Source organism: Cupressus sempervirens, chromosome 6 (assembly GCF_028749045.1).
Source record: "Cupressus sempervirens isolate cs-2001-9-10 chromosome 6, ASM2874904v1, whole genome shotgun sequence".
Classification (NCBI taxonomy): domain Eukaryota; kingdom Viridiplantae; phylum Streptophyta; class Pinopsida; order Cupressales; family Cupressaceae; genus Cupressus; species Cupressus sempervirens.
Window position 1 is genome coordinate 655,213,471 of NC_143123.1, and position 144,179 is coordinate 655,357,649.

The 144,179-nt window shown below is 35.8% G+C and overlaps 1 protein-coding gene and 1 pseudogene across 1 annotated transcript; one reads left to right on the plus strand and one right to left on the minus strand.

Moving 5' to 3' along the window:
- The first annotated feature begins 14,632 nt into the window (after nucleotides 1–14,632).
- Nucleotides 14,633–102,030, plus strand: LOC149553899 (NADH dehydrogenase ubiquinone complex I, assembly factor-like protein (DUF185)). Its single transcript, XM_089789245.1, has 10 exons — nucleotides 14,633–14,982; nucleotides 15,061–15,122; nucleotides 15,214–15,357; nucleotides 40,424–40,534; nucleotides 40,827–41,013; nucleotides 67,861–67,919; nucleotides 69,289–69,338; nucleotides 69,463–69,694; nucleotides 101,000–101,108; nucleotides 101,311–102,030. The coding sequence occupies exons 1-10, from the start codon at nucleotides 14,793–14,795 to the stop codon at nucleotides 101,571–101,573; spliced, it is 1,407 nt and encodes a 468-aa protein (XP_089645371.1). The 5' UTR covers nucleotides 14,633–14,792; the 3' UTR covers nucleotides 101,574–102,030.
- Nucleotides 84,549–95,188, minus strand: LOC149553900 (putative galacturonosyltransferase-like 6; annotated as a pseudogene).
- Nucleotides 102,031–144,179: the final 42,149 nt, after the last annotated feature.

Genomic DNA, 144,179 nt, shown 5'->3' on the forward strand with positions numbered 1-144,179 from the left:
CAAGAAGAAAGAGAAGAGATGGTTGATAGGATCATTGAACATCAAGGAAGGGTAAATAAGTTGTTTGATAAAAGGGCAAGGCCTAGAAAATTCATGAAAGGCGATCTAGTATTGCTATGGGACAAAAGACATGAATCAAGAGGTATGCATTCAAAATTGCAGTCTTTATGGAAAGGACCATTTCAGATGATACAAGAAAATCAAAATAACTCTTTCAAATTGGCATATCCCACTAGAGAAACTTTTCCATCTTCTTATAATGGGTAGGATTTGAAGTTGTATCAAATGCAAAATTAAAAGCATGTAACCCTTGCTTAGTAGCTAGATAGCTAGCTTTTTCTTTCATGCAATTTTCTTTAGTTTAGTTGCTTGCTTTCCTAGGTAGTTTTTTGTTGTTTTCCTAGTTTAGTATGTTCTTTCTATTTTCAAGTTGTCACTTTTTTGGCAGAACCAAAGATTGCTAGATTCCTTTCAAGCATTATCATTCTTAATCCCTAGACAGAGCCAGTTGCTGTGCAATTTTTAGTTCACATCTTTTGCTCTAGGTTTTTGAGTCAATTCAAGTTTCAATGTCTTGAGTTGAGTCTAGATTTCCTATAGGATGATCTTTCTTCTCATCATTCTTTTGAGTCAACCTAATGTGAGAATCATATGAACAATGCATCAGTTCAAAGCTAGGTGATTAGGGTTTGGAGGGTTTATTATGCGTTATCTCGATAAGAAGAAGGTCTAAATTTTTTGCCAATTCATATTTCCTTGTTCCTAATCATGTTGAAGACAAAGATTCATGTTGAGAAGTAGTTCTTTGTGAAAACATTTTTAAATCTCTAAGAATTTTTAACTTCATGGTCAAAGGTCTATATTTAAAAGAAGGATACATTTAAAAGAGATCACAGGCATATACAGAGAAAATGCAGTAGAGGACATTGAAGACAGAGGTTAAAAGATTGACATATAGATCATGAGAATAAGTTAGAAGCAAGATCAGTTGAATTCAATATAGAGTGAGCACTCAAAAATGCAGAAATGGCGAAAGAACCAAGCCAAAGGTGGTATGACTCTTTTGAAAATGAAATTGATGGTTAATATTTAATTCACACATATATGTTGCAGAGTTGAAAAGTTAATTGAACGAAAGAATGCATGCTAGTGGTCAGTTGAAAAGTCTAAATGCTTACCTATTAGATCAAGTCCCATTCAAATATTAAACAAAATTTGAATGCCTTCAGTCATCAAGTCTTACAAGATCCACAATCATCGTTATGTTACCATTAAAAGTTGTTCAATCATTTTTCGTAGTGACATAATGACGAATCAACACTTATTTCGATGGGCCCATTATATTCCATGGGGTACAAACAGGACAATGTCAGACTCTCCGGTCAATAAAGTACTTAATTAACAGTAACAGATTTCCACAATCCATTTGTAAAGTACTGAGTTTTCTGGATTAGATTGTGTTTGTTTATTTCATCAACGTTTCGGATCACACTACATGATCCATCATCAGGATAAGAAAGTGCAGGGTAGTAAGATATGCAGACTGGACCTTTCTCAAGAATTATAAGAAGAGAAGGGGGAAGCTCGTAAAACCATGCAAAGCTAAAAATAGAAAAAATAGCAAAAAGGTACCCCCACCAAAAAGTATAAGAAAGAAGAAAAAATGAAAGAAAAAGGTTTAAAAGAAGGAAACTAAACAGAAAAAATAGCTACATATATATAGAAACAACAATTAACATATATCCTGCCTCTCAAAACTCAGTAGTGTTATCCGAAACGTTGATGAAATAAACAAACACAATCTAATCCAGAAAACTCAGTACTCAATAAAGTACTGCCACGTGTCTTCCATGAAGTATATAATTAGAAGGTGCACCTGCATTGCAAATTAAACAAGGGAGTTACAATCTTTTTCACCATCGTCAGATCAAAAGAACATCTACAATCATCATTATATCGTTATGAAAAGATGAACATGTTTTAATCATGGCAACAAAGCGATAGAAAGACATGTGTCTTGTGGACCATCACATTTCACAAAGCAAAACTAGGTCAATATTAGATCTTCCAAGTTATGAATTATTGTCATCTATTTGCCATGATGCACCTAGTTGGAAAGTGGACCCACATCATGAAACAAAGAGATTTAACATTGTTTTATTACCACCGTCAGATTGGAAAAATATCTATGTTTGTTACCATCTCGCTATGTAAAGTGTTGGAAATATGAGAGGAGTAACTAAGAGGGGGGGTGAATAAGTTACCACTAAAGTAAATCATAGATCCCTTAGATGTCAATTATAAAATTCAAACTGGTTACTACTGATACTTGATAAACACCAAAAAAAATATTGTAACTCGGTAAGTGTAGAGTGTGAATTACTTCAATGAATCTTAAGATGTTATCAGTAAATATGAAGCATGAGAGAAATAACATGAACACATGAGACATTAGGATTTAACGTGGAAACCTAATTTGGGAAAAACCACCAATGTAGCTAGTTATTGTTTTTCACCTCCTGTTAAAGGTTACAAAACACACTGTTAGGTGTGACCTTGTTAAAGGATTTAATCATCCTGTTAGGAGCGGCCTTGCAAAAGGTCTTGAAATAATTCAATAGAACTACCACCTTGTTAGAGGATTTACAAATAGTTGTTAAACCAACTCTGTTAAGAGATTTTAAATCACTGCTGCAATGGTTAGAGAGTAACAATGAAATGACTTGATTGTGATGCAACTGAATTGCTGGTTACAGATCTCTATTCTAGTTCATACTTGATCCTTCCTGATCGAATAGTACTTTTTCTACTCCACAAGGATATCTTCTTATCCTTCAAGTTTGCTTCCTCTTCTTATCTTTTTCAATTTATTCAACTTGGATCATGCGCACTTTAAAATCATGACTTCCTATACTTATACCTTCCATATTATCAAGTCAGCTCAAATACAAATTGGAATAACCAATATTCATCACCTCACTCAGCTAGAATCAGTAGGCAAAATAATTAAGCTTTACAAGAAAATCCTTTGGTAGCCAACTCGGCTTGGTAAAAACTAATTTTGAAGTGATTTCCTATATTAACCAATAGAAGCTCAGTTAACACTACGAACTTGCAAAATTCCTTTAGATAACCGAGTGAACTCGGTTAACACTAACTCTAATCAATTTTCCTTTTGTTAACTAAGTGAGCTCGATTAACACTCTTTTCTACTTAACTTCCTTCAATGCCTAAGTGAGCTCGGTAGAAATTTCCTTCTGCATAGAGTAAACTCAAGAATGCTCGGTAGGCTAGGAAAATTGTCTTCACTGACCAAGTAAGCTCGGCATGCACTGACAGTCAACTGATATGACATTTGTGTAACATCAAGGACAACACACAATTAATCAATTATATCCAACAATCCCCCTCTTTGGCATTGATGGCAACACAAAATGTCATAGCACAATAAAATTTTTGAGAACAAGACTCCCTTTGTCAGAAAGTTTCTCCCTCTTTGATTTTTGCGCAAATTTTTTTTCCTATAGAGTTCTACCTCTGTGAATGAATTGGTTAACTTCTCCTTCAAAATTTTAGAAAGATATGATAGTAAACTTCTCCCTCTTTGACAACACATGATAAAGACAATTCTAATTAGTATCAATGTACCTTGAGTACAAATTCATCTGTAACATGTCCTTGTCAACACTACATCAACTAATTGATCTTCAACTTGGTTCATGTTGATACATCACTAAACTTTAATTAGTGAGCTTCAAATAGGGGAATGACCCCTAGCTTACCTCTTAGATACAAAAATGCATCTTTAGGTAATGGCTTTGTGAATATATCTGCAATTTGTTCTTTTTTATGCATATATTCCAATCTGATTTCTTTGTCCTGTACTAATTCTCTTACAAAGTGATATTTGATAGCAATGTGCTTTGTTTTGGAATGCATCACTGGATTCTTAGATATGCTGATTGCACTGGTGTTATCACAATACATCACTATTGGCTCCTTGATTTCAACCTTCATTCCATCCAACAACTATCTGAACCAAACAATGTTAGAGCAATTCACTGCTACTGCTACATATTCTGCTTCTGCAATAGATTGAGACGTACATTTTTGCTTCTTGCTTGTCCAAGATACCTACCTTTTACCAAGAAAGAATGCTCCACCACTAGTGCTTTTTCTATCATCAAGATTTCCCACCCAATCAGCATGAGTAAATACTTTTAGATAAAGGTTGCCTCCAAGTTTGTACCATAAGCTATAGTCTCTAGTACCTTTCAGATATCTTAAGATTCTTTGTATTACCATCATGTGGTTTTCTCTGGGTTTAGCTAAGAATCTTGCTACTATCCCAATTGTTAAGGCAATGTCGGGCCTTATATGTACCACATATTGTAGTTTCCCAATCATTGATCTGTATAGGATCTGATCTACTTCTTTGGAGTCATCATCTTTGGTAAGCTTAAGTCTAGTACACATAGGGGTTCCAACTGGTTTTGAATCTTCCATTCCAAATTTCTTGAGTATCTCTTTGATATACTTAGATTGAGTGATATAGATACCATTTCTATTCTATTGTATCTATAATGCAACAAAGAATTTTATTTCTTCAAACATGGACATCTCAAATTCCTTAATCATTTGTTCTAAAAATGCTTTGCATAAATCATCATTTACTGTGAATAGAGTATCATCCACAAATATTTCTACGAACACAATCTTCTTATCTGGTCCTTCCTTGAGGTATAGGCTATTGTTATCATTCATTCTTTGAAAACCAATATGTATTAAGTAGTTATCTAGTCTTTTATGCTAGGCTCTAGGAGCTTGTTTTAGACCGTATAGGGCTTTGTGTAATCTGTAGACCATGTCCCTTTTGTCTGGATCAACAAAACTTTCTGGTTGTTCAATGTAGACTTCCTCATCGGGAATTCCATTTAATAAAAAATGGAATCCTTTGTGAGTTGCATAAGCAAGTAAAGTCCTAACACCTTCTAATCTTACAATAGGGGAAAAAGTTTCACCATAATCAATACCTTCTTCTTGAGAATAGCCTTTACATACCAACCTTGCTTTTTTTCTTAACACCTTTCCACCTTTATTCAGCTTATTTCTGAATACCCATTTTGTACCGATTACGTTTTTATCTTTGGGCCTAGATACAAGAGTCCAAGTTTTATTCTTTTCTATATGTTCTATTTCTTCATTCATAGCCTCAATCCAACTTTCATTTTCCAATGCATCTTTAACACTTCTAGTTTCAAATTTAGCAAGCAAACATGTACCATTTAGTTTTTTTCTTGTCATTGTTCCTTCAGATTTATCTCCAATAATCTGATCAGGAACATGATGCCTTCTGACATATTTAGCTAATACAGGTTCTTTGGCTTTTGAATGAATTGCACTATCTTCATTTTGAATTTCAACTTTTGGCTTAGGTCCTTCTATCCATGGCTTGGGTTCTTCAGACTCGGTATTCATTAACTCAGTATCCTCTGAATGTGACTCGGGTCCCTATAACTCGATTTGAACTTCTTGCAACTCTGTAGCTGATGGAGATTTGGTTAGCTCAGGAGATGAAGTCTCCTTTTTGTCAAATGTGTTTGGCAATGTATCAGGTTCATAGTAGAAAAATCTTCTATAATCTTTTGGTTCCTTTTTGCTTTCTTCTTTAATCTTTTCTAAAAACTCATCAATTCTCACATGTGCACTTTCTATGATTTTGTGAGTGGATAAATTTAGACATTTGTATGTTTTACTTCTGTAGGAATATCCTAGAAATATACCTTCATCACCTTTTACATCAAATTTTCCTTTTCTAGATTCTTTCAAGATATAACATTTGCTACCAAATACTTTCAAGTAACTTACATTGGGTTTGTAGCCATACCATAGCTCATAGGGAGTTTTTTTTTAGTCCTTTTTCAACTGAACTCGGTTCAAAGTATGAACTATAGTGCTACTAGATTCCTTCCAATATTTGATAGCAACATTCTTCTCAATCATTAGTGTCCTTGCACAATCTATGATGGGTCTGTTTCTTCTTTCAACTATTCCATTCTGCTCAGGAGTACCAGGGGTTGATACTTGTCTTTTGATTCCTCTTTCAATGCAAAAATTGTTGAATTCATTTGAGATAAATTCACCACCTCTATCTGATTTTAAACATTTTAATCTTTTCCAATTTCCTTTTTCATTCTAGGAAGATAACATTTGAATTTCTCAAAAGCTTTTGATTTTTCTCTTAAATACATAACAGTCATAATTCTAGAATAGTCATCAACAAAAAGAATGAAAAAATTTTCTCCACTATAAATTTCTATTCCAATGGGTCCACACGCACAATTTCCAAGACATCTTTTGACTGGTAGTTTTTGCTTTTAGAACTAGTCTTTCCCATTTTACCAATTTGGCAATTCTTGCATAATCCAACATAAGGTTTCTTCAAATTAGAAAGACTTCTTACTCTTCTGAGTTTTCTAATCTTAACCATATTATAAAAGTTTACATGACATAGCCTTCTATGCCATAACCAACTTTCTTCTACTTGAGCAATGAAATATGAACAATCACCAAGATCAAGATAAAATAGGTTACCTTTTGTTTGCCTGCTTGATCCAATCAGATTTCCTTGGTTATCTAGCAGTCTTGCCTTGCCATTCATGAATTCTACCTTGAATCCAATGTTGTTTAGTTATGCCACACTTAGAAAATTACTTTTTAGTCCTTCAACCAAATAGGCATTGTCACATATAAGTTCATCGGTTAATGATATTTTGCCTTTCCCTTTTATGCGACAAGGTTCATTGTTTCCAAACCTTACACTACCTCCATCATAGTGTTCAAAATGTTCAAACTTAGTTTTATCTCCAGTCATATGGTGAGAACATCCACTATCTATGATCCATGTGTCATTCTTGCTAACATGACAGACAAGTGCCATCTTATCTTCTTCATCATTAGATTAATCTTTTACAACAATATACACTATTTCATCTTCACTATTATCAGAATCTTTAGCCATAAAACAAGTTTTCTTACCTTTGTCTTTGTAGGATTTGTACCTTTGAATTCCTTCTTGCCTTTGTACGTGTGGCTTTGCTTCTCTTCGTTGCCTTCTTTGTTTGGGCACCTAATAGCAATACGAGCAATTTCTTCGCAAGAGAAACATATTAGAGAGATTTTACCTTTGTACTTTCCTCTATTCTTGGAATATTTCTTTGTAAGTAAAGTTTCAACAATTTCAAGATCATTGTCTAAACTTTCTTCAGTTTCTTCTTCAATTTCTGATTGATTATCTTTTATTTTCTTGCCTTTTTCTTTGAGTGAGAGTTTAGCTTCAAATGTAGATACAATATTCTTGGAAGCAGGAACATAGTTGTTAAAGTTGTCTAGTTCAAAAGCTATTAATCTTCCTACCAGGGCATCCAAACTTAACTTGTGATTTGGATCACATCTCTTTTCTTGAATAGTAGAAACTCTAATTGCATAGATAGGAGGCAAATTTTTGAGTACTTACAACAATTTCTTCTTTGATTTCTCCTCTAGATGCTCTGATTGCATTAACACTAGCCTTGATTCTTTCCACATATTTTGCAACATTTTCATCTTCTCTCATCCTCATTTGATCAAATTGTCCTATAGGGCTTTTTGCTTTAGCTCTTCTTACATTGTCATCTCCTCCATAGATTTCTTTTAGTCTGTTCCACATATCAAAAGAAATTTTATAGTTTTTTACCTCATCAAATTTAGCATAACTGAGAGTAGATGCAATGTCAATCATCATGATGTTATGGTTCTTCTTCTCAACAATGTCATCAACTAATAATGTTCCAATGGGAGTTTTATATTCTTCATCAAGATATTTGCATCCTGAATCACTGATGGTAGCCAAATGCAGCCTTGTAAGTCCTTGTCATGCTACAGAGTTATCTCTGTTCAGCTTTGGAATCTCTCTCTTGTAAGACATCCTGATCTTTAGCTTAGGTCCTTGAAACCTTCTCGTAAGCACCGAAATATCTTATACCAATTGTTGGAAATATAAGAGGAGTAACTGGTAGGGGGGGTGAATCAATTATCACTAAAATAAATCACAGATCCCTTGGATGTCAATTATAAAATTTGAACTGGTTATTGCTAATACTAAATTGTTGTAACTCGGTAAGTGTAGAGTGTGAATTACTTTAGTGAATCTTAAGATGTTATCAATAAATATTAAGCATGAGAGAAATAACATGAACACATGAGATACTAGGATTTAACGTGGAAACCCAATTTGGGAAAAACTACCAATGTAACTAGTTATTGTTTTTCACTCTTTTGAAGTAATCCCTATTAGGAGCCAACCCTATTAAAGGTTACAAAACACACTGTTAGGTATGACCCTGTTAAAGGATTTAATCACCCTATCAGGAGTGGCCTTGCAAAAGGTCTTGAAACAATTCAACGAAACTGCCACCTTGTTAGAGGATTTACAAATGGTTGTTAAACCAACTCTATTAAGAGATTTTAGATCACTCCTACAATGGTTAGATAATAACAATGAAATGACCTGATTGCGATGCAACTGAATTGCTGATTACAGATCTCTATTTTGATTCATACTTGATTCTTCCTGATCAAATAATACTTTTCTGTTTCACAAGGATATCTTCTTATCCTTCAAGTTTGCTTCCTCTTCTTATCTTTTTCAACTTATTCAACTTGCATCACACACACTTTGAAATCATAACTTCCTCTACTTATACCTTCCAGATTATCAAGTTGGCTCAAATACAAATTGGAATAACCAATATTCATCACCTCAATCAGCTAGAATCAATAGGCAAATTAATTAAGTTTTAAAAGAAAATCCTTTGGTAGTCGACCCAGCTTGGTAAAAATTGATTATGAAGTGGTTTCCTGTGTTAACCAATAGAAGCTCGGTTAACACTGCGAACTTGGAAAATTCCTTTGGGTAACCGAGTGAACTCGATTAACACTAACTTTGATCAATTTTCTTTTTGTTAACTGAGTGAGCTCAGTTAACACTCTTTTCTGCTTAACTTCCTTTGATGCTCGAGTGAGCTTGGTAGAAATTGCCTTCTGTATAGAGTAAACTCAGGAATGCTTGGTAGACTAGGAAAACTATCTTCACTGACCAAGTAAGCTCAGCATGCACTGACTGTCAACTGATATGACATTTGTGTAACATCAAGGACAACACAAAATTAATCAATTGTATCCAACATAAAGTTGCAATAAAAATAATCATAGTGACATAATGATGGAAATAAATGTGTACATAAAGGGACTCGTGGAGGAAGTTACAAAGAAGGCTTATAATAATTTAATCTTGACCATCAATTTGAGATTAATGATAGAAAATCAAAGTTCCAGTGACCATTATAATATGAATTATTTTTGAATTGGCACCAAATAGCAAAATATGAAGAATTAAAGGTTTATGCAGGATTTGTGAATTCGCGTGAAGATGAAAGGTCATGGAGTAGTTTTAGGAATATCACGAATTCAAAATCATCGATAGAAGAGATACCACGTGCTCATAGCACAATGTAGATTGGATACTTTCATATTTTATTCTCATTTTCTTTTCTATTATATGATTGTTGCTTTACTAGAATTAAGAAATGATAGATAACTATAAATGTAATCTCATTTGATAATACAAAGGGTTGGAAAACTTGATGGTGAATTGGTCTTTAATTCGAATTACCCTATTTTCTTGTCTTGTTGTGTGGCCCGTGCATAGATTAGTTATGCATTAAGAGTTGAAGGACAATTATATGTGATCCTGTGATGATTAGGTGAATTCCATTTCATTTTGATATTTGCAATAGAGGTGATTCCATTTACTTTCTTCATATATGATTATGCTTCCTCTCTTATTCATTTCATATCATGTTAGATAGTTTCATTTCGAATTGAAGGATAGATGTATATGAATCTATTAGTAACTTGTTGAATGCCATTTCATTCAAGTTAGGTAGTCAAAGCAATTCGATTTGCCCTCATGTGGTTTTCTTCTTCCATTCTGTTTTGTATTTAGATGGTTAACACAACATTTAGAATAGAAGTAAGAGTCATAAAATCTCCAAATCATCTATTATAATCATTCCATTGAGTGTGATACGTTATTCAAATCCATCTTGCCTGAATTGTTTGTGCCCACAAACAATTTGGTTATCCTTTACTGCTCTTAGGTTAAGAGCTTATAATGTCAAAACTTTTGATCTCATAAAAATATATTCATTGCATATCATATGGAGCTATACCTAATCAATTCAAAGGATAGTGATAGAATATATACACTAACCCCTTTGTTGGTAAATATCCCTTTGTCTCTCTAAACATTAGGTATCAAAGAGTCAAGACTATAAAATCTAATAGGAGAACAAACTGTTACCCAACAACGTCGAACAATCAAAGACCGTTATCTGTGACTTACAATGGTCTAGATATATGAGTTTTATGTGAGTTATTGTGATCTATATAAAGCACGAAGTCTATTCATTTGGGATATCAGTGACAACCTATAAACTATTAATGATATATCGTGGTCTATATAAAAGACTGATATGATCTAATATAAGAGTTGTTTGTGGCTTACAATGGTCTAGATATAGGAGTTGTCTGTGAGTTATCGTGGTCTATAAAAAGTGCAAAGTCTATTCATTTGGGATATCAGTGACAACCTATAAACTATTAATGATATATTGTGGTCTATATAAAGGAATGATATGATCTAAAAAACTACTCTATTAAAATTGAAATGCCCCAACCTCAATCCTCTCCATTAGTCCCTCCCTCTCTTTATATAGCATAGTAAAAGAGTTTTTATGTTTTTAGTATAGGCAAGTGTAAGAATCATTACCTAATACTATATTTTCATGTAAATTTATTTGATAAGTTAGATAAGTAGAATGATGGTAATTGAAAAAAATATTGAAAATTTGGAAATATAAAACCTAGAAGTAGATATGGAAATGAATTAAAAATATAAATTAAATATGTAAAACTTTTTATAAAAATTTAAAAATTGAATATATTTGGTCCAAAAGACATGGATGTATTTCAACAATATAAATAGATTGTTTGGGATGATAAAATAATAAAAGTAAACTTCTATAAAGGACTTGATTTTTAAACATGAATTAAAAGACGAGACATTTAACCCTTTATTGATAAATGATTCCAGATTCCAAGGTGCATATATGAATTGCTATTTACAAAAGTTGTTGCCATTGGAGTTGCACGAAGGGAATAAGAAAACTAGGTACAATGTGTTGGTTGTCTCAAAACCTCAAAAATAACTGGATTTGCTCATATCAATGCAAGAATCCCGCTCACTAGAAAAATGTGAAATTTTTGACATAGTTTGTAAATGAGAGATTTTTGTTGTAGCCACTAAAGAGGAAATCTGACCTTCCTTTTGTTCTGCCATTGTCAAATCTAAATGTCTATCATGTATTTTAGGATCGATAGTTTTATATGTTGTAGTGTCTTGAGGGATCCACCATATGTCCTCATATTCAAAGGGGGGTCTATATGTACTACGATCTATGCCTTGGCTAATATGATTTTTGCTTAGATGACTATGTCGATAGTTTTTATATGCCCTGGCTAATATGATTTTTGCTTAGATGACTATGTCGATAGTTTTTATATCATTATCAGTCCTTCTTGGTATACGTCCAACAATCAAATACAGTTTGAATCCATTGAAACATAAAATATTTTCTTATTAATCTTTTAATTTCAATATGATTTTATAGAGACTAACTTCAATTTAAAAGAAAGAAAAAATGAAATTTCCCAAACTTCTTTCAATTTAAAAAGAAAGTAAAAATGCATAACTTGAATACCTATTTGCCAGAAGTTGAAGGAGACTGAGAATTAAATCTTCTTCATTTGGTAAAATATTCCCTCATTTAATGTTAGGACAAAGATAATTCTTCTATCATTATCAAGAACATTTTTCTGAATTGAAGCAAGCTTGAAATGAATGAATCTATGAGAAATAAACATGTAAAAAAATTTTGCAACCCTCAAATATTTAACCAAAATAAACATTCTAGTTCCATTATGCTAATCCTAATTATAGAGCCTCCCCATGATCTCGGATATGACTTATCAAATACAAATCTTCTTTAGGTGTCAATGGTCCCCTTTCTACAACAAGGAGTTTGGTAAACCACACAACTGAATTCGTTGTTTCTTCTAAAATGGAAGTTAACGCGACGACATATGTCATCAAGGATGTAAATGCACATGCTACATCTAACAACCTACATAATGCCATATAGAACCTATTCGAATGTTTAGAATAACTGAGAGGGTGGGGGCTGAATTAGTTATCCAAGGTCCAAATGTACAAATAACACTTTTCAGTACTTCAACTTATACTTATGCATGCATTGATCATTCAATATCTTAAACTCTTGCATATTGTTGTCCTAGGTCAAAATAACTTTGTAGAAATGTAAACATGAAATACCACAAAATCAGTCACACATTTTGACACAAGGATTTTATCTGGAAACCAAATTTGGAAAAAACCACTAGTAACATGCTACCAATTTTCACTCTTTTGAAGTGAGCCCTATGAGGAGCCAACCCTATTAAAGGGTGCAATGTACACTATTAAATGTGACATGGTTAAAGGATTTCAATCACCTTGTTAGGAGTGAGCCTTGTTAGAGGACTTTAGAACATTCCATTAGAATGTCACCCTTTTAAAGGATTTACTCATGACTGTTAGGTCAACCTTAGTCCAAAGGATTTATCCAAATTGATACAATTGTTCGAGAGTAACAACAAGAATTGATCTGATAATAAAACAACTCACTTGAAGATTACAAATCTCACATTCAGTCCTCCATTCTGCTTGGCATTCATTCTCTTCATCTTTAATAGTTTGTTCACCCTTCGAGCCTTCATCTTTTTAAGCCTTCTTGCTTAGTATGCCAATTGCAAACTCTTCCCTTTGACCACCATATGAAGCAACACCCTAGACTTATTATCTTTCTTAGGTTCTCACACATGAGAAGTTGCTTCTAGCCTGCTATCTCCTTATATAGAGAAGTTAGGTCTTTTGCCTCTTAACCACAATTGTCCATTTTAGGATTAGGTCAAATTCATTGAATCTACCCATCTTTCCATTTTAGTCCCTCTAGAAACTTCCTCTACAATCCTCTTTGAATTCATCTCAAAATGGTTTATCTTTAATTACATGCCACCAACTCATCATAGTTATCTTCCGCACGCTTCACAAAATTCAAGAAATCAATTTTGTCATCTTAGATTCATCAAATCTCTGATCTAACTCATTTTATTGGCACTCAGCAATAACAAGTTGTTTGCTCGGCAAACATTGCCTTATGATGCTTGGCCAACATTGGGTTGCTTGACATACACTAAGTTTCACTCGATCGCTACTGCCATCTTTTGATGCTTGACACATACTAAGATTTCTCTTTGCTTGGCACAAACTAGATTTCTCTTTGCTCGACACATACTGAACTTGTTACTCGACCTGCACTAATTTGCTTGGCTTCCACTATTTGCTCGGTCAGGCTTGGCAGACACATTTGTTTACTTTGCCTTCTTCTAGTCTTTGCTCAAGTATCCTTTCATTATAACCTTAAGTAGATAAACAATGCACTATATCATCAATATCTTGCTTGATCTTAGTACTCCTTTTATACACTATATAACTCAACCTTTCTCTAGGTTCTCTTGTTATCCTTTCTCTTCAAATCCTCATCATCAATCAATCAAATGATAACATTCAGACCAAAGTAAGCAATTGTCTCCACCAACAAGTAGCAAGTTTGACATCAGTGACAAAATAATGATTGTTCCATGATAGGTTTCATCAATCTTCTTCATTTCAACAATCTCCTTGCAACAAAACCTCTAAATGACATATGTTACTTTTATAAAATGCCACAACTCCATTCTCGAAACCCTATTTTTACTTAAGTTTTCTTAGCAAGAAAATGAAAAGACTGTCGAGAAAAATGGACATAGCCAATCTAATAGAAGAAAATTAAATTTTGAAATTTTATTTAATGAGAAATTTCAATAGAACCATAATATAAATTTTTTTTTTGCAAATTACACGACTACCGAAATGAAGATTAATGCAAACTAGTTGATCAAAAACTATAGTCTCCACCTATAATAGGCGGGACTAAAAATATAGGTTAAGTGAGTGAAAGGGATAGGCGTAGTCTAAGTTTTAGGTAAGGTTTTAGATTTTGATTAAGTTAAACTAATCAAATTATAATTTAGAAGAAATAAGATAAATAAATGATCTTCTTTTGACATTGATGACAATACTATTCACAAGATATTTTGTCTCTCCTTTTGACATTTTTTACAATATATTATTTAGTACCTCTAATATATTATTCATTATTTGATATTTATCTCCCCTTTTGACATTTTTTACATTATATTATATTATATCTTTTATTTTTATATGTGCACAACTATTGGAAGGTCCTTTTGATACAAGGGCTAGTCACAATATTTTTTAAAATATTAATTATTTATTGAGAGTCACTAAATTTTTTTTTTATGTTGTTGGCAAAATTAACTATTTATAGGGAAAAAAAACCATTCAAATTTTAATTGTTCATCATCTAATTTATTAAGAAATATAAGCTTTTTGAACTTCGGCTGTCGATGTGTTTTGGATTTTGCTGTATAGATTCAGAATCCCACCCAATGGCTGTGAACATTCTTCCGCTGTAGTAAGGCTGTGCATCTGCAAATCTCGATTAACAGCAATGGCCGCATTGAGAAGAGTGATAGGTTCTCGGTCCCCGCTTGCTCGTGCAACCACACTCTCATATTTGCATCGTCATTTCTCTCAGCATTCAAACTCTAACGGAACCCATTTTAATGACACCGAAAATTCTCCAGCCACCTCCGACCCAATAATCTCAATCGATCGGTCCGGTTTGTATAATCCTCCAGGTGGGTATGTTGATTTTTTTCTTACATTTTCAGGTCTCTTGATTCAGGGCACCATTAAATTTTTCACTGGCCAGGCAGGTCACGAGCACAAAGTTCTTGTGGAGTCCCCAATGGCTAAACACATCAAGAGTCTGATTAAGGTAACTGATTCTATTCAATATCGTGAAAAAGTGCTATTAATTTGTTTACAGAAGGCAGAACATTTGAATATAGTGTTCAATCTCGTTACAGTTTAGGGGAGGACCAATTACAGTAGCGGAGTACATGGGTGAAGTTTTAACGAATCCTAATGCCGGCTTTTATATGAACCGAGATGTATTTGGGAGTGGAGGAGACTTTGTTACCTCTCCCGAAGTCAGCCAGATGTTTGGCGAGGTAGGAAGTTTCTACTTTACTCAGTTTTCTTTTGGTTGCCACTTCTTTTATACGATGACATCGGAAACAAATACACAGATTTAAGCAGCGATGTCTTAGAATACATAAATGAAATCATAATAATCAGCTAATGCTTTCAGAATTTCTTCTGACTGGGTAGCCATATAAACGTTTTTTTGATAAATTAAATAGACTTTGAAATGGCCTACGGGTCACTTTGGAGTATGAAAATTGTGGAAGTTATCTAGTTATCTTATCTCTAGCTAGTAATATACATATGAAATGAAAACAAAGTAGATTACAAGGATTTCTTGTGAGTAATTTTTTGCTCAGCTTTCCCTTTTAGTCTCGACGTGTTTCAACGACTCCCTTTGGCCGAGTATAAAAATCAAGCTATTGTTATTCAATTACACACAATTAACAGATTGTTTAGGTGCCCGGTCTATCAGCAAGGTGGGACACTTCATTAATCTGTGGATGAAACCTTGGGTTCTTTGACTATATCAAATATCATGCACTGTCTGTCTTAACAGTGAATGCACACAGATATGTGTTACTGCACAGTATTAAATCCTAAATCTAGGGATACAGTCCAAATATATTCCATTTGTGCAATATGATTTGAAAGGAAATTACAGGACAAGATCGGCATTGGAAATGACGATTTGGTTCTTTGGGCACAAGGATCTGTTTAAGAGGCCTTCCCATCATAATCTAAGATGGCTGCATACAGCAGAGGCAGGACAAATTTTATTTTCTGATATTATGCATGCGTCCTATCTCTACAATCCTATGTTAATTTTCCATTTTAATTTCAATCTCAATCTCAATATGCTTTTTTAAGTCATTAAGACTAATAATAGAAATTAATTTGTTGTCAATTGAAGAAATTTAAAATTTAGAAGAGGATAATGATGATCCAAAATTCTTTAATATTCTTTGTGAATAAAATGTTGGACATATATAGACCAGAAAATTTAACCAAGTATAAAACTAAAATCTACAACTACCAAATAACTAGTAACCAATCACACATATAATTGTTCACAATCCTACAATTTTCCCCATAGTGAAAATTGGGAAAAAATATCATTATTCTGTCATTTCTCCCCTGCAACAAACATCTGGAAGAACACCGAGCAAAGCTTGAAAACACCCATGACCTTCCTGTCTTTGCAAATTCACAAACATGATGATATCACCACATGTGATCCATCTCCAGTACAATAAGGAATCATGCATCACCTTATGTGATCCATCCAGTGCAATAAGGAACCATACATACAATAAACCATGTGCCAAAGAGAGCGATATTGGATAACTCATCCAAAAAAACTCCACAATTTGTGCTGCAGCACCATCCAATAATGTGAACTAATCTCGGGTCACAGAAGTCTGACTAAGTGAATAAAATACATATCTATCTAAATATGATGACTCGTCCTCTCCCCCATCTCCTAAACTGTATTCTCTAATCGTTGATGCAGTCACTTGCAATTAAGGATGATCATGACTCACCTCTTGTCATTGATGTTCACACTAAATCATGACAATGCATAGTCATCTCTTCTCTATCTGCAATATCCAAAACTCTATGATCTTGCAATCTCACATTCTCAATCAAACTAGATATCTGTAATCTTGGGGCCTATATCATGGCCCATCCTCATCATTTCAGTATTTTGGACTAATAATTCTCCAAAGCAACCACAAACAACAACTTGGTTAAGAGCTGAAACAATCCAACAGTTCCACAGAGTCATTGAATCTGCAAAGCGTTTGAACCATAAATCACTCTCTGTGAAGTCTCCACTTGAATCTGTCATGCGCATACCAGAAAAGGTCCTCTCTACAAGGGAAGCACACACAATTAACAACTGCAATATGGTTAGAAACAATCGTTTGAGACAGCTACAGCGTTGTCATCTAAAGAAATTATCGAAATTCAAATCGAAGGCATCTCAATAATAAAGGGGATCTATAACACTCTATTGTTATCACCAATAATATTGTCATCATAAACAAAAAATTCAGCAATACTCAACTTAGCCTTTTTTGGAGCATCTAGCTGTATCTTTCAAAGGTGTCACAATCACAGTAAATAAAGAAGAATTGATTATATTCTTGGGACTAGTTTAAACTTTAAACAAAGGATTTGCAACACATCACACAAGTTTGTGCACTTTCTTTCGAAATAATAAGAAGGATCATGATTATGTTTACTACGTAAAGAAAATGGGTATAGATCAAAACAAGAATCTAATGTGTGACCATTACAATCAAAATGGGAGCACAATTTGATTTGACTAATTTGATATTGGCAGTGGAAGATTCAACTTGACATGTTTTTGTAAGCCCTCTAGAGAACTCAGAAAACATTGGATTTCAAATACTTTGGAAGATAAAATCCTACAAGACCTTTATAATGAAGACCACTTTACTACGGTGACTGCATACAGCACAGACAGGATCAATTTTTATTTTCTGATATAGGCACGTATTGTATCTACAGAGTCCTTTGTTAATTTTTCATCTTAATCTCAATCTCAGTCTCACTCTGTTTTTTTGAGTCAGTAAGATTGATTATGAAAATTAATATGCAATCGATTGAAGGAATTTAAAAGTAGACGAGGATAATGATGACCCAAAATTCTCTGTTGTTCTTTGTGAATAAAATGTTGTATATATATATATAGACCAGACAATTAAACCGAGCAGAAAACTAAAATCTATAACTACCAAATAACTAGTAACTAATCAAATATAAATGTTCACCATCCTACAAATTTTCCCATAGTGAACATTGGGAAAGAAAATATCATTGTTCTATCATTTCTCCCCCACAACAAACATCTGGAAGAACAACAAGCAAAGCTTGAAAACTCCAGCAAGCTTCCTATCTGTGAAAGTTCACAAAACATGATGATATCACCATATGTGATACATCTCCAATGCAACAAGGAATCATACATCACCATATGCCATCCAACTTTAGTGCAACAAGGAATCATACATACTCATAGCATGCTCTAATAAATCACATGCCAAAAAATTGGATAAATCGTCCAAAAAACTGCAAAATTTGTGCTGCAGCACCATATAACAATATGAACTAATCTCAGTTCACAAAACTCTATTTAAATATGGTGACTCAAGTCCTCTCCCCTGGGCATCTCCTAAACTGCATTCTCCAATCATTGATGCAGTCACTTTAGAATTAAGGATGATCATGCCTCACTCTTGTCTCTGATGTTTCACACCAATTCATGACATTGCATAGTCATCTCTTCTCTATCTACAATATCCAAAACTCTATAACCTGCAATCTCACAATCTCAATCATACTAGATATCTATAATGTCGGGACCTATGTCATGCCCCATCCTCAACATTTCAATGTTTTGGAGTAACAATTGTCCAAAGCAACCACAAACAACAACTTAGTTAAGAGCTGAAATAAACCAACATTCGACAGAATCAACGAATCTGCAAAGCGTTTGAAGCATAAGTCACTCTCCTCTGTGAAGTCTTCACTTGAATCTATCCTTCACATACCAGAAAAGGTCTCCTCTACAAGGGAAGCACATTCAATAACAACTGCAATATGGCTAGAAACAATCCTTTGAGACAACAATGGTATTGTCATCTAAACAAATCATTAAAATTTCAAATCAAAGGCATCTCAATCATAAAGCGAATCTATAATACTCTAAAGATGAGCATAATCAATCTTGTTATCACCAATAATATTGTCATCATCAACATTATTATCATCACCAATGAACAATTCAGCAATACTCAACATAGCCTTATTTGGAGCATCTAGCTATAGCTTACAAAGGTGTCACAATCACAGTACATAAAGAAACATTGATTTCATTCTTGGGACTAGTTCAAACAAAGGATTTGCAACACATAACACAAGTTTGTGCACTTTCTTTTGAAATAATAAGAAGGATCATGAGTATTTTTACTACATAAAGAACATGGGGGTGTTAGCATGAATGCTGATGGTATTCCTTTGGGGGAGTATCCTAAGCATTGCCAGAGCATGTGGAGATTGTTAGCATGATTGACATGTTGCATTCATGATTGTGTTTGTCATTGATGTTAACATAATAGTATCTTTGTGAAGACTAATAGAGTAACAGACAGAGAACGAGGTCATATGGACAAAGTTTTGATGATCAGGTCAAGTGCGGTTAAGAACGTGTTCTACATTGTGTTCTAATGACGAGGTTAAGTGCGCATCAAGTAAGGCGAAGATATGCTTGATTTACAAAGAACAGTATACAGACAGAGTATCTGAGAAGCAGTTTCTGATGAATGGATTGTATCTCCTAACAGAGATGGAATTGTGATATGCGAAGTTAGACAGTGACAATAGACAACTTGATGATGATGTCAGCAAGTGCGCAAGGTTTGGAGTTGCATGTGTAAGAAGTTGTAAAGACTGTGGGCTGACATTGTTGTGTAATTGTGAAATAATTAATTATTTTAATGTGGTCCTATTATAATTAATTGGGAAAGCCTCAAGGCCGACTCAACAAATTGTTTTGAGGACATGTTATAAAGCAAGGTTATTTCCCTTTTGGTAAGGTGCGAATGTGAATGCATGAAGAGCAAAGTGTGCGAGGAAGAGCAAAGTATTTATTTGGTAAATGCAAGTAAGCGATCGAAGGAATTATTGGATACAAAGTTAGTGATCTGGTATCTAGATTAGAAGAAGAAGAGAAGTCCGGTTGATAGGATAGAGGAAGTACAAGTACAAGTACAATTCATTTCTATTATTCTGCAAGGAATAATGCAAAGATCAGTTGGATAGTGAGTTCGGTGATCTTGCCCCTGAAGTTGTTTGGACAATGGGTCCATCTGCCTTTCACAACTCCTAATAGGGTTGGCACAACTCCTAACAGGGATTCAAAGTCTCCTAACAAGGACTGATATGTACTAAATGTATTTATTGACTCCTAACAGGGCCCATCCTCTAACAAGGAACATTTATATTTTTACATCATTTTGTGGGTACCATCCCCATCGGGGTTTTCCCTTTGATCAAGGGTTTCTCTAGTTAACATATCTAGTGTTATTGTGTATGAGTATCTTGTAATGGTTGCTGATTGTATTGCTCATATGGTTAAGGACTAATAAGGTCGATAATTGTTATAATAGTTGGATAATTGATTCACCCCCCCTTCTCAGTTATATTGGTGGACTTTACTTTTTAACAAGGGGTAGATAAAAGCAAGAAACTAATGTATGACCATGGCAATCAAAATGGGAGCACAATATGGATCGAACCAATTTGACATTGGCAGAGAAAGATTCAACTTGACATGGTTTTGTAAGCCCTCCAGAAAAACTGATGGGTTTCAAATACTTTTGAACATGTGATACTATAAGACCTTTCTAACCAAGACCACATTTTCTCTTGTTTGTTTTTTGAGACCCTTGGGCTAATGCAATGGGTTTTCCATTTTCATTTTGTGTGAAGAGTTAGAAGGAGGAACATCTTGTTTAACACATTTCTTTTGTGTTAAAGCATTGCATGCTCGATCTTGCAACCTATATATGTCCTTTTGTAGCAAAATATATTGAGCACAAAACTACATAAAGTAGGTTGAAATAGCCTTGATGCAAAAGAATCTCATGCAGTTGAGTCCAGAAACAACTTATGCATAAAAGTAGGTTGAAATAGCCTCTAACATTTTGTTATTTGGTGAGCTTCTTTTGACTTGTCAATACTAATGCTTAAAGATAAAATGTCATCTTCATAAAAAGTAGATCTCATATTGCACATTCAATCGACAATGTCAAAATACTTCTTTACAACTTATTTCTCCCTGTCATACCAAAAAATCACACCTTATGATTGCATATAAACATTTCATGTCTTTTAAAACAACTTGGAAATTAAAGCACTCAAAAGAGATGTGGAATTTTAGGGGAAATGCGTCTCATTATGCATGGGAGGTGGGAGCACACATGCTGTATAGATAGTTTCAGGTTCTGTAGTCAAGAGATCTACTGATGTAGGCAGTTTGGTGTCTCTTGGATAAACAAGAAAGTTAGGGGATCCACTGTTGCGGTTAGTTCAGCGTTTCTTGAGGGAGCGAGGAAGATTGGTGAAGGCACTTCATCAAAATCTTGAGGAGGGTTGGGTTCAAAACCCTTGCAATATTCCACTCTTGTTCGGATTAATGTAATAAGGGGAGAATGTTGGCATATTACATTATAATAGGATAGTTTGTAGTTTAGGTTAATAAGTAAATGCTAGTTTATAAATGTTAGTTGGCAAGTTACATTCTCGTAGGTGGTTATTCATGAGAAAATAAGGCTTTATAAAGCCTTTCAAATATCTGTGTAAATCATCCAAGTGAATCTCGATTCAATCATTTTTGAATAATAATGTTACTTTTTACTGGCTAAACTCCAACCAATTCAACATCTGCTCTTTTATCTGGTATCAAAGTAGGGGATACTTGGCCTGATCTTGATGTGGCAATTATAAAGTGTTTAGGGAGATCATTAGTTGCAAGAGCACATCGTTGTGCAAGAAGACATCATTGCAAGGAAATTGCGATGCATAGACGTCTTCATAAGGCATTGAAGCTGTAATAGAGTGTCGAAATAGAGATGTCATCTCATGGCTCTTTGACAATGTCTTTCTTGACAAAATGCCACAAGCTATGTCATCTCAAGGGGCACAATAAATGGTGATATGTGTTATGGGAAATTGATGTTATTATTAAATAGAGGAGATGAAAGCTCCTTATATAGATTTACAAAGACGATTTTTCTAAAAGAAACAATAGTGAACTAAAGACAAAAATAAAAACTACTAAATAAAACTAAAGATTAACTAAGATGACCATTAAAGAAACACTATAATGTTGTAACACCCTCCCTTAATGGTCATCTCTAATTGTTGTCTTTTGGTCACAAATTTTGAAGAACATTCTTCTGCTGCTGATACTCTCCTTGGATCTGCAAAATGTCAATGACCAAGACAGGATCACCTCTCATAAAATCCCACGCGAACTTTGCATATTCTAGAAACTAGTAACAATTTTTGAGGAGAAAAATCGACAAAAACCCAACACAATTTGAGGTGAAAATTGATCAAAACCCAACATGATCTTTGAGGTGAAAAATCAGTGAAAACCAAATAGAACTTGAGACACGGATAACAAAATACAAAACTTTGTTTTTGAGGAAAAACGGTAAAACCCAATAGATAATTTTGAGGATTTAAAAAAAAAAAATCAATCATAAGTTTTTCAAGGGAAAAAATTATGGAAACCCATCAAATAATTTTTGAGGAAAAAATCATAAACCCACATGATAGTTTTTGAGGAAAAAATCATAAACCCACAAGAGAGTTTTTGAGGAAAAAATTACAAACCCAACAGAGAAACCTTTATGTAGCAAAACACGAGACTTTGCATGGTAAAGAAACTCATACAAGAACATGCAACTCACAAATAGAGAATGCAAGCAACATTCAAGTACATGGGGCCTTTGAAAATTAGATTGTTGTTGAAACCAAGAAATCGCACAATCAAAACTCTAGACTAGATTCCTTTTCAACAAAAATCTTCAAATTAATAAAATACCTCTAACAATCTTTATTTAAAAAAATTGAAAACAAATTTCTTGAAAAAGTTTTGGATTAGAAGAGGTGCCAAATTTTATGAAACTCCATTAACCCGCTCTGATACCTTGTGTAACATAAAAATTTATGTTGAATGTGGTTTGTTTTATTATGTGTAAATTCTTATACCACACTAGGAAAGTAAAAGGACCTTTAAGTACAATCCTTCAAGGGAGTTGTTGTGGCCTCACAATGCACGCCCCATTTTGAGTCACAAAATGGGGACCCCTTAGTTTCAAAATTTCATATAAGGCATCTAATCCAAAGACTCGGTCATTTTGGACCCTCCCCAGGGTCTAGGTCAAACCTTGGTCTCTGAACGGGAAGGATCAGACAATTAGAGAGAAGAAAAAATCAAGGGTAGACTTCACAATGCATGAAGTGCGCACATGCCCACTTCAACCTGCTCCGGGGATGCGCACATGCGCACCCTTGGAGGTACACACTTGCGGAGGTGGGCACAAGGCTTCCCCCCCTCTTTGCACAAACACGTTGATATCATGTGCAAACCATGCACACCTATTCAAGGTGCACATGTGCACTAGTGCGCGACTACGAACTTAGCCACTTAAGAGGCAAACAAGGTGCGCACTAGTGCACCTTGCACACCTGCACAAGTGCGCTATGTGTGCTAGTGGGCAAAACTGGCTATTGGGGGGGAATTTCACTTTTTGGGCAATTTGACTAGTTTTGATACAATTTTTCATCAGTCTGAGTCCCGAGGAGTCCTCTTTTGGGTCTTTCAGCATAATATAATTAATGTTTTATACTTTGTGTAGATAAAATGACATCCTCATTATCCATTGCACAAAAAATATCCATGGTATTGCATGTGCATTTTCAAAACAGGTGCCTTGGGATTTCAGATAGAAGAAGTAAGAGTTCAAGTCTATGACAATGTTGGGCTATAAAGAGGGTATAAATCATCAAAAAGGGTAAAATAAGTACACTAGAATGCTCCCAGACCTCGTTTGAGAAAAACCTAGAAACCGTTGTCAAAATTGAGACCTTTGATTTTTTGGTGAATTGAGCACCTTGCACAATTCCCTGAAGGTTTGTAGGTGCACAATTTGAAGATTTGGTGAATGAATTGTCTCTAGAAGGTACCCAAGTGTGCAAGATGCGCGGGTGCGCATTGTAATTTTGAGATATGCATAAGTTGAAGAACTCTAGAAGGTGCGCATGTGCAAAGGTGTGCAATTTTACAAGTTTTGAAGAGCAAAGTACCTAGGTGCGCAAGTAGGCCTAAATCATCAAAACGATCAAAATAAGTACACAAGAGTGATCTAAAACCCCATTTGAGCAAAACCCATAAACCGTTTTCAAAACTAAGAACTTTGATTTTTTGGTGAATTGAGCACCTTGCACAATTTCCTGAATGTGCGTAGGTGCACTTTTTTCAAAAGTGTGCCGACAGTTTTCAAGAAGAAGCAATGCGCCAACAGTTAACTGCCAGTTGCTATTTTAGAGCATTCGATTTATTGGAAATGCATTTTAACGGTAGTTCAGCTCCCAGAGACACCTAAAGAAGGCCGAGCTTCCATTTTTAGAGATCCCAAAGACTCTTAGATCATCTCATGGCTTCTATCTTCTTATCTTATCATTCTTTTATTATTTTAAGTCATGTAAAGGCTCATGCACCCATTAATTAATATAAACAAGAGTGAAGACCTACTTAGCACCATTTAGAGAGTCAATTTGTATGTAATTAGCTTTATTTTATAGTTTTTAGCATGCGTTTGCATTAGAAGAGCTCTCACTCCTAACACAAAAGGAGGGGATTTCTTATAAATACATGGATGTAATATGTATTCCGAGCCGTTATTTTGATGCAATAATATATGCTATTGGTGCTTTCATTCTAAGTGTAGTTAATTTTGCTGAAGTGTGTTATTTTTGTGAATGTATGTTCATGAATAATAATGGAGTCAATGGTTTAATTGTGTTGTTATGATCGTGCAACCTTTTAGTTCTAGTGTTTGCTTCGTGTTAACGAATTTCGCTGACGTAATGAATTGGAGAAAAGATCACGTATTGTTTTTGCATAGCGTCTTGTCTCGCATGAGTGCACTTTTCGTGGCCTTGCGATTTGATGAAATGTGAAACATCTTTCAATTATTATTGTATTCCCATTGACGATTACATCAGTGGAGTTGAGGAAGCGCTGCTTCTAATTTCATTGGTTTCCTACCCAATCTTTTCAACGATTGAACTCGCAGACATGTTGATATCGTGGTTTATGTCCGTTAGGAATTTCCCTTTCAAGTTATTTGCTTTAATCTCTCGTCACCCTATCTTTGTTATTTGCTTTTCTGACACTCTGTTAAAATAGGAATTCATATAGTTGCATCGATAAATTGCATTCATCATAAAACAAAAAATACCACAAATATATTTGTTTTGTGGTTACTTTTTCAAACAACAACAAATCAAACAGATTATCCAAATTTTGATTCGAATCAACAAAGGCCTCCTTGTGAACATACACATTTATCTTCAATTGAGCGGGTTTCAATAGGTCGCAAGATCGCTCGGGACCTTCGAGTTGATCCTTGATTAGCTTTTCAAGTGAGGAGTTCAAAAGGATTCTTGCTGTTCAGCATTGTGCAAAATGACAGTTCAACAGAAGTGGCACTAGGAGGGCCTAAAAACCATTCAGCTCAAAAACCCAAGCTGCTATTTGAAAATTCTATAGTTTTCGGAAGTTCATAAAATTTTTCAAGTCTGTCACTATGCGTAGGTTCGCTTCTCAGAGTTGCGCTTTTCTAGAATAAACACAAACTGGAAGATCCTGATCCACCATCTCCATTTCAGCGATCTTTAAGCTCTTCACCTAGTGCACATGAGTTCCTAGAACTTAGTTATTTCTGCAAGCCTCGCAATGATAAAGGGATACTTAGGCTCCACCCATTCACATTACAAATTCCATCATCGTCATCGTCCACTCTACATTCTACTTCACACATTCCCATCATTATGCAACATGGCTTTATTCAATACCCAAAGTTCACCTTTGAATCTAACCGGTCCATTACACAACTTGCCCAAAAATCCTGAAAACTTTTTCCCACGGTTCATCTATGGCGAATCACGAACAACAGAAGATCATATTAAAATTTTCAAGGAAATTTGTAATCGAAACCAGATTCAACATATGGATGTGGTCTGTCGCCTTTTCCCTTACACTTTGGGGGAAACGACATTCAATTGGTACCTCAATCTGCCACCAACATCAATAAGGGAATGGAACTCTCTTGAGAGCAAGTTTTTGGAACAATTCAAGGTCTATATTGATCCAACTATCCTACATCATCAGTTCATCTCAATTAAGAGGGATCTCCACGAGACTATTTCACAGTTTAATCATCGCTTCTATAGGATGTATCAAAGAATGGAGGTTCCTTACACTGTACCACAAGAGGCTGTCATCCAGATCTATTTGGGAATAATGGATTCATTAACTTCTATTTTTCTAAGAAGGCTCTCACCCAGAGACATTGATAGCATTCAAAAGGTCTTCAAAGAGGCTGTTACATTCACGAAGATACCCATGGTGGAGGGAACTTTGTGTAAACCTTCACTTTGAATAATACAGTAGGAATACCACCATTTCTAGCAGGAGCATCTACTATGCCCAATCAAATGCCCTTGTTGAATCTAGTACCTTTACTACAATAGGTTACTGCTGCTCCAATGCCAACAATTACATATTTAGGGTAAATTTTCCCATTTTCAATTCGAATATGATGCCAATGGTAAATTGAAGTCATCAGATACGTAAGATGAAATTTGGAGTCGTCAAGTACATTTTTGGGCCTATTTTATTTCATGTTTGCAAGGTTCTTTCATAACAAAGAAATTTTGAAAGAAAAGATATTTTGAAAATATGGGTTTGCAGGAATTAGGTTTGTTCTCTGTCTTGATATGACACGGTGAGTGAATTTTTTTCCTTCAATCACTATTAAATCTTATTGGTGTTAAAGGTGCATTGTAATAGATATATATTCGTTTGTCCTGGTACAAATGATTTGCATTTTTTCTTATCTCTACTCTCAAATTTGATCACAAGCTTGTGCTTTTGAGAACTTGATGCATAGAATGTAAGCCAAGACATTACAAGAGGGTGGATGTGATGAAGGCAGGAGATTTTCTATCATGTCAAGCTAGCTTCTCTTTCAGTGGTCATTCATTGCATGAGAAGCAACTTATTTGTGTCCTTGAAAAGCTGGGGCTTGGCAGATTTTTCCCTAATGAAAAGCGGGGGCTTGATGTATTTGTGTCCTTGAAGAGAAGAGGGGGCTTGAAATCATGATTGTCCCTTCAAGTAGCAGGGTGGGGTGGGGGAGGCAAGATTGAATATGGTTTGTTGAGCACTTGAGGAGGCATTAGACACACTCGGAGGAGATGTGTACTTTTGGAGGAAAGGCATCTCAGGGGCAGGCATGTTAGTGGTGATTTGTATAGCAGGTGAGATTGTTTCTACAACATTTGGGGAGGCATTAGATACACTCAAATGAGATGCGGACTTTTAGAGAAAATGGGTCTCATGTGTAGTACTGGAGGAGGCATTAGACACACTCAAAGGAGATATGGAATTTTAGAGGAAATGTGTCTCAGTGTGCATGCAAGGTGGGAACACACATGTTTCTAAAGATGGTTTCAAGTTCCATGGCCATGATATCCATTGATTCGGGAAGTTCGGTGCCCTTAGATAACTAGGGAAGTCAAGAGATCCACTATTGCAGTTAGTGTAGTGTTTCTTGAGTGAGAGATGAAGATTGGTGAAAGCGCTACAACAAAGTCTTCAAGACAGTTGGATTCAATACTCTTGCAATATTCCACTCTTGTTCGGATTAGTGTAATAAGAGGGGAATTTTGGGATATTACATTAGAATAGGTTAGTTTGTAGTTTAGGTTAATAAATAAAAGTTAGTTTATTGTAGTACCTTGGTTGCGTATCGTCTTTAAACTCTCAAATGAAATCTTAGAAAATATTGAACAACAAATACATGCAACTGAATTTAACAATTTATAACAAAAATAACCAGCAATTCATCCAATATAATAGTTTCTATAACCTCAAGTTCGTTATTTCATTATACATCAGCAATATAATAGCTTCTTATTGCCACAATCCAATCTTAAAAACAATATTGCAGTCAAATTGGATATGCTAAACCAGAAATACAATGTAAGCACAAGTGAGACACCTGAAATGATGCCTCCACCACGATGGGTTTTTGTCCACCATCTTCCGACTTGTGGCCTTTCATCCTCCAAGCGGGTTGAAAGTTGAAGCTTCCAATTCACTCTCCAAGAGAGCTCAATAACCAGATCAAAAACCAAGCATATATCCGAGCATACTGAAATGAGCTCCTCCTCCCCATTTTAAACACAACCTGGTGACCTTTCACGTCCCTTTGCTTGACTCTTCATTTTCCAATCCTATCCTTGTCCTTTTTCCAGTTAGTCTCTTATTGACTCCCCTTTTAATATTAAATTGAATTTAATAACTTTGTATGATATCCTCAATAGTCAATATTAATATAACTGGGGTTGGGCAATTAATGTTCAAATGTAGTAGAAAAAGGGGACATTACAATCCTCCTTCCTTGAGATTGTTTGCCCTCAAACAACCGCATACATGTGATCATGATGCCTTGGTCCCATATTAGTGCCACTCTAATATGAATGAATGACTCAGAACTGCAAAGCCATTCATAGGCTCCCCATAAGAACAATACCTCAAGTATGCTAATACTAGGATCCCAAATCATATTGTCATGACCATCATATATGATGAGATAGAAATGTATCAAGGAGCTATGTATATACAATAGATTGTGACGACCCAACTTAAATTGTTGGTGTAGGAAACAAACTACTCAATAGCCGAAATCAACACCAAGGGCGCATAAAGTATAATAGTGCCATCATCACTCTGGAGGACCCCTAAATACATAGTTGCCATGAATAAGAATGAAGCTGAAAAGGACCTATTCAGCTGCTGAAGTATGAAATCCATCCAACTCATATATAAGTTGGAATCTGAAACTATGTACGGGCTGATCAAAAGATGAGCAACAATAGTCAATTTACCACACCAATCGTGTGACTAAAATTCACCGCTAGGAACTGCAACTGGATACATAAATTTGAAGTCAAGATCATCCTCTTCATGAAAATCAAGAAGAGCTCTCTTATCCAGCTCAAAAAGTGGACTATTAGAAATCCAATCGCACCTCAAACATAGGATTGTCTATCAGCTGTATGTGATCTAAAACTTTGGTGCTTGGTCTCTTGGGGTAGCTATCCATGTCATAAGTCTGTTGAATGCTATCAAGCTCATTAATTACTTCCCAGAAAAACTCATGCCTTTCGCTATTCTCATGTTCCCTAAACTGATTTGTGACCTCAATTTGATTTTCTACTTCATGAAGAGCAACTCGTGTATCTTCCAATGCCTCCTGAGCATCTTTAAGTTCTCTGCTGAACTTATCAATCTCATCCTTTCCTTTACTCAGTCGATCAACATAAATTCCAGCAACCTTAAGAATATAATCCCTGTCGGACAAAAAACATAGATAGTCTGATTTCATAAATTCAAGGGCTGTTTTTGCTTCCTGCAAATCAGCAACAAGTAAACTACCTTCCATTCCCTTTTGAGCCTTCCAATGGAGATCCTAAATGATCCTGTGAGTGTTGTCATAACGTACTAGTGCTGACACAACCATATCTTCACTAACCTTCAGCTGATTCTTTAAGGCATGCATCTCATTATTGTCATATTTAAACAAATCATCATCCCTCTTTTAGTGTGATCTTTGATTGATTTTCTAAAGTCATGTCATGTGTAGAAGAAACACTTGATCCATCACCCTCCTCAAGAATGTCATCAATGTCATTTTAGCTGACAAACTCCTTGTTTGTATGATTTGAATGCAAAGGCAAAGCTACTACTATGTCATCATTCTCTTGCAAACATTCATCATAAAAAGATTTCAGCATGCTCTTACTTCGAGTACAACCAACCTCGTCAACATGTTTGTCAAGGCTAACCTCCAAATTGCCAACATAGAAACTTGTATGTTCCTTATCCACAGCTGAAATCATCTTATCTATATTTTTCCTAGTGCTGGTCTGAATTTCTTAAGCCACCTCTTCATTATTACGATTCCTACAAACATGATCGGGTGTACTAGTGTCCTCACATGTCAAGCAAATTTGTTCTTGCCTCATGGGAGTTCCTTTAACTTGTACACCCATGGAGATCAACTCACTATCTGTCATGCAATCCTGAAATCTTTTGATTCTATACTTAATTACTTCCTCCACAAGCTTGAAAGTTGTAGACGAGATCATCAAGTGGAACAATCCTTTGCAATATATATGTTCCTTCCTCCAAAAACTTAACAAAGTTGAATGCAACATCTTGCAGATTTTAACATCTGCATAAAAAATTGAGGATATAATGATGTGCATGATAGCCTTTACTTTTCTTGAATGGAGCTTCCTAATTCCAAACAAGAAGCAACATAACAGCTGAAAAATTAAATTGTTGCATTCGAGGTCAATTATAATGTAAATGATTCTCTTCTCTGCCATAATATCTAAAATCTCAACTTTCTTGGCAAAGGCAGGGTCTTTGTCATTATGTAATCTCTCTAAGTTTTCAATAATCATTTGTAGAACTTTCCTTAACACTTCATTGTTATAGGCTACTATAGGGGCTGTTATTCTCATAATCTCGCTGAGACATAAAGCAATTGCAAGCCTTAACATCTTTATGTGGATGTTTCATAAACTTGGGTTGGACCAAGGTAACCATTGAGGGTTGTAAAGCCCAATTTGCGAGCTTACAATCTGCCTTCTCTACATTGGTCAAATATGTTTCTATCTTTTCCAATTACTTGGCTGTGTCAAGTACTGCAACCTCTATAGGAACCCCCTACCTAGTGTCCTATTTCACACAGATGAAACTTCAAAAAAATGATTGAGTCAATAACAAGATAGCCTGAAACCGGTGCTTCTCAAATGACCATTCACGACAGTGAATCGACACTCTCAACAATTTTCTCTCTAATTTTCAATAATAGCCTTGAGCTCAACCCAAATGGTAGATATAGTTACCATATGATATTTTTTCAGGCGTTGTTGAATGTGTCTCCCCGGCCAAGTAACCCACTACAAAAAATTCCAAACTCTACCACTTCAACAATTGTTAGTTCAGACAAGAACTTGAAATGAACTAGAAACCATTGTATCGAAGAATGTTTTTAAGTTGCCCAAGCGTTTCTCTTCCAGGCGTTACCAAACTATTCTTTGTGCACTTTGCTGAATTCTTAACCAATTCACCACGATAGATGTCTCAACGGTGAATAATGACCTCAATATCTTGTAAGTCTTTCCAATGAACCGACGACTTTCAACATCTCTAGAACAACTTGAATTATCCCTAGCTTGACGGTACATCCACCATTTCAATCACCATAGTTCGATTCTCTCTACTGATTTTATAAGCCACACATGTCGAGCCAATGACCTAGCATTCAACGTTCAATACAACTTAGAAGACACGAGTGATAATTTCCAAGTGATCAACAATTGTTTTATTTGTAACATCTATAGTAGTTCATTTCTACAGATACGACAAACCTTTAATCATTCTGTACCGTCTTCCAATAAGGAAACTGGATTCTCAATTATTTGGGCGGAACTATGGAAAGAGTGGATTATGTTATTAATATATGTTGCGCACCAAACATTAGAAGAGTCTGCTGAGAAATTCCGAACTTGTTCTGATGGAAAGTGGAAATGAAATATATCTTAATCTCAAATTGTGTGCGTTGGCTCACAAAAAATGATTTTCAAATCAATATTGGCCTCCTTTATTCTGCAAACAGAGCAAGCCCCACTTATATATAATCAACTTTGAAACATTACAATCAAATCTATTTTTTTTGCTCAAATATTTGAATGGATGTTTACGACACAACATTTATCGGGTCCTACTACTAAATATGATGAATATATTGCCTTCCAAAGTATTCTATGCTCTTTAAGACATTGGAAAACACTATTACTCTTCGGAAATTATTTTCACGACAACATAATATCAATTTTTGACAGGCTCTCAAGTGCGATTGACATTCCATCATCAATACGCACAGCAATAATACATGGCGCCTCCACAAAATAATTATTCCACTTCAAGAAATTTGGTCTTTGAGTATTATTATAAATATTGATCCTTGTATCATTGACCCAGCATGGTAATAACCCAACCTTATTTTTGGCATGGAAAGGGAATAAATAAATTTATTCAAATGTGTGATGCCTCCATGACTAGTTTTGATTTATTTTCCATGACTCTAGTTGGCTGTAGAAACAAATATCGAAATATTGAGCACCATGTCAATATAGAAATAGTTGTGGATGCAGCCTTTATGCTTGTACAAAGGAGATGTTTTCTCCAGCAATCAGGCCCATAGATTATAATATAAAAAACAATCGGTGATGTTATTAATCTTTGCTTTAATTCTCCCTTTTTCTGAAAAATGTAAGTTCTCTTCGATAAAAATCCTGCGCTACAACATGCCAAGCCACTATTTGCCTCAGAGAAAGGCCTTTTGGAATTGGGCTCTGATTAAATTTACAGGCTGGCAGGAAGACCAACTCTGATACCATTGTAGTACCCCGGCTGGGTATCGTCTTTAAACTGTCAAATGAAATCTCAGAAAATATTGGACAACAAATACGTGCAACTGAATTTAACAATTTATAACAAAAATAACCAGCAATTCATCCAATATAACAGTTTCTATAACCTTAGGGTCGCTATTGCATTATACATCAGCAATGCAGTAACTTATTATTGCCACAATCCAATCTTAAAAACAGTATTAAAGTCAGATTAAAAATACTAGACTAGAAATACAATGTAAGCACAAGTGAGACACCTGAAATGATGCCTCCACCACGATGGGTTTTCATCCACCATCTTCCGACTTGTGGCCTTTCGTCCTCCAAGTGGGTTGAAAGCTGAAGCTTCCAATTGACTCTCCGAGAGAGCTCAATAACCAGATAAAAAACCAAGCATATATCCAAGCATACTGAAATGAGCTCCTCTTCGCCTTTTTAAACACAACCCGGTGACCTTTCATGTCCCTCTGCTTGACTCGTCATTTTCCAATCCTGTCCTTCCCCTTTTGCCAGTTCATCTCTTATTGACTTCTTTAAATATTAAATTGACTTTAGCTTTGTATTAAGTCCTCAATAGTCAGTATTAATATACATGGGGTTGGGCCATAAATTTTCAAATGTACCAGTAAAAGGGGATATTACATTTATAATTTGTTAGTTGGGAAGTTACATTCCCATAGGTGGTTATTCATGGGAAAATAAGGCTTTACAAAGCATTTCAAATATCAATCTAAATCATCCAAGCGAATCTCGATTGAATCATTTTTGAATAATAATGTTACTTTTTACTGGTTAATCTCCAACCAATTCAACATCTACTCTTTTATAACATGGATAGAGGTACATTGTCGTCATGATTGACACTAGTGATGGGAGATGTCTACAATCTGTGAGGAATCACTAAATGAAGATAAATAGTGTGTTTGAAGACTAATGGTCCACATTTTCACACTTCTTCCTACAATGTCTCCAAGAGTTAGTATTGCATTATTTCCCCCCCTCCCTACCATTGCCATCTAAACTTTAGTTCAATAGGTCGCTCGTATTTCATTTAGAAGATGTGTGGCCATCATGATACTTTTCATATCTTCAGTCCTAGTCAGTGTAGTTCTCCTTTTCTGGATTAATATTTACTAATAAATAATAATAAAGTTAAAATATAAAAATAAGTAAATAAATAGATGGATAATAATGAATTATAATTTAATGTTCCTAATCTATCTCTTCAAATATTGGTCAAAGTGTCTCAGACAAATAATATATTCATTTGTCCCAAGTGCCCAGTTTGTTCTGTTAGGGTTCAATTTATAGTTGTGATCGTAAGTCATCTCCAGCATGTTACTCAACACATCAGGGACACCAAGGATCAAACACCATTCTGTATAATCTTCATATAAAGTCTGGAATTGAGATTATTATCTGCAGACTAAATCATGTCTTTTATTTATGCACTCTCAGTAATAAATGGAGTATCGAATGACCGCTTGATCAAGCACTTTATATCAATCTGATTTGAAACGGAGATAAATTGGTGTTATCAAGTCCTCCCATACGCCACTGAACACTGAAAGAATCATGCCAATCAAAGGAGAATATTGTCTACCAATTGAACATACTACGGATCAAGTATAGGAATAAGAGGGTCCACATAAGACGAATATGCAGATTGGTTTCACTGACTCCATCAAAGATAAGATTTTAGTTGGAACAGTGGATAAGTCAGCGACTTGGCAAATAATGGTTTCAATAATTATTGACCATCAGTAGTAAATTTCCAGGTCAGTGATGTCATTTAAAGGATATAATTTAGAGATAGGAATTATATTTAAGGTGACTGATAATAATGATTAATTATGGCAGGATGCAGTTTGAGTAATATGCCAATTTGTTCGAGAGGTGTCCCTAACATCCAAAGGATGCAACTATTCAACCAGCAAAATATATGATGGCAATCACAACCATTCACTTCAGAGAAAACATTGAAGAATTATTTTATAAATTATATCTGATAAAGAGATCAGAAGGAATCAGTCCCTATCTGTTCAGGGGCAAACATCGTGTAACAGAAAGGGTATGCTGTAAATTCTCTTTGATTCAATACTGTTTCACAGAATATTATATTTTAAATCTATTAAGACTAAGGGACCAATATGTGGTCCAATATATAGTATATTTTGGTCTCATCACCAGGTATAGAGAATAAACTATAGCACAGATTATGGCTCAGATCTGTGATCTGAGTATACTGTGACTTATTTATAAATCATCTCTGATTTACAGAATATTATATCTGTAACAGGTCTATTTACACTACCAAGATTCAATGGCTAAATTTCATTTAACTTTTTTCTTTTAACAATTTCTGAAAACGAAATGTCCACACTACCATATAAATACTAATGTCTAAATAATAGAACAGATGGAGGTCAAAAGAGAAAACTACTCTAAAATCCAAAATTTATAATTGTGAGATTAATTAGTTTACATCATCAGATATATACAGCAATGTAAACTTGCAAAATTTAAATACTGAAATGTAACTATTGTTGCCTTTCTGATTTTACTTTTCACAACTTACGTAACTTTCAAATTGAAGAAAAGAAAACAAGGAAAGAGGACTTACTGCATTATACAAGCAGAGGGATGATGATAAGAGGTGTCTTTTCTTTAACTCAAAATGAGAAATGGGGAAAAGTATCTTTGGGGCGTTTAACCACCCAACCATGGATCATTGCCGATCCTCCCTTGCACACTTCCTTCTGAAGTGGGGCCGGCCCACCGTAAGGAATGAGGCATCTAGGACAAGTTTCCCGGGAAATGGCATAAGCTTTCCTACAACTTCGTCGGTCATACCCTCAGCTTCTGCTGCTCTGGGTTGACGCCTGACTACAGATGTATTTGGAATTCTTGGGCTGTCTGACACTAACTTGTGCGCTTTGGCCAAGGTTTCCACTTCTGTGAATCAGCCTCCATCCTATCCCACTTGCACTTGGGTTTCAATTGAGGAACTCTGTTGACTATATGAGTAATGTATAGGAAATTCTTTCCTATGTTCACCAACATCATGGTGTAGTCATTTAGCAAGTTAGCAGTTAAGGCATTTCCTCATTTCTTCAGGTTAAAAATTAAAATTAATTTCAGCAAGAGTGATATCCAGTTAATTGATTCTTAATCTGGTTATACATGAAGATTGACCTGTCTTCCAGGCTTTATGGGTTCTTGACAGATTTGCAACTATGTTTCAAGTTTATGACGAGTCAACTTCATAGAAACTATAGGATTGGTGCATATAAGTTAATGGTTCTGCTAATGTAATAAACGAAAACTATTTCATGGAACAACCACATGTCAGGTTCTTTTGAGAGAAATAAATAGTTAACATTGAAGCCCATTATCGCAGGTTTAGCATATCTTATTCTGAGATATAACTGTTTTCCTAAATTTCATATAGACCTTAGTCTGGAACTATCCTAATACCACCTAACACTCTGGCTGAATTAGGAAGTCTGGAATAGAGAGCTGCCAGAACTGGTTTTTATACTACAGGTTTGTAGCAGTCATGCTTTACGTCCCTTGACCTGATATAATAGTATAGTATTATGCAGAGATAAAAGCTGATGTCTGGGCCTGTTCAGATATTATACCAAGCTGTAGGATGTACTACTTTGTTGTTGGAATGTCTGTTAAAAAGGCTTCCCAAACTGTTGCATGTTTAAAACAAGATATGAATTGGAAGACAGACCATAATATCAAAATTCTGTAGGCAAAAACATGTCAGAAAATGCTTCCTTTAACCAAGAAGACTATAGAGATGTCTTAGAATGGATTAATGATAAGAGGACTGGTGGATTAGTGGAGGCTTATAAGCAAGACACACGTATATATACTTGGCAGTAAAAAAATTTGATTCCTAGGTTGTCAAGTTATAAGCAACACTGAAGTTCTCAAGAAAAATCCAAGCTCGCTAACTACCACCCAAGGAAAAAACAAGGTGGAAAGAATAACTTAGTCGACCCATTAATTAGACAATTCCAAATTCTTACAACTCAGAAGTTCTCAAAGAATTCCACAATTGATAACATATTTCAGAACCAAAGTTGCCACGACATTTCTTGAAAAAGAAAGAAAGTTAAAGTCTAAAGAAATAGAAGGTTAGGAAACATTTCACATGCCTGGACTAAGAGCTGTTGAAACACCAAGTGCAAATGATTGCTATAGAGTGACAGGCTGTTCCTCCTCCGCTAGTCATTCAATGTGTACCAGTTATACAAGGGTCTTCATTGTATAATATTCATACCAGGTGAATCAATAAGAGGACAGTTACAGAGATAAGAAAGAAAGCTTGCAAGCAAAACACTATGCAGAGCTTGTCACCACCGATGTCTTTCCTCCGAGAAGTTCCCAGTTTCTCTATATTTTTTTTGATAATCTTCTTTCCTTCATAAAGAAAGATCGAAACCATCTCATAGCCTTAACCCCCTGCTCTCTGTGTCACCCTAACATGGAAAGATCTTTGCCGTCTCATTCAGTGACAGCACACTACAAATTTGCCACTTCTTATTGTGATTAAATAAAAGAATCACCAGCGTCGAACAATAAGATGGTCATGCATCAATTAACACCGTTTCTAATTTGGAAGAGATAAATCCATTATAAGGTAAGGTGATATGAATGATAAAATTCCCCACTAAAGAGTTATAAAATAAACATTTAAATCTATCAAACCTTGGTGATCTGAAAGTGGAAACAATGAAGAGAGGGAATTGGTATTGACTGAAGTCCATCATTATAAAAGAGCCTTAAAATTTAATAGAGGTATAAGTACACAATCATCGTTGCTTATAGTCTCATGGACTTATAGATAAGTTCCCAAAATGAATGCAAGAGATGTTGATCCATATTATGACTTACATAAGGTGCTAGTTAGAGAATGCTCTGATCAAATTTAAACAAATAGGATAAGAATTTAACGTAAATGATATGAGTGTTGGAAAAGTTCATTTTCACTAGTTGCAAGTTAGGACAGAGAGAAGTTGATCTATCATTCCCTTAAAATTCCTAGCCAACCTGGTGACACTAATTTGTGACTAGTCTGCCCGACCAGTATTGTGAAGACTTGTCCCCTTGTTCACACCTCATTCCCCTTTCACTATGATACTTTCTTTCCTTGCCTTGAGAACTCATGTTGATCCTGCAACCACTAGTCAAACAATCATAGTCAGTCTGTATCATATTATAGAAAATCTATCAAAAAGCAATAATTAAACTTATCAGGCTTGATTATCCATTACGATAACGTAAAATCAGTTCAAGCTCATTTATATCACAAGAAGAAGTTGCATAACTCTTAAATTAATCTTTTCGGAAATTTATTTAGAGAATAATTTGTAAAACAATTGTTAAATCAAACCGGAAACTGCTCAGGGCACAACCTGCAAAACCATGGTTTAGTCCAAAGAAAACCATTTAGGTCTGTCTTGCAAAACCATTATATAATGTAGAACCAAAACCACTTAGGGCAGAAAAACCATTGTTTAAGCAAATGCATACCACTAGGGCATATTTACAGAACAATTGTGTAATGAAAGATAGAGCCTTTTTAGGGTATCAAACAAGTCATGAAGGGCCTGTTTGGTTGCTGGAATATGATTTTAGAATTAGCTTTCGGAATCCTGAATTTGGGATTCTGGAACATGAAAAGCCAGATTATGGTTTTAAGAATTTGATTGGGACCGTTTGGCTCACCAAAAATTTATTATGAGAATACAATATTCTCTGTTTGGTTGCACTTGTGGGAGTTGGTCACAACAAGATGAATTTTATGTTGCTCAGAGATGGCATTGATCAGACTGTTATCGCTGGCTCCATGAATGCTCTGCAGCTGGGTGTTGGCACTTACGAATCTGCAAGTTTTGGTAACTTACTCTACATTTCTCTTTTTCCATGTTAATTGCAAAATGCAGTCGCTGAACTCGGATGCATAAGGTCAGAATTCAGTGCACTTTGTAAGAAGATACACTGTCAGTGTTCTTTATAACAATATATGGTCTCTACCTTAATTGGCCCCCTTGGTAACGATATATGGTCATAGTCGTTTTTCTTGTGCACCATTTTGTCATCTAATTAGAGTTTAATATCTACAGGCGTGAATGCAGACAGATTCATTTCAAAGGATTTAACATTCAAAAATAGTGCAGGGCCCAAAATAGGGAGGTCGTTGCTCTAGATATGGATAATGGTCTCTCTGTATTTCACAGGTGTGCCATTGTTGGGCACCAAGACAGACTTTATGCTCACATCCTCTGTCCCTCTTCACTGACTGCAGAATTGAAGGCACTGTTCAAGCTCATTTATATCACAAGAAGAAGTTGCATAACTCTTAGATTAATCTTTTTGGAAATTTATTTAGAGCATAATTTGTAAAACAATCTTTAACTTAAATGAAACTGGAAACTACTTAGGGCACAACCTGCAAAACCATGGTTTAGTCTAAAGAAAACCATTTAGGTCTGTTTTGCAAAACCATTATATAATGTAAAACCAAAACCACTTAGGGCAGACAAACCATTGTTTAAGCAAATGCATACCACTAGGGCATATTTACAGAACAATTGTGTAATGAAAGATAGAACCTTTTTAGGTTATCAAACAACACATGAAGAGAATATAGCAGTTCAAAATGGGGTGTGACCATATCTGAACTGTATGAGGGATGAGGAATCCTCATATGGTATAGTATTTATGTCTGATAATAATAATGAAAATGGAATTTTACATATTAAATATGTTATTTTGTATTATATAATTTAAAAATTATATATGTATATAAAGAGAGGTTCGTAATACATGAGATAGTAAACTATCCCTTAGTATCTTGCTACAGCCCCTTTTGAGGACAACTAGGTTGTAGAGAATGCCCGGAGTAATTCCTCTCAAGGTGGGTGACTCTTGAGATAGGCTAAGCCTAATGCATGTATTCTTGAAACCCTTAGGGCATAGTTCCAAGATGGGTATGAATATGTGTTCCAGAAATCTTGAGGAAATCGACTTGTAGATTGGTATCTGAGTGCCCTAGGACAAGTACTCTCTGTCCTCCTAATGGTTGAGTTTGAAGAGAAGAAAGTGGACTTAAATATGTCAACTGTCGAGTGTATTGTGAATTGTTAGTTGATGTATTTAATCTAGGAGGGAACACTACAAAGACTAGGTAAATTGCCATTTCCAGTGCAATTTAACCCCTGGTTGGGATTTTTAGGTTAAATCAAGTCTAGTCTGAATTGGGGACATTACAGTTAAAAACTTTAAGTTGTCCACATAATATACTAGATTTGTAAAATAAAAAAAGACATCAGAGCAGATTGTTACAGATTCAAGTAATCATAATATTATGTCTATTAAATCCTGACTTTTCTGCCGGTTTCTTAAACTCTGATAGCAGAAGATATAAGTCAGCTCATGGGTTAGATCTTGTTGAGTTTGTCTATCTTGGGTATACAAAGCTCATGGAGATGCTCTAGGCACTCCTGAACTGGTCATGCCTTTTATAATGCTACACAATTCTGTCCCATTGATTGCTTTTGTGAACTCAATGACATTGATTTCAATGCAATTGTGATTACAATCTCAGATTAATTTCACCTTTTGCTAATTATTACATATGAAACACTATATCAGAAATTATTAGCTCTATTCACATTGGAATCTTGGCAGTTAGTTGGAGTGTGGACCATGTGCTTATGGGAGCAAATGGGTCAACCAAAGCATGTGAACTTTGTGGAATTGGGTCCAGGACGTGGAACACTTATGGCTGACCTGCTTCGGGTAAACTTCTTATTTTTTATTTCATTTTATCATGGAATCAGTATTGACTATTGTGAATCAAGTTTTAGATTTGAAAAACCTCAAGCAAATCAAAGGGTCCAAAATCTATACTATTTGGTGCAATATATTTGTTCTATATCCTAATTGTGATTGCAGATAGATGATAGATGGTAAGGTACCAAAGTTTGACACATTTGGTGCAATATGTTTGTGTGTATATCTTGTGATGTGATAACAGATAGATGATTGCTTTTGTGCCATTCAAGTTAACAATGTGTAATTTTGATGCCAGAGCACAGGAAAATTCAAGAACTTCTTGGAGGCTCTTTCTGTGCATTTGGTTGAGTGCAGTCCTGCATTAAGAAAGCTTCAACATAGTTCATTACAGTGTACAGAGGGTGAAGCTGAGAATACATTTAGTGCATTCTGTGGGGTTCCAATTTCATGGCACATGGATTTGGAACAAGTTCCAAAAGGAGGTAGGATGTAGGAAAAATTGCTTATTTTTTATCCTTTATTCCTGCATGGTGTATAGTCCCTGCAATTGAAAAATGAGCATATCTTTTGTTATGGCTTGTAAAGGTTGGTTCAAGCAAACCAGGTAGTACTGTTCCAAAACAGCTATATTTCCTAAAACAGGTATCCAGATAATTAGACTATAAATAATCCCTGTTATGAAGGTCAATTATATAGCACCTCACCATTTGCTTGAAGGCGCCTTTTCTTTGCTAACAGGACTTCCATTCCTAAGTTTTGGGTGATCCATTTGTTATCATGCGATCTGTCCTGTGGACTTCTTAGCTTTTCTTTCCCTTTTTGGTTCTAAATTGAAAGAATATTACTGTTATAAGTGAAAGCTTTCATGGATATGTATAATTGGTCTTAACATATACCAAAAAAGATAGGGGACACAGGGACTATAGATTGTGGTTTGGGGATGGCAGTTAGTAAAGTGGTTGAGGGGCATCGCCATGCCATACCAAATTAAGGTCACATGAACAATAGTTTAAAAACGTGGACCTTGCGGCCAAGAATTGGACCAAGGACTTAGTACTTTGCAAAATGCAGCAAGAACAAGAAAAACCATTACACGAACAAATAGAGAATAGTGCATTTAAAAAACACAAAATTCTAATCGGATCATAATTTTTCATAATTCAAACATTACATGTCATATGACCCTTAAATGCTCAAATTGTGATGTGCCCTTTTTGATTGTAAATTCACCACTAATGACCATTGTCATAGTTTTTTCGGTATCCTAATGGTATGTTTATAAGGGAAAATCGCAGTGTTACCTGGAGATGTGTTCCATGCATAACGTAAGGAGCCTTGCTGGCTCACTCTAGAACAATGCTGAAGAATTGTTTTGCTTTTCTGACGTTTTGGTATTTTTTGTTTTTGTTTTTGAATATATATATATATAGTTTTTCTGATGGATAGAAATGCTCATAAAACTAACACAAATTGAAACTAATATGAAACACCATTACAATAATTTCAATTGGAATTATCTAGATTCGCAATTATTACAAAGCATGAATGTATAAGAAAAGACTAATTTATCAAGGAACCTGTATGCAGTTTGGTGTTGGAAATAAGTTGCAGCAGGTATCCAACCTCGTGCCAATGTCCAACAAACCAATTGCAGCCTTCAAGCAGATATACACTGCTACCAATGGTAATGCCTCTTTGCTGTCGCTGATAAGCTGTCCAGCTAGGATGGACGCTAAGGAGCCAGACCTCCTAGATCAAACTATAGATGTATAATTTGTAAAGCTGCTTCAGTAATTGGACTCGCAGATCACAATGATCCCTCCCAATGTCAACACGATGAGAATAGTTCAGTAGCAAATGGATGCCCAGGCTAAATATTATTCCCTTCACTAAATTGCAACAGCAGCAATGACAATTCCTCTACAGATCCTTCACTTCAGATAAAAAACGCAGACCAGATAATTAATTGAATGATATATAGTAACACCATTCAATCCTCAGATGAATCTCAGACCCATACCCAGCAGATAGAGCACAATTCACTGGCAGACAATGGTAAATTCAAGGTGCCAACAGTACGAGGAAAATCAGAATTACACTAGGCTCATGCCAAACCATTGAGGCTTCAATTTTAACAAAATCAATGCAATAATGGAATAGTTCGATTCCCTTCATGAGTGCTGTTTATAACGCTTCTAAGCTCAATGCTTTACCATTATACAAAATGCCAATTAGCTTCTTGGTTACACTTCTCACTAATGAAGCTTCATCTTCACACCATCAAATTAGAACAAAGACTTATGACTTATTCATTAAGTTGATCTTAATAAATAACTAACAATATGCAATCCATCAATGAAGCCCAATCAAACATTGGTGAAGACAAGATGCAGGGTGCCACAACTGCACTAGTAAAAATAGAAACTCCGCATATCTAACTTACTATAAATAGCTAGTCACTCCACTAAGACCCTCAAATCACAATGTCAGCTCAAGAGGGTTGTGATGACGAACTGACATTGCGAAGCTACTGAAACCTGCTAAATTTGGAACTGTAAGCAATTACAATCTGGGGCGCTGAAGTATATCTGTAGGCTCCCAAAAGTATCCTCATTTGGAAGACCCTGCCACTTCATCAAAAATTGTCTAATGATCCGCCGATGCAATTGCCTCTCCCTGTTATCTATTAACGTCTCAGGGATCAACTCTAGTCTCCCCTCATCATCCAATGGTAAAGTAGAAGATGGGACATGTTTACCTAGCAACTTTTTGAGGTGTGATACATAAAACACATTATGTGCTCTGCTATCCTCTGACAAATTAAGCTCAGAGGTTACCTCACCCATGCATCTAACCACACAGATGGGACCATAGTAGTGAGGCTTCAGCTTCTCAGCTCCACTCCTCCAAATAGATGATTGTGAGTAGGACTACAACATCAGGTACACCATATCACCCTCCTCTAATCAGCATACCACTTTCGCCGATTTTGAGCCTGTTGAATGTTGTCTCTCAAAGTCGTCATCACATCTTGGTTGTCTTGCAATAAACCTCCTGCACTCGGTGCCATACTATCATTGAATAACAAATCCAAGAAACTCGAGGGATCATATCTGTACACAATTCTAAAAGGGGACATCTGAATAGACATATAGTGAGTGAAATTATAATAGTACTCGCACAAGTACATCCACATCACTCAGGCTCACTGTTGTGTTGACACAATTCCATAGATAGTCGTTCGCCCATTCATTAACAATCTCAATCTGGCCATCAGTCCGAGGGTGGTAAATATTTCTTAGAGTCAACTCTATCCCACAAAATTTGAACAACTCCTGCCATAAATGAGTCATAAACCGGCTATCACGGTCACTCACAATGCTTTGGGGTAAACTATGCAACCTGAAAACTCCCGAAAGAACAACTTAGTTACCTGTGTTCTTGAAAATGTAGTGTTGATGGGAAAGAAGTGTGCATATTTGGTGAGGCATTTTACCACTACAAAGTTATAGTCTCTTTCTTGGGCTTTCGACAAAGCCACAATAAAGTCCATAGATAAACACTCTCACTTCCGCTCAGGCATGAGAAGTGGTTGCAGCAAACCAGCTGGATAAGTATGCTTTTCTTTGTTCTGTTGACAAATAGAGCACTCCCTGACATACTACCACACATCTAACTTTAGGCCCTTCCATGTGAACCTCTCCCTAATTTGTCTATAGGCCTTAAAGAACCTGCCATGTCCAGCCAATGGAGAATCATGAAAGGCCCACAACACAATCTACCTGATAGTCGATCCTAGGACCAATAAAATTCTCCCCTTGTAAATGATCAGCTTTTTTACAAGTGTATACGTGTTGTCCTAAATACTACCATCAACAGTACCAACCACCCACTGATCCTTGACATACCCAGCAATGGCCAAGTGTCTCCAATCCTTAGATATCTCTGTAATAACACACAAGCGGGGTCTCCATGAGAGCATGTCAGCAACTACATTTTGATAAGAAATATCAAAATCATATGACTGAAGCTTGCTGATCCACTTCTGTTGCCTGTCATTAAGATCCCGATGTCCAAGGAAATGCTTTAGGCTGTTATGGTCATTTTTGATGCAAAACTTATTGCCAACTAAGTATTGCCTGAATTTGGCCAAAGCATGCATAATGGCCAATAACTCCTTATCATACACACTAAATGATCTCTTAAGACCCCTGACCTTCCTGCTCTCAAATGGGATGACAGTCTTGGGAAAGAATGACACCAATACCCTCACTTGAGGCATCACAGTACGACTCAAATGGCCTCAAAATTTTTGGCAATGCTAATAGTGAGCATGATGTCATAATCTACTCCTCTCTTGTGTGTGAGTAGTCGACTCAAAAGAATCCTTATGGGTTAGATCAGTAAGGGGAGTTGCATGAGGAGAGAAACCTACCACAAATCTGCGGTAGAAAGCACACAAACCAATGAAGCCTAAAAGGTGTGTTAGGTTCTTCGGTGTAAGCCTATCCAGTATAGCACAGACCTTATTAGGATCCATGCAAACTCCCACTGCACTGATAATATGCCCAAGATAGAGTAACTCTGTCATACTTAAGGCACATTTAGACTCCTTGGCATATAAAGAATCCCTATCCAAAATGTCCAACACTGTATCCAAGTGTTCCACATGATCATCCCACGTCTTACAGTATACAAGTATATCATCAAAGAAAACAAACCTCCTCAACTAACAATGGAAGATTTTGTTCATGGTGGACTGGAATGTTGTTGGAGCATTAGTCAAACTGAATGACATGACTAAGAACTCAAAGTGACCACAATGACACCTGAATGGTGTCTTCTCCATATCCTACTATTTGACTCTGATATGATGATACACAGATCTCAAATCAAACTTGGAGAAGTAGCATGCCACATGTAACTCATCTCATAAGCTCACCGATGCGTGGGATGGGATATTGGTTCTTAATAGTCCTTTTGTTCAACATCCAGTAATCAATGCACATCCTCAGTGTATCATTCTTTTTCTTCAGCCAAACAACTGATGAAGCATAAGGGGGCTTACTTGGCCTAATATGTCCCATAGTGAGCAGCTCTTGAATAGTCTTCTCTATCTTATCTTTTAGCCGCTTAGGGTGTAAGGAGTGATCATAAAGGGCTTAGCGCCCTCCTCTAGCTTAATGATGTGTTCTATGCCTCTATCAAGTGACCTTTCTGGTTGTAAGTCACTAAACACTTTAGAGTGTGATGTGAATATCAGGATTTAACTGTGTGATTTTGAGTCAAACTCGATGACCCATGTTTCATGAGTAGTGATTCAACATGAATCCATCTCTCATGAGAATAAATGGAACACTTAGCACTCATTGGATCTAGGTGATGCTCACAGGGGTGAAGCACCGGGACTTCCCGGGAGGTCACCCATCCCAGTACTACTCCAGCCTGAGCGCGCTTAACTACGGAGTTTCCTCCACAGTTAAACCCAAAGCTTGCAACCCCATTTGCAAAACCTTCACCAAGTGTTGTGCCTTATGAACCATTCATTAGAAAGCCCCTTAAGCTCATCAATTGATAAGTAGGAGATGATTTCCACAGCTAGTCAAATTGTGATGTGAATATCAGGATTTAACTGTGTGATTTTGAGTCAAACTCGATGACCCATGTTTCATGAGTAGTGATTCAACATGAATCCATCTCTCATGAGAATAAATGGAACACTTAGCACTCATTGGATCTAGGTGATGCTCACAGGGGTGAAGCATCGGGACTTCCCGGGAGGTCACCCATCCCAGTACTACTCCAGCCTGAGCGCGCTTAACTACGGAGTTTCCTCCACAGTTAAACCCAAAGCTTGCAACCCCATTTGCAAAACCTTCACCAAGTGTTGTTTAGTTCTAAGTTGTTGTATATCAGGATAGTAGGCTAGTTTTTCTGTACCATCAAATGTAGGCAACATCCTGCACTCTGTTGCCCAATCAACTGTATCATGCTCAACAAGATGCTGCATATGTCTAGAAGAAATCAACTTCAGATTGCTATTCATAATAGCCTAATGGATGTGAGTTTTTCCATCCTTAATTAACCTCATCTCCATCTTCTTAGTGCTGAGATAAATGCCCTCTATGGGGTGTAACTTGCTCATACCAAGAACCACATCAGTATTCCGCATGTCCACAACATAAAAAATTGCCTTAAAGGAATAGTTATTCAGCTTCATTGGAAGCTCATCAATCATCTTTTACACTTAAGAGTGTAACCATCAGCCACCTGCACCTTAAGGCCCTCAAACTCCTCTGTCTTAATTCCCCTCTTGGCGTCTAATTGCGAATCAATAAAATTGTGTGTCACATCTATCAAGAAGAGCAATAACTCGCTGCTTTGTCAACAGACCACGCAGCCTAAATGCTTCTTCCTTTTTCATACTAGAAAGGTATACCACCTTAAGATTAGAATCATCAATCACTTCATTACTATTCCCTTCTCCCTCATGTGTCTCTTGCTCATTATCAGTTGGCTGTTCTGAAAAATCAGAATTATTTTCCTCATCATAGAACTACTCCATCATCCCGTTTTTATCCTTAGGCTTCAAAGGGCAATCATGTTTATCATCATAGGGACCCCTACAGTAAAACAAAGTCTCCTCTTCCTTAGATCATTAAGAGTCTCCTAATCTAAAAGGGCTGCCACAGGTCTCTTAGAATTAGATCTAGCATCCTTCTTAGAGGCTGCCTGATTGGCATATGATGAAGTAGAAGGTTTGGAAGCAAACTTGCTTTGTGGAGTAGACATCTCTAGGTTCCTTGCTTTTTTCATAGCTTCTTGTAAGGTAGGTGGATTCAAAGACTTATCCACCCCCTCAGAGGCTCAACTAGTCCCTCTATAAATTGCATAACCTGTATCCTCTCTAAAATATCATACACCATCACAGATAAGCACTGAAACTCGTCGACTGTCTCAACTGTGCTAGCTCACAAAAATAAGTCTCTATGTCTTTCCTGTCAAATCTCTTTGCCAGTCTATCAACAAACTCCTGACAGAATACTATTTGATCATGGTGTAGTAATACCAACCCATGGTACCGCCGGTCATAGGCTATCATGTCCAAGTGCAACACAACAAATCGAATAGTGTCCTTAGTTATGGGATGCAAAGTAATATAAGTGTCGAGCTTATGTACCCAAGCTCTCACTGTAACTTTCCCATTGCCATCAAAGTGAGTTAAGGTCTTGCTACAAATGACTCTGTCTAAGCCTTTGTCTCTCAGGTGTAGGCCAAATTCTAGTGTGCTCTCTTTTATGTGTCAAGAATCTGTCAAATTTAGATTTTTCTTAATTGCCACCACATCATCAACAAATGGCGCATCCTTAGTCTTAACACTCGCCATATCCAACTTTGGTCTTCGAAAGGTAGGTTGTGGCGTATCATATGTACTTGTATGCTCAAACCTGTCATCAACTCTAGCACTGTGAGAGCTAATTGATATGATCGTGGTACCTCTACCCCTACTACGTCCTCTAGGGAGAGAAATGCACTGCAAAGTCTCTAATAAATGCTGCATAACATTTGCAACATGGTGTTGGCTATGTGCAAGATCTCTCAGTGTTTCCCTAGCCTTTTTGTCAATATCAAAAGCTGTAGCAACATCTCTATAATTATCTAAACCACAGAACCACTAGAACCACTAGCATCTTTGTTACCTATAGTACTAAACTGTATGTCTTGTTTACCCTCACTTGGTGGTAAAGTCCTTCCCCTACAAGTGTAAAGAACTCTTGGAATAAACAATTGTGCCATAATGAACTCAGTTCCCTGTAGGCTAGCAGGAAACCACTCTAATACCACTGTAAGGAGCCCTGTTAATACCACTGTAAGGAGCCTTGTTGGCTCACTCTAGATCAATGCTGAAGAATTGTTTTTCTTTGTGAAGTTTTGCAATTTTGTTTTGTTTTTGAATATATTTTTTTTTTGTTTTTCTAATACATAGAAAGCCCATAAAACTAACACAAATTGAAACTAATATGAAACACCATAGTTTTAAAAAACGTAGAGATACCGCCAATATCGTGAGTTTTTCTCAGGGCTGTTAAAAATGACCAAAAATTCGCTGCTGGGTAATGGGAAAAAACGTGGCGACTAAAAGACAAAATACTGCCTAAAAACACAAGTTTTTCCTCAAAAATTCAGTCGCTAGAGTCAATGTTTGGAGTCTTTGACTTTTCCGCCATGTCATGAGTCGGTTTTAGGTTTTTACAGGCTCATTAAAATGCTCTTTCAACTGCTATCTCTCACTCGCGTATTGCCGTGAACCCTAATCCTTCACCCGCGTGAACAGTGATTTCAACTGCAATTTCAAGTTTCAACTGCGATTAACTGGACAGGAGGGAGTTCACCTGCGATTTCAACTGCGATTTCTTGCTGGAAGCAGAAGAGCGTAAAGTTCAACAAATCAGATTTCGACATCGATTACTAGGTTTTTTTTTGCATTTACCATTACAAATTCGAATTTTAATTAATTATTTTACTTTTGAATCTTTGATAAAATTGATATTAAATGTATATTTTTTTTTATATTATATAATATAAATTAATGAATATTATTTTAAAAATTTATATCAAACTTTAAAGTTTTAAATTGGTTAATTTATATATAATTCTAAACTGGTATATTTTGTTTATTTAATACAGTATGAATTTATGAAATATTATTAAAATTTTAACAATATTACTAAGCAATATTAAATTTAAAATAAGTAATTGTATTTTAAATTTATAGTAATTATATATAACTATTCAACTTCACTATATTTTTTAATTAAGAATTTAATAGATTTATAATTTTATATTTTATATTTTATATTTTAATAGTAAAAACTTGTGTATCAGTAAAAAATTGTATTATAGTTATTAGTTATCACTTGTCAGTTAAAAAAATATGTTTTATAATATTACTATTTTTGTATTTTACTATTTCACTATTTTACTAAATATTAAATATTAATAACTATAGTGTAAAATTGTAAATTGTTAAATTTTAAAATTTTTAGCAGATGTAAGATAAAATATAAAATCTAAATTTAAATAAGGATATTTATTTATATGTGATTTGTGCTTTCTAGATTCATACTATTTTAAAAATTGCTACAAATTATGTTTGATCTCAAACTTATCTAATATCTGATTTTTCATTCTTGTACAGTGGACTTGTGTGTGTCACTGAAACAGGATGATTGGTGGTGGCAGAGCAAAGGACCCTTTGTGGAAACATGGTATCCCAGGAGCAAACAAAGGAGATGTCCAATGTATCCATTGCTTTAAATGCATGACTTTAGGCATAAGCTAATTGAAATATCATCTTGCAAAGATTCCATGCAATGATATTACACCGTGTGATATGTGTCCAGAAGAGGCTATAAGAGAGGCTATGGCAAGCCTTAAAAAATATGCACAAAGTAAGGCAACAAAAAAGAGGATATTCGAGGCCATGGCAGCCCCAATGGGGACTTTTAGTTCTATAGGTTCACAAACAAGTGGAGAAAGTTCTTCTTCTATTGGGCCTCGGATACTAGGATCGGGAAGTGTGAGTGGGTCTTTAGCAGATTTTTGGGTTCCACGTAACACTCGTGGTGCTCAACCCGGCTGACTAGGTACTGCATGGAACAAAGAGATGCGCAAGAAGACAAAGGTGGCAATTATGAGATTTTGGGTCCAGAATGATCTTTCCTTCAATGCTTTATGTAGTCCATATTGGGATCAAGTGGTAACTTCCATTTCTTTGTCTGGTAAGGGGTTCAAGTCCCCAACTCCCTATGAGGTGAGTGGGCCGTTGTTAGATGACGAAGTAAGAAACATTCATTAGCTTGTGGAAGAGCAAAGAAGAGTTTGGGAACATAAAGGTTGCACTATTATATCTGATGGGTGGACTGATCGCAGGAATAGGACGCTCATCAACTTTTTAGTTGCTTCAGGGGGGTAGTTGGTATTTCTAAAATCAGTTGATGCCTCTGATCAAGTGAAAAATGCAGAAAATTTGTGTAACATGTTGGATGAGGTGGTAATAGAAGTGGGAGTGGTAATGTCATCTGGATTGTGACTGATAATGCAGTTGCGTATGTGGCAGTCGGTAGATTTTTGATGGAGAGACATCCCACATTGTTTTGGAGCCCTTGTGTTGCCCATTGTTTACCGCATAGGTTAATTAAGAAACGCACACAGAAAATAAACACGAACACGAACAGCAAACAACAGGACTTTTATTATTCGCATATGCCAACAGTACATTATGCTTCGATGGTAAGATAGGATCTCCTCCTTACAATGCTTCTCGAAGGGGTTATAAATACTTTTCGAAGAACTTTCCCGAAGGAGTCCGTCGTACAAACCATTTACCCGTCGGCTACATAACAAGACTTTTTTCGAAGGGACCCGTCGGCCGATACACAATTTCTATCGACGACATCATCCCCCCCAAAAAGAGAAGTCGTCCCCTGACGACTAGCAAAATTAGGAGACAACCCACAATCAAGAAAAAGAAATACTAGAGAGAAGAAGGAGGTGTCCCAGAAGAGTGCTGTTGACGACATAACTCATACACTTGGTCAGTCCGTATGCGCAGATTTGTTTGAATTTGTGAATTAACCTCTACGGCCTCCTTTAGTAGAAGCGCAACATCCATAGCCTGCCTCTTGGCCAACTGCAACTCATGTTTTGCCGCGTCTTTATCTCGGATAGCCGTGTCCCTCTCCTGTACCACGGCTACCATATCCTTTAATAGTGTTGCCTGCTTTGCTGCCCAATCTGCCTGTTTGTCGGCCAAATCAGTGGCTAACGTTTCTCTTGCCTCTTTTTCAACCGCGAGAGATCTCTGGGCTGCAACACTGTCTGCTGCCCTATCCGCCTCCGCGCGCTGCCGCGCATAGTAAACCTCTTTGTACAGTCCCACGATCTCATGTGCCAACTTCATCATCGGAGTATCACTCGGTCCCAATTCTGGCTCAGTGGCCCAATCTGCCAACATTTCTGGTGTCTCAACTGCCGGCCAACCTCTATCCACAAAACAAGTTTGAAATCGCTTAGGACAAATCCCATGAATATGCGCTCGGATCAAATGCCACTCCCTTCGCCGAGTGAGAGCCTGAATCGCCACATCATGCCCCTTCTTCAATGCAGACTTCATAGTCCTGAGGTAGTCCCTGCACCTGTCCTCATTCGACTCGTAATCCTCCTTGGCGAAATCGTCCAATGACCATTCTGCATCACTATTGTCCTCATTAGCGGGAGTCATGCCCACATCCAGTGCCGCCTCCTCTACTGTCGGCGCAATCACGGCATGTGGCATTCCCTCCTCCTGAGACTGAGGCTCTGGTACAGGTGCTACTCCGGAATAGCTAGGGGACTGAATGGACGGGCCACGCCTGTCAAGAACGAGTCGGAACTGCTGCCTTAGAAAAACACTGGCTCTATCCATGACCTCTGGTTGCTCGGGCTGCGCTAGGTCCGTACACTCCTGCACTCCTCTGTCTGGTACGTTCTCTAGTGGAAGTACCTAAGCTTCTGCTGACTGTGCTACGGTAACAACTGCTGTTGGCTGACTTATGGCAAGCGCCACGGGTGTTGCTACCAGAAGTGCTTCAGGGGCTGAAGAAGTCTCTCGGTTGACGGGTGCTGACAGGTGGGCAAAGCCGACCGCAAATCCTGCTCCCGGCCGAACAGGAGAAGGCCGTACCTTGTGTTGCCATGGTGCGGCTAGTGTGACTGCCTGGTGGGATCCTCCAGTCATCAATATCGGTCGCCGAGTCTGTCCAAACCCCGGAATGTGAGCCATGTGTAGACCTTAGGGTATCAACTCAGAAGTCATAGGAACTGTAGTATGCGGAAATAGCAAGGGTGTAGCCGTGACAATCTGAACCTCCTCATCATCCTCGCCCTCCCCTTCTTCTTCCTCCACACTGTCCTGCTCAGAAGATGTCTCCTGTCGGCCGCTGTCAGTATCACCTGCCATGTCCGTCCGGGGCCTCTTTTGACCTATTGAACCCTTCTGCCCAGAGATTGAGTCCAAGTGCTTCCATTGCATGATAGGAGGTTCTCCTGAAGCCAGTGGTCTAGGCTTTGCCTCTAACTCCTCCATTGGAATCATCCGCGCTTACAGCATCAAGGAATAGACCAATAGCGTAATGGGGCATATAGAAGGTCTTGTGCTGGAGAGTCATGAATTCATGCATCCGTTTAGCCAGCACAGACGCCCAATCGTACACTTTCCCAGTCATTATGCCGTTCATCATGGATACCTACGAAAATGTGATATCTGATGCCCTAGAGGATCCCGTGAGCTTGCTCTTGACCAAGTCCATCAGACACTGCCATGGCCCCTCCTAAATATCGTTTTTCTTTAAACCCCTTCCTCTCGATGTCTCAGCTAATGCCGCCTGTTCTGCTTCAGTCAAATCTCCACATACTAATCTGATTAAAAATAGCTTCCCATCCTTTGGAATTTTCTTCGGCTGAATCTTTCTGCCCTACTGCCTTAAATGATACCACTAAGTTCCACCCCAGATACTGAAATGTGCTCCTCTGAGAAACTCTGCCATATGTCTCAATCATGGTACGCAGATACCCTTCATAATCTTGAATGCAAAAAACAGGCATCTGAATGGTCCATTCAACCTGCGCTCTTCTGATGCTTGCTTTAATTGGATGGTCATCAGGGGTTTCTTGCCACCATTTTTGGCAATCTATTCCATTTAATCCCTCAAATTGTATAGTCTGTAGTGTGACTTCAGCTACTGCAGGTGCTGTAGTCTTACGCTTCTCCTTGCTGCTACTCGAGCCTTCATTCAGGTTACCTGTACCTGCCATGCTCCTGCCTCCCACAACTTTAGAGTGTGCTAATTGTTTTTTCCACTGCCGTTTACCTGCAGATTCCACTAATTATCTCTTTGTCTTTTCCTAACGGTCTCCCAAATCCGTACAGTGAAGAATTCTTCCAAATCCGTACGGTGAATTGCAACCTTTGGAATGAGAAATCTGTATGCTGGAAAAGTTGGAAGGAAAATCAAATAAAAAACTGTACCACCAGAAGACCACAATTTCGTACCACAGTTTCCCTTCCCCAAATCCTACGTTGGTATTTTCAATGCCCTCCACTGATCATGGTATACCGCCTTGCTTACTGGTGAACTCTGTACCTTAACCTTGAGAACCTTGCATTCAATAATCCGTACAATGAAATCCGTACCCTGCTCCTCAGAAGGAATCCATACGCTTGAAATGCTGGAAGTTTTCTGTATGGTTGATGATTTAACAAGCCGTACAGTGCCCAGGCAAGAATTTGTACGGCAAGTAGTGAAATCCGTACCATGAAAAAGTCTCTTTTAAAAAAACCGTACATTGCCACAAAAATCATACTACCATCTTCCAGATATTAAAAACCGTACGGTGCTCCTTCAGATACTAAATACCGTACAGTACTCTCCTTCCCTTATGAAGCCGTACGGTACTTTACCCTAAAAACCGTACGGCACTCTTTTCTCTGAAAACCGTACGGCATATTCCATCCTCTGAGAAATCCGTACGGTGCTTGTGGAAGCCGTACGATGCTCCTTTACTGTGAAATCCGTACGGTACTAAACCGTACGGTACTTTTTCCTTTTTTTTTTAATAGCAAAAAATAGCAATCAGTTTTCCCTTTGACCGGCATCACCGTCGGTCTGCAATGACGAAGGGGTCTCCTGAAGGCCATTCTGTGACGCAAAAGTCTTTCGGTCGTGATATATCTTCAACTTCGACGCATTCACCGCCTGAGGCACTTCGTGTCCATCCAAAGTCCATAATTTGATTGCTCCATTGTCCACTACTTCCTGAATCTGATATGGCCCAACCCACTTAACCTTGAACTTGCCCGGTTTGATCTCATTCCGGCCGTGGTACTTCAATACCCACTGTCCAAGCTGAAACCTGTTTAGCTTTAGGTGCTTATCGTGCTATGCCTTCCGCCTATTCTGCGTTACTTCAGGTGCCCACTGTGCTAATAATTGCTTCTCCTTTAATCTGTTTAGTTTATACAGCCACTCCCTTAAGCTTTCCATGTCGCCCAACTTGTTTTCTAGTGCTATCCGCAAGCTTGGTATCATAAATTCTGCTGGTACTACGGCCTCCTGTCCGAACATCAGTTGAAACGGCGTGTGTCTTGTTGTAACTTTGTACGCCGTGCGGTAAGCCCACAAAGCGGAAGGTAATTTCTCCTCCCAATCCTCCCCTTCGACTGCGCAGGATTTGTATATAATTGATACTAGGATTTTGTTGGTAGCTTCAGCCTGTCCCTTTGCTCTTGGGTAGTACAGACTTGACAGTGAATGGTAAATTTTGAACTCTGTGGTGAGCAGTCGGATCACATGGTTTACAAAATGTCCTCCTCTATCGCTTGTTAATTGTAATGGAATGCCGTACCTGGTAATAATTTGCTCATAAATAAACTGTGTTGTACTTACCGCTGAGTTGTCTGGTAGTGCACGCACCTCCACCCATTTAGTCAAGTACTCCGTGGCGACCACAATGTAACGACACCTTCTGGTTCTGCTCGTCTTCAGGGGTCCTATGAAATCCAAACCCCATCGTTCAAAAAGCTCTTGAGCATGAGAAGGATTCAGAGGCATGAAATCTCTTTTCAAGGGTTTTCCAGCTCGCTGACATGTATAGCATGCAACAACCCATTCCCTGGCGTCATTGTATAGTGTTGGCCACCATAATCCTACTAGAAGTATTTTTCGTGCAGTTGTGTCCGGCCCCATGTCCCCTGCCGGTCCTTCGTGTGCTTTCTTCAGTACCTGTGGAATTTCTTCCTTCAGGACACAACACCTCAGGATTTGATCGGGTCCCATTTTATACAACAATCCATTAATCAGCTGAAATGTTCTGCTCCGTATCACCAACTTCCGTTTTTCATTCGGTGGCATGGTATTTGGAAACTGTCCTGTTGACAAGCATTCGCCGATGCTTGTATACCATTCTGGTAGTGTAGCAATCTGAAACAGCTGTGCGTCAGGAAAGTCATCATTTACATCGTCTGTCGGTTCTCTTGTTCTGATACGTGACAAATGATCCGCACTTACATGTTTCTTTCCTGGCTGTACAATAATCTTGAAAGTAAACTCCTGCAACAGGAGTAACCATCGACTGATTCTTCCTTGAATGACTGGTTTGTTGATCATATACAACAGGGCCTGATGATCAACATAGAACACAAATGGAGTGGCCAACAAGTAATGTCGAAATTTCTGCACAGCATAGACCATCCCCAATGCCTCCCGTTTGGTGGTACTATAATTTTGTTCAGCTTTTGATAGCAACTGACTGGCGAAATAGATCGGATGATCCAACCCATGGCTTCCTGTTTGCGCGAGAGTTGCTCCGATCGCATAGTTCGATGCATCCACATGCACATGAAACTCCTTCCAATCCGGGTATGCCAAAATAGGTGCTGTAGCCAGTCATACCTTGAGTCCTTCAAATGCTTCATCCTATTCCTTGTCCCATCGGAACGATTTTGTCTTGCAAGTTAACCTATCCAACGGATATGCTATCTTGGCAAAATTTTTGATGAAACGCTTGTAATACCCTATATGCCCAAGGAAAGATTTTACCTTTGTCACATTGGTGGACGGCTGCATCTCCAATATGACCCGCACTTTGTCCGGATCTGTCTTTAGTCCCTCCTTACAGACTATGTGTCCGAGCAACCTTTTGTGTGGGACCATAAATCTGCACTTCTTCGGGTTCAGGGCCAAACGCGCACGGCGGCACCTTTCCATACACTCGCCTAAGGCTGTCAGATGTTTGTCCTCCGCACTGAACACTGACCAATCATCCAAAAATGCCTCGAAGTTTCCAACGGACATCTTGTCAAAAATGTGTAGTATGATCCGCTGAAATGTCGCAGGCGCATTGCACAAATCGAACGACATCCGATTATAGGCATAGACTCCATCTTCTACGCCAAATGTCGTCTTCAGTTTATCCTCCTCTGCGATTGAGATCTGATTGTAGCCGGAAAAACCATCCATAAATTAGTAGATCTTGTGTCCCGCTACCTCCTCCAGGATGCTATCCGTGAATGGGATCAGGAACAGATCCTTGATGGTGACTGCATTCAGGCATTGGAAATCAACACATATTCGGATCTAAATGGAGTCCTTCAGGGAGATCACGATCGGGGATACCCATTCACTGGTCTGTACCTTGAAAATAATTACGACTTCTAGCATCCGATTGATTTCCTTCGGGGCCGCATAATTTTTGTTCATTCTGTAGGGCCTCTTCCGTACGGGTATTGCTCCTTCGATCAATTGAATGCGGTGCACACACAATTCAAGTGGTACGCCCTTCAGGTCCTTGTATGTCCATGCAAAGACATCCTTATACTCTAAAAATATCTTGAATGCTGCTATCTTTAGTACTGGGTCCGTCTCCTACCAATATGTTCCGTGGTTCTGCTTCGTCTCCCAAATTCATGGTCTGCAACGCGACTTCATTGTATTTGATGGGTTCTCCTTTAGTGAACTGATGTGCCGGGGTCACATCGAGTGACGCATCCCCTTCCTTTATTTCAATGAACTCCTTTGGAAATGCATCGGTATTGTGTTCTTCTATTGTCAGTACGCTGCAGGTTGGAAACAATTCATAATCCTCTATCTGCCAATGGTAAAGACCATTTACTGAATCCAAATCGTCATCTCCTTCCAGTCGTAAAACTCCCTCCTGATCCAGTTCCATAGTTTGCCCCTTTTCATCCTCTTCTCCCTCAGAATCTGACGATAGGGCTTCTTCCCCGACCATCTGAGTGTGCAGATCGATGACATACTTACGGCCTTTGCTTTCGAGTGATAAAGTATTTTTCTTCCAATCGTGCTTTGCTTTTGCTTGTATCAGCCATCCCCGACCCAGAATAGCATCGTACCCCTTCCGCCTGAGAGGAATCACAACAAAGTCCAACAGGAATGGTTGTGTTCCGATTGTCACTGGTTGCGCTGTGAGTATTCCCAATGGCTTGATTCCGTGTTGATCGGTTGTTAACAGCTGGAAGTTAGGTGGCCATAATGTCGGCTGTCCCAATTTCCTCCAGGTATCCTCTGGCAGCACATTGACACCAGACCCTCCATCCACGATCATGTCTGTTAACACAGTTCCGAGAATGCCCATTTCGACAACCGCCGGATAGCGTCCAGATGAAAGAGCTAACAACATCGGGTCTTCTGTACTTGTGTTTCCTTGTTTCTCCTTTTCTCGCTCTACTGGTTGCTTAGCAATCGGGACTGTATTCGTGAGTGCCATACGGAGTTGAGGCATAGTGAGCAACAAATCATTTATCCTGACGGGTATCTCAACTTGCAATATTTGCCGTACAATGTTCTGTTCTGCATAGTTCCGGACGGAGGTACTTGGCGGGTCCTTCAGGTGTGCTGTTTCTGCCTGTGTTGCTTTGTGGATCTCTACCTGTGCTTCCTCCAGTCTCTTTTTTTCTTCCGTTGGGTCAGGGTATAGCTTCGCCTGCTTCCGAGTGATTGCCAAAACTTCTTCCTCGTCCGTCCGGACGACAATCAAGTTTACTCCGAACTTCGAGCACTTAGTATCATCATGATCGCCAAGTCCACACCATCGGCATAGTAACTTCGGCGTGTTCATTGTTGTGCACTCTCGGGCAAAGTGACCCCACAGATTGCATGCGCGGCATTGAACAATTGGCCGACCATTTGCATCGTACTGAATTCGACTCCTTTCGCCATTATTGTTGTTGCCGCCATTGTTATTGCTGTTGTTGTTTTGACCGCGCTGGTTGTTTCTGTATCCGCTTGATGTGGCTCCTTCCGTACTGGTGTTCCCGTTCCCTCCTGACGGGGATGCCTCCTGTGACAGGAACACTTGCTGCGGTGTTCTTGTTTTTAAATTGAAAGGGCATTCCTTTACCGAGTGTCCCAAGATCTGGTAGATTTCACAAAATTGATCTTTCGGGCAGGATCCCTTCGTATGGCCTTCTTTCTTGCACTCCGTTCACCATAGGTCATTGCCCTTAGTCTCCTTGTTCATGTTTTTGAATTCCTTCATCATCCGCATCATGTCCTTCTGGAGGGCCCGGACCTTCTTATTGCTTTCTTCGTCATCGCTGCTATCTTCTCCTGAAGATGCATCGTCTTCTGAATCGGACGAGCTGTTTTTCTTCTTCTTCTTTGTCTTCTGGTCACTTTCGAGGTTCATTGCCCGATTGTACGCTTCATTGTATGTTGATGGTGGCACGATCTTCATCTTTTTCCGCAGCTTCGGGTGAAGGCCTTCAATGAACCATCTTTTCTAGAGCCCATCTACCGGCTTATTCTCCATTTTACTGATTAAGTCCTTCAACCTTTTGGCGAAGACCCGTACTGTTTCATTCTTCTTTTGTTTGGTATTAAATATCTCCGCTACAATTTCATTATCATCATGCAAAAGTTGAAATTCTGCGATGAACTCCTTAATGTTATCCCAATTGTTTAATTTTTGTGGATCAACATCAGTAAACCAATCAATCGCAACACCTCGTAAGGTAGCGGGAAATTGTCGAATCCATTCGTTTGTATCTATTATGCCATTTGCCCTCCAGATCGTTTCACATGTTTTACAATGTTGAATGGGATCAGCTGCTTCATCACCATCAAATTTAGGCAATTTTTCCTTCGGACCTGCCATTATCACTGTATGTTGGAGGTTTTGTTGTGTACCTATGCTGTTTTGTACTCTCGCGCTGTTTTGAGCACCCGCGCTGTTTCCAACACCTGTGCCGTTCTGCACACCCGCGTTGTTTCCAACACCCGCACTATTCTGCACACTCGCACTGTTTCCAACACCTGCGTTGTTTCCAACACCCGCGCTGTTCTGCACACCCGCGCTGTTTTCAACACCGGCGCTGTTTGCAACACCCGCGCTGTTTTTTGCTTCCGCGGTATTTGGTGAAGAAGAGGGTTCGTCAACCGAAGCTGTTCGTTCCAGAAGTATATCTCGGACGAAGAGGTCACTCCACGCTCGTGCTCCCTCGGCACTCCGAGCCGTGCGAGTTGATCTCCTTCCGTCAGGATTCTCTTCCCGTGGCGTATGCAGGTTCAGAAACTCCTCCCTCGCTTCTTCCACCAACTCAAGCCGTTGTCGAGTCTCCTTCAACAATCCTTCGGTACTCCTGTTTCCGTCAGCAATCTTCTGGAATCTCCTTTGGCGCTCTGTCTGCTGAGCCAAAATTAAATTTTCCTGCGCAACGCGTATGTCATATTTTTCCTTCATCTTATTCTTATCTTTGTTCAATTGATTCGGCATTTAATTCATATCCGCCTGCCTGCATACCAGGTCCATCGGGCAACAACGCCAAATGTTTACTGCATAGGTTAATTAAGAAACGCACACAGAAAATAAACACGAACATGAACAGCAAACAGCAGAACTTTTATTATTCGCATATGCCAACAATACATTATGCTTCGATGGTAAGATATGATCTCCTCCTTACAATGCTTCCCGAAGGGGTTATAAATACTTTCCGAAGAACTTTCCCGAAGGAGTCCGTCGTACAAACTATTTACCCGTTAGCTACATAACAAGACTTTTTCCGAAGGGACCCGTTGGCCGATGCACAATTTCTTTTTCGAAGGGACCCGTCGGCCGATACACAATTTCTACCGACGACACCCATTGTCTTGACTTGCTTCTTGAGGATCTAGGGAAATTGAGCTGGGTGGAGAAGGTGGTTGAAGATGGAAGGAATATTGTGAAGTACATCTACAATCATACATGGGTCTTGAGTCTTATGAAAGAGCACATTAGTGGTAAGGATCTTGTACAAGCAGGGGTCACACGCTTTGCTTCTAATTTTCTAAACTTGCAAAGCATATCAGAGACATTGTTAGACTTCAAGTGCATGTTTCTTGATAAGAAATGGTTAGAGAGTCCTTATGCCAAGAAGCCTGAAGTAGAGAAGATTGTGAGGATTGTGTTTGATGGTAGCTTTGAAAAGCTAATGGAGGAGACTCTCAAAGTAAGTTTTCAAATCTTAATTGATGATTTAGTATTTAATTTTGAAATATTTTCATTGGCTGATTTTGTATATTTTATTATGTCTAGGTATCAGAGCCGTTGGTGAAGGTTCTACAAATTGTGGATGGGGATAAAAACCCCATGTGGTTTCTATATGAGGCTATGGACAGCGCAAAAGAGGCCATTCAACACTTGTATAGGTCAAATGAGACCGAATATAGACCCATATGGAACATCATTGATCGTAGGTGGAACCGACAACTCCACCAACACATTCATGCAACTGCCTACTTCTTGAACCCCAAGTACTATTTCTCCAACACTTTTAAAGCAGATGCAAAGGTTCAATTGGTTTGGACACATGTATTCGAAGATTAGTTGTTGATACAGACCTCTGAGATGTCATACTTGATGAGTTGTAGAGCTACAAGAGGGAAGAGGGGCCATTGTTTTCTTCCCCTGATTGCAAGCGTAGGAGATACACCTTGCAGCCAGGTAAAAAAGAACATGCGTTTACTTTTATCATACCATTTATTTTGCTCGTGAAGTTTATTGAAAGTTTTACCACATCATAAATGATTTTTTCAAGCCTTGCAGATCTGTGGTGGGAAGATTATGGTGCCACAACACCTAATCTTCAACAGCTTGCCATCCAAATTTTATCATAGCCTTGCAGTGCTTCTGGCTGCGAGAGAAATTCGAGTACTTTTCAAAACACACACAAAAAAACGTAATAGGTTGACTCAAAAATGCCTAAATGACTTGGTCTATGTGAAGTACAACCATCTCTTGCATGAGAAGAAGGTGAAAGGGCAAGCTTCATATGTAGCACTAGACTTGGATGACATTGATCCATATTTAGTAGATTGGATTGCTCCTCCTGATAGTGAGGGTGCAGATGCGGATGTGGGTGAACCTTTATTGACAGATGAGTACTTAGCCGAGTTTGAGATAGAGGCAGATGACTGGGATGCAGATGTGGCAGCACGTGAGGTGGAACCTGAGCTTGGTCATCCATTAGAGGCTTCTGTGGAGCGTGAGGCACCTACTAGGGCACCTGTTGAGGATGTTGCTACGGCAACTACTTCAACACCACTCACCCAGCAGCAACGATCTTTTTTGAGTTTTACTCCTAGATGCAATTTATGGTTGCTACTTTCAGTTTTCATTGATATTGAAACTTGAACTTAATATGTATTCAGAAGTTGTAGTTTCAAACTTTCATGGAGTTTGACTGCTATATGTAGTGAACTTATTTATATTTTGATGTTATACAATTATACTTGTTTTTTGGTTTATGATTCTATTACTATGTTAATCTACTAAGTTTTAATTGCTATGAAATTATGAATTATTGTTTAACTCAGAACTTTGCTTCATCTATGGTAGAATAGATATCTCAAATCATTATATGTTCTACAAATTTAGTGTGTATGTATGCATTTTTAAGAATATTTTAAGAAATTGTATATTTTCAAATGTTCGATAAAAGTGCCGATATATTGCTGAATTTTTCGCCTAGTTTTTGCCGATTCCGATATTTTCAAAATTTTTGGGTCAGCCGAGATATTGCCGATACCGAATTTTTAAACTCTGTGAAACACCATTACAATAATTTCAATTGCCATTATCTAGATTTGCAATTATTAGAAAGCATGAATGTATAAGCAAAGACTAATGTATCAAGGACCTATATGCAGTTTGGCATTGGAAATGAGTTGCAATAGGTATCTAACCTCACACCAATGTCCAACAAACCCCTTGCAGCCTTAAAGAAGATATATGTTGCCACCAATGGTTGCCTCTTTGCTGTTGGTGATATGCTGTCCAGTTAGGGTGGATGCTAAGGAGCTGGACCTCCTAGATCAAAATGCAAATGTATAATTTTTAACGTTGCTTCAGTAATGGACTCACAACTCACAATGATGCCTCCTAGTGGCAATGTCAATGAGAATAGTTCAGTAGCAAATGGACGCCTACGCTGAATGTTATTCACTTCACTAAATCACAGCAGCAACAATGGTAATTCATCTACAAACCCTTCAGATTAAAAAGGCAGACCAGATAATTAATTGAATGGTATATGACAACACCATTAAATCCTCAAATGAATCTCAGACCAATACTCAGCAGATAGAGCACAACTCACTGGCAGACAATGGCCAATTCAGAGTACCAACAGTATGAGGAAAAATCAGAATTTATGAAGGCTCATGCCAAAACCTTGAAGCTTCAATTTTGACAAAACCAATACAATAATAGAATAGTTCGATCCCCTTCATGAGTGCTTTTTATAACACTTCAAAGCTTAAAGCTTCACCATTACACAAAACACCACTTAGCTTCATGGTTACACTTTTCACTAACAAAGCTTCATTTTCACACCATCAAGTTAGGATAAAGACTTATAAGTTATTCATTAAGTTAAACTCAATAAATAAATAACAATATGCAATGCACTAATGCAGCCTTGTCAAACACTGATGAAGCCAGGACACAAGGTGCCACAACTGCACTGCTAAAATCATAAACTCTGCATATCCGACTTACTATAAATAGCAAGTCACTCCACTAACTTCCTCAAATCATAGTGTCAACTCACGAGGGATGCGATTATGAGCTGACATCGCCAAGCTACTGTAACCTGTTAAATTGGGGACATACACATAAGTTGACCTGTCCTAGAAATAGGGATGTCCTGGAAACTCTGAAATTTGACTTTTGGTTGTCCCATAAAATTAATATTTGAATTTTGATGATTTGTTTGATTTCTATTCTCATTCGAACTCTCAACTTCAATTATTTAACACAAATGCTATATGTTAAGATTCTAGAATGGATATAAGCATGCTTTATCCATGTTTTCATGTGTCAAATGTTCCTTTTTTTATATAGCTGTCCCCACTGATGTCACCTACTTGGTAAAAAATAACCCATGTCGGAAATCAATTTCCCTAGTCCTTAGTCATAGAAACCCAAGGTAACGTAGGAAAATGGATTGAATAAATAACTAGTTAAGTTATTGAAAAATTAAAACTTAAAAGACCACATATTTTTATAATTTAGAATGGTGTTTTCAGTGATTATTTTAAATGTCATTAGACTCATGGTGCAAAAAGATGATTAAAAATGACATTGATCTATATTTTTCTAACATTGAGGAATTTTTGCCCCAAAAGAAATAAAGATGATTTTATTTCTTCAAAATATAGTTATAAATAAGGATTGTTTTTGAACAGATTCTATTGTTCTTTTTGAAACAATTATATTTTTCAGGAATGAACATACATTCAATTTTATTTTTTGAGGATGGAAACCTTTACATTTTCTGAATCTCTAGGGATGAAAACTCTCTTTAGTGCAGTTATATACAGGATGCTTCACTAGTCTTTTAATTTTAGTGCTTCAGTTTTTAGTATGAGGTTTTGGGTGTTTGCTTCTGATTTATTTGAGTAGTTTCACAGTTTCTTGGTCACATGGAATTATTTTTTAGTGTGGATTTATATCATATAATGGTGAGCCTAATACTCTTTCCTGGCCATAATATTCTTGAGCAAGGTTGTAGCTTTCTTTGAAATAATTGCTTATTTGTATGCCATATTGATTGGGCTCTCCTCCATTTGGCATAGCAGTACACCTAAGTTGGTTGCAGGTTGAGTACGATCTTGATAGAGGGTTTGTGACAGTTTATTCCCAAAAGGCATGTTGTAACGTAATAATTTAGGCCAGTTTTTCCTAGAGTGCAGGCAGCAGTTAACTCGGGAGCCGCTCTTTGGGGCTTTTGGATAGCAATTTTTATAGGCTTGGCGAGTACTCACAAAGTTTGCAAACTATGGTTCTAACTACCCTACATAGGGCATAATTAGTAGATCTTTTGGTCATGAATGCAGAAAAGGCTGCCCCCTTCTCTTCATTACGCTCTGCAAAATGAACCTATTGTTGAGACCCTCGCTGGTTCTACAAAACTTCTGGATATGCTTTTCCTCCTTGTAGCCAGAGACACTGAGATCAACTTCTCAATCTGAAATCACAATTTTGAGGAAAGCTCATCAAACCCTCCACTATGTTAGGAAAATAACCACAATTTTTTTTTCAAAAAACTATCAAGAACTTTTGCAGATGAACACAACACACCCCAACAACTTTAGGTGCGACCCAAAAGAACTGCAAGATATTAGAATATTATGATGTTTCTTTATGGTCATGTTAGTTAATTTTTAGTTTATTAGGTAGTTTCTACTATCCACTTTGGTTCACGATTTTTTCTTTAAGAAACATTGTCATTCTAAATCTATATAAGGAGCTTTCATCTCCTTTGTTTAATACAACATCTATTTACCATAACATGGTGTTAGAGCGGGTCTATGGGATTCCATTAAAATTTGGCAAATGTTTAAGAAGAATTCGAGCCCCTCGCGATTTGGAAATTTTCCTAGAAATTTGTTTTTTTAATTTTTTGAAATAAAAATTAGTGGAGGTATTTTATGAAAATTTTGTGGTTTGTCTTTTGCATGGGTTGTTTTACCACATGAAGTCTCATGTATTGCCTCGCGAAGGTTTCTCAAATGAGTTTTTGATAAGTTTTTCCCTTAAAAAATTTTAGATAGGTTTTCATAAATTTTCCCTTTAAAAACTCTCTTTTGGGTTTATAATTTTTTCTAGAAAATTATCTATTGGGTTTATAATTTTTTCCTCAAAATTTATCTGTGGGTTTATAATTTTTTCCTCAAAAATCATTTGGTGGTTTTATAATTTTTGCTCACAAAATCATCTATTGGGTTTTACTATTTTTTCCCTAAAGAATGAAGCTTTTTATTCTTTGATCCATGTCTTGGATTCTATTGTTTGGTTTAGATCGATTTTTCACCTCAAAAATTGTGTTTGGTTTTTCCGATTTTTCTCCTTAAAAAATTGTGGCTATTTGCGGTCCGTTTTGGGGCATCATGCTCATTTGCAAAGTTTGGAGGGTTTGTCGATTTTTCCTCAAAATGGTGGCTTAATTGTTCTCGATATGTCTTTGGCTACAGGAAGAGTAGCTCCGTTATCCGACATCGCGTTGGATGTTTTGTGATGATTTTTGGTCAAATGTTTTATTGATTCCAGGAGGGTTAGTGACAAACTCATCTTAGTGGTAGAGTTAGTGGAAGACTTGTCTCTTTTTGCAAAGCTTTTTAAAGAAAGGGTCACCCGTCTCTCTTCTTTTCTGGATGGATTTTTTGCTTCTTTGTCATTAACATTTTGCAGATCCAGGGAGGGTCTTAGCAGCTTCAGAATGTTTTGAAGTATTTGTGACCAAAAGAAAGTAGCTAGACGATGACTATTAAGGGAGGGTATTAGAATACTATAATGTTTCTTTAAAGGCCATCTTAGTTAATATTTAGTTTATTAGGTAGTTTCTATTATCATCTTTGGTTCATGATTGTTTCTTTTAGAAACATTATTGTTGTAAACCTATATAAGGAGCCTCTGTTTAATACATCTATTTACCATAACACAAGAAACTATGATTTTTGTAGAAAAATTTGGGAAACCATTAATGTGATAGTGAGATCACTTACGATTTCATGGATAAATCAACAAACCCTTCATTTAGTGAAAAAGGGTAAAATTGACAACCATGTTTTTTGGAAAAAATTGTGTAAATCCCTTCCCTTTTTTGGAAAAAATAAAAAATCCAAAAAGCAGCAACATCAATCATATGAAAAGCCTCTAATAGATAAAGAACCCGCAAAAAAGCCATGATCTTGAACACCTGGATGTTTAGAAAACTTTAGAAATCACACTACAACAAAATCCTTGGCATGTGGAAATAAACTGAGTTTTTAGACCAAAAACCCTAGCCAAAAATGAACTTGCAATTTTCCTAGGAAAGAAAAAGCTTTCGTGTGCAACTCAAGCAGTTGGGCATTTTTGTCCGAAGGAAAATACACAGGAAAAGATGGGCACACAAATGAACAACAAATGGGAGAATAGAACCATTCTGAGCTAAAAACAAAATGTGAGCTGTGTGGGTTGCAAAATAAAATAAAATGGGCTGCCTATAAAACATGCCAGAAAAAACAATGCCTACAAAGATACACGTGAGCTGAAAATCTCAAAGCAACGATGCCAAAAAACTCTTCAGGAACTACGTGTGTGCTGGCTAAGAAAGGATTTCAAATTTCAAAAAAGGAAAAAGAAAAGAAGCCATCACAGGAGGAAAACGATGCACAAAACCATGGGTCTTCAACAGGTCAAACTTGATCTGCAATGTTTAACAAAAATGCCACCCTAAGTCTAAAAAGAACACCACCAAAATTCACCATGAACTTCAGAACAGAAACAACACAATTTTTCTAAATGCAAATTCTCACTGAGAAAACCTACGAAAACCCTTGAACCATAAACAACTGCATAGGATCTACAATTTTATAAAAAAATCGTTTAAAAAATTTCTGGAAAATTATTTTGAGGATAATCACAAATTTAATTTAAAAAAAACAAAAACTTAACCGAAAAAAACTTTAGCTTGCTTGATACCATGCTATTATAAAATTGATATATACAATATAGATGAAAGTCTATTTAAAAAAGAGATGAAACAATCATAAACAATAGAAATAGAAACATACTAAACCAACTAAGGTGACCATTATAGAAACATTACAATATTATTTTAATACTTTTTGTATTTGATATTATGAAGTTACATAAACAGATTCTTTACTGTATATGTATCCTCTTTGAAATGTTGTACTACCTTCTTTATCCAGCTTGTCCTACACCTTCAAACAATATCCTATAAGATAACCAATTACGTATGCTTGTGCATTGGAGTAAACTGTTATTAAATGGATTGATGAGAATCCTACATCAGCTGGGTCCTAGATTATAATTGATCAAATCCTTCTTCAAGATCGGAACTTAGACAAGTTTATTTGTTTAGTTTGTGTATCAAGTCTTTAATTATATATATTTGTGCTTCTAGATAAACTGTTATTACAAGTGATTGATGAAAATCTTACATCAGCTGTTTCCTATATCATAACTGATCAAATCCTTATTCAAGTTAGCAACTTAGACAAGTTCATTTGCGTAGCTTTTATATAGTGTCTTTTTCTGAGGAATGGGTTTCATAGGCTTTTGCCCAAGGAACAGCAAAATTAGTTTTTGGTCTTTGTAATACAGCTAATTGATCTCGTATTTCCAAATATATAAGAATGTTTTTATATTATTATTGTCTGTTTCATTTGTTTGGTTTGTGTTCCAATAGCCTAAAAATCACTATTTATTTCTATTTGCAGTGCCAACTATCATTGTTGCCCATGAATTTTATGATGCCCTTCCAGTTCATCAATTCCAGGTGGGTATGTTTTGTTAATTGACATTATGTATTTTTCTTGCACAGTCCTATTTAGATGAATTTGTGATCTGTAGTTCAATCTGAAAGATCCCTGAACATCCAATAATCTTCGTAGCACAACAGTTTCTCATTACCTGGTGACTAGTGTATACCCAAACAAAACTTTCTCACTAAATGGTGTGTCGTTTCTTTACTTATATGCATTCATGTTAATCTCTACAAGGGAGTGGTATTTCACTTTCATTGTCCTGCTTTTAAACTAACAATAGTGTTGGTATCAAGAGACTAGAGGTTTCATAACACAACTACAAACCATCCTCCAGAGTATGTAGGATATGTTTGGCATAGTGGATGACCAACTTTTGAGAGCGAAATGCATCTTATGTATGGAGAGGGCTTAATTGATGCAAAATGAATAAATTTCAGAGGAGCCTCATGTAAGTGGATAAATTGCTGGGCTTCCCATTGAAAACATGACTATAAGAAATTCACATTTTCAGCCTTATAGTGCAAATTCTTTGATATTATATCTTTAATTAAAGTATTAGAATTTTATCTCCAAGGCCTCTTAGGTTTTAAGTTTTTAATAAATGCCACTAGACCAAGCATTGCCTGTCTAAATACATGTTAAAAGCTATTCATTTCTCTTGTGATATATAGAAGCTATGAATTGCTCTTTAGTAATGTGCTACAAATGTATATAATTTCTATTGATAACTATAAATTATGAGTTGTAGGATATGGTAGTTGGAATAAATTGGGGGATAATTGGATAAATCGTACTACCAAACTCTCATAAAAATGAATTTTCATCATGGATTAGTCTTTGGATCTAATTCAAAGATCTTCGTAATTCAGTGGATAAGCCATTGGAAAATGCTTGCTGTCAAGTGCTCAATCTCTGACAAATTTATTTTTGAATAATAACATCATGATGAAATATTCTAATTGGATGATATAGAGATATAAAGTTAAAGAAAGAAGCCATGTCCAAGCAAAGACTGTCAAGGGACCCATCAACACAAAAGTATTGTTGCTGTAATAATAGATTCAAAATGATCTATCATCTGCTTAGGCCAGCCAGAAACAACATTGTTTGACAAGGTATTTGACATATCTATGAGGATCTGGGGACAGCGCGATGGAAATATTATCAACAGAACTTCATTTGCTTTAAATTACATTTTTCAAAACATTTCCAAAATGGTATTCAATTTTGTAAGTGCTTACATATATAACCCTGGATGCCAAATATTATATTGGTCAGGTAGATTACACATGGCAAATAAAATATATTCCTGTCATAGTCTTAGGCTAAGCAAGTATATTATCAATGCATTAATTTTGTACAAATTATAAATTCATGCAGAAGACACCTCGTGGATGGACTGAAAAGCTGATTGATATTGCCGAAGACTCGTAAGTTCCCAGCCAACTGGCACATAATGAGATATTGTTCATTTTATTTTCAAGTTGCAATGCCTAGTTTTATGCATGATGAAAAAGGAAAACAATTAAGTTGATTAATCTAACCGACCTATAGTGATGGTTTTCGTTTTGTACTATCACGGGAACCAACAGCTGCAGCTAAGCTCTACTTAGCTAAGCGCTTTAAGAGATTATCCCCAGATGAAATAGCTAAGTTGGAGCATGTTGAAGTTTGCCCTCAAGCTATTGAATTAACAAAGAACATTGCAAGAAGAATAGGGGCAGATGGCGGTGGAGCTCTTATCATTGATTATGGACAAAACGGAATCATTTCAGACAGCTTACAGGTGTGTGATATGTATAATCCATATTATAACTTCCATTTCCTTTTTCTAGCATTGTGTTAGGGAATGTTCAAGGGGACATTTCTAATTTTTTTAATATTCTGAGGAGTATGTCTAGTTCTTTATTATGTCAGAATATATCTAATTTTTTATGGTATCAGGGAATATTCAAAGCATGTAATGCAAGCATCATATCAAAAATCAATATTTATTTCACTTTTGGGAAATGGATTTAGTGCTTTGCATTATATATGCTTTTAGGTTATGAGATGTTTAGTTTTTGTATCAAAATTTTCACGCTTATGCATATTTATTGCCTAATTCCTATAAGCCAAGTTGGTATTTTGGGTATTTTTCCTTTCTCTGGGTTTACTAGCTTGTTGTTGCTATTATAACCATAATTATCAGAGTGTACACAATCAAATATAAAACACAACTAATAATTGATAATTCGATGTCAATTGTAAATTTTTAAAGATAAATCAAAATGGTTTATTAATGCAACTGTGCATGGAAAATCAATGCAACTTATCATATTGGTCTTTTATCACGATCTTCAGTATAATTGGTTGGTTCACTGGAACCACAAGCAGTGTTAGTGCCACTCCCACAAGTTGCACTATGCAAAGTCACAACCTGCATCCTTGATTGTGACTTTACAAATTTGTGCAGTACAAGCATCTAAGTTGGGATGCACTCGTGCTACATTCCAGTGCCTTATTGTATCAAACTGCTTGAGTGAGGGAGGCATTAGTTAAGATACACAACACCAACTCCTCTTCCTTTTTTGTTGCCTACTGGTTGCACTTAACTGAGTGGATAAACCAGTATGTTCTCCAATTGCGCTTTGTGAAGAGAAGCTCACTGTAAGAACCCCTGCAGGTTCTAACTTGACCACTGTAATATCCCTTGTAAATCTGATTGCAATCTGAATCTCAAGGAATATTATCAAATATTTAGCTTACAATGTTTGAAACCACTGTTATGAAGTTTCGGATTGTCTTCTTTAAGTTCGTAGGCTGCAAATGAAGTTATTGAATGCTTCTGACAATGCAAGGTTGTTATAGAAATGATATACTAGGTGTTTCAGACCTTTGACAAACATATGCATGACTAAATTAACTATGAAGGCTAGTTGACATTAAGACCAACACTTGTCATGTATTCCAATGTACACCTACAACCACTAGACATTTAATTAAACAGTTGACATGCAAACCTTTATTTAATCAAAGTATTCATAATGCATACAAATACCAATTCTGATGTTTTGAAATGTTATTACAAAATTACAGAGAACCTGGTAATGAAATGTGGGCCATGTGTCATGCAAAATGCAAAAACTCTCCAATATATATGTTGCAGCTCTCTGTAAATGTCCTCCAATTTGATGCCAAGGTTGGAAACATTGATTTGAGACACCAATCATCAATGAATGTTCAATAAGTCTGCCAACACTGCCTCTAATATTTAAATCACAGCTTGTAGAAGACTGCCGCTTCGCCTATATAACCTGTGGCCACTCTCCAATCTCAAATGTTGAACCATACACGAGTTGCAATCTGCACCAATTAAAGCTTTCTGTCCTTGCAATTAAATCTGAAGCCCTATGCTGAAATACTTCTCACTATTTGATCACAAATGAGGCACTATTGATAACCCTGAAACGAGTCACCCAATAATAGCAAGTATCAGTGTGTCTTTTCTTTTCAACAACTTAAATACTTGTAGAACTCTGAAGAATTCACAATCCTCCAAGTCTGAATAATGAAACCCTTGGTCCAAATTTCTCTTCAGACATCAAAAGCAAATACAAAGTCATGAATGAATCTATTTTCTCTTGCCTTGGCTTTTTTAATCATACTTCAAGAGATATCTTCACAAATACTCTTCTCATAACGTAAAAATTACTTAGCTTTTGGAACCATTTGCTTTTGTTGCAGTTTAATTGTAATATGCAATTATAACCCCTTTTTTTGTGCTCAATATAAAATATACTTTATTAAACACTTATATCTCCCTTTTAAATAAAGTGCACTTAAACCATAAAGTTATGATCTATCTGGTCCCTCACCTTCTCCATCCCAGCCCGAAGCCACCCTCTGATCCAACCCTCCCATCTGTTTCTGGATTCAATACATAAGTTGATTGTTATGAATAGGGCCCTACGGGCAAAAACTCGGGTAGGCGGGAGCCAACAGAGTCAATATATTATTGTGATTCACTTTATTAAATGACTTTTAAGTCATTAAGTGGCCTCGTTGATATAAAGTGAAAGCATAACTTTATAATTGCACTTTATAATTAACTATTAATAAGTATTACTTCATTAATAATTAAAATAACATAACTCCAAAAAAATCATTTTTTATTGTTTCCGTCTGAGCCTGAGAGTTAACCATTGTATCTGTCGTGCATCCAAGTGCTTACTAGAAATAGTAAGGGCCCCTCTCTAACATCCACTGACTTTCTATAAATATTAAGTCCCTGAAAATGAGCCAAATGACAAAGCCTGCTAATACCAAGTCTAGGCGCACTGCCAAAAATAACAACATGGGCGTAATTGACTTACTATAAATAGTAAGTACCTGAAACTGAGCCAATCACTGTGCACACCATGAGTTTGGGTGCCCTTGCTGGACATAGCACCACCTCAACAATGACTTACTATAAATATTATGTCTCTAAATAATTGCATACTATATCTCAACACTGCCAACAAGCTATTTAGACGCCCTGCTAAAGATGGAAACTCTGACTTATCCAAAATAGACACTCCCTATAAATAGCAAGTGTGCCAATTTGACTCAAGTGAAGAGCAATTCTGGACATCCTAGATCAGTGAGTGGGAACTGGTTGCTGTCTTTGCCAACTAGACCTTGTGAACAACTCCATAAACTTATGAGGGTCAAGAAATTGGGTAACACCTTGAGAGTTAACTTTCACGAAAAATGGGACATTACACTCAACTTGTTTAGATTCTAGATGTAGTCAATTCAACTTCTAAAATTATAGTCGCCAAATAGATCTTAAAAGAGTTAAAAAAAATTCAAAATACAAATATAATGGCAAGACACTTTCTGACTTTAGGTAAATAATTTCTTGGTAATGGAGATACTACCATTCACGAGTGTTGTTCTTGTACTTTGTTTCAAAGTAGGTAGAATATTATAATGTTTCTTTAATGTTCATCTTAGTTAATTTTTAGTTTACTAGATAGTTTCTATTTTTGTCTTTAGTTCATGATTGCTCTTAAAAAAAAGTCATCTTTGTCTATATACAGAGCTTTCGTCTCCTCAATTTAATAACAACAATATTGATTTATCATAACATGGTATCGAAGCAAGTTGATGGGATTTCATAAAATATGGTGAATTTTCTAAGTAAAATTCAAGCCTTTTTTGATTAGGAATATTTTTCAGAAATGCAGTTTTTGATTTTTTGAAATAAAAATCATTAGAGGTACTTTATGAATTTATGTATAGCTCCTCTTCAAAGATTTTTGCTGAAAATCGTGAGCCTGTTTGAGAGGTTTGATTGCACACTTTCTTAGTTTTAGCAAAAGTCTGATTTTTGAAGATTGCAAATGCTTGCATGTGCTTTTTGTGAGTTGCACGCACTTGCATGTGTTGTTTTGTAGCATGAAGGTTTCTCTGTTAGGTTAATAATTTTTTCCTCAAAGATTATTTGGTGGGTTTATAATTTTTTCTTCAAGATTTTTCTAGTGGGTTATAGATTTTTTCCTCAAATTGTTTTTCATGGGGTTTCATAATTTTTTCCCTTGAAATTATTTTGATTGGTTTTGATAAATTTTCCCTTGGAAAATTTGTGATGGGTTTCAATAAATTTTCCTCAAATTATTTGTTGGGTTTTACCCTTTTCACTCAAAAACAAAGTTTGTGTTCCATTATTTGTGCCTCGTATTCTATTTGGTTTTGATCAAATTTTCACCTCAAAAATCATGTTAGGTTTTGATCAAATTTCCTCCTCAAAAGCTGTGTTGGGTTTTCATCGATTTTTCTCCTAAAAACGATGTTTTGCAAACTTCAAATCATACTATCTTGCAGTGTGTCTTGGGGCATCTGTTTACCGTATGGGGTAAATAGATTAATGCATATAGACAATAAACAAGAACATGTAACAACAATACTCCTTTTATTATTCACATATATGCCGAAGAGATTACATAATGCTTACAATGGTGATTACAACAATGATCCAAAGTTGTACATATACCATTTCGAAGAACCTTCTTGAAGGGGCCCCTCGGCTACATAACAATTACTGACGATATCAACCCATCAGCTACACAATATTTATCGACGACATCAACCCGTCGACTACACAATATTTACCGACGACATCAACCCGTCAGCTACACAATGTTTACCAGCGACATCATCCCTCAAAAGAAAAAGTCATCTCTGGATGACAATTACAAAATATCCAAGACAGATTAACAAAACGGAATACATTAACTGACTAACTACAACAAGATAGATCTGTTTCTAGTACACTACTTTCACATTTGTCCCGTGCCTGCACCAAACTGGTCTCCAAACCACGTTGCATATGTAGCCTTTGCTAACACAATACTGTCTCCTTAGTCAAGCTGACCTTGATAGCCACTCGTGCCGCTTTCTCTTCCAACTCCTGGGTACACTTAGCCAAGTGTCGCTCTACTGCCCTCAACTCCTCCCGAACTCTCTATGCATCCTCCAAGACAACTTTACGTCCAACACCTACTCCACGTGCCTCAAAGCGTATCACACCTCTCGAAAGGCTTGATCTATTCTCTCCACCTCTGGTACATAGACACTCCATGCCTGCAGCAGCTCTAGGTCTCATCAACTGGTCACACTTCCCACGCTTGATCATTGAATTGATTGGGGGTCTAGGGGGCATTGCCCCCAGCGAGGTCAAGGGGCAGCGCCCCAGGAGCGCTCCCTGTCGCGATATAGGGTGAGGTCGAGGGGTAGCGCCCCCATCGCCAAGACCAAATTAGCACTCTCAAAACCACACAAAACTCCATGGAACACACCATTTTTTTAATTTTCTTTCGATCTCACACTCTTTCTGACAGCCGCTTATGTTTCCTACCTGTTTGTCTTTCCCTTCCCTTGGGCATTATACATTATTTATTATGAACATTTTTTATTTGTCATTTTTTTTTTTTTGGCTCCTTCCTCTGCTCATTTGCTATTGTGCCTCTTTCATCTGTTCTGCCTCTCTATCACTCTTAACTGCTCTGATGCTTTTGGTTTCTAAGCTGAAGATTAGTGCCATCGTTGCATCACTGCTAAACTTCACACAAAACACCCCTTGCATTCGTTTGACGCGGAATGTAGAGCCGCGAAGGATAGGAGAAAACAATCCATGGGAGACAGGAAACCATCCGCAGAGGAGAAGGTAGCTGCGGAGATGCCCGTGGAGAAGCATAGTCGTAGAAGCCAAATAGAAGTCTGCGGAGCAAATGATGTCCGCGGGAGTGAGATGAAGCTGCGGAGACCAGGGAGTTGCGTTCGTGGGACACCTTCCGTGGAACAGGTGTGTCCACGGCACACCCCCCGTGGGAAGGTGTCCGCGGAACTCCTCCGTGTCTACAGAAAGTTCCATCTTCGCTTCTTTTCTTTCTCTCTTTTTTCTTTTTTCTTTTTTTTATTGGTTCATTTAAAAAAAAATTTAAAATCTTTTCTTCTTCTTTTTTCATTTTTTTTAATATCTCCCTCCAGGCTTCGTCATTCTTCGTCGACAAGGGAGTCATTCTCGCATGGTATATCTTTAACTTTGAACCATTGATTGCTTCTGGTATTTCTTTCCTGTGCAATGTCCAGAGCTTGATTGCTCCGTTATCGACTATTTCCCGTATTTGTTACAGTCCGATCCATTTGACTTTAAACTTCCCTGGTTTGATTTCGTTCCGTCCGCTATACTTCAACACTAGTTGTCCCGGCTGAAACTTATTCAATTTCAAACGCTTCTCGTGCCATATCTTCCATCTGTTTTGTGTAACTTTCGTGGCCCATTGTGCCTGTAGTCGTCGCTCATTTAGTTTATTTAAATTATACCATCCCTCCCTCAGACTTTCCATATCTCCAAGCTTGTTCTTGGGACTCAGTACCATGAATTTCGTCAGCTGCCACTCCTTGTCGTCAATAGCTGTATTCTTGATTTTAGAACCTTCACTCTGTATTGCTGAAGTTTTTATTAAGCCCTTACTCTTTGTTTCTTGTGCAGATCGGATGATGTGTTTTCCTTGCTGTCGGCACCTTTCTACTAATTTCATGGTGCAGTGTAACCTTTTCTTTCTGCGCGGTCTGTTTATCGTGTACCGGACGGTGGAATCTTTCCTTTTGCTGCCTTTAGCTTCAGCTGTAATCGTCTTTGTTTCTTCCACTTCTTTGTTATAGCTCGAAAAGAGTTCGTAATCCTCCATCTGCCAGTGGAAAAGGCTGTTCACTGAGTCTAGGTCATCCTCATTTGATCCTCCTAATCTCAATACTCCTTCGTCCAGTTCCATTCTCTTCTTTCCTTCATCGTCACTCTCGCCTTCACCTTCTGAGTTTGACAACGCTGCCTCGTCAACTACCAATTGTGTGTGTAGGTCAATTATGAATCTTTTGCCCCTGCGCTCCATTGATAGGGTATTTCATTTCCAATCATGTTTTACTTTTGCTTGCACTAACCAATTCTGTCCTAGAATAGCGTCATATCCTTTTCTTTTCAATGGGATGACCATGAAGTCCAATAAAAATGGTTGCATTCTAATAGTTACCGGTTGCGCCATCAAGGTTCCCAACGGTTTGATCCTGTGCTAGTTTGCCATGAGCAACTACAATGTTGGTGGCTACAACGTAGGTTGTCCTAACTTTTTCCATACATCTTCTGGTAACACATTCACGTTTGACCCTCCGTCCACAATTGTCTATTAGAATAGTTCCCAGAATGCCCATCTCGACTACTGCCGAATGCCTTCCCATTGTGAGTTGCCGTCGTTCCACTACCGTCCCTTCTTGTTTCCTCTGTCACTTTTGAAAACGGTGTCATATTCAAAATGGCCGTCTGTAATTGGGGCATTGTGAGAAGGTCACTTAATTTGATCGGGACTTCCATTTGCATCACTTGCCTTATTATGTTTTGCTTAGTGTAGTTCCTCGTTGAGGTACCGGTAGTGTCCTTCAATTGTGATTTCTTCGCCTGCGTTGCTTTCTTAATCTTTGCCTGCACTTCTTCCAATCTCTTCTTTTCTTCCGTCGGGTCGGGGTACAATTTTGCTTGTTTACGGGTGATTGTCAAGACTTCTTCGTCCGCACCAATGCTGATCAAATTCACTCCCAATTTCGGGCACTTGGCATCTTCATGATCTCTAGGACCGCACCATCTACATAACAACTTTGGTGCGTTCGTTGATGTATAGTTCCGTGCGTAGTGGCCCCACAAATTGCATGCTCGGCATTGAACCATCGGGCGGCCGTTTGCATCGTACTGAATTCGACTATGGCCCCCATTATTATTGTTGGTATTGTCATTTTGCCCTCTTCTATTATTTCTGTACCCACCCGAAGTGGCACTATCACTGTTGGTGTTTCCGCTCACTCCTGACGCGGAAGCCTCCTGTGTCAAAAGCACTTGTTGATGTCCTCTTGTTTTCATATTGAAGGGGTATTCTTTCGTGGAATGTCCCATAATTTGACAGATCTCACAGAATTGGTTCTTCGGACAGGATCCCTTCGTGTGACCTTCTGTCTTGCATTCTGTGCACCAAAGCTCGTCTCCCTTTGTCTCTTTCTGCATATTCTTAAATTCCTTCATCATTCTAATCATATCCTTCTGGAGAGCTTGGACCTTCTTGCTGCCCTTTTTGTCATCACTGCTATCTTTTTTCGAAGACGCATCATCTGAGTTGGATGAGCTACTTTTCTTTTTCTTTTTTGGTTTTCGTTCACTCTCTAAGTCCATCGCCCAATTGTATGCTTTGGTGTATGATGATGGCAGTACAATCTTCATTTTCTTCCTTAACTCCAAGCGCAGTCCTTCAATGAACCATCTCTTCTTCAGCCCATCTGTCGGCTAACTTTCTATTTTATTTATTAATTTTTTTAGTTTCCTAGCATATACACAGACTGTTTCATTTTTCCCTTGCTTTGTGGTGCAGATCTCTGCTACTATCTCATTGTTGTCCCGCAATAATTGAAACTCGGTGATGAACTTCTTTTTAACTCCCGCCCATGTAGTTAATTTTTGGGGATCGGCGTTGGCAAACCAATCAACTACTACACCCCTTAGAGTTGCTGGAAATTGTCGGACCCATTCATCTATGTCGGTTATGCCATTCGCCATCCAAATTGTTTTACATGTCTTACAGTGTCTGATTGGATCAGTTGTTCGATCACCATCAAACTTTAGCAATTTCTCCTTTGGTCTTGCCATTATTACTGGATTTTGTGTACGGGTGTTGTTCTGTACTGTGACATCGACGTTGTTCTACATTTTGACACCGACGCTCTGCACTCCGACACCAGCACTTTGCAGTCCAACATTGACACTTTGCTCTCTAATACTGGCGCTTTGCACTCTTACATCGGCGCTTTGCACTCCAACATCGACGTTGTTTCAGACAGTCGTCTTATTTCCAACAGCTGCGATACTTGGTGAAAAAGGGTTTTCCTCAAGTGAAGTTGTTCCTTTCGGAAGTGTATCACGAACGAAGAGTTCACTCCACGCTCATGCTCCTTCAGCACTTCGAGCCGTGCGAGTTAATTCCCTTCTGTCTGGATTCTCTTCCCTTGGCATATATAGGTTCAAAAATTCCTCTCTTGTTTCTTCCACCAAATTCAACCACTATCGAGTCTCTTCTAACAATTCCTCGGTGTTTCGGTGTTCGTCGGCAATCTGCTGAAACCTCCGTCTGCGCTCGGCCTATTGTGCCAAAATTAAAAGTTCTTGTGCGATGTGTATTCCATCTTTTCCCTTTATCTTATTTCTATCCTTGTTAAGCAGATTTGGCATTAGACTCTATTCCTCTGCCTTTGTTCCAGGTCCATTGGGCAATGACACCAAATGTTTACCGTATGGGGTAAATAGATTAATGCATATAGACAATAAACGAGAATATGTAACAGCAGTACTCCTTTTATTATTCGAATATATGCCGAAGAGATTACATAATGCTTACAATGATGATTACAACAATGATCCATAGTTGTACATATACCATTCCAAAGAACCTTCCCGAAGGGGCCCATCGGCTACATAACAATTATCGACGAGATCAACCTGTCAGTTACACAATATTTACCGATGACATCAACCTGTCCGCTACACAAAATTTATTGACGACATCAACCCGTTGGCTACACAATATTTACCGGCAATAGCATCCGTCTCATCTATAAAGTTTGGAGGGTTTGTTGATTTTTTCTACAAAATCGTGGTAGTTGTTCTCGGTATGTTTCTAGCTATAGGGAAGGGCAAGTTTGTTATCCAACGCCGGGTTGGACTTTTGTGATGATTTTTGAATAGAAGATTGGTTGATTTTGATGAGAGGGTTAGTGGCAAATTCATCTTAGTAGAATAGTTATTGGCAGGGTCTTGTCTCTTGTTGCAGAGCATTCTAAAGAAGGGAGCACCCTTCTCTATTTTTTTTTTTGGATGGCTTCTTGATCATTAACATTTTGCAGATCTGGGGAGGGTCTTAGCAGCAACTACAAAATGTTTTGGAGAATTCAGGACCAAAAGACAACAGTTAGATAATGACCATTAAGGGAGGGTATTAGAATATTATAACGTTTCTGTAATGGCCATCTTAGTTAATCTTTGGTTTTTTTAGGTAGTTCCCATTTTCCTATTTGATTCACAATTGTTTCTTTTAGAAACATCGTCTTTGGAAATCTATTTAAGAGCTTTCGTCTCCTTTGTTTAGTAACAAAATCAACATTGATTTATTATGAAAACAAAGAGCACTGAAGGTCCGAAACAATGTCTTGAAATATAAATCCTCACTTTTGCTTGAAACCATGTCATCTATATTTGGATTAGGGAAGATTTTTGTGAGTACCAACTTGTAACTTTCATTGACATAAACAACTTTTATTGTGGTACCTTTTTGGGAAAAGAAGGTATCATAGTGCTATAACTCTTAATACTTTAGGGGTCAAAGAAAAAGCTACGGGTTGTAAGCAGTGTAATAGGCAATCCTTTGGCGCTGCCTAGTCTTGTCTATATACTATTTACCCATAGAAGCATAAATCATTTGGAGAATAAATTGGCAAACTAGAGTAGGATTTTTTGAAAAAAAAAAGGAAAAATGGGTGAAGAATTGAGAAAATGTGAGATTTTTGATAAAACATGAAAAACTGAAGAAAAATAGTCGATGAATACTTTAAAGATAAAAACATCAAAGGACATTCCCATAGCATAGCACTTGCACAACCTCTTGTTTTATTTTGATCTTAGAGGTCTCAAAGTTTTAACATTGATTTTGTTTGTATAAATTCCAATCAAGCTATGATTTGAAATAACACCAAAATATGATGTTGCCTTTCGAAGTTTTCAAAATCAGAGTGAAGCTTTCTTTGTAAAGTATTGCCAATAAGAGAAAATATTCATATTCATAGAAGAGAATTCTCTTAAGCTCTTTTTATTATATATGCTCAGCAAACAATTATGTACAAAGTTGGTTTGATATACACGTGAATCAATATACACATTTAATACCAAAACAAATTTATATATGTTGAACTTAGAGACTGAATTGCATGAATTATTTAATTTAATTTTGAATAGAGTTTTAAATAACTAGTGATCTGATTAATCACAAGAATTTATATGTCATGATAAAGCCTAAAATGATTATTGTAGGATTCTTTGTTTTCTGCAAAATTAAATAAGGCAAAACTTTGTTATCCTGCTCTGCATCATATCGCAACAAATAAATAAGGAAGCTTTGTTACAGTCTTCTTTTGTTTCATATTGCGACAATTTAAGATTTGAGATTTATACAAACACAATCAATGTTAAGAAATAAATAGTATCAATCAAGATATACAATATTTTTTGTTTGTAATTGTCTATCTCCCATGCTACTCCCGAACTATACTACACTTTGTGACTTTGCAACACTTTCCAACCAACTTTCCCAGTTGTGTATTCAACGTCACATGTTGATTTCATAGAAAATCATGTCACATTTTTGCGGGTTTTCATGTTAGCATTACTTTTAAGGTTTCTACTAGTTTCTTGCATTCTTTGCCAATTATCTATCACATTTTTCTGATTATTTGTGTAATAGATTGCAAAAATGTTGAAAGTAGTTGACCAAAAAAACCCGATTTTTTGAGGAATAAATTGTTTCACACCATCTCCCAATCTATTCTATTAATATATTAATAGTCAATAATAATATAAGTTTTGAAACAACTACTTCATGTTAGTTTTATTATGATCAGAAATGAGACAAAGCGGAAATAACAAATACAATATTGAACACGATGAATTATTCTGGGAGAATCCTTTAACTTGAGTAAGGAAAAAAACCAGCCACAAATATATTATAGTGTCCCCACTATTAGGGATAGCTTGGGACAAGTAATACCTGCAAAATAAAAGTCATAATTTAAATAATAATAAGTCTAACTATACTATTCTATTCTCTATCCTAACCTCGACCTTAAAGACGTCTCCACATCAGGATTGCTAACTCTGCCGAGGATCTCTAGGTCCTGTTGAGGATCTCTAGGATCTCTCAGTTCTTGCACCATTCTTGGTTACTTCTCCATCTTCTATGGAGTGATCCCTTTAAGGTCCTTTGTGGAAGAGATATCCTCTATCTACGACCCTTATCACACATGCATATGTTACCTTCAATGGAACATTCCGTTCTTTAATAATATCACCCCCACTCATGTTGGTTAGATGGAGAGTAACTTCACATAACGACATAAAGGAGATGATGTCATAGTAAGATCACTCTATTCCCTCGAGAAGGACTCTCTTGATCTTAAATCTTAAACTTCAAGTCATGTGTGTTATCCATTTAGAATTCCACCTTTACATATACATAAATTCATTAATATAATTAAACAAATATAACTCATAAACATACCTTCCTTAGCTTCCTCTTTGCTTGGTCAATGTGGCTCTATCCTTGGTCGACCCTTCAATGAATTCTTCCTACTAAATTATCTCACTTCTATATTTACATTGTTCTTAAAAAATCATTTCTTTGCTATTTATAAGGGAAAGATAAAATATATTTTTTGTTTCTTCTTTTTCAAGGGTCACAACCTTTCACAATAACAATCATTTGAAAAGTCACAACACTTCATAATTATAATCCTTTCAAAAAGTTACAATACTTCATAATTACTACCTTTTCAAAGAGTCACAACCAATCATAATTACAACTTTTTTTGAAGAGTCACATCCTTTCATCATTGCAACCTTTTGAAAAGAAGTCTCTTCCTTATTTTCTTCTTATTCCTTTCCTCTTTCATAAATCCTTTTTTAACTCTTATCTCTTCTCTTTTTCCTTCCCCTTTAAAATAAACTCTCCTCCCTTTTATATCTTAATTTGAAGGAGTCACGTCTCTTTATTACATATCTTTTGGCTTTTCATTAGATTTAATTAATTTATATTATTCTATATTGTATTATTTATTTACTTATTTACTTTGTGTTTATTATCATTTATTATTAAATCCTGTTTAGAAAGGCAACATACTTTCTACAATATTCTCTTGTATTTCAATTTATTTATGTATTTATTCATTGTAATTTTATTATTATCTTATTATTTCAAATATTATACTACATATTATTTCATTAATAATAGATTTTATATATATTTAATTATTACTTCTTATTTTTTATATTTTAATATTAATTGTAGTATGCCTTTGTCATCATTATTTATTTAATAATATTGTATTATCTAATTATTATTAAAATTCTATCTTAAAATGGGGATATGACATATATTTGATGAAAGCAGAAATTGTGTCAATTTGCCCAAACACTAGACTAAAGTAAAGTAAAGATCATAACACCTATCAATATGTGGATAATAATAAATTGCTTAGTACAAATCTCTCTTCAAACAAAAGATATCAATCCGAATAATATATGCGAATTCCTCTTGGAAGATATATCATTGTCTTTGACACTTCATTGTCTTGATGTTCCAAAGTGAAGACCCTACATTGCCTTGATGTTACAAAGAAGATGCATTGTCTTGACCTTTCAATAAGATGTAGATTATTTATTTATTTCAAATTTAGGAGAGAAAGATAACTGCTGCACCTATAACATCAACACTCCCTCTCAGTGAGGCATCATTCCAGATATTTACGTTATGGAGTCTCTCAACATGACACTCATAGTGGCTACATCCATTTGTGGAAAAGAGTTAATGGTGGAATCTCTTAACATGATAATGTCATGTAGTCACTGAACATGGTGTCTACAATGGCTACGCCCATTTGTGGAAAAGAGTTTACAATGAAATCTCTCAACGTGGTAATGTCATGGAGCCACTTAACATGACATCTGCAATGCCTACACCTATTTGTGGAAAAGAGGCATATGCACAAGTGCTCATCGTGGAGTCACTCAACGTGATGTCCGCAGTGGCTGCACCTAAGTCACAAGGTTCGAGTTTGAGTTCGAGTTTGACGACTATGAAATTTGGATGAAGTTCGACAAGTCAAAAAAATCCAAAAAAAATTGACATTAAATTTGCCTAATGTAATTTTCAAAAAAATATAAGTATATACTAGTTTTTATTATTACATATTTTAACAATTGATAAAATAATATAAGCATTGACATATTTAATTATAAATATATGATATTTATAATCATATAATATAAAATATTATTAACATGTTTTAATATTTAATAAATAATATAAAATTAATAATAGAAATACTAATAACAATAACAAAACATTTGATAATAAAAAATTATAATTATTAAGTAAATCTAAAGTTAAATATTTTCAAAACATTAAACATACTATAATAAAAATTTAAAACTATGAACCAAAACCTAAAATTAAATAATCTTCGAACATTGAAAAATTATATAATCTTGCCCAAATTGTCGAGAGGAATGGATGCGAATGCTAGACAACATTGTCGATGGAGAAGAACGAAAGAAGCCAAGTTCACAGATTTCGTTCGTTGTAGGAATGACCACGACCTGCGACCTGCACTCACCTACAACCACGAACTGCAACCTGCAACCCACGACCATGACCACGACCATGAACTACAACTTGCACTCACCTGCGACTTGCACAAACACGACAACCTGTGACCTACAATACAAACAATGACCTGCGACGTAAGACAGATTTGAGCCGAATTTATACGAATTTTTTATTTATTTTTTAGGTTTGCTGAATTCTGAACTTGGAGCCAAAAATTCGGCAAACGTTGTGACATAGGGCTCCATTTGTGGAAGGAGACATTGTCATGGAGTTTCTCAACATGGCATCCATAATTGCCACTCCCATGTATGGAGAACACTTCTTAGTCTTATAGATATGAAGGAGTTCATCACAAAGTTACTCAACATGATGTCCACAATGGTTGCACCCATTTGTGGAAAGAAACATTTTGTCATGAAGTCTCTCAACATGATGTCCATGATGGCTACTCCCATGTATGGAGAATACAAATATTGGTTATATAGGATTAGTTAGATCAGTAAACTCAAATGATATATTAGACTCCCTCTAAATGTATGATATTTGAACTCCACATGTTTTATAGAGCTCTCATTGGTCCATTGCAGTTTGCTCCTCTCCTCATTGCAGCTCCTCATAAGTATCAAAATTGTCATCCTCCAAGTGCCACTACAAAACTCCCAAATCCGCTAGCTTCTCTAGTGAAACATATTCCTTCGCTTCATAGTGTTGAGGCCGTTGATCTTCACCTTCATGAATCTCTCCTTCATGTAATTGACAATTACCCATTGCATTATCTTCTCCTAGGCCATGCTGATTTACCGTTGCTCCACAAGCTTCACCATTACCCCAAATACTAGAAGAAATGGAGGTAGGGATCCCAATTCATAATTATCTTTTCTTTTTGGTTTTTCATCCACTACTCCAAACTTACCCTATAATTGTTGTGATGCCATTACAAAAGATCAATCATCGTGAGCCCTGTATTGAAATAACACGATGTCCTTCCTTCAAATGTTTTGGCCAAATATATATCAAACCAAAAAGCCTCTGTGAAACAGCTAATCAAATTTGGATGGCAATACTTAGGGGCTCTGATTGGATTCTCCCAAAGCTTGATCCCCTATAGCTTCTCAATGTCATCTATTGCAATAAGATCATAATTTAGATAAATTACTCTCTCCATACAAGGTGATAGAACATTTGTTAGATAAATCCGAGCATAATTTGAAAGGCATCTCTAAATAGAACTTGAACTCAGGCCTTTAATGAGGTTTTCATCAAAAAAAAAAAAAAAATAGGCTTGAAGTCGAGGTAAGAAAAAGCATGATTACACTATCCTGTGTAGCTGTAGGTCTTGGTGAGAGACCAGGAAGTGGAAGAAGAAACTTTCAGGAAAAGAGGCGTGATTAAGAACAAACAAAACAACAATTATAGATTCTCACAAATACTCGTCCTATGTCACGACTATGTGCAAATACCATGTGTCACAAAACGTCTCATTTCGAATAGGACACTTTCCCATTACAAAATGCCTTAGCTTCTTTCAAGGATTCCGACTCCTGTAAAGATCTCACAACTGCCATCCTTTCAAATCTTGAGCATCGCCTCTATAGCACCCGGTCCATTTATCTTAATAAATGCTCAAACCACAAAAATGAAAATGAAACATTGTAGATTCGATCTGATCTCCTTGCAGAGGATCACAACTCGGATAAATTTCACTCATTGAAAGCCCTAAGGGGATAACAAATTACTAAACTTTGTTTATTTTCGTCCATACCCTACTCCTTAGACGAATTCCATTTTTTCAATGAAATTTTCTTTGAATGGAACACCATGAAACACGTCTTTCTCTGCCTTTCATCATGTTGCACCACTTTGCTCTCCTAGATCCTTCCTAGGCACTGATATCAGGTTAAACTTTTTTTATGATAAAAAATGAGACAACATAAATAACAGATACAACAATGAACACGATGAATTATCATGGGGAAATCCTCCAACTTGAGGGAGAAAAACGCGACCAAAATTTATCACTTATATATTTAATGAAAGAGTAGAAGACTTCTTAACAATTTGCCCAAACACTAGGCTTTACTGAAGTAAAAATCATAGCACCATCAATACACAAATAATAGTAAATTATTTAGTATAGATTGTTAATGTTTGGTAGCTTCAATTGGATAAAGCCATGCGACTAAACTAAAGATATGTGTGTGTGTGTGTGAGAGAGAGAGAGAGAGAGAGAGAGAGAGATAATATATAAATATAGTTAAATACTTAATTGTAATATTAATTAATAATAATGAATAGACATGTCCCATGAAAGGACATGTCTCTCCCAAAGTAGCAAGAACCGGAATCGGATCGGAATCAGCTAGGCCGAATCGAATGATGAATCGGCCATGAATCGGAATCAAATCGCCCACAAATCGGCAAATTTAAAAAACCCTTGAAATTTAGTGAGCAACTTATTTCATAAACCCTTTATCATTGATTCTATTCACTGATTCACAAAAAATCGTTTGGTTTGAATCGAATTGCCAAACCACATGAATTGCACGAATCGCCGTGATTCTTGGAACTATGGTCTCTCCATGTGTTTTCTACAATTTAAGAGAGAGATCGCTGCTTTTGGAAAATATATACCGAAGAGGCAATGTTAGTACATTTGCAGCAATCTTGATAAATCAACACGGTATCAAAGCCAAACTACAAATGTAAGAAAGAATAGAAAAGACCAGATTATTGATTTGGGAAAAATTTAGACCTGGATATTATACTTCTAGAAGTACATGCGGATCGATCTAAAAAGATTAAATCTATTGCAGATCATCCAAAGGAAAGTTATACCTACAAACACAACATCTCCTCTGGGTTGACCTTGTGATGACACAACAAACAAGATGAATGTTCATCCAGCTATTTGTTTGTGCACTCCACATGAAAAGTGTGCTTGCACTTTGGAAGCAATCTCAAAATTTCTGATTTTTCAACCATGTTCAAGCAGACTGCACATTCCAAACCCTCCTTCATTTACTTGAGTGATGAAAATTTGAAAATTGGCAGCGACTCCACCATGCTACGATCCACTTCAGAAACCCTATGCCTTTTCATGCCATGATTAAAAAAACGATAATCCCTTCCAACTACAATTGTGGCATTTTGCTTGCAGTGTTTCACATAAAGGAGAAGTAGAAATGCATTCTTGGAGGCACACCCATGCCTGAAGGATCCAAGGATGCAATAAATCATTCATTCTGGCTTAGCGTAACAGCTAGGGGGACTGAGAAGGGACCAAAACAAGCAAGAAGAAAAACCACATATACAACAAATGAATGATTATTTGCTTTAATCCAATAAGGAAAACTTAATATATATGAAGATAAACAATAAATATGAGCATTCAACTATTGTTATCAAAATGATTAATTTCTTAGCAGCAACAAAATATGGAGAAGATTAACCATGTTAGCAATGATATGGTATATGACAGTTGCTAAAAATGGAAAACTTAATATATATGAAGTGTACTTAACAAAGTGATAGCTGCTAGAATTAGTTTGCTATAATAACGAGCTATTTGATTTAAGAAACAATGATTAGCACATAACAAAACTACAGAAGTGAAGAGATTTCGCACCTGAAAAAGTATAGATACGGATGATAGAAGGAAGCAAATAAATAAGATAGTCATTCCTACGTATGACCGCCATGAGGACTAGAGGGTCCCACTACGAAAGCAAAGGTAGGTACAATGAAGTTCATTTTAGTAGTATGAGTTAATATTAATTGTTTATTTCCTATGAATAAAAGTAACAGATTAAGAAATTGATTACTTTAGATTATTATTTGTGGCATTAATAAGAAAATAATATGTTGAAAATATAGATTAAAGTATATATAGAAGATTGAATATATAAATATATGTTCAAAGTATATATTTATTTAAATTTTATTGGAATGATCTTTATATTATTATGCAAAATTATTTATTATCCTTAAGAATTATATTAGACTCTCGAAAGTCCATGTGTGTGATTGTATGATTTTAATGGGATTACCCCTTGTGTTCATCATTAGGAAGTGATGACTTCAAATGATTATCACTTGTATTTGTAGAAGTTATTGGAAGGTGACGATCTTACAATAACTTAAATCATGATATACAACTCAACAACTAAGTGTTAGATGCCATTCACTTGACGGTCTATGAGTTATTTGTATAGGTATTTGGTGAATATCATGTGTTGATATTCTGCAGGCCATTACCTTATTGAGTATTGGGTGAATATTATATGTTGATATTTCTAGGAGGCTAATATGCATGACATCAAAATGGTGAATATCTTCTTATCAAAGATATCCTTAAATTTTGTCATTTTGTATATTACTAATGGTGTAATATCTATGTGTTTATCCTCCCTAGCTAAGAGGGAGTGTTAATGTTTGGTAGCTTCAGTTGGATCAACCCATGAGACTAAATTGAAGATATATAAATACTATATATATAGTTATATAGTTAAATAATTAATTGTTATATTAATTAAATAATAAATAGACATGTCCCATGATAGGACATGTCTCTCCATGTGTTTTCCACAATACAAGAGAGAGAAATTGCCGCTCTTGGAAAATATATAGTGAAGAGGCAATGTTAATACATGTGCAGTGATCCAAATAAATCAGCATAGGTCTCTCTTCAAACTAAAGATATCAATTTGAAGTATATATGCGGATTCCTCATGTAAGAATATAATATTGTCTTGACCCTTCATTGTTTTGACATAACAAAGTGAAGAACCTTCAATGTCTTGACCCTTCATCGCTTTGATGTCACAAAGAAGATGTCTTGCCTTGACTCTTCATAAAATGTAGATTATTTATTTATTTTGAATTTATCAGGGAAAGATAAGTCCTGCAGCTATAATGTCAACACTTTATACTATTAATTATAAACTATAGGGGTTTGCTACATTCAAGTTAAAGGGCCATCTGTAATAGTGCATAATAGTTATAATTTGAAAATTAGTGTATAATATTGATTGTATATTTGGTCTCATCAGAATCCATGAGGCAAGGGGTGCAAAGAGCATGTATATTTGATCATTAGAACAAATTTATTAGCTGCTTCAAGGCTATCTCACATGTTATCTCAATCCAATTTTCAAGTGATTTGTCAATTTCGTGAGTTATTCGTAGGGCTTCGTAGAATTTTGCAATATTTTTAATGTTTTTTTGCCATTTTTAAGGGGTTTAATATGATATCAATGCACTTTAAGTGCAAAAGGGTCATTGAAAATCGAGTCAATGATTATTTTAGAGAAAAAATCGGTTGGCTTTAGGATTCAGGATTAATTGGGTATTATGAGGATTTTTTTTGTAGATTTCTGCTTCTACAGTTCAACTTCAGAGTAGTCTATGGTCAAGGTTGATTTCCATCCTTGAGGATACAGGCTGTGTTTGCATCTAAAAGGGTAATCAATATGAACTTATATTTGATGAAGGGTAATTTGTTTTGAGCATATAGATGTGATGAAGGGTAATCAATTTAAATTTTGAAACTTTAACATTTGGTGAAGTGTAATCAATTTGATTTTGAACTTATATTTGATGTATTATAGTGTGAGTGTCTCATGAGTGTTGTTGTGGTTGGTCATAACTTACGGTATTTAATGCATTTTAATTTCAATAGCAAGAGATATCAATCGCTATAATTGTTGCAATATTGCAGTGAAACATGAGGACTCGCACCCCCTCCCAAACCTCAAAGTACCTGTGCCCTAGATGTCCCCACACTGGTTACTTGGAGTACTTGAGTACCCTCAACTCCGCCAGTCTGCAACTATGCTCTTGTTGGGATGGGTACTTGAATTTCTATTTGAATTTTGATTTTTGAATGTTACTGTTTGGTATGTACTATGTTACTATGTTGAATGTTACTGTTTGGTATGTACTATGTTACTATGTTGAATGTTAAATAGTTCTAATTCGTGTTGCAATTTTGCTATGTTCAAGTATTTTAGTTTGGTATGTTATACTAAAACATCATTTCATAACTAGCATTTCAAGTTCTATATGTATAGTATACAACACCCCTCCCTGCCCCATCGTCCCCACATTGACATACCCTAGGTCGTCCCAAAATTGAGGCCCATTGTCTCCTCGTGTTACATCCCAAATTTTGACCTAATTTGAAATATAGGAGTTAAGGTTCACATGAAGTCAGTTGGCAGTTTAATTTGTTATAATCTGGCAAAATGGTAAGATAGTCGTTATGATTTCAAGTGAATATAACATGTTAGTTGATCGTTAATCACGAATTCATGGAATTAAGAAGATGGTTAACCGTTGTGATTATTTATAATTAAATAATTTATTATGATAATATAATTTAATTGTGGAGAATTTCCTTGTAGGAAGCATGTCGAAGGGGTGGAAGCATTGTCAAAAAAGAATTAGGCAAGAGCATCACCATCACTAAGCAAATGGGTTGAGGACTTAGCAACTTAAAACAGGATACCCTCTGTGGGATCCGCATGAGCTATTTAAATAAATAAATTGAGAAAATAATTGGGTTAAAATATAAAATGTATCTCAAAGGATATTAATTTATCTTTCATCATATTATTTTAATAAATATTTAAATACGTGCACATAATATAAAAATGATTTGGCACCATTATAATTTAATAAGGTGAAGTTTACATATACATATAAGATTATAATAATATTCGAATTATAATAACATTTGAATTATTATAATATTCGAACAATAATCTTCCAACTCTTTTCTTTCCAATTTAATATTCTTTCTTTTAATCGATTAACACTTGGCAAGATAAATCAATTTAATATTTGGCAATTTGAGTTGTCTTATAATCTTTCCAACTTCTTTTCTAACCTTTTTATTTTATTTTCTTTTCCTTCTTTATTTCTCTCATTTTCAAATTTGAATTTATGATGTATTCGAATGGTCATCTTGACAACTGATGGTAGCCGAGGAGACTCGGCCAACCATTAATGAATGCCATGATTCGATTTTGGAGATCATTCCTCTTTCCATTCTTCTATTCCCTCCTTTCTCTGTCTGCTATGAATCATTCTAGGTCGAGTCTAGATGTTTACAGCTAGATACCTTCAATATTTCTCTTACCCGACTTCCCATTTATTTTCTTTAGTTTCTACGGCGACTGTGTTATCAACTAGCGGGTGAATAGGAGTTCTGGCCGCAGGAGAAAGAGCTACATAAAATCGCAGGTTATGTGTCTTACTTTCTCTGCTAAGTCTAAGCCCGATTGTAGTCAGCTTTTCCTTTTCTTTTTGCTGAATAAGATATCAAAGAAGTAATGCCATTCATAATTCGGATTACCACTGATTTTAATATTGCTTCTGTACATTATAAGCAAATAGGCTGAGATTAAATGTGTATTCAAGAGCATAACTCCCTTCTATCCACCCTTATTCGGATTTACATGCAAATTGAGATAAACTTTGGTATCTTGTTACTTTTCCCTGTAATGCATTGAGATCCTTTTTGATTTATAACGAGTATCCTTGAGATTATCTCATTTATGAATTTCAATGATAGAAAACTTAATTGAATTGCATGAATCAACATCAATGCACATGCTATCACAATTTTCTGAACAAAATCAGAATATTTGTAACATCGAGGAATTCACCAGCAAAGAAGCCATGGAAATGGTGAAGTGTAAATAATAACAAGATGATCATAATCTTTTAGGCACCTAGGATTCACCTGGCATAGAAGCCATAGAATGGTGAAGAGGTTGAGTTAACCTGCAAGAACCAATAATGAAATCAGATTTGAATATCTATATAATGAATAAATATTAGCTCATGCATAATCCAGTCAATGTAATCTCCTGCTACAAAGTCGTATGGTGTGTTAATTATCAGGATTCCTAGTGTATGGCAAGATGACCCATGTTTATTCTGGGTAGGGAGGGCCATTCTCATTTGAGATTGTGTGGGGATAAGATTTGATTCGAAGTTGGGTGGTTAAGCCCTTGATGACGTTTCACCTCTCTCTAAGTTGTCGGACGAACAACAGACAAAGATAAGCTGTACATTAAATTGTTTGTCGGAAACAGGTAATATCACTTTATGATGTATATGCAAGAAGGTAATATTAATTGAGTTATTTCATAGTTATAGTTATTTTACACCTAGATGCGAGTGATAGAGCTATGGTTTGTTTTCCATTTATATGAATATCGAATATGAGCATATTTTCTAATCTTGAGTTACTGCCACAGTTAAGTAATCGGAAGGAAAGGAATCTGAAGCCCTAATTGATTTAGTGGTAACTGGAACCCTAAATGATATGGTGGTATCGGAAGCCCTATTTGAATCAGTGGTATCGGAAGCCCTATTTGTATCAATGGTATCAGAAGCCCTAAGTGATATCATGGTAACTAAAAGCCCTGAATGATTCAATGGTAATCGATGCCCTAATTGATATAGTGGTATGTGATGCCCTAATTTTAAATATAGTGGTATTTAATCGTAATCATCATTTGATTGTGAGATAGCGGTTTTTAGATGGTATTTTGTCATGTGATATTGTTATAGTGGCATTTGTGGACTAACCCAGGTGGTTGCAGAAACATCCCTAGTTTTGATTTCGATCAAAAATTTCATGTTACGTGGTTTTTAACTTCTATAGTAATTTTTATTGATGGTGTTTTCAACTCTTCGTTAAGAAATTTTGTTTAACTGATTTTAACCGTCATTCCCTTTCATATGAACGAAACTGATTTAACTGATTTTCTATGAAGATGAAGTGATAACTGTATTTCTTCGAGTACGTTAGTTGTTAATTAAGACCCCAGAAATCAGGATGTTACACCTCGTCTTGGAAACTCGTCTCGACATCCTAACGTCTGAATGGTTTCCAACACTGGTGTTACATTGCAATATTGTAACCGATTTATCATCTTTTTTGCAAAATTAGTTTGATTTCCTATGCATTGTGATGTGTACGGTCCTACCATGTTGCAACATAGCATCTTACATTTTGTATGACCCATTTTATGTACGAGCCCCAACTTGATTCAATCACTGAACTCACTATCAGCTACAACTGTGCTTGATGGTTGTAATTTTTGTTTTTGTATTTTCTGATTTTTTGTGCTTTTGAGGGTTTTTAAACATTAAACAAATAGCTATTCTTATACAATATGTTTGAATGGAATAATTGCAAAAATAGACTTCAATATTGAATGCCAGTCAAGATGAAGATTTTCGCGATGAAGAGTACAAACTTGGAAGAATTCTTCCTTACAGAAGCAAGTAAACAAATGATGAAAAATAACCTGATTATTGTGCTACAACTTGTAAGACTTCTGATTTTGGAAGCATGAATCTTTATTGCCTTTATTACTCTAGCATGGGTACTATTCACATCACTATAGAAAAACACTGTAGCGTGCACTGTAGAAGCTGAAATTAACCTTTGTTGAAGCACAATAGAGTTCGTGAATGAAACTCTCCAATTTCCCAAATTCATTGGATATTTCACTTGTCCAAATGTAGACACATAAAAGAACTATGTTCTCCAATGGTAAAGTTGTAACCCCTTCTTAGAGCTCAAAAATCATCAATGATCAATTCTGCAAATAACAATGGATGCCTTTCTTCTGCCCAAGCAAGCACATATAAGCTTTCCAACCCTAACTCGAATTCTCATTGGAAAGCTGTGATTTGTCTCTTTAATGCATTAATACATAATCATTAAATAAATTTAATGATTTAGACTAGGAAATATCGTTTAAAATTTCTCCTCCACTTAATACATTCAATTGGCTCCATTTCATGATTCTTAGACCCATCACTTAAGTGATTTAATATAAAGTCAATTTACAACTTAATATTAAATCCTTTACCATTTAATAAATATATAACCACTGAAAACTGAATAATTCCCTTAGTATTGTGGATCTGGCTTAGCCGTCTGAAATTGTAGTTGGCATAATAATTTCCCATGTGACCAAATCATTTTCTAAAAATAGTCGGGGTCCATCTCTATGACTAAAAAATTGCTAAAACAACAAAACTCAAACAGCTGAGTCTGAATCATCTCTCCATACCAAATTGAAGGCACTAAGCTCTGCAAAAGTCAAAACATCAGAAAACATCTCCCCTTTGCACGAATTGACCCTCTATCTGTCTCTGCTAGCCTATAAGGGTCCACTGATAGGCTAATCAATAGCTATAATGATGTCTCTAGCTAAAAGGAGACATCACATCTTAGTACAATCTAACCAGCAATGATTGCTCACCAAAGTTAACATTTTTCATATATTTTTGCAGAAATAAGGCAACAACATCTTGCACATTCCTACAGGACAAGTAGTTTTGCAATCTACTTGATAGATATGTGCCCTAGGCTTTTTAAAATGTTAAATAGCTCCATACACCTAGAACATTGTTCAATATCTGATTTTGTGGCTTCTATGCTCCATATTAAACAATGAAGTGCATGTTCCATCACTGAGTTCTGTTCTAAGATGGGCATCACTTATAATATTACCCTTTTCGGTCTTCTACACTAAAAGTATGAATTTGGACTAAATAATTATCTTCAGAAGCCATTTCCTAAGCTCTATGAGAAGGATGTATCCCAAGCAAAGAACCAAAACTCGGAATCAACAAGGTCAACTCGAATCGTGAATTGGCTCGGAATTGCCCAGGAATCGGCAAATTGGAAAAACCCTTGAAATTTAGACATTTTGATGATTTAAAACTTATTTTATGCACCTTTTATTGAATATAACTTGAAGACACTATAACATAATCAAATAGAATCTAACATACATAAGCAAGGAACATAAATGATAAATCCATCACATATGTAAATTTAAATTGTAGCTTAAGTAAATAGAAATCATAGGGTCATAATGAGTCATGACCTAGATATATAGAATTATAAATGTATGTAAGATGAAGATCCATAAAACCAATGACATCAAATCATAAATGTATGTAAGATGAAGCTCCATGGAACGTATGTCTATCTGTAAACAAAATGAAAAAAACAAGGCTCTAGCTCAAGCCTCATCATCATCCCTAAGCTCGACCGCAGCCTTAGCCTCAACCTCATCCTTAGCCGCTAAGTGTCCTGTATGTCTTCTACAAAGGCGTCTAAGGTAGGTCATAGAGGATTGATGAGCCATAATCCCCACATGTGAGATGGGTGCATGAACATCACTAGGGCCTGTGTCTATGCATGCACGTGTACGTCTACTAGTGCCTGAATGTGCTCTAGCCTCCTTTGCCATGGCCACAACCTCAACCTCTTTATCTACATTTTCACCCACTCATGGTCTACCTTAGTGAAGATTGCTGCATTTGTAACCTTAGTGAGCTTCTCAGACTCTAGATCAATCTCCTCTAGAATGATCGGAGAGGAGTCAGCAGCTAAAATTTGTCTAGTGCTAAGGTAGAGGTTGTAATGAACAAATACAAGATCATTAACCTCTACATAGACAACTTGTTTCGCCTTTTCGAGTGGATATGCTTAAACATGGACCAATTGCGCTTACATTCAGAAACACTGCTAGGCTAACTCAAAATACAAATGGCAACCCGTTGAAGATTTGGGGTTAAGGGCCCAAACATTTGCCACCATCTCAAATAAGGGAAAAGAAAAACTAGTCTCATTTACAAGTACAAAAATGCATAAGCCATAACAATTAACTCTTTAAGAATATATTATTTTTACCTGGCTATAGTGATGTCCAAGCATCTATGACCATCCTGCTAGACAAAATTGCCCCTTCCTTATTATTGAATTTTTCTAACTCAATGGTTGTAGATGAGGCATTGCCATCACTACTCATCCTCTGCATCGCTGTATATAGACCAGTTAGAACCTCCTCATTTGCTTTGAAGTCAAGATGGAAACGATATCTTGGATTTAAGTAATAGGTTGTTGCATGGATGGGCCTATGGAGTTGATTCTGCCATCTCCTATCAATGATCTCCCAAATGGGGCCATACTTCTCTAGCACTCCTATAAACTGGGCTCTAATGGCCTCCTTTGCCCTATCCATGCCCTCATATATGTAGCCCATAGAGGGCTTCTCTACATTAGTAGTTTGTAGGAGAGATACAAGGGGTTCATTGACTTGCATGTAATTTAAAAAAAAAATTGAGTCAAAACTTAAATATAAAACTGAAAGTAAAACTAAATCATGAAATAATTAAATAATAAATAGTAATACTAATGTTAAATTGTAAGAAATTTACCTTGATTATTTCTGAACTAGGTGCTTAAAGACCATCCTCATCAAAGAAGCAATTCACCACATCCATCCTTGCAGGGGTTGTAGCATAGGAAGACGAAATCAACTCTGACCCCACAACCATGCGCCTTAAATCTTCCCTTGATGTCATGGAGGACTTTTGTGTGATGAAATTTGAGAGAAACCTTGTGATGCCAGGATGAGATAACTCCCCGTCTCTCGTGTATTTCCTCATGTTGTTGAGGACGAATGTATGATTGTAGGTAAACTTGCATATATTTTTTGCCCTTTCTACACATGATTTGATCCACTCAAGCTTACCAATGTCCTCCAACATGAGGTCAAGTCAAAGTGCCACACAAGGAGACCAAAATACTGTGGGGTGCCTCTCCATCAAAAGATTACCTGCAACAATTTTAAATTAATTAGAATTATACACATTTTAATAAACTTAGAATTAGAAAAGTTAAAATAAATTTATTTTAAAAACTTGAAAACTTAAAACTTTAAGTTAAAAGTGTTAGAATCTGAAAAGATTAATAACCCAGAAAACTAGTGCAAAGAGTAAATATCTAAACTATGAATGCAAATGATACAAAATCAAAATAGCATCATAGAGTTAGTCTCCAAGAGAGTAATGCAAATGCTGGAAGCAAAATAGCATTAAGAGGATGCAAAAACAAGAGATGCAAATACAAGTCAGGTAGCATGCTTATATAGGCTAGGAAGAGGGAGGAGGTGGCAACACCAACCAATGAGGAGCAACCATCTATCGGACTAAAGATAGCAAAGTATCTTCCCAAGATAGCTAATGGATGCTCATATGTAGGAAGGTGACACCTCACAACCATTCACCTAATAAGAAATGCTTTACTAACCTAAGCGAGATTATTAAAAGTGTAGGAAAAACCTAGCAAAATAGGAAAAATAAAAAACTACACTAACACCCCCCCATAAGCGAAGCTTAGGTGGATGATAACCTAGCAAAGCTATGAAAGCAAGAAAATGGGTCCCGGCAACAAGGCCTGATCAGGTACCCAATACAAGAAAAAGAACTAGATGAAGGAAACTAAGCCTCCAATCTAGGAAATGTCCCAAAAAGAGGAACAAAAAAAGAGCATGAAGCATCTCCGAAGCATGAAGCTGCAAACTCTGTCAAAATGCTGATCTGTAGAACCTCCATGGAAATAGAAGGCACGAACCATCAACCAAAGAAGCATAGAACAACAAGTGAACCCCCCCATAATGCTGAACAGGGAGAGGGGTGACAGGAACACTGAAATGCAATGCCAAAAACATTTGCAAGAAGAAGAATCAGGAACACCAATAGTGCAATAGAAGTACAAGCACAGGATAAAGGGCGGTGTCACCGACACACTGCATAGGCTAATGTCATGGAAGAAAAATTCACTTGACAAAGGTGGATGAGCACAAAATGGCAAAACATCATGACCCCCCATGGCACTTTATAACTGAGTGCGAGTACAAACAAACACAAGGTGTACAAGATCCTAGATATGCAAAAGCAGGCACTTTATCTCAGTGCATTTACAGAAAAAGGAATGCAACAGAATAGAAGCATACAATGCTCAGAAGTCAGAAAGAAGAGTGAGCCAAAAGAACAGAAGAAGAGATTCCAGGACCTGTAGAATCCAAGTAATCCGCCAGAGTGCGAAAGTGCAAAACTCGGAGGAGAAAGAACTTGGAGTAGAATCTGGATAAAAGATCTCTGCAATTGAATAACTCATAGAACCAGCTTTCCAATGATATCTGGCGAGCCCAGAAAAGAGTCCGAATGAGCGAGATATGGCTCCCAGAAGGCAAAATAGAGCATATGGCTTTGACTGCCAAAATAGGCAACCAGACTATAGCAAAAATCAAAAACACCTGTACCATCATCTCCGTCTCAGAACCAGCTTTTCGATGCATTTTTGGGATTGAAAAAATACGTCCGTATGCTCAAGTTACGGAAGAAATACCGACAGGGCCTCCTCATGAAGAGCATATGCTAAAAGTGAAACTTGGGCACAATAATCAAGGAAACATATAGGACCACTGTGATCTACTCGAAAAATCATGCACTTTCAAAAAAAGAATCACCTCAATATGAGGTCGTATGAGAAAGTTATGATCCTCCGAAGTTTCCAAAACGAGAATTGTGCACAGTCACGGCTGAGAATTTGCAATTTCTGAAAAATTCATGCATGAAAATAAAAAACCAACTCCACTAGTGGATAGAGCACAAAAAAATAGCCAAGTTCATAACAAGAATCATCAAAATCAGAGTCCGTATGAGCAAGAACGAGACATTTGAAAGCTGCATTCAAATCTGCGACTGCCAACGGAGAGGGGTATGGCTGTAGCTTTGCATGCTCGATTCTGAAAAATATACAGCTTGCATGCAAAATCTAAAGGATACCCAGATGGTTTTTCGAGGCTGCAAACAAAACCCAGAAAGCGTTTTTCTTGCTGATGTACAGAAGATGTTGTTGTAATGTAAACCATACGCCTTTAACAGTAAAAAACGGCTCCAAAAATCAAAAAACGACCCCAACAACCAAAATATGACATGCAAATGCTGGATCAGCTTCTTAAGTCCATCAATGGCATGCTGGAACTTGCAAAACTGATTGAAAACTCCAAATATGCAAGTTGGTTGTCAGATTTGAGATTGAAACCCTAGAGAAAAATTGTTTTTGTCAAAACTTTTCTGATTCTCAGGATCATCCGAAGATGCAAGAGAAGAGCATACTTCATTTTTCAAAAAAACTACAATAAAGTTTATTTGCCCCTCCCTAATCTCTCAAATAAGAAAACTAAAATCTACTCTTGCACATAGAAAAGCTCTGATACCATGTTAGAATCTGAAAAGATTAATAACCCAGAAAACTAGTGCAAAGAGTAAATATCTAAACTATGAATGCAAATGATACAAAATCAAAATAGCATCATAGAGTTAGTCTCCAAAAGAGTAATGCAAATGCTGAAAGCAAAATAGCATTAAGAGGATGCAAAAACAAGAGATGCAAATACAAGCCAAATAGCATGCTTATATAGGCTAGGAAGAGGGAGGAGGTGGCAACACCAACCAATGAGGAGCAACCATCTATCGGACTAAAGATAGCAAAGTATCTTCCCAAGATAGCTAATGGATGCTCATATGTAGGAACGTGACACCTCACAACCCTTCACCTAATAAGAAATGCTTTACTAACCTAAGCGAGATTATTAAAAGTGTAGGAAAAACCTAGCAAAATAGGAAAAATAAAAAACTACACTAACAAAAAGTTTACTGCAGCAACTTAAATTGCTGCTTTATCAGTCACCACCTACACCACATTTTTTTTCCCCACCTTTGCTATGACCTCCTCAATAACCTCACATAAGTATGTAGCGTTTTTGACATGATAGGAAGCATCAATAGATTTGATGAACATAGTGGATCCTACAAAATTTAATTATTCCTAGCACAAGCACTAGCAGTAAGATGAAAGGAAGGCCTAGAAGAACCTTCTCCAACACAACCTATGGATGCGGATGCATTATCATGAGAGAAAATTACACTTAATTGTTCAAGTTGTCTTTTTTAATTTAACTTCTCTTGTTCAATTGTCTCTAATGTCACATAACAAAAACATTTTGCCTCAGCAGGTTGTTTAGTGCACAAGGTAATATTATGTCCAGGTATGGCTGCAATATGGTATTTGAATCTATATACGTTAACAAAATTTTTCTCTTTACAAAACATATATTTTTTTAATGTTTTGTTTTTCCAGAAAATTCTTTGGTATATTTCCAATTCTCATCCCTTTTACCCACTGTGGAAAATGGAAGTTAAGGTTGCTGCAATTAGAAAATTCAGTTAAAAACTTAAAGTCTTAAAACAGAAAACCCTACTTTGCATTTACAGTTTTGTAAAATAACATTCAAGATTTGCAAATGAAAACTAAAATAATTTAACCAAAAAAAAAACAATACACTAACATACAAAAAAAAACAACACTTACCTCTTGCAAATGATTTGAGTAGTGTTGTTATTGACTCCTTAATGCTCTCAATACAAACTTATGGCCTCCCCAAATTGATTTGTGATCTCCTTAATGCTCTTCTTTCTTGCTGGTTGTTATGGTTTCTCTTTTCTCCTCCTCTCTCTCAGTTTTCCTCTCTTTTTGTCATACTAAAGAAATAGAAGGCTTTTTAGGGTTATTAGAAAGAGAAATGTTAAAAAAACATTTAAAAAAATGTTATTTTTGTTTTTGTTTTTAAATCCCAGTTTCAGCTCCCGTGCAGCTGATTTTGGCCAATTGATGATTTAGGGTGATTCACACCAAGAAATCAGCGATCTGATTCACCGACTCATAAAACATTGCCTGGCATGAATGAGATCACCGTATCGCTCAAACTGCCTGAATCGTGGCGATTTTTCGTTTCTCTAATACCAAGTCTGATGATTTGCTATTAAGACATTTTAATATTAAGTAAATAATCTGGTATAATAACCCTTAGAATAATTGTAATGGAGTTTTTCTTCATGGAGTTGGTATTGGCAGGTTTTACATTTTGATAAGAGCTAGAAAAGAAAGCATCTTTTAATGGACTATATTGTATTTCAGGTTATGTATTATAATGTATCTTGCCTATCATTTTGAAGTTATACGAATTTGCTGAAATTGATTTTCATCTCATTCTAAATTCACATCTATCTTTCAATCAGCAAGACAATTTCTTTCTGTTTTTTCTCCAACCAAGTTGAGACTGTGTATCACCATATTTATAGTTATTATGACTCTTTATATGCCATAGTAGCTGACTTTATTAAAACATATATTTCTTTTATCTATGCAGGCTATAAGAAATCACAAATTTGTTCATGTATTGGAAGAGCCAGGAACAGCAGACCTTAGCGCTTATGTTGATTTTGCTTACGTCAGACAAGTTGCTGAGGAGACTGCGGGTGTGTTCATTTCTCAGAAGCTGATATAAATTTGTCTTGCAATTTAGACTGGAATCCAGAGTCAGTTTAAGGCCTGAGAACATAATAGTGGGGATTTAGCTAATATATATATATCTAGATTGTATTTTGCATAATATGATAGTTTTGTCTAATGCAAGAGATCAAATGGTTTAACACCTGACTATTTACTTGGTCATGGCAGGGGAGGTAGCTGCATTTGGTCCAATTTCACAATCTCAATTTCTTGGTCAACTTGGCATTAATTTTCGGCTGGAGGCATTAATGCAAAATGCATCAGATGAGCAGGCAGAAGCACTTCAACTAGGCTATTGGAGGCTTGTTGGGGAAGGTCCAGCTCCATTTTGGGAAGGTAAGGATGAACTTGCACCTGTTGGTATGGGGTCGCAGTATATGGCCTTGGCAATAGTCAATAAACAGCTTGAAGCTCCAGCTTGCTTTCAGTAGATAAGTTACGTGGTGGTGCCATTCAAATTGTAAGATGTAGCATTCATGTCCACTAATGCCATATTGAGATCAATAGCAATGTGAAACAAGAACGACCTTTGTAGATTCCATATAGACTGCAGATTCCTGCCAAATATGTGCATTTTTTTATTACTCGTGGTTAGCTATAAATTGTGGAAATGAAATGGCCAATTTAAGGTGATCTTGGCATCATGTTTAAAGTAGTTGAGGCTTGTGCACTGTTGGGATCCATACCCATAAGGGTTAAGGTTAATCCCAGTTAGTGTAGAAGTTAGGTCAATAAAAGCAATTAGATTTTGTTAGTATAGGTATTCTAATGTGTCTAAAATCATCAAAATTTTGTCAAAGCACACATCTCAATTGCCATTCTTCAAATACACTACTCATGAAATTCATAGTTTGCTCTCTTTTTATGGAGCAGAAATACTTATGATCAGATTTAGCCTACAATGAGAAATTGTTCTGTATCAGTTGTTTTAAAATCAAAATAACTTTTATTCTACAGACTTACAATAACTGCTTGCGTGTTGATTTCAAGTTAATGCTTTTCATTAAGGGGGAACATGGTAGCCTTTACAAGAGACAGTTTCCCAATATAATGGATCATAAATCCATTGACACTTGATGAGGAAAGCAAGTGCTTCTGTATGAACTTGACAGATCCATTGAGAACACCACCACAACTTCTACAGATTCTCAAATTTTTAACATAAGAGAGCAGATTTCCACAATCCATAGATATCATAGAATGTTTCTGGATTCATTTGTGTCACTGTTTTTGCATCAATGTTTCGGATCACACTCTGTGATCCATCATCAGGATGAAAAAAAGAGAACATGAATCAAGATTATTTACATTAATATTTTTACTTATTTTCAAGATTATTTACATGACTATGTTTAATTTTTTAATTTTTAAAATGATATATTGATATTCTTAAAGAATTAGTTTCTCCTTTGAAACCATAGGATTAAATGAATTTAGTGTATTGGATAAAATGTGGTTTGGTTGCCTAAAAGATCCACAGGAAAAATATTTTTGAGAACTAATAAATGACTTAAATACGCAAGTCAAATCTTTTGCAGGGAGAAAAAATATTGAAAATGTTTAATACAGATTTAAAGGTGTTTAGTATTGCAATGATACTTGGAAAATAATGATTCTTTAAATTATTGTGAGATCTAATCTATGATTTTTTAATCTTCAAGACAATCTCATTATATTAATCATTATATTACTAACATTGTCTCTCTTGCTTGATCTAAATGTACAATACAGATTTTCTATTGATGGGGGTTGGGAAATTAGTAAAATATTTCAAAGTTTTTTAATCCTTTATTAACTTAAATTTTTGCTGAATTTTACCAAACATCAATCTGAAAACTTGGAATTGAAAGTGAAATCAAACAAAACCGCAACTACACAATGAAGCCAATGCACCAAATATATGTGGAAAGTGAAATCAAACTAAACTGCAACTACACAATGAAGCCAATGCACAAAATATTTGTGGAAACCTGGGATGTAAAAAACCACGGTGATAAGTGCTGCTAGGATATATTGTTCCAATCTAGCCTCACAGTTTGCAAAGTTTGTCAGGCAACTACCCCAAGGAATCGTCAAATTCTTTATAAGATTACCTTACTCTGAAAACCACAATTCAATAATCTGAGCACCAATTCAGAAATTCTTAAAACACCAACTCTAAGTATGTCACAGTTAAAACAGGTTACAATCACTGATATTTCTCTTTACAACATTTGGAATGTGTAAACAAGCAATTACAATTTGAAATTAATAGATTTCAAATAGGTATCTTGTATAAAAGTTATCTGCAAGAACGTCTTTGCAAACTGAGTGCAAACTGAATGAATAATCAATATAATTCTGCAAGCATAACTTGAATACTGTTCACTGTCATAAACTTCTATCAGCAATATCTGAAAAACTTGTCTACACAATTTTAGAGCAGACTTGAAACAGAGAGCACAATGCACTGTTACTGGTATACCCGATCCAGATCAAATATCGTCACACCTTCAAATGGAATCCTAATCCATCAATAGGGGTTTCCTTCAATCCAAAACCCTTATCAAGTCAAAAAAATCAGTGTTGAAAAAAGTAATAAAACAGAAGTCAAAGATTGGGACTCAAGCCAACAAAAGAACCAAAATTTGGAGAAATGCAAGCTCCAGAGCTGTTGAAGGCTCCAACCATAGAAGAGCAGCTGAAGGCTTCAATCATAGAAGAGCACGTGAAGACGTCAACCACAGAAGAAGCACACCATGCATCGAGGCAACGTCGTCTTGCTGCTGTTACTTTTGCGCAGGATCAACTTCTTCCCCAAAGTCAAGACTAAAGGCGAAGATCAAATAATCTATAAGCTATAAGCTATGGCTATCTCCTCTCCCGTTGCATGTATTGCAAACACATAATGAAAGAATGGGTAGGAGTAAATCAAGTATTTTATCTAGATTTAACAGAGGGGATTTTAATTTTTTTTGGTTCTTTTTCATGATAGCAGAGATAGAGATGTTATTTACACTAGCACTTGCATCTGGAGGAGCAAGGGGTACGCCGATAGTGACAAAAAGTGCATGCCTATATAAGATGGTTTCCTACATATATTTTTTGGATAACCTGTAACCTTGTGTATCGTTTTCTTCTTGATTTCCACTGGTCCATTTTGTAACCGATATTTCATGTTATGAATTATTTTCAAAACAACTTTTATCCATTCTAATTTGAAATTTTTCCTTAAAGATTCTTTCATTACGCAACTTCTCATAAGCTTCTCTTATTTCATAATCTCTTCTCCAATTTTTGCACATATAACAGCTTCTGATTCAATTGTCATTCTTATCCATGCTATTAGTTTGTCTAGGTAAAAAATATAAATTCTATTACTTATTTGTAGAAAATTATGAACATCCTGTACAAGAACAAGAAAGTCGACGCAAGTTATTAATAATTTTTTTTACACGTGTTATTTGTTTCTTTGAAGGATAGATGGAATGACACTTGAAAATAATTGTTGAAACACTAGCCATTTAGTATCCACGACACTAAATATGAAGAATAGAGTATGAGATCCTAACTGGCTAACCATATCTGAAAGCTCACACAACATTTGTTCCAATACATTTGGGTTCCCCACAAGGAAGATCTAAAATGCATCAATTCTTAAGATAATTTAGCTTTGGAAAAAAATTGTATGTGGATGAAAATGAAATTCTGCTTCTTGTTTGAAATCCCTGCTCGAATTTCTCTAAAAAACGCGCCATCACTGAGAACATGGAGACAAAACAAGTGCATACAAGTACAAAACAAAGTTTATGATGATTTCTTCTGTCATTTAAAAAACAAAATCTTTATGTTCTAAGCTTCATAATCATGTAGATCAACAACAAGACACATTTAATAAATCTTATCTGAAAGGCTGAACTTTTCTTCATATGCGTATTTTAGATTGTGGTACGAATAAAATCAACATATAGATTTGCAAGTCAAAAAAATCAGTGTTGAAAAAAGTAATAAAGCAAAAGTCAAAGATTGGGACTCAAGCCAACAAAAAAACCAAAATTTGGAGAAACGCAAGCTCCAGAGCTGTTGAAGGCTCCAACCATAGAAGAGCAGCTGAAGGCTTCAATCATAGAAGAGCACGTGAAGACGTCAACCACAGAAGAAGCACACCATGCATCGAGGCAACGATGTCTTGCTGCTGTTACTTTTGCGCAGGATCAACTTCTTCCCCAAAGTCAAGACTAAAGGTGAAGATCAAATAATCTATAAGCTATAAGCTATGGCTATCTCCTCTCCTGTTGCATGTATTGCAAACACATAATGAAAGAATGGGTAGGAGTAAATCAAGTATTTTATCTAGATTTAACAGAGGGAATTTTAATTTTTTTTTGGTTCTTTTTCATGATAGTAGAGATAGAGATGTTATTTACACTAGCACTTGCATCTGGAGGAGCAAGGGGTACCCCGATAGTGACAAAAAGTGCATGCCTATATAAGATGGTTTCCTACATATTTTTTTTGGATAATCTGTAACCCTATGTATCGTTTTCTTCTTGATTTCCACTGGTCCATTTTGTAACCGATACTTCATGTTATGAATTATGTTCAAAACAACTTTTATCCATTCTGATTTGAAATTTTTCCTTCAAGATTCTTTCATTATGCGACTTCTCATAGGCTTCTCTTATTTCATAATATCTTACTTCTCCAATTTTTGCACATATAACAACTTCTAATTCAATTGCCATTCTTATCCATACCATTAGTTTGTCTAGGTAAAAAATAAAAATTCTATTACTTATTTGTAGAAAATTATGAACATGTTGTACAAGAACAAGAAAGTCGATGCAAGTTATTAATAAATATTTTTACATGTGTTATTTGTTTCTTTGAAGGATAGATGGAATGACACTTGAAAATAATTGTTGAAACATTGGCCATTTAGTATCCACAACACTAAATATGAAGAATAGAGTATGAGATCTTAACTGGCTAACCATATCTAAAAGCTCACACAACATTTGTTCCAATACGTTTGGGTTCCCCAGAAGGAAAATCTAAAATGCATCAATTCTTAAGATAATTGAGCTTTGGAAAAAATTTGTGTGTGGATGAAAAAGTTTTCAATGGTGGTTGAGATGGAGTCTTCTAGATTATAATTAACAAACATGGAAGAGAGTCCTTGATTGTAATGTCTCATTATTAGATGCAATACAAAATAGAAAAACCTTGGGTGGTTTTCAAACCTTCTATCATAGAATCTCATTAAGTGTATTACATATTCATGCATTTTAACTTGACGATAGTGAGCTTGTATTGGCAATGCAATACCATCCAAGAAGAGTGTGGAAAAATCCATGTCGATAAGTCCCTCAATATTATATTCATTTATTCAAGCTCTAACAAATGAATAAGGGGGTCATTTTCATCTATAATTTACAAGGTTTCTTTGACAATATCCATCTCATGTTATTATCAATATCAATATCAATATCAATTGATAACAATTTTCGAGGGTGAAGCATGTTTGAAATGCCTATACTTGTATCATTAAGTAGTTGTAGATATTAAACATATATTTAAACATCATTTTAGAATGGGTCATATTTAATTTTATATTGTAATGTGGTCTACAACTTCTACTTTATAGCAATCATAATAATTTTCATGTATATGGAGTCTTCAAACTATTAGGACATCCAAATTTGTAATTCTACACGAGAGATATCCTATTTAATGTCTTATTAGAAGCTAATTGTTTGCCCGCAATTTTGTTGAAAATATATGGAAAAAGGAGAGAACATTGCAAAGTTTGTACACATAACAAGAAAAAGATTAAAAGAAGACCTTTTTTAGCCTTAAAAAACTAGATAACTTTTGAGAGCCAAACTTACAAAGAGTTAACACATTCTCAAGTTACATGTTGATGATTTTCTTTATAGAACCACATAAAGCAATGACAAATCTATGAAATATATTTACCAAAATATGGTATTGTGCAAATGTTATGCTTAAAATTTTAAATTAATTCCAATACATTAGAAATGGTATATATATATATATAACATGTCAATATATTTTCACAAATGAACATTATAAACATTTTTTAGAACTAATTGATGCAGGAGCATCCAGAGGGATAAGGGCAATCTTGTGTCAACCAAAAAATGTACTTAGACTTAGTTTCTGTTTCATATGTTTTCATTTCTGGATACCCATTTGGGTCAAATAAAGGTTCCAACTCTCACAGTTCCACTATCAGTGTTCTAGGATAGAGTATTTGAACACCTTGGGATATGTGTAAATGTCGAAAAAATAGGAGTATGTAATTGAGCCATCATTTTGGTGAACTAGAAGGTGTAAATTGGTCAGAAGATTGTAATTGTAATTTAGAGCATTCTAGAAAAAGAATCAGGTCGAAAGGCCCCACAGTTTGAAAGTTATTGCAATTTTTTGATTTTTGGAGACCTCCTAAGAATGCTTCAAAGTCAGGTTAGGGGCATTAAATGACCTCGAACATGGCCGAAAAATGGGAGACAAGCAAAGCTTGTCCATAAGGCTATAGAGTGCTTCGAGAGCTTTTCGAAAATGTAAACAGTTCGTCAATCGGAGCTACGGTTCAAAAGTTATGCCTCCCGGAAGTTCAGATACCATTTCTAGATTCTTCTAATTTTGTGCCGACTTCTAATGCGACTTCTAGAGCCTTCTATTTGGTCGGTGGATGCCAACTAGCACTTTCTAGAATGCATTCCTAATCTTTATCCCTTTGGGGTCTATTTAAGAATATTTTTGGCATTGTAAAAGGCAGTTCGGAGTGGAGTTTGAGATGTATTAGCTATTTACAAAGTTAATAAAATTTTCCCTTTCTTGTTGTGTCCATTCTGTGCTTGGGTTGTGTCCCCATCACTAATTATGCGGTATCATTACAATAAATGGTACTAATATTATCTATGTTATCAATTGTGATTCTAGCATTTGTAATGTATTGATAAATAATAATTAATTAAATATACCATAATAAAAATTACTTATTCCATTCATCATGTAACATAAAATATCTTTAGAAATTAAAATTAAATTTTCATTTTTTTAATTAGAACTTATTTACAAAGTATAAGTCATGTTTAACTATCACTTATGAATTGCAATTTTAACTATTTCAAGATAAAAACATAAATTTATATTTTCTCTTTCTCTAAATATGGAAGGATTTATTGGCTCCATCTTTTATACATATTGAAGCCTATTTCTAATTAGACGACGTATTTTTTCCTTCATTTCATAGAATATTTTATATATAAATTGGGAAGAATAAATATTAAATGATTTTTTAAATATATTTTGTAAAGTCTTTGCATTACAAATAAAGGATATATTCATGTAGTTTCTTGTTATAAGGAAAACTTAAGATAAATTATTGATATGATAGATGTGATCTTGTATATAAATAATAAATCACAATGCAAAGGCATTCAAAATAATGAAAATCATTTCAAGAGGATGGCTTTTTACAATCCTTGATATTAAGAGATATAGTTGAACAAAGTGAAACATATAAGAGGAATGTAAATAATATTTAATATTTAATTATTTAAAGGCTCTATCTTAGATTATGTATACGTCAAAGGATATGGAATTTCACTTTTTGTTTTGTTTATATTGTTCTCATCTACATTGGTAGGGTAGAATATTGTATTTAAGAGTTTTATATTATTATTTTATTAATACTGTTAGTAGATTTATTTATTTAAATATTTGTGTTAATTGTGTTTCTTAAACCATTCCAGTGTTGCTTTGCTTTCCTAATTACTTGGATCATTCTAGTTGTTAGCGTTGTAGCATACCATCACCATTCCCCTACTTCCATACCATTCAGCCCCACCTTTCAATATCCATGAGGAGGTGTTAGCCTTAGGCATCCCATTATTTGGTGGGCCTACTCCCAAGATTCTTGGTATGTCAGTATCACTTTCATATCTTTTTCATATCTTGGAACAAGCAACTCTAAAGCTGCTTTCGCAAACAAAACATAAATCTTGGAATGAGCAGCTCTATAGCTACTCTACCAAACAAAATAGAATACCATTTGAATTCTTGGTGAAGGATAAGTTGCATCATTGTTACTCGGAAGCCATATAAAAAACACTATGGTCACAGATATCTATGTAGTTAAACTTTGGCAACTGATTCACTCTCTTGAGAAATTGTCTTAGTCATCAACTTGCCAAAGTCATCTACAAATACCTTCCTCCTACCCCAACATCGAATGGCTTAAACATCACACGCTAAGGCTTCATTCCTAGTGTAAAAGTGTTAAATAGTCAAAGTTTGACTTACTTTTCCAAGCTTAATTCCTTCCTTAGTGTGTGATGTTTAAGGTTGGCCCCCCAGCATAAGCAAGGATTAAAGCTACATGCAACTCTTGTTGATATAGTGCATATGTTCTTATTACAACTTTTTAATCAATTATTTCATGGAAGATAAAATTAAAAATTCAACAATAATCTAATCTAAAGGGCTACTGATATTTTGAATAATTTTGAAATTAATAATAAATTGTTTAATCTAAATTTTCCAATTGAAAAATGCTTGCATAGAATTTTGCTTTGGATCAATTTGAATTGAAAATCGAGAATAAAAATTGCGGGAATAAAGATTTTATATAATATGAAGTGACTCAATGGCAATTGTTTTAGCAAAGAGGGAGAAAGATCCCAATCATCCCCATTTTTCATACTAATCAAGCCGAGTATCTATAAAAGGGTATGCCCATCATTTTTTTATGTTTGTTCACTTTTTTCCAGTAATGTGGATTAATTGGCATGCAAAAAGCCATGTAATGGCTATATAATTCAGGACCTACACTGCATAGGCTGATCTAACCTGATAATTGTTGGTAAACAGATTTTATCTTTCAAATTATAACTCTTAAATGCCCAACTTGGAACAATATCTGATTACAAACAATTAGAAAAGCCACTTGTGGATAAATTGGCTTCTCTCTGAATTGGTAGGTACAACTCCCTACAATAGATTTGCAAGGAATTATGTTTTCTTCCTAAACTAATTCGGGGGTATTTTCTTGACCTAAGAACAGAAGAGGTATAACCAAGCTAGACCTAAATAGAATCTAACTCAGGTGAATATAATTTTTTAAATATCAAAACAAGTTTATGCATTCACATATCTTATGAATTCATAAAGCTTAACCAAATAATAACTAATACTGAACTAAGCTAGTTTGAATATGAACTATGATTAGTAAACTGAGAATGCTAAAGGGATTTCTCTTTGAATGAACAATAACAACACCTATCACATTCATTCATTGCTTCAAAACAGGGGAGGTGAAACTCTGTTCTTTCCTCGTTTCAACTCAAACAAAAGAGAAAACATAAGATTTGATCTAACAACAACTGAAACAGAAAATAATTGACATAAACTACCATTCAATTGTCTTTGCAACAAAAAGTACTTCACACCAAAAATTTGCTAACCTTTCATTAATCTTTCAATCTCATACATATACAGTTTCAAGATGACCGTTACAATGGAAGTTTAATTGGTTCATCTCCTCAAAAGTGACAAATGGCAAGGCACCAATTTTTCGTATTTCAATAATTACATAATAAAACAAAAAAGGAGGTAGAATGTGAATCACTTTGACTTCTTCCCCTTTTTTTACTTTTGGTCTATAGGCCTTGGTGGCAACTATGATCGGGATGAGCTCTTCATGCCTAGGCACGTGGATATTGGTATACATCAAGAGCCATTTAGAATGCTCTCTAGCCAACTCCTTTACAACATTCAATTGATTTGGCAGTTCCTCTTTAGCCACGTGTATACATCCACTGAGTGCCCATAGTTCAGTGATCCTATCTTGACTATGGAAGTTTATATCTGACAAACTCTCTAAAAATCTGGAAAAGTTCTCCTTCATGACATTGACTCCAATAAGTGTTTTTCCTTGGCCACTAGTTTGTGAGTTTGTATGTAATCCCCTCATAAGTTCAAATCCTTTGTCTTGTGTCTTCTTCACCTTATCCTCTATTTCTTTGAGCCCTTTCTCTACAGACTGGATCATCTCAGTTTTAAACTACATGCTTTGAAGCCACTCAAACAGAGGCTCATCTCCCTTTGGTAAGATTTTAGCTTCCACCCCTTCTTTGGCCTTCATTTGGATGATTATCTTCAAGAGGGAGATGCAATCATCACATTTCACCCTTTCTGCAGCCAGAGTATTGCTATTTGATATAATGTTATCTTTTTTTGTTTTCAATCTTAAGATAACATTACCAACCTGCTCCATAATTGTGGCTCCTTCTGATTTGAGCTCCTCGATCCATTCTTTACCAATCTGGCCATAATGCCTATCTTCTTGGAGTTGAGAGATGAGGGCTTGAACTTCAGCGGCAGTAGGATTTTTAGTCAGTGATACTCCAGAGATGGTTGTTAACGGAGTGATTAGCTATCTAATGAATTTGTTTAGTTCTTCTATCTTAGCCTTCATCTTAGTCTTAGACAACTTAAGACTCTCTAGCTGCCCTTCAATCACCTCATTGGTTGACTTCCATAAGCCAACCTTGGTATCATGCCTTGCTTCACCAAGATCCACAGAATGCAGAGTAAAATCTTCGGCCATCATGTTCTCAATCCACCCCCGCTTGTTGGGCTTGGCAATCTCCATTGTTAGATGACCTATTTCTGGATCTTCCTCAGGTATGGACAAGGTCTTCTTCTTCTTAACTCTGGTCAATGCAAATCCAGAACAAATAGCAAGATATATGATATCTTTATCAGAAGTGCTCTCATCCTTCCTTTTTCTCTTCCTCTCCAGAGTATCTTCTAACTAGGAGTCAATACCTATCACCTTGGAGGCTATTCCAAGTGATTCTATGTTGAACATCTTCCTCTTAGATGGGATAACTATCGCAACAATTGAAGAGAAAGGATTCTTTGGATCTTGGGAGATGAGCTTAGAGGAAATCTGACCTTTATCCACTTTTGCAGTCTTCTTTATTGCTTCATTCGACTCAGTGGACTCACTATTGCTACTCTTTCCATCTCTTAAGTCTACTATCTGTATTGAAGACCTACTTAGTTGCAGAAGTGTAGCACTTGCTGACGGAATAGTGCTATGATAAGGAGAGGGAATTGGAGTAGTGTGAGGAGAAGGAATTGGGGAAACATGAGGTGATGGAATTGGTCTGACATGGGGAGATGGAATTGAGGCGGTTGTGCTATCCTTTGGTTCTTCCACCTTCTTTTCCTCAGCACCAGTCTGGGTTCCTATGACTAGGGGGGAACCATCATGACAGGTGTTAGCTACAGGGACATTCTTGTCTGGAGGTTGATCCTCTCCACCTGAAGGTTGAGCTGACCCTTGAGTGGAAGCTATGTTCACGCCTGGTGTAGCACTTTGAGATGAGGTAGGGGTTGCAGCTGCTGGAGAAGCTTGAATGGCTACACCTTTACTTTGGCTTTTCTTGGTTGTCCACTCAACCCATTTCCCCGTTCTCTTGATGATCTGAGCCATCATGATATCAAGACTTTCCTCAACATTTACATATGACTCAGAACTTATAGGAATTCCCTTTAACTTAGTTAGATATGTATTGCTATACATATTCTGGCCATCATCCTCCAAGACTTCTACATCGAAATTGATACCGTATGTTTTGATTTGCTCTACTATGAGTCGAGAAAAAGTACAATCTCTACTTTCAAGCTCATCTCTACAGTCCGCCCAATAATCTTTGATAGTAGTAATATGCTTGATTATACTACCAATCTGCAACACCTCTCTTGCATATCCATTTGTATTGAACATAGGTTTTATGACCTCATATGCTTCTAATTGATACTTAGCCTCATACGCTTTAAGCATATTTTTAGCATCAGAGTGAGACTCACACCTGTAAGCCCCAACCTTCATAAGGAATTCATACCCTTTCTTTTTCAAGCTTGTGCTCAACACGTTCACCTAGATCGCTTGCCTCATGATCTCTATCAGCACAATTAGATCACTTGGGTATCAGGGTAGCTTCAAAGGGAATCCGTCAGAAGCTACAAGACGCAAATATGAAAATGATGAGAACTCAATAAAATAGCTACCAAACTAACTGATGGCTGCCATTGCCTCCAGGCTGAATCTCCTCTCCGGGCATCCTTGGAGTTCCTTGCAAATTCTCATTGTAAATGCCTCATTAACTCTGACATATTTTGCATAGCTATTCTGTAATTGCAAGCATGGATAAAATTCATAGCTTTTCACTGATGCAGAGCCACACCTTGAAAAGCTCAGGAGGAATACTCACTCAACTGAGTTACTTCAAGGGGCACGACATCAATCAGCCGGGATCAAACTCGAACCAAACTCAAGATTGGATTAATCAGAATATATAAATCTCCATAGTTTATCTTCACCCGCACACCAAGATCTTTAACCTGGAATGTCCTCAAAGAAAATATATTTGCACTTTTATAAGAGAGACCAAGATCGAATTGCTACCAAACTCCATAGTCGATTATCTATATCCTTTCTAAGGAAAAAACTGAAACTTTCTCTATTACCCAAATTCGAATGCCTCTCTTACATAGCCAACCGGCTTATTTAAAACTGACTCTCCTTTTCTAATAAAAGGATGAGAAACGTTTTTTCGTCTTCTATCTAAGAAAATGATAAGAATTCGAAACTGCCTACTACCTATTATTGGAATCTGACAATCATGCAGTAGGCCACATTTTAAATATCCACGTTTTTTTCATCTTCTATCCAAGAAAAGGATAAGAATCTGAAACTGCCTACTACCTATTATTGGAATCTGACAATCATGCAGTAGGCCACATTTTAAATATCCACGTTTTTTTCGTCTTCTATCCAAGAAAAGGATAAGAATCCGAAACTTCCTACTACCTATTATTGGAATCTAAAAATCATTAAACACTCCACCTACGAACTAAAAAAAACTATTCTAATTTAAGATCCACACACCTGGTCCTAGGTGGCTATATCTGGAGAGCTTATCGAACTGCTGCTCTAGGTATGCCACCACATGTAGGACGTTATTACAAACTTCAAAAACTAAAAGCATTTAAAACATAACATTAAATTCCCTATTACATTTTCAACAATGTTGCCTCCTATAGCATTTCTCTTCTCTGCCAGTGCAGCATTCACATCATCAGGGAAGTTCTCTATTCTAGGAAGGCCTAACCACAACTGCAGAGAAGCTAACATATAAATAAGGAAAGAAGACATGTAAAAGGTATTGTAAAACTTTGCCATGCTGAGGGCTTTGGACAGATGTTCACTTACCTCATAGGCCCAATCAACATAATGTGTATCTAAATAGATAATTTGTACCAAAAAGAAATATTGTTCAACAAAATTGAGTGCTTCTACCTCACCTTTCAATCTATGTAAGAGAACTAGAATGTCTATGATCTCGGGATTGAGATTAGTGCCGAATAGAGTCTTAGGAACCTTACTCTTAGTGCCTCGCGGGTTTTGGAACTAGGACCTCATAATCCCTTTTCTCCACACCATTTTCTTCAAGGAAAACTCAAACATGGCTCCTCCTAGTGTGAACTCAGAGAACTTTTCCCATTTTGGAACTCGGAGGCAATTTACCACCATTTTACTATCAATAGAGATTAAAATTATACAATCGAGCAACAAAATTTGTCTAGTATCCAAATTGTAATGATTTATACATTCAACAATTAACTCAGGAGCTTGAACTGCCACCGAAAATCCAATTGCCTCCACTAGCCCACTTCCTCAGAGCTTCTCAATTATAGGGTGAATTGGCTTCGACCTTAGCCTCCTTTGAAAATCTTGCATGTCAAAGAAGTGGAGCAAGGTGTCTGTGACACTCGGCAATGTAGATTTGATTCCATTTAGCCCATCAAACCCGACAAATCTAGTTGCCATTTTATCTGAGGTAGAAATGAATTGAAACCTTGAAATTGAAAGTAGTGCAGAGAGTAGAATTTGCAAGTATAAGAGCTTTAAAAATATTGTATAATTCAACAACATAACAGTTCAAGAAAAGCGACAATTTGAAAAACTGTTATATTTCTCTCTATATAGGAATCCTAATTCACCCGTTAATTTTCAAGATCCACACCACACGATTGAATTAGAGGATAAATCCATTGGATTAGTAAATGTGGGAGTTTATAATGGACTTTTCCATATCTTTTCACTATTTCCATTGGCCCAATGGTAACTTTCCTTTACTACACACTTACCTTCCCATTTTTCACCTAGTTTCGGATAATTAAGAACGGAGTACTCCGTAAAGATATATCCACGCAACCAGATTCTGCCCACTACACTTCTCCAACTTTGATTAGATTGTTCCCATTGTCATCTTAAGGTGTCTTATGTGCAATTTGTGTACCCAATTTGCTTTCAAAGTTGATTTCTTCATGAATGTGGGAAATCACCTTCACTAGGTGAAAACCCGCTGAGGAGAAAGCGATCTTCAATTTTTCGCTCAAGCTTTGTTTACCTTCTAACACTTGGGTTGGCCTTTTCTTTGAGTTTGGAAAATTACAAAAGGAATGCAAGAATCAAAAGAGGGCCCACTTCTTCATCTTTTCCCTTTATAAATGCCTTTGGTGGAAAATTGACTTCATGGGTCAAAAGCTAGCTGTGGAGAAGTCGTTTTAGAGTTTTCTACCTAAAGTGATTCTAAGCACCATGGTGAATTTTGGATGTTATCTAACGTAGAATACTATGATGAAAGTAAGGCTTATCCATACAAAGACTCACTCTCTTCTTGTTTTAATCTGCAAACCACATTTACTAACCTCTGCGAAAAATTACCTTCACAGGTTGAAAACCTGCCAAGGAGAAGGCAATGTTTGATTCTCCGCAAGCTTTATTTTCTTTATGTGTAAATCATGATAAGTCATGAACAAGTTCATCCTCGAAAATAACTTTGTGAAAATCATTATGAAACACAAGAATCTCCATCAAATTAGGTTCTAGACTACCCACAAACTCACGACAACAAGGAAAACCCACCCAGTTATGTAATGCGGGAGAAGGGAAAGGTGAAAAACCCGATGGAGAAACATTTCACCTGAGGGAAAAAAACTAGACTTGGACATACCCAGACCAGACTAAGACACAAGATCTTTTCCAATTTGCAAAATGGGTATAGGATGAAAAGTGGGGCAACAATAATGATAGCACAATCTAACATGCTTTGCAAACACTATGAGGGCTTAAATTAAATTGTAGAGGAGCATATCAAAAAATAATATGTAAAGAAGCGTAGCAATGCAAAATCACAATGTTATTAAAACAAAAATTCTTGTATTACACATTTTAACATAAAAATTCCTGTAATGATGTGATCACAAAATTGTTCAACATGAAATCCAAAAATACATTAAATTTTACTGAATCATATCAATAGAAATACCATAAAGTATATCGACAAAAAATTGCATTGTTGGCACTATGTAAAATTCATAAACTAGGTATATCAACATAAACTTGTCTGTCACGATTTCAACACAAACCTACATTGTTGTTGATGTGTAAATCTCTTAGATTCAACATAACAACACAAAAATAACCATCACTAGAGACTATAATTCTTAATATAGATTGCATAGAAGAATATCAATGCAAGATTGGATGTCGTGAAAGCTTAAAATGTATGAAAACATATCACATCATCGAGTACAACAGTGGCTGCATTAATGCAACTCAAACGCATAATGTGTTGTCTGTGGTAGCCCTTCAAATGGTTGATGTTAGCATCATAGCTTAGCACCTAGTAACATATGATGCCGACCTTGGCATGCTTGTGGCTCCCGTCCATTTCTGGACACATGCACGACACTCTCCTGGCCAAAAAATTCTCATAGGTGAGCTGCGGATCCCTCTTGTGGATCCTGCTAGCATCTCCTTCTTGGTAGCATCCGGTGATCGATGATTTTCCTCGAGTGAATTTTACACTTCTGGGAGTCTTAGGCTTTCGAGAGGGGCTAACAAGTCTTCACGAAAATTGGCAAAAGGCTCATCAAAATGCCAAGGAAAAATGTTAGTAGAGACATCAGGGAAGTATATAATGTTTTCTCAATCCTAATTTGTTGGGTCACCAGGTAAATCTGCCATGAGGTTCAAACATTGAACCTCACCAACTCAAAAAAGAAAAAAAGTTGTAGTTTTTTTTCCCTTTTGTATCTGTAGATGTTGCAGCTTTGATATTGTTCAATTTAAAATTGTTAGAGGATGAACACACAGGTTAGCTGTTAAGATTCATGGCATTGAAGGAATGGAGTCTTCAAAACTTACAATTTCCACTTCTTTCATTTCTGCTATGTTTTCTATAACAACTTCAAGCGCCTCAACTATATCCATGCTAGTGACAACCGCTTTTCCTTTCATGTGTTTTCTCGTCTTTTCAACTTACCTGCAAGCTAACTTTTAGCTTTCAAACAATGAAGGATGCTGATCTATTTCATGGTTGTTGAAGGCCTTTTAGCAAGACTTCATCATTGATTGGAAAAGTTAGCCTTCTTTCATACTAGAATGCCTATGACGTAATTACCGGCAATCACACCTTGGTGTGCAATAGGTACGTCAAACATATATATTAAAGATGGGTAGATAAAGATCAATGACATTAACAAGAATAACTCTATCTTACTGTCTCTAACTATCTCTTATACTCTTAATATAAAAAATTAAATAGCAAATGAATTCTATAATGAAATGATTTTTCATAAAATTGTATATTTATAAACATTTGAATTTTATAGATTATTTTTAAAAAGAATGATTTTTCAATGTATTTTCCAAGGCTTGTCTTATTTAAGTTTTATTTTGCTATATCTACCTCTCTATATTTTTCTAGACATATATCTCTATCTCTATCTACCTCTCTATATTTCTCTAAGCATATCTCTCTAACTTTATCTACCTCTCTATCTCTATATTAATGCATTTCAATATCCTCTTTCCCCGATGAATATGAGATGAGATGTCTAAAATGAGAGGTTTGGGCTTAAGTTTATAGTTCTCTCCTCATGCAACATACATAATTTTTCAAAAGAGCCTAACACATAGGAAAAAATTATATCCATGGGATATGCCCCACATGCATCTCTCTATCTAACTATTAATGTGATTCCCTCCCTCCTTTTTTGGTTACTCTATCTCTCCTATTGAATTTCTCTTTTAATTCTCCCATCTCTTTTCTCTCTATATATCTCTATCTATATTTCTTCCTCTCTCATTTGCTCCATCTATACTACTTTGTATATGTATCTCTATTTATACATGTATCAACCTTTCACTCTTCTTTATATTTGCTTCTATCCATAACTTTCTCTACATCTATTTTCTTATATTCATAGCTCTCTATAAATTTCTTATCATTTATTTCTTAGTTATTGATGTGATCCAATAGGATCATTATTAGTAGACTTCATTGCTACCAACACAATATTGGTTTCTTAAATACATTGGCTCCTTTGACTAACTAAATTTTTGTTATGTATTTTAACATTTAAAAATATTAATGTCATCAAATTTCCACAATCCATTAGAAATGAATAAGACAATTTTATGAAATTCTGATTGTGGTTAAATTTTTAACATCATCATTTGGGATCACACATAGTGATCCATTATTAGGATGACTTCTTTTACTATTCACTATGTGTGATCCAAAATGTTGATGTTGAAAAATCAAACACAATCAAAATTCAAGAAAATTGTCTTATACATTACTTCAAAATATTAACAATGAAATTGATTTTTATTTTTTTAATTCTACACATAAATAAAATTAAACTTAAAAGTATAACTATATGGAAAAAGGAGAGAACATTGCAAAGTTTGTACACATAACAAGAAAAAGATTAAAAGAAGACCTTTTTTAGCCTTAAAAAACTAGATAACTTTTAAGAGCCAAACTTACAAAGAGTTAACACATTCTCAAGTTACATGTTGATGATTTTCTTTATAGAACCACATAAAGCAATGACAAATCTATGAAATATATTTACCAAAATATGGTATTGTGCAAATGTTATGCTTAAAATTTTAAATTAATTCCAATACATTAGAAATGGTATATATATATATATATATATATATATATATATATATATATATATATATATATAGAAAATGTCAATATATTTTCACAAATGAACATTATAAACATTTTTTAGAACTAATTATGCGGTATCATTACAATAAATGGTACTAATATTATCTATGTTATCAATTGTGATTCTAGCATTTGCAATGTATTGATAAATAATTATTAATTAAATATACCATAATAAAAATTACTTATTCCATTCATCATGTAACATAAAATATCTTTAGAAATTATTATTATTATTTTTTCATTATTTCAAAGGAAAATATTTATAAATAAAAATAAAAATTTCATTTTTTTAATTAGAACTTATTTACAAAGTATAAGTCATGTTTAACTATCACTTATGAATTGCAATTTTAACTATTTCAAGATAAAAACAGAAATTTATATTTTCTCTTTCTCTAAATATGGATGGATTTATTGGCTCCATCTTTTATACATATTGAAGCCTATTTCTAATTAGACGATGTATTTTTTCCTTCATTTCATAAAATATTTTATTTATAAACTGGGAAGAATAAATATTAAATGATTTTTTAAATATATTTTGTAAAGTCTTTTCATTACAAATAAAGGATATATTCATATAGTTTCTTGTTATAAGGAAAACTTAAGATAAATTATTGATATGATAGATGTGATCTTGTATATAAATAATAAATCACAATGCAAAAGCATTCAAAATAATGAAAATCATTTCAAGAGGATGGCTTTTTACAATCCTTGATATTAAGAGATATAGTTGAACAAAGTGAAACATATAAGAGGAATGTAAATAATATTTAATATTTAATTATTTAAAGCTTCTATATTAGATTATGTATACTTCAAAGGATATGGAATTTCACTTTTTGTTTCGTTTATATTGTTCTCATCTACATTGGTAGGGTAGAATATTGTATTTAAGAGTTTTATATTATTATTTTATTAATATTGTTAGTAGATTTATTTATTTAAATATTTGTGTTAATTGTGTTTCTTAAACCATTCCAGTGTTGCTTTGCTTTCCTAATTACTTGGATCATTCTAGTTGTTAGCGTTGCAACATACCATCACCATTCCCCTACTTCCATACCATTCAGCCCCACCTTTCAATATCCATGAGGAGGTGTTAGCCTTAGGCATCCCATTATTTGGTGGACCTACTCCCAAGATTGTTGGTATGTCAGTATCACTTTCATATCTTTTTCATATCTTGGAACAAGCAGCTCTAAAGCTGCTTTCGCAAACAAAACATAAATCTTGGAATGAGCAGCTCTATAGCTACTCTACTAAACAAAATAGAATACCATTTGACTTCTTGGTGAAGGATAAGTTGCATCATTGTTACTCGGAAGCCATATCAAAAACGCTATGGTCACAAATATCTATGTAGTTAAACTTTGGCAACTGATTCACTCTCTTGAGAAATTGTCTTAGTCATCAACTTGCCAAAGTCATCTACAAATACCTTCCTCCTACCCCAGCATCGAATGGCTTAAACATCACATGCTAAGGCTTCATTCCTAGTGTAAAAGTGTTAAATAGTCAAAGTTTGACTTACTTTTCCAAGCTTAATTCCTTGCTTAGTGTGTCATGTTTAAGGTTGCCCCCCTAGCATAAGCAAGGACTAAAGCTACATGCAACTCTTGTTGATATAGTGCATATGTTCTTATTACAACTTTTTAATCAATTATTTCATGGAAGATAAAATTAGAAATTCAGCAATAATCTAATCTAAAGGGCTACTGATATTTTGAATAATTTTGAAATTAATAATAAATTGTTTAATCTAAATTTTCCAATTGAAAAATGCTTGCATAGAATTTTTCTTTGGATCAATTTGAATTGAAGATCGAGAATAAAAATTGTGAGAATAAAGATTTTATATAATATAAAGTGACCCAATGGCAACTATTGTAGAAAAGAGGGAGAAAGATCCCAATCATCCCCATTTTTCATACTAATCGAGCCGAGTATCTATAAAAGGGTATGCCCATCATTTTTTTATGTTTGTTCACTTTTTTCCAATAATGTGGATTAACTGGCATGCAAAAAGCCATGTAATGGCTATATAATTCATGACCTACACTGCATAGGCTGATCTAACCTGATAATTGTTGGTAAACAGATTGGTTCTTTCAAATTATAACTCTTAAATGCCCAACTTGGAACAATATCTGATTACAAATAGTTAGAAAAGCCACTTGTGGATAAATTGGCTTCTCTCTGAATTGGTAGGTACAACTCCCTACAATAGATTTGCAAGGAATTATGTTTTCTTCCTAAACTAATTCGGGGGTATGTTCTTGACCTAAGAACAGAAGAGGTATAACTAAGCTAGACCTAAATAGAATCTAACTGAGGTGAATAGAAGTTTCTGAATATCAAAACAAGTTTATGCATTCACATATCTAATGAATTCATAAAGCTTAACCAAATAATAACTAATACTGAACTAAGCTAGTTTGAATCTGAACTGTGATTAGTAAACTGAGAATGCTACAGGGATTTCTCTTTGAATGAACAATAACAACACCTATCACATTCATTCATTGCTTCAAAACAGGGGAGGTGAAACTATGTTCTTTCCTCGTTTCAACTCAAACAAAAGAGAAAACATAAGACTTGATCTAACAATGACTGGAACATAAAATAATTGACATAAAATACCATTCAATTGTCTTCGCAACAAAAATACTTCACACCAAAAATTTTCTGACCTTTCATTGATCTTTCAATCTCATACATATATAGTTTCAAGATGACCGTTACAATGGAAGTTTAATTGGTTCATCTCCTCAAAAGTGACAAATGGCAAGGCACCAATTTGTTGTATTACAATAATTACATAATAAAACAAAAAAGGAGGCAGAATGTGAATCACTTCGACTTCTTCCCCTTTTCTACTTTTTCTCTATAGGCCTTGGTGGCAACTATGATCAGGATGAGCTCTTCATGCCTAGGCAAGTGGATATTGGTATACCTGAAGAGCCATTTAGAATTCTCTCTAGCCAACTCCTTTACAACATTCAATTGATTTGGCAGTTTCTCTTCAGCCACGTGTATACATCCACTGAGTGCCCATAGTTCAGTGATCCTATCTTGACTATGGAAGTTTATATCTGACAAACTCTCTAAAAATCTAGAAAAGTTCTCCTTCATGACATTGACTCCAACAAGTGCTTTTCCTTAGCCACTAGTTTGTGAGTTTGTATGTAATCCCCTCATAAGTTCAAATCCTTTGTCCTATGTCTTCTTCACCTTATCCTCTATTTCTCTAAGCCCTTTCTCTACAGACTAGATCATCTCAGTTTTAAACTGCATGCTTTGAAGCCACTCAAACATAGGCTCATCTCCCTTTGGTAAGATTTTAGCTTCCACCGCTTCTTTGGCCTTCATTTGGATGATCATCTTCAAGAGGGAGATGCAATCATCACATTTCACCCTTTCTCCAGCTAGAGTATTGCTATTTGATATAATGTTATCTTTTTATGTTTCCAATCTTAAGATAACATTACCAATCTGCTCCACAATTGTGGCTCCTTCTGATTTGAGCTTCTCGATCCATTCTTTACCAATCTGGCCATAATGCCTATCTTCTTGGAGTTGAGAGATGAGAGCTTGAACTTCAGCAGCAGTAGGATTTTTAGTCACTGATACTCCAGAGATGGCTGCTAATAGAGTGACTAGTTGTCTAATGAATTTTTTTAGTTCTTCTATCTCAGCCTTCATCTTAGTCTTAGACAACTTAAGACTCTCTAGCTGCCCTTCGATCACCTCATTGGTTGACTTCCATAAGCGAACCTTGGTATCATGCCTTGCTTCACCAAGATCCATAAAATGCAGAGTAAAATCTTCGGCCATCATGTTCTCAATCCGCCCTCCCTTGTTGGGCTTGGCAATCTCCATTGTTAGATGACCTGTTTCTGGATCTTGCCTGAGTATGGACAAGGTCTTCGTCTTCTTAACTCTGGTCAATTTAGATCTAGAACAAATAGCAAGAGATATGGTATCTTTAGCAGAAGTGCTCTCATTCTTCCTTTTTCTCTTCCTCTCCAAAGTATCTTCCATCTAGGAGTCAGTACCTATCACCTTGGAGGCTATTCCAAGTGATTCTATGTTGAACATCTTCCTCTTAGCTGGGGTAATTGTCACAACAATTGAAGAGAAAGGATTCTTTGGATCTTGGGAGACGAGCTTAGAAGAACTTTGACCTTTATCCACTTCTGGAGTCTTCTTTACTACTTCATTCAACTCAATGGACTCACTATTGTTGCTCTTTCCATCTCCTAAGTCTACTATCTGTATTGAAGACCTACTTAGTTGCAGAAGTGTAGCACTTGCTGATGGAACAGGGCTATGATGAGGAGAGGGAATTGGAGTAGTGTGAGGAGAAGGAATTGGGGAAACATGAGGTGATGGAATTGGTGTAACATGGGGAGATGGAATTGAAGCGGCTGTGCTATCCTTTGGTTCTTCCACCTTCTTTTCCTTAGCACCAGTCTGGGTTCCTATGACTGGGGGGGAACCGTCATGGCAGGTCTTAGCTATAGGGACATTCTTGTCTGGAGGTTGATCCCCTCCACCAAAAGGTTGAGCTAGCCCTTGAGTGGAAGCTATGTTCATGCCTGGTGTAGCACTCTGAGATGAAGTAGGCGTTGTAGCTGCTGGAGAAGCTTGAATGGCTACACCTTTACTCTGGCTTTTCTTGGTTGTCCACTCAACCCATTTCCCCGTTCTCTTGATGATCTGAGCCATCATGATATCAAGACTTTCCTGAACATTTACATACAACTCAGAACTTATAGGAATTCCCTTTAACTTAGTTAGATATGTATTGCTATACATATTCTGGCCATCATCCTCCAAGCCTTCTACATCAAAATTGATACCGTATGTTTTGATTTGCTCTACTATGAGTCGAGAAAAAGTACAATCTCTGCTTTCAAGCTCATCTCTACAGTGCACCCAATAATCTTCAATAGTAGTAACATGCTTGATTATAGTACCAATCTGCAACACCTCTCTTGCATATCCATTTGTATTGAACATAGGTTTTATGACCTCATATGCTTCTAATTGATACTTAGCCTCAAACGCTTTAAGCATATTTTTAGCATCAGAGTGAGACTCACAACTGTAAGCCCCAACCTTCATAGGGAATTCATACCCTTTCTTTTTCAAGCTTGCGCTCAACACGTTCACCTGGATCGCTTGCCTCATGATCTCTATCAGCACAATCAGATCAATTGGGTATTAGGGCAGCTTCAAAGGGAATCCGTTAGAAGCTACAAGATGTAAATATGAAAATGATGAGAACTGAATAAAATAGCTACCAAACTAACTGATGGCCGCCATTCCCTCCGGGCTAAATCTCCTCTCCGGGCATCCTTGGAGTTTCTTGCAAATTCTCATTGTAAATGTGTCATTAACTTTGACATATTCTGCATAGCTATTCTGTAATTACAAGCATTGATAAAATTCATAGCTTTTGACACCATCAGAGAAGTTCTCTATTCTGGGAAGGCCTGACCACAATTGCAGAGAAGCTAACATATATATCAGGAAAGAAGACATTTAAGAGGTATTGTAAAACTTTGTTGTACTGAGGGCTCTGGCCAGATGTTCACTTACCTCATAGGCCCAATCAACATAATGTGTATCTGAACAGATAATTTGTACCAAAAAGAAATATTGTTCAACAAAATTGAGTGCTTCTACCTCACCTTTCAATCTATGTAAGAGAACTAGAATGTCTACGATCTCGGGATTGAGATCAATGCCGAATAGAGTCTTAGGAACCTTACTCTTAGTGGCTCGCGGCTTTTGGAACTAGGACCTCATAATCTCTTTTCTCCACACCATTTTCTTCAAGGAAAACTCAAGCATGGCTCCTCCTAGTGTAAACTTAGAGAACTCTTCCCATTCTGGAACTCAGAGGCAATTTACCACGTTTTTGTGTGCTAAAATGTTGTCACACTTCTATGAATCATTACATGTAAGAAAACTCAAGAATGAGCCCTCACAAATCGATCCATAGCTCTCTACTCATAGAGTGCAAGGGTTTGCAATGGAGGCCCTCAGTTTGACCTATTTTTGTGCCCATGCAAGTACACCATGAGATGAGAGATTCAAAAAGGAAAAGCAAGAATGCTAGTCTCCATGATCTTCAAATATGCATGAAAATAAGATCTAATCTATGAAAGCAATATCTAATCTATAAATGCAAGATCTAAGCTAAAAGCCCATGAGGGGTGCAAGAGAGAAAAAGAAAAGAAAATAGAAGTTCTCCACAAAAAGCTTTTGTATTCAAACTCCTTCAAAAATTGGTCTTCAAACCTGTAGCATAACGATAGCATAATCATGGGTCTCTAACATGAGGAGAGGGCTCTCCCTTATAAAGAAAATTATGGAGGTGAGAGGTTTCTCACAACCAATATGGGATAATAGAGCTTGATCCATGTGAGACAAAATTCCACCAATGAGAAAAGAGGAGTGGTTGAGAAGAAAGTGGTGATCCATGTGAGACAAGATTCCACCAATTAGAAAAGAGGAGTGGTTGAGGAGAAAGTGGAAAGATAAATCCCACTTAGATCACATTTTTAAGTGTAGAGAAATTAAATAAAAAGAATTTATTTTATTTCCTTTTTTCATCAAAAGAGATATTTAAGTGGGATTTTTATTTAATTAAAATGGAGCAAGTTCTTTTTAATTAAATAGAAGATATTTAATTAAATTAAAAGAGAGGTTTTTCTCTTAATTAATTAAATGTGGATGAACTGTTTAATTAAAAGAGAGGTTTTCTTTTAATTAAATGGGGATTTTATTTTATTTAATTAAAAGAGAAGATTTTCTTTTAATTAAATAAGACTTGGAATAAAATGATCAATCTTAGAAATGAAATAAATCGAATTTGATCAAGAAAATTGATTTGAATATATTACAAACTATTGATTCAGAAAATTTGATAAATTGATAAATTGAATAATGGGGGCCCATAGTCTAGGCGACCATTTTTGGGTGCGTACAGTTTTACTATCAGTAGAGATTAAAATTATATGATTGAGCAGCAAAATTTGTCTGGTATCCAAATTTTAATGATCTATACATTCAACAAATAACTTAGGAGCTTGAACCGCCATCGAAAATCCAGCTGCCTCCACTAGCCCACTTCCTCAGAGCTTCTCAATTATAGGGTGAATTGGCTCTGACCTTAGCCTCCTTTGAAAATCTTGCATGTCAAAGAAGTAGAGCGAGGTGTCTGTGAAACTCAACAATGTAGATTTGATTCCATTTAGTCCATCGAACCCAACGAATCTAGTTGTCATTTTATCTGAGGTAGAAATGAATTGAAACCTTGAAATTCAAAGTAGTGCAGAGAGTAGAATTTGAAATTATAAGAGCTTTAAAAATATTGTATAATTCAACAACATAACAGTTCAAGAAAAGCGACAATTTGAAAAACTGTTATGTTTCTCTCTATATAGGAATCCTAATTCACCCGTTAATTTTCAAGATCCGCACCACACGAGTGAATTAGAGGATAAATCCATTGGATTAGTAAATGTGGGAGTTTCTAATGGACTTTTCCATGTCTTTTCACTGTTTCCATTGGCCCAACGGTAACTTTCCCTTATTACACACTTACCTTCCCATTTTTCACCTAGGTCCGAAGAATTAAGAACAGAGTACTCCGTAAAGAAATATCCACTCAACCAGATTCTACCCACTACACTTCAACCCTAATTAGATTGTTCCCATTGTCATCTTAAGGTGTCTTATGTGCAATTTTTGTACCCAATTTTCTTGCAAAGTTGTCTTCATGAATGTGGGAAATCACCTTCACTAGGTGAAAACTCGCCAAGGAGAAAGCGATCTTCAGTTTTTCGCTCAAGCTCTGTTTACCTTCTAACTCTTGGGTTGGCCTTTTCTTTGAGTTTGGAAAATCACAAAAGGAATGTGGGAATCAAAAGAGGGCCCACTTCTTCATCTTTTCCCTTTACAAATGCCTTTGGTGGAAAATTGACTTCATGGGTCGAAAGCTAGTTGTGGAGAAGTCATTTTAGAGTTTTCTGCCTAAAGTGATTTTGAGCACCATGGTGAATTCTAGATGTTATCTAAGGTAGAATACTATGATGAAAGTAAGGCTTATCCATAGAAAGACTCACTCTCTTCTTGTTTTAATCTGCAAACCACATTTACTAACCTCTGCGGAAAATTACCTTCATAGGTTGAAAACTCGTCGAGGAGAAGGCAATATTTGATTTTCTGCAAGCTTCATTTTTTTTATGTGTAAATCATGATAAGTCATGAACAAGTTCATCCTCAAAAATAGCTTTGTGAAAATCATTATGAAACACAAGAATCTCCATCGAATTAGGTTCTAAACTACCCACAAACTCATGATAACAAGGAAAACCCACCCGGTTATGTAATGCGGGAGAAAGGAAAGGTGAAAAACCTGATGGAGAAACATTTCACCTGAGGAGAAAAAACTATACTTGGACATACCCAGACCAGACTAAGACACAAGATCTTTTCCAATTTGCAAAATGGGTATAGGATGAAAAGTGGGGCAACAATAATGATAGCACAATCTGACATGCTTTGTAAACACTATGAGGGCTTAAATTAAATTGTAGAGGAGCATATCAAAAAATAATATGTAAAGAAGCGTAGCAATGCAAAATCGCAATGTTATTAAAACAATAATTCTTATTTTACACATTTTAACATAAAAATTCCTGTAATGATGTGATCACAAAATTGTTCAACATGAAATCCAAAAATACATTAAATTTTACTGAATCATATCAATAGAAATACCATAAAGTATATCGACAAAAAAATGCATTGTTGGCACTATGTAAAATTCATAAACTAGGTATATCAACATAAACTTGTCTGTCACGATTTCAACACAAAACTGCACTGTTGTTGATGTGTAAATCTCTTAGATTCAACATAACAACACAAAAATAACCATCACTAGAGACTTTAATTCTTAATTTAGATTGCACAGAAGAATATCAATGCAAGATTGGATGTCGTGAAAGCTTAAAATGTATGAAAACATATCACATCATCGAGTACAACGGTGGCTACATTAATGCAACTCAAACACATAATGTTTCATCTGTGGTAGCCCTTCAAATGGCTGATGTCAGCATCACAGCTTAGCACCTAGTAACATACGATGCTGACCTTGGCATGCTTGTGGCTCTCGTCCATTTATGGACACACACACGACACTCTCCTGACGAAAAAATTCTCATAGGTGAGCCACGGATCCCTCTTGTGGATCTTGCTAACATCTCCTCCTTGGTAGCATTCGATGATTGATGATTCTCCTTGAGTGAATTTTGCACTTCTGGGAGTCTTAGGCTTTTAAGAGGGGCCAACAAGTCTTCACTAAAATTGGTAGAAGGCTCATCAAAATGCCAGGGAAAAATGTTAGTAGAAACATCAAGGAAGTATATAATGTTTTCTCAATCCTAATTTGGTGGGTCACCAAGTAAATCTACCATGAGGTTCGAACATTGAACCTCACCAGCTCAAAAAAGAAAAAAGTTGTAGTTTTGTTTCCCTTCTGTATCTGTAGATGTTGCAATTTTGATATTGTTCAATTTAAAATTGTTAGAGGACAAACACGCAGGTTAGCGTTAAGATTTGTGACATCGAAGGAATGGAATCTTCAAAACTTACAATTTCTACTTCTTTCACTTCTGCTATGTTTTCTATAATAGCTTCAAGCACCTCAGCTATATCCATGCTAGTGACAACCACTTTTCCTTTCATGTGTTTTCTCATCTTTTCAACTTACCTGCAAGCTAACTTTTAGCTTTCAAACAATGAAGGATGCTTATCTATTTCATGATTGTTGAAGGCCTTTTAGCAAGACTCCACCATTGATTGGAAAAGTTAGCCTTCTTTCATACCGAAATGCCTATGACGTAATTACTAGCAATCACACCTTGGTGTGTAATAGGTATGTCGAACATATATATTGAAGATGGGTAGATAAAGATCAATGACATTAACAAGAATAACTCTATCTTACTATCTCTAACTATCTCTTATACTCTTCATAATAAAAAATTAAATAGCAAATAAATTCTATAATGAAATGATTTTTCATAAAATCGTATATTTATAAACATTTGAATTTTATAGATTATTTTAAAAAACAATGATTTTTCAATGTATTTTCCAAGGCTTGTCTTATTTAAGTTTTATTTTGCTATATCTACCTCTCTATATTTTTCTAGATATATATCTCTATCTCTATCTACCTCTCTATATTTCTCTAAGCATATATCTCTAACTTTATCTACCTCTCTATCTCTATATTTATGCATTTCAATATTCTCTTTTCCCGATGAATATGAGATGAGATGTCTCAAATGAGAGGTTTGGGCTTAAGTTTATAGTTCTCTCCTCATGCAACATACATAATTTTTCAAAAGAGCCTAACACATAGGAAAAAATTATATCCACGGGATATGCCCCATATGCATCTCTCTATATATCTAACTATTAATGTGATTCCCTCCCTCCTTTTTTGGTCACTCTAGCTCTCATATTGTATTTCTCTTTTAATTCTCCCATCTCTTTTCTCTCTATATATCTCTATCTATATTTCTCCCTCTCTCATTTGCTCCATCTATACTACTTTGTATATGTATCTCTATTTATACATGTATCAACCTTTCACTCTTCTTTATATTTGCTTCTATCCATAACTTTCTCTACATTTATTTTCTTATATTCATAGCTCTCTATAAATTTCTTATCATTTATTTCTTAGTTATTGATGTGATCCAATAGGATCATTATTAGTAGACTTCATTGCTACCAACACAATATTGGTTTCTTAAATACATTGGCTCCTTTGACTGACTAAACTTTTGTTATGTATTTTAACATTTAAAAATATTAATGTCATCAAATTTCCACAATCCATTAGAAATGAATAAGACAATTTTATGAAATTATGATTGTGGTTAAATTTTTAACATCATTATTTCGGATCACACATAGTGATCCATTATCAAGATGACTTATTTTACTATTCACTATGTGTGATCCAAAATGTTGATGTTGAAAAATCAAACACAATCAAAACTGAAGAAAATTGTCTTATGCATTACTTCAAAATATTAACAATGAAATTGATTTTTTAAAATTGATTTTTATTTTTTTAATTCTACACATAAATAAAATTAAACTATAACTTATCTATAATAAATCAAATTTCAAATAAGATATATAATAACAAATTAAAGTAATTTTTTTATTATTAATAATTATATAAAAATAAATAAATAAGTTGCAATTTCAAAGAGTATAAGAACTTCTTTAAAACTAAACTAAATTTAAAAATTATCCAATAATTATTAATTTCACTCAAATATATAAAATGTGTTATTTACTTACCTTAATATTGCAATAAAGAACTGATGATAAATTATGATGATAAATTATCACTTTGAAACTATTATGGCCTCTAAAATAATATGTTTTCCCAAGTCTTTTTGCCATTTTCTTTTCTATATCTATCTATCTATCTTATCTTTTTTAGTTATATTCTTACGGTGTTAATTCATTTTTGCTCGGCTCTTACTTTGAATTGCAAGATTGCTTTCAAAGATGATGCTCGATGCCGGTATGAAGGTTTTAATTATGCAGAAATAGAATTGCCTCATGTTTGTCAATGGAAAACGATAGAGTCAAGACATGACTGCAGAAATAATATTAAATAATTTGGGCTGATAGAGAAATGTTCCCGGTGTAGGAATTAGAAAAGTGATCACATCTTGGTCAATATACTAAGGAAGAAATTAAGCTTTGAAACATAACTCAACTTTAAAATCAAATCTTAGTGTGTGATGTTCAAGCCTCAATATTTGAACATCTACATCTTCTTTAAAAAAAAGATGCTCAAAGGATGTTGGCCTTACTTTCCCAATGCGGCTGACCCACCATGCATCTTCAGCGTGGCTTTTGCCTACTCCTCATCATTTTATCTTCAGAGCTGACAAAAGAATGTGTTACAACGAATAACAAACCTTTGGCTTCGCACCACAGATGACTGTTGCAAAGGATTTAACGTATGATCACAAAATTTTCATAGGACTACATTACAATTTCATCTGGCAAGACCTTCAAAAGATTTGCAGAGTGGAGATCTTCACTGCCAGCAAAATCAATTCCTTCAAGCGCCTAAAACAGATCAACTTCCTGCTCTCATCAGTTCCCTGTTTGAGAGTTATTTAAAGCTGATAAACATGAAATCCAGCCTTCCTAATCTCACATCCAATATACATGTGTGCATGGTTGCCGACAAGAGAGTCTCCGGAGGACCTCATAATTCAGAGGATCGGAAAAAGGGCATGAGCTGAAGAAACATTTTAGTTGTATGGTGCATTTGCAGTCGGCGATTACCTGTCAGTAAGAAGGGAGAGAGAGTAGTAGAAAAATCAGACCTGCAAGACCTCAGTCAAACTCCGCCCAACTGTACGCTTATATCAGTTTTCATTAAATGGGGAGCTGAGGTGACTGACTTATAGGAAGAAAACATGTACGCACTCATGCTGAACCTCACAAAGGATGGACGAGATTGAATAGATGTAGCATGCATAAATCAGAAAGTCCCTCAAAAAAGTGACTTTGACAAGAAAAAGCAAAATAAACTAATCAGAGGGAACCGATATGTAACGCTTGAGATGAAAACAATGGTCATCCATCTCTCTTAAGCTCTTTACACCGTTGATGGCTTAATTTAGCTCTTCCATGTCATATGGAAACACAAATATGCTAGATTTCAGGGATCTTATAAGATTGTTTCAGATCTGGAGAAATCTGAAATATTGGACTGTATCAATTAATATGGTCAGTGGAGATAAAACCAATTCATGATATACAACTTATGATAAGTGGTTTTTCACGAACGGACAGGTTTTCTTTGAAATGCTCACCTATAATAGCCTACCGGCTAATAAATAAGGTTTGATTCTTTCAAGGGATAGGTCTGTGCATGAATGCCTAATCTCCCAACTTCTCCGCTGAAATATTTGATTGTAGATTTGTTCCCTTTTTGATACAGTTGTGCGCTTTTCCCTTGGAATATAGAGAATTACCCTTGATTGAGCAACTAGCAAACCATATTGGAATCTTCCTGATAAGGAGTTCCTTATGATCCTTCAAAGCCTATTTTGTTTATTGTTGGATATTTCCAAGAAAGTCCCCTCTCGATTTTTAATTTATGTCAATGGTAAATGGATTCAACATATACTAATGGAGAGAAAGGACAATACATGTTTCATTTTCCATTCTTTGCGACATTTCCATCCAGACCGTTGTCAAGATCAACAATAATCACAAACTTTTGTTTAGATAAACCTCATTTTTCTGAGACTCATACTATGCAAAACTCCTCACTTGTATATGACAAGTGAAACACAAACCAGCACTATGGGGAAAGAAGACATGAAGCTATTTTCAAAAATCTAATATCTAGGTATCTTTATTAAGGGGCCTCTTCAAAATATTGATGTTAACATTTTTTTTTTTTTTTTGTTGTTGCAAAGAATGCTCCTGGCCAATCGATCTGTAAGTATACATAATTATGAGTTTGGGAGGATGTAATGTTTTTCATCTTTGAGTTGCAAAAGATTTGATAGATCTAGTCTATCATTGGGTCTTAATACACTGATAATGGTATTTAGAGGACCTTGTTGTGTAGTTATTATGCTTTCTAGTGATCAATGATGAGTTTTGGCTCCATTTTGAGGAGCTACTATTTATAGTAAGTCAACAGATGGTTTCGATGAGCTCAAAGGAGTTGAGATGAGTTGAATGATGCTCTTTAGTTTTCATTTTTGGTTTCTAGTTTGTGTTCCAAGAATCTTGGAGAGAGTGTCTTTTTTTATTAAGTCACCTCGGCAAGTTTATTCATCATTTTTCTTCATTAAGATCACTCGTGTTGCAGATCTCAATTCTGATTGTTCTTTTGTCATTTTTGCAAGATGAGTGAATTATGATTATTATTTACTTAAATACACCGTTGTTGCTATTTTTGTTGGTATTGTATATTAGCCACCTTAGTGTCATAGCTTGTTGGAACTAGGTTGGAAAATTTTTAATCTTGGACATAGGGAAAATGAACTTCTATGTCAGAATATCATGATATTGATGAAAATGTCATTTTTGGAATCAACAGGAGTTAATAAATTATATTATTCAAACATGTACTTAAGTATAAAGCACAGGAGATATAAGTGAAACATGTATTCATGAAGACTCTTGGTGTTGAGTATAATGAAGAAGCCTTTGCATTAAATGTTATAAATATAATGCCTCGTAGGGATAGAATCATATCTCCATGTTTTGCATTTTCTTGAATTTGGAGAAGAGATTGAAACAAGAATTTCAACATTGTTGGAGAATTGTGAATTCTTCACCATTTCAACACTTTGAATATGTGAAACACTAGGTGAATTGTGCACTATTTATTGAGTATTAGTATGAGATTTATCTTAGGATTGAATGCTGATATTGTATATCATTCAATTAATTATTTGGTCAATGTTTTTTAATTAGAAAATGGAGGGTTTGTAGAAGAGTTATCATTGTTGTTGCTTCAATTTAGAGAAGGGAATAATATTTAACCTGGGTGACTATATATATTATTGTTAGACATTGGATTGGGAGTAGAAATAAACACCATGATTATAGTTGGACAAATGTTTGAAGAGGTGCATACTAAATTACATTGTTGGCATGGGTTTGACTATTACATTGGTTGCCTTTCATCTACAACAATGTCTCTACTATATGCCTAGTATGATTTGTGTTATTGGTTGGGAAAGCATCCATACAAGGAACATGATGTAGGGCTTTTAAACTTCTACAAATCAGGTTACATGTTGTAGAATATACAATGCCAAGTTGCATATCAAGTGCCCCAATATATTAAGTTTAAGGCTTATATGTTCATGTTTGTAATAAATGTAGATTAGACTAATTGCAATTGAAATAATGGTGCTGACATTTCATATTAGTTTTAATTTTGTGTTTAGTTTATGAGCATTTCTATATATCATAAAAAACAAAAAAAACAAAAAGAATTGCAAATTTCAAAAGCTCAAAACATACAAAAAAAGCCATTCCTTAGCATAGTTTGGAGTGAGCCAAAATGCCTCCTTACATAGGATAAGGAAACTAGAGCTCATGTCTCACAAGTCTCAAGCACATGTAAAAGATATGACCCTTCTTTTGCCTCAGAAGGCTCAACATATAGTAAAATTTCCACCTAATGTTGTAGCATATGAGTGCAATGATCAAACATCACCTATTAATGATCCTCTAAAAGCACTCATAGAGCCACACATTTTCAATATGATAAGAATACTTTATATACATCAAGTGTAGAAGAAAAAATAGTAATGAAGAGGGTTTTTCCAATTAAATCCATCCCCTTAGTATATCAATTTGATACACTTATAGCCGATTCAAAGTTATATGTGGATGAATTTCAAGAGATAGAATTTGATTATTGATTGACCCTTTCACTTTCTCAAACTACCTCTTCATACACTCCATCCAAACCCTCACAAAAAGAAAGGAAGTATAAATTGGTAAAACTAAATGTGGAAATTGATACATGAATACAATCTACTTTGGATGGGAAGTTATCAATATCCAAAAGGATGAGAACAGTGTGATGCTCTTCTCAAGGGTAATGAAGGTCCTATCGTGAAATGTCATAGGTAGTAATGCCTTCAACAAAAGAGCCCAAATAAAACTTCAAATTGACACATTTGGGGCTTGCATAATTCTGTTACAAGGAACTAATACATCTCAACAAGCCTTCGAATTCACAATTAGTAAACAACCAAAATGGAAAGCACTTCACACCCCTTATAAAAGAGCATCAAGTGGCCTCTATACATTGTGCAGCCCAAAACATATGACGATTGAAATGGACACTTCAAGTGTCAACTAGCAAGTGATGAAAGTTGAGAGTTTTGATCTCAATTTTAGAATTACCTATGTTTATGGACCTATAGTAACTTGTAAGAAGAAGAGGATATGGGTACAATTACAATATACATCAAATAGTCATCTAATCATCAAACCATCCTTGTTGGGGATTTTAATGTCATTGCTTTCCCACATGAGAAGAGAGGTAGGATATTATCACCATAGAAAATAATTGAAGACTTCCAACATTTTATCATCAATATTGCCTTAGAAGACATACTTGCTCTCGAATACCAATTCACATGGACAAATAAATGGAAATATTTTTTGCAAATAGCTAAAATGCTTGATTGATTCTTACTTTCACATAGTTGGATTATGGAAAACTTTACAATGAAATTAGAAATTCTACCATTAATTTGTTCAAATCTCTATGCCATAGATTTGCAACTCATGAAAGGTAGTAATGTATTTCCAACATTTTATCATGAATATTGTCTTAGAAGACATACTTCCTTTGGAATACCAATTCATGTGGACAAACAAATAAAAATATTTTTTGCAAATAGCTAAAAGGCTTGACTGATTCTTACTTTCACATAGTTGGATTATGGAAAACTTTACAATGAAATTAGAGAATTTGCCATTAATCTGTTTAGATCTCTATGTTATAGATTTACAACTCACAAAATGTTGTAATGTATTTCAGCATAAACCATCCTTCAAATTTGAGATTATGTGGTTTATACATTTGTATTTCCTATGGTTACCAAGATAATTGTGGATAAATGCCCTATTTCAAAAAGTTACAAAAATGTTCCAGTTTCAAAAGAAGTTACAATATGTCAAAACCAAATAAAATCTCGAATGCATTTGTATTTAAAAATAATTTTTTTGAAAAGGAACAAGTGACTAAGGAACTCTTGGAAGTCCATGAACAAATTATTCAACATGAGATGAATGCACATACTTATTCTAAATAGAAAAATCCAAGAGAAATGGGTGTAATTAAGTATGAAGAGGAAATATATTAGATACAAAAATCATGAAATATATTAGAAGCAAAAATCATGTGAACTTTGGCTTAAAGGAGGAGATTCAAATACAAAAAAAAATCTTGCTTCCACCAAGTTCAAGAGAGGAACCCAAACAATATATTATATTCAAGATACCAACACAAGTGCACTCTTGAAAAATGCTTTAGCAATTCAAGAAGGGGTTATGTTCTATAAAATATTCTAGCACCTCAAAAATTATATAATGCTCAATATCAACAACAATAAAATGAACTCATTGGAGGCATTGGGACTCAAAATTGATGCCTTGATTTTGAGTACGCTTCATAAATTTGAGCCTAGTCAGGCCCCTATAAGCGCTTTTCATGTATGTGTACCTGACTGTAATTTTGAGGCCTACGAAGTGTTTCATGTTTCTAACACTTTTCATTCAATATATGCATGCGTCCTGTAATGATAAAATGCTATTCTAAATCATTTCGTGAAGCATCTACATTTTTGTCTAAGTGTAAAAATAACAACATGAGGCCTAGCTTGCAATTGAATATTTTGTGCTCGGTTAAGTTTCATGGCTCACCACTTTGGGAGTGTCTAGTATGTGTTGTAGGTTCACAATGCACGCCCCATTTCTCCTACAAATGGGGACCCCCTAGTAAAATTTTAGTCTCCTAGACCCCTAGTCTGGGGCTTGGGTCATTTTGGAACTCTTCCTAAGTCTAGATCAAGTCCTAGTCTCTGACTAGACAAGTACGAGGTGTCAGGATTGAGAAAAAATTGGAAGATAAGTGTTATAGTGCATAAATGTGCACTTGTGCACATGTGCACCTATCCAAGGTGTGCAAGTGCACTAAATGCACAAGTGTGCACTTATCTCTGTTTGGAGATGCGCACCTATGCACATGTGCACATGCGCACCTCCAAAGGGTGTGTACTAGGTCCAAAACTAAGATACCTAAGGAAAGTTGTGCATGCATGCACCTCCCCAAGGTGTGCACATGCACACCTTTAAAAAACATTAAGGCAAGTTGCGCAACTTAAGTCCCCTCCCCATTTGCACTTGCCACATGCATGTGCACACCTCACCTAGGTGCCCAAGTGTGCAACTATGCTAAAATGACCTTAAAATGACCATTCAACGCACTTAGCACACCTGTCAAGATGCACTAGGTGCACTATTGTGCATTCTAGGGCTTTGTGGGGAGGGGATTGACTATTATGATTGTTTTCAAGTGTTTTGGGCTTGTTTTTTTGTCAGTTTGGGTTTGTTTCAAGTTTTCCAACATAAGATAACTAATGTTTGCTTCTTTGTGCAGATAAAAAGGCATCCTTAACTTGTCAGGGTCATAACTTTTGAGCTACAGCTCAGAATTCAAAACTATTTACATCGTTGGGAAGAAGAACTAAAAATCTAATTTCACTCTATAAAATAGTGAGTCTTTGGCTTCCCAATTTTAGAGATTGATGAAAGTTTCAACTTAAAATTTTGAGCGGAAGAGCTCCGAAAAAGCCAGTTTAAAACGCCTAGAAAAGCTTGTTAAAAAAATATATGAAAAAGTTTCAAACATTTGATTGTTTTGGATAATTTGGATCACCTAGTCTCTGACCGAGAAGGATAGGGCAGTCGAAGAGAAGAAAAAATCAAGGAATAGATTTCACAATGCACAAAGATGTGCATAAATACGAAGGTGTGGTGCATAATGCGCAAATGCATAAATCATCATAACATCTTCATTATCAATAGCAATAGAGATCGCACCTAAGCTAGTAACCTTCACCTTTCAAAGAAGTTACACATAAGTTTTTATTCATAAATTTACACTGAAGATCAAAGATAGAGAGGTTAGCCACATGAACTAGAGAAAATTCCTTATCTTATGAAACTATTAATGATAAGATTCAGCCCATGCACTTTGGGAGTTCAAAAAGAAGAAGCAAGAATTCAATTTTATGACAACGTTGGGCTATAAATCATCAAAAAAGAGAAAAATAAGTACACAAGCGTGCTTCCAGACCTCGTCTAAGAAAACCCATAAACTATTTTTCAAAACAGAGAATTTCAATTTTTTGGTGAATTGAACACCTTGCACAAATTCCCTGAAGGTGCACTACTCCAAAGGTGTGCTACTCCAAAGGTGCGCTACTTCAAAGTTGCACTAATTTTTTTGAAGAAGTTAGAGGCGTGCCGACAATTAACTACTAGTTCCAAATTTAGAGCTTTCCATGCACCAGAAACACATTCTGATGACAGTTTAACTCCTAGAATCATTTAGAGAAGGTCAAACTTCCATTTTTAGAGCTTCCAGTGACTCCCAAATCCTCTTACAACTTCCTTCTTCTTATCTACTACTTATTTCTTTGTTTTAAGACATGTAAAGGCTCATGCACCTATTAATTGATATAAATAAGGGTGAAGTCCAGCTTAGCACCATTTAGAGAGTCAGTTTGTACATAATTAGATTTGTTTTATTAGTTTAGAAGCATATGTTTGTATGAAGAGATCTCTCACTCTCAACACAAATTGAGGAGATAATTTCTTATAAATTCAAGAATTTAATATGTATTCTAGGCCATTATTTTGATGCAATAATATATGCTATTGGTGCTCTCATTCTGAGTGTAGTTATTCTTGCCGGAGTGTGTTATTTTTGTGAATTCTCATTCATGATAATAATGGAGCCAATAGTTTTTTGTGTTGATTTAATTGTGCAATATTTTAGTTCTAGTATTTGTTGTGCATTGACAAATTCTGCTAACGTACTGAGTTGGAGAAGAGATCACCCTATTGTTCCTACATAGCTTCTCGTCTCACATGAGTGCACTTTCTGTGGCCTTGCAATTTGATAAGAAGTGAAACATCTTTCACTTTTACTAAGTTTCCATTGACGATTGCATCAATAATTTGAGGAAGCATTGCTCATACTTTCATTGGTTTCCTACCCGATATTTTCAACAATTTAACTTGCATATGTATTGTTACTATGGTTTATGTCTGTTAGGAATTTCCCTTTCACAATGTTTTCTTTCATCTCTTGTTACCTCATCTTCATTATTTTCTTTACTAACAGTTGGTTAAATTAGGAATTCATATAGTTGCATTGTTAGATTGCATTCATTTAAAAACAAAAAATACCAAAAAATGTATCTCTTTTTGCGGTTAATTTTGAAATAGCAAGAAAATTGATCATCTTATCCAGAATTTGGTTCAAACCAGCAAAGGCCTCCCTATGAAGAAACACACTTATCTTCAACTAAGTAGATTCTAGTAGGTCGCAAGATCGCTCGAAACCTTGGAGTTGATCCCAAATTAGCTTTTCAAGAGAGGAGTTCGAAAGGATTCATGTCGTTAAGCATCATACAAAATGACAGCTCAACAATACACATATCAAAGAGCCTATGTTTTATATTTTAAGTCATTTAGATATGTTTTGACTAGGTTTTGAATCCCTCAAAGTTGGTTGTTTACTGTTGTCATGCTAATGCTTATTGTTCAAAATTTTGGGAAGTGATGTTTGACCTATTATAACTTTGACCCACTTGAACCTATTGAGAAATTTCCTTTTGTGTTGTATTTTAGGGGTTAGAGACATGCTATGTTCCAAATTTGAGCCCATGATGAATCCCTTTAACTACTTTTCAAACATGATTCCAAATGCAACTTCTAAAGTTTTACTGTGTCTAAAAATGTAGATCAATTGGTAGCTCTGTTTGGGATGTCATAACTTTGAATCCATGATAGATAAGACCAAATGGATTATACCAATGTGTTCTACTATGAAAATACTTCAAGTGTGCCAGTTTTCAAATCTTGGTGAATCTATTTGCACTCTTTCCTAAGTCCATTCCGTTTGTGAAAATCATTGTTCTACTAGTGTTCCTATTATGCAAATCCAAGTACCCAACTTTGCACGCTTGAAATTTTTTTTAATTTATTTTTCATGATCCCAAATCATAGATTTATACTCTCCACATGAAAATAAACTAATGCCCCAGTTTTTAGGCCCTAAAGTGATCTTTTGACATGTTTTCAAAGCCAAATCTGATAACATTTTATTGTTTTATGACATGTTTGTATGCAGGGCAATTCAAAGAAGGCAACTTTGACAGTTAATATCTTTTGACCCTAACATCATCATGAAATGAAATCTAACAGGAAAAAAAATGTGGACTAGAGAATATTATTGCAAGATTTCAGGGCCCAATTGTTTGATTCAGTCAGTTTTTAAAGCTAGCTCATAGGCCTTCCTGGAAAAAAGGAGGTAAAATGAATTTTAAATTATAATACAGTGATTGAATTGGAATCTAATTAGTGCCAGGTGATTAATTGATCAGATCAAAGGGTCATGTGTTTTAGTTTGAAATATTTTTAGCCGGACCCACTCTGGGGCCCAACTATTTTCAGCAAACCGAGAAGATGATTAGGGAGTAAAGGATGCCTTTCAAAGTTATAATGATTGCTATGGTCAAAACTATTCAATAGTCACATATCATCAATTGAAGGTTAATTGGCTATGTTGGATCATATACACATGATGAATAATAAGAAAGGAAATTGTAGTACATTTTTTAGTTGTTAATGCTCATAAATTATGTCATGCTTGCAACAAAATTCAATATCACCTTCAACAATATGAAACATCGGTGGTGCTTGTTATGTCTTAAAGATGTGATAGAGTGGATATCTCATTTATAAAATTAAATAATTCTAGAAGCAAGTCGAGTGGTAATTATATGTGATATATTTTTCCCACTACAAAAAAAGGGGTCTTCCAGCTGATTTGTAAAGATATGTGATGAAGCGTAGATGAAAATATATTTTCCTAACCCCATTGCAAGCCGAGATCAACTCTAACCATTTGGTATATGCATGAAGAGGAGTCAAACCTTCTTCTTCTTCTTTTTTTTGGCAAGATGCATGTATCCTTTATAACTTCAATTTGCTAATATTGGGAGCTTGATCACATGCAAACCCCTGTTAAATGATGGCAATGTCTTTCCTAAACTTGCTTACTAAAACATTTGACAGTAGATGGCTTGTTTTACTTCTCTGTGTTACTCCAACTCTGTCAATTGACGTGTGCCCACATTGAGAGTCTCAAACCACAAATGAAATATGATTGAGATCTTTTACCAACTCTGAAAATTGAGTCTCTTAAGCTCAAGGTGTGTATGAGGAATGGAGGACAACAAATAGTTTGACCTCTATGTATATGCTGAAGTGTGTCAACTTGTAAATAGAAGCCAAGGGTGACATGGTGGAGATTGGGGAAGAGTTTCCCATTTGTTAGTCCACATGGTTGCAAGGAGGCAATTAGGGTGTTTTGGGTGTTAGCTACATTAAAAATGATGAATATGTTAGTGAGTTTACTTTTTTATGTAGTAAGATTGGGGAGATCATTGGCAGAGTTTAGAGAGAGGGGAGCCCTATTAGTGTTTGAAATGTAGATTGAACTAATCAACAAGCATGCGATCTATTACATTTGCAATATATAAGATGGAATAGGTGATGTTGTTTGAAGGAGGAAACAACCCAAGAGTCAGTAAAACTCCATTGTTCAAATTGCTTCCCATGTCATTCCAAAAACACAACAAAGAAAATGAATTGGTTAATGTGCCTTTTGTTATGCAAGATGGAACAACTTCCTCAGTCTGATGGCGAGAATGAAGAGGCCTGATTTGAGGAAAATATATGTGATTTTTTCATAAATCCACTTTTCTTGAAGCATATAGTTTTTTGTTACAATAGAGCACGACTAAAAAGTGGTAATGAGACATGAAGGATGGCTTGAATCAAAGGATGAACATGAATGAATCCTCAAACAAGAGCATATTACCTATGAAAATTGCATCGAGTGGAGGTTTTGTTGTTCAAATCAAATTATGATTCCATTCCCAAAGGATGAGATGTAGTTCTAAGGTGTGGCGATCACAAAGAAAAGAGGAAAGATCAGGTGAGCTTGCAAAGAAATTAAAAGAAAAGGTCTTTTACATTTATCCCACATTGGTGGAGCAGTGAAATTACTTTGTGTTTTTATATGCAAACAGCTCCTATGTCAATTGTCTTAAAGACTGTAGCTTTTTCAAACACAAGCTTTCATGTGCCTTGGACCCCTTGAGCCAGTTGAATAGACATTGACCAATTTTTGACCAATTTCACACGAATATTGTTGTGACATGGTGATGACATGGCACTAGGTGGACAAATGGTAAGATGAAAAATGGTACACACTCCTAGACTTGGCACAAAAATCAAGGTAATGACGTGGAAAACATGGACAATTGGTGCAATGTCTCATTCTCACAAAATACATGGCAGATGGTGACTCAACATGTGAGAATGCGATTGGGCAACATGTGGCAAGGATACTGAGGTGGCACTGGTGGTGTGACACACACTTCAAGGCAGGTGAGTTGGCAAAAGACACGTGTCACGCTGTCGCACTGTAGTGATGACATGGGGAAATGCTGACTGTGTATGCAAAAATGTGACAGTGCAACACATGGCAAAGGCGTGATGTGGCGGCTCATAGATGGGCGTGCCAGATCATGTCATGTGGCAAAAATTGACGATTGTCATAACATCGCAAAATGAAGATGCTTGAACATTAACTAATAAAACAATGTAAGGACCAATCAGGTGGTGACACGTGATAGCGTGTCAAAGGTAGGAAAGCAGTTTGCAGGCGAATTAGGAGGTGCCACACGGCACCTATGTGGTAGAGGGTCCAAGTTGTGATGAAGTGGTGATTGACATGATGACAGGGAAGTACAGACCAGTCATAAGGTGAACATGGTGATGATGTATTTAAGGTATGTTGATGTGTTAGGATGACAATGCAAAAATGAACGAATTAGACATTGCCACGTGTCATAGGCTAGTCAAACCTAGGTTGACTTGGATTCAAAAAAGGAGGGAAAACCCATAGTTTAGAAAAATCAAAATTTTAATATTTTCCTCTATGAACATGCAAATACTTTGAATTAAAACAGGTTATATAATAAATTTTTGACTTTAGCATAAATATAAATTTTTGTAAGAAATTAAATGGCCTGTGAATCAATTCTATACCTTGAGTTTCAAGTGGTTGTTTAGGGCATTTTTCTTAAGCAAGTATATGACTATCATATATCGACAAAAAGCAATCAGAATATAGTTTCTAGATTTGCAATTTATTTTTGCATAGGTATCAGTGGGTAAAAGTTATACTAGGTTTTGTCTGAGTTTCTCCTTATGCAACTACATTCTAGTCTAGGTAGTTTAGATTTAGTTTATGGGAAAACAATTAAATGGGTAGGTGCCAAATTTGGAGAGGGTCTTAGCAGGGATATTGTCTTGCCTCCAAAGTTTTACAATGTGGATTTTGGAAACTTTTGGCATAAAATATGATAGTTTATCATAAAGGTCTTTTCTTTTCATTTAGGAAGATATTTTCAGAGTTTGTTAGGCAGAACGATGGGATTTGATTTGGTTTTCAACTCTAGAGAGATGAAAGATGTTTTGCAACAACATTGGAGGGAGATTTAAGTGGACAAGTGTCAATCCTAGATCAGATCCAAGATTCCTTCCTTCTTTTATAACTTTCTTTCTTCTATCATGGCATGGGGGTTCCATAGTTTTGGACAGGTTTCCATAGTTGTGATACCACCGAGTTGACTGTTGTTGGTTCTAGTCTACTGAGCAGAGCTCTAGCTATGATTCTACCATTCTCTTAGCATTTCTCTCTTGTATGAACAACAATAAAGAAATATAGAGCATAGTTATGGTCTGTTTGTGTGTTTTATGAGTCTTTCATGCATCTTGAATGTGCTTGTTTCATATACAAAGAAAATTAGATTACTTAGTGTCATTCCAATTCTTGTCTCCTTTTTCTATTGTTTACATTTTTTTGGTTCATGGATAAAGAACATAGATCCAATTGCATCTCATTTCGGGTTGTAT

What these genes read in the sequence shown, in the direction of transcription:
- LOC149553899 (XM_089789245.1), top strand. Translation starts at nt 14,793, where the DNA reads ATGGCCGCATTGAGAAGAGTGATAGGTTCTCGGTCCCCGCTTGCTCGT. An exon ending in ACATCAAGAGTCTGATTAAG is followed by an intron (nt 15,123 to 15,213) that starts GTAACTGATTCT and finishes ATCTCGTTACAG; the next exon opens with TTTAGGGGAGGACCAATTAC. An exon ending in TCAGCCAGATGTTTGGCGAG is followed by an intron (nt 15,358 to 40,423) that starts GTAGGAAGTTTC and finishes GAATCTTGGCAG; the next exon opens with TTAGTTGGAGTGTGGACCAT.